Raw genomic sequence first — 131,453 nt, 5'->3', positions numbered from 1 at the left:
CATGCTCGAGACTGTACTGGGAGACAGAAAACCTTCTGGCTACAGCTTTTATGGATGTGCCATCCTGGCGGAGCTGGATTACCTGTGCAACCTGAATGGGCTGCAGGTACCGCCACATGCTACCAGTATTGACAAGGACACTAACAAAACGCAAAACTAGAGAAGAATTAGTCAGGAAGGATGAGGAGAGAGCAATTCTGTGACCACCACCTGCAAAACCATTCCCTTTTTCAGTGTTGTCTTGCTGTTGCCTCTCTAGTGCATCTGTTGTTGCTTTCATTTGCACCAAAACAGGTGACATTGATTCACAATCAAGTATGCTTCCTAACTGGACAGCTTGATATCCCTGAAATATAATTGACTTTGTGTTATGCTATGATGATTATGTTTTCCCTTAAGTCTTTTGAGCAGTGTATATTTGACATGTACCAGTAGAGAATATTATACGTCTTTCGTATTTCCGCATTGCTTTGTTGCAGAGTGTCTTCTGTGTGGTACAGACCGTACATTCCTTGCATGAAAGATACTTTACAGTGGTAAACCCCTGGGTGAGCACTGCATGCCTAATATACCTAATAATGTCCACGTTATAATTCTTTTTGCCAGATTATTTTGTTTGTTTTCTTCATATTGGTCGCACATCTGCTTCGAAAGGCTGTTGAACCGGTTGCAACATTGAGGACATTAGCTGTCCCTTGGTTCCCTGCTCTATTTGTCCAGGGTGAGCTAATCATTACCAGACATCTGTGTTCATATAGGATTCAATATCTGGTCAGTTGAATGTCAAATAATGTATTGAAGAGTGAAAGTAATGCTCTTGCTATTTTGAGATTACGCCTATTGTTATTTGTTTTGTAGTTGGCTGGCTATTTCGCCTGATCTAAACCAGTTTTCTAGGTATCTGCTAGGGCCGGACTGTAGATATGTCCTCTAGGCATCTCTATGTTTTGTTTTGTTCATCCCCAATTAGAGACAGCTGCCAAGTGTTGTCTCTAACTGGGGTTTTTATTTCAGTTACCCTTTTCCCCACCAATGTGTGGGTCAAGTTTTGTGCTTGTTGCCGCGCAGTCGCTGGTGCGACCTTGCTGTTGTTTTGAGTTCAGTGATTAAAGGAATGTCCATGTACTACAGCTCTGCGCCTCATGCCCTTCCATACAGAATCTATGAGAAACAGAATCTATGAGAAATGTAGGTACTCATTACTGCAAGTGGCCCTGAATATGATCGTCTGCTATATAACTTCAATATTATTGTTAATTGGACATATTTTGAACTGTCAGTTAACTTGATTTAGGTCATCTTCTGTTCAGGTCATCAGGATCCAGTTGTTCAAAAAGTTTAATCTGGTTCAGTATGATCCAGTTTTGGAAGTCCCTTGCTATCTATGATTATGTAGTCTATCTTACTTTTGTGACAGTTTTCAAAGCAACATTGGATTGGATCATCCTGATCCAGATACCCATTTCAAATCCAAATGACCAGTGTTTAATGGGACTCCATATCTCAATGTAAGCTACTTGCTATGTAAAGAACAACAGGTAGAATAGCCAGTATGGGTCACTAAGTGTTTATATTTGAAGAGACAGAAAACAGCACAATAAAACTACACAAATATCCCCTTCCATTTTCAATTTTAAAAAGTCAGACAACCCACCAAAACATTATTGTGGATATTTTCAACACGCTTTAAATCATAAAAAAGCTAAATGTCCAATAGTTTAGAAAATTATACATTTTCTGAGTTCTTCATTTGTGGAGAGACCCGCTTTTTGAAGCCTTGCTTTTAGGAGGGGAATATCAAGAATGGCTGGTTTGCTGTAGTTGGGGAAGAGTGATTTGTTCCTCTGTTCTCTTTTGATTACTCGTTTAAGAAGTGAGGTATAGGCATAATCATCAACTTTGTTTGGCAAAAAACGCTACCAGCCTATTTTATGAGCTCCTGTGTCAATAACAACTGGCTCCGTCAGTGACTGGTTCATCTCTGAGGATTGTATAATTGTAATTAATATACAGTGATAAATGTCAGTTCAAAATAAATGACTGTTCAAATACCATCTCTGTTTGATATTGACGGCTGTATGGGAGATTATTTTATGGGGACAAAATGATCAAATTTTTTCACTTTACTGAAAGGCTTGAAGACGCACTAGGTATGATTTTTTTCAGTTCAAAAACAAACAAAAAACTGTTTTGTCCCCTATAAATGTGTGGTGTAAACTAATGAGGCCTTCTAAGAGTTGTCTAGCACCACAGACTGATCAGTGCCAGTGGAATGTCCATTTATAATTTGGAGCGTGTTACTTTTCAGCCAATTCTGTTCCAGCAATCCTGTTACAGCCAATTGCCTTCTGCGAGGCAGGCCTTCTAGCCAGTCGCCTTCTGCGAGGCGGGCCTTCTATAAAAGCGCATTTTACCTTTATGTTATGTACAGGTCCGGAATAAATTAAGATACCACTGCACCTTTTTCTTTCCTTTCCAAAAAAGTCAAAAAGGAAGGTTTTGAATGAGGAACAGAAGGGTTAAAATTAAGAGACCACTGCAAATTGAACGCTTCTGTTCCTCACTCAAAAGTTGCCCCTTTTTTTTGTAATTCTATTTTTCATATTACTATTCGGAACTTCATTCTCAATCGGGCATTGGTGCAGAATCGCTTTCTGAAAGGTAAATAATTGCAAAATGTTGTAATTGTTTTTTTTTTTTATTAAAAAGTCCTACATAGTACAGCTTTAATATGTAACCTAATGTCTACTTTATCTACTTGATCATACCTTTGATCAAAGGAATCCCAATCCTACTAAAAAGTTTTGAACAACTGATATTGTAGGTTAGATCCAGATCAAATCCAAGACAGGACTACATGATCTAGTCCGATTTCAAAATCATTTTTATCTTTTGAATAACCAATTTACAAGATTTGATCCAATCCGTAAACAGAAATCCGATCAAATGTCTTCTGATCAACTGGCCCCTGGGGTGGTTTACTTTCATTGTAGTGTACCATCCGGCTCGACAGAATCTGCTGTCTGTGATGGAAAGATAAGATAAAAGGTTAAAAACATGAATGTGTCAGTAATTCAAATGTATTATAACTATGTCTATTAAAACATTGTGTTTGCACTTTAAATGAAACAAATGTTACTTTTAATGAAACAACTGTAACTTTTAAAGAAATAACTGTTATATTTTTCATTTATTATTTGCCAGAATTTCCCTCGACCCTCAAAATGCTCACTCGAATCGTGTGGGTGTAAAAATATTTTGGAAAATATTTGTTCTGTATGCACAGCCCTGGTTGGTTGATATAATGGTCTAGAGCAGGGGTTCTTAACCTTACTGACAGTCCGACCCCTTTCTGAGGCTGAACATTTTTCGTGACCTCCAACACACACATACACACATAAACAAACACTGGTCTTAAAATTGACTGTACGAACAGCTTTATCCATTACTTGTTAGAGCTGGTGTGATATTTTCTTAGCTGCGAGGGCTTGTCTATGAATTATACAATGCATCCACAATGCGAAAAGAGCAACGGCCTGTACTTTTGTGACTAGCCCATTGTATTTGCCTGTCATAGCTTGTGCGCTGTCTGAGCAGATTCCTGCACACTTGTTCCAGTCAAACCAATTCTCACATGCAGTGGGGAGAACAAGTATTTGATTTTGCAGGTTTTCCCACTTACAAAGCATGTAGAAGTCTTTAATGTTTAACATAGGTACTCTTCAACTGTGAGTTGAAGAGTATCTAAAATCACATTGTCCAGAAAATCACATTGTATGATTTTTAAGTAATTAATTTGTATTTTTTCTTAGCCAGGACTTCGCCACAAACTTTTCATCGTATTTTCTCATTTACTTTGTTTTTCTTTTCTGTTCAGAGTTTTCTGCTGTATGTTTTTCCACATTATCTTTAGCTCACCCACTTCCAGTGCCACCTATTAGAAAATGCCCCATTTCTAAGTTAATCACTAGCCTACCTTGCAACAAGAAAAAAGGTTTAACTGTAACAATTCATTGTGGCCCACCCAATAGAAATCTTCCATTTTATTATGTGACTGGTAGGGTTTGCGATAGACAGAGCTTGTATGCGCTCTTAAATTTTTTTATCCTTTAGTTATTTTAACCTTTTTTTAATGCTATTTTTGCATCTTTATAGTAGCATTCTCACAACCCCCATGGGACCATGTCGCGAACCCCAGGTTAAGTGTTTCTTAACCCTGCTCCTGGGCGCCCCCCTGCCCTGCATGTTTTAGATCTCTCTCTGCTCTATACACCTGATTCAAATGTTCGGCTCATTATCAAGTCCTTCACGAGCTACATCAGGTATGTTAGGTTAGAGAGAGATCTAAAACATGTAGGGCAGGGGGGTGTCCAGGAACACGGTTGAGAAACACTGGTAAAATGAAAGACTTTCTGTGAGTTCCAGATATTAAATGGCAAACAATGCACTGGTCCAGGAACCTGGATTTGAGAACGGTTCGTCTGGAGCACACCTTCCTTACCTAGATGGGACTGTTGTGTTATAACTAAATCGCATTTGTAATGTCACAAATTAGGCCAAGGGAACTTTCCCACATGATTTTAAGAGCAACATTAGTTTTAAAAGATTGTGCATATTGGCATTATTGACATTTTCTAAAAATCTAAGTGCAGATTTTCTGTCATGGTGAGGAAATACTATTTAATAAAGAACAGCAAAATCACTTTGACTGCACTGGGACTTCACAGAGCACTTTAATGCATTCAGCTGATTCCTAAAGGCTCACCTGTCCATTTGCTGCTGAGGTTTCCATAATGTATTTGAAGGCCTTCCTCCTATTTTGAAAATGAATTAGTTCATTAATTAATCTGTCACATTTGTGAAGGATCCCTTTCATTCCTCTTGAACCTAGATGGTTTCTTTTGACCTAAGATACTGAACTGAGCTTTAGTTGAAGATCCTCTGCCCAGGACATGACCTCTAAGAACCCACAAACATACCAATCATTCAAACAAAATCCAGGGGCCATATTCACAAAACATTTCATCTTACCACTAGGTAAGATGAAATAATACTTAAAATAGGTCTCACCACAGAAAGCCAGAGAGAAAGAACACGAGAATCAGAGCAACCGATCTGATTCCTAAAACGTTCATCGAAGTAGCTTGCTCCCTTGTTGATAACCAAGGAGAGACGATTTCCTTGTACCCAGCTTTTACAGAACAAGAGTAGTTGGCTGCATCTTTGCTGCTGATTGAGTCTAGATACGGGTAGGTATTTAGGATCTTTGGGTCAGTGAGTCGTTGTCCGTTCTTGAACCAGATGAAGGTGGGGTTGTCAGTCAGAGAACAGGTGGTGCTGCAGGTCAGTGTCAGCTTCCCTTCCTCTGAGGCTGGAGTCACCTCCACCTGCAGACCTGATCAACGTGTGAGATAGAAACATACAAGAGGATTAACTGACATGAACCAAGACAGTTCCTTTATTTAATAAACAGTGTTATTACCTGTGACAGTCAGAGTTATCCCAGGGAAGCTGTACCCCCATTCTCCATACTGCGTTTTAAATCTGAATTTATACTCAGCTGAGTCACTCTTTCTCAGGTCTGTGATTCTCAGGGTGCAGTCTTTATCTTTAGTCCTATCAAACACAGCCCGATCAGTGTACCTCGACACCATGCTCAGGTTTGTAGGTGCACCATTTGGTTCTTCTTGGATATGCCAGTTTGCTTCTAGGAGCTTATGTGTACGTGGATATTGATAATTGCAGGGCAGGTCCACTGTTGACCCTTCCATCACACAGATACTCTGATGGTTGTATGTCACACGGAAACATTTCCGACCCAGAACACCTAAAATACAAAAGTAAGTCATCAATGATTTTGATCAAATTGTTTCTGATAGTTATAATCTGACTTGAATTAAAACCTTCACTTAAAAAACAAAAAACAGTGTCCGCACTCACACACTGCGGGAGAACGGAGATCCTCATGGCCCTTTACAGCACAGGAGTAACTATTTGTATAATAAATAGTGACAGAGATTTCCTGGGAAGTGGTCTTAACTTGTTGTCCGTTCTTGAACCAGATGAATGTGGGGTTGTCAGTCAGAGAACAGGTGCTGCTGCAGGTCAGTGTCAGCTTCTGTCCCTGCACTGGTGGTTTACTGGGAGTTACAATCACCTGGCATCTTTTACCACACTTTGATGCTGCAGTTGCTGAGTATAGCGGGAATGGAAAACATAAAATATGATCACTTATATAGAGTGAAGTGGAGCTGCCTAACACATAATATAACTGAACACACTATAATCCTCAGAATCACATGAAGAAACATTTGTATATTGGCATTTTGGAATTGTATGTGAATTAAAAAATGCCCTGAGGTTAACAAAGGAATAAGACCATACCTGCCACGGAGCAAATCAGGACAACCAAAACTCTTTCTGTGGTTTTCAATCCCATTGCTGCATCTCACACCCTGTACTCTTAGAAAGAAATGATGATGAGACAAATAAAGCTGGTGAATAACTACACGTTTAACATCTGGTTGACCAGATCTGTCTGTGTAGCACTGCAGCCACATGGTTAATAAGGAACTACTTCAAAGGTTTTAGGACCCTGAGTATAGCACTGAGACCTGAGGTCTTCTGATCATCAGGAAATGTATATAGGTCATGATCAAAACATCCAGTGAAAATATAATATCTGCAAATGTACTTACTGAGTTAAGTTAACAGCATGGTTTGAAAACAAGATGTGTTTGATTGTCTGAGGTTGACACATGTATACAGGGCACAAGCAGCTGATACAGATCAGTACTTCCCTTTTAAGAAATTCATATTTTTTATATATATATTTTTGAAACACCCAAAGATGTTTGATGCAGCATAACTACCTATGTCACATTGGTCTCCAGCTCTGCACCCCAATTAAAGAATATAAATATGTGGGCCTCCTGAATGATGCAGCAGTCAAAAGCACTTTAATTTAAACACTATATAAAGTATGTACACCAAAAACATTATCTATAAAAGCAATCTATATCCATATCACAATGCAGTTTTGAGCGTACAGTACTCTGTGTTTCTCAAACTCCGGTCAGCGGACCAGCACTGGTACAGTATCCATCCTGAAAAAGTTCCATTTGTTGCATTGATGCTTCTTTCATAGAACTGTGTTTTTGTAGACGACACGTACACATTGCCTTCCATTTTGTTCCAACTAATTTGATACCTTGTACAGGGATTGAGCTATCCGCTATTACATTTCAGGTTTGACTTCCTATATGGTGCTCACAAGCCATAGCACACCTTAACACTGATTGGTTTATATTTTACTAACTACGGAGTTCAGGTTTACCTACTTAGAAAAATGCCCAATACACTTCATTATATCATTGTTTTAAATAGCCCCAGTATGTCCTAATAGAAACTGTTAAAACAATTCACTGTGCTAGGGTAGTAGATATCATGGAGGAATAAAAAAGGTCAGCATACAATATTATGCTATGGGTCCCAAGAGGAATACGGCCATGCTTTGCAGGTCCCTGGCACAAACATGTTTGAGAGACTCTGCAAATCTAAAAGGTCCCTGTTGGATCCTTTAGGAAGGGGTTCTTCACATTCAAACTGCTGAGGAAACCCAAATCTTTATCCTTTAACCCTGTTGACTAATTGGCAGTTGGATTAGAACCACCTCTTCACCACTAGACAACCATGCCACTCTAAACCTGTCTTGTGTTCAGATCATCATGTGATCATGTCTTTTGGTTCAAGTCATCTTGTGTACTGGACTTCTGGTATTTTATTATTCTATTGTTCATACTGTGTTGTTGGTCAAGGTCTGCAGGACATATGTTGACAAGTGAGATTATGTGAGAATGATACAAAGTGTGTTGAAATAGCAGTAGCTATTTCACACTCAGCCCTTCACAAATCTTGGCATCCTTGCAAAAAACAGGCTATGAAAAAAAATCTTAATTGTAAATCTTAATTTTTTATATTTTAGGATTGATCTTTCATTTAAAATATTAACAAAGATTGAACCTTTGATTAAAGTACAAAAATTGAAAAAAATCTTGAAAATGGAAACAAAAAATCAAATATATGTGTGCTACAATTATTGGAACCCATTCATTTAATACTTTGTGCAACCTCCCTTTGCCAAGATAACAGCTCTGACTGTTCTCCAATGAGGGTGGAGAACACACGCCAAGGGCTCTGATACCATTCCTCCATACAAAATTCTTCTGATTTCTTGGTCCGCTTGTGGACTCTCCTCTTCTACCCATCCCACAGGTTTTCTATGGGGTTTAGGTCAGAGGACAGGGATGGCCATGGCAAAACCTTCATAATGTGGTCAGTGAACCATTTTTGTGTTCATTTTAAGTGTGCTTTGTATCATTGTCCTGCTGGAAGATCCAACCACACCCCAGTTTATGCTTCCTGGCAGAGGCAGTAAAATATTCATTTAACTGACTTCACATTTATTTTTTCAATACTTTTAAAGTTCTTTATTTTTTTTCAATGTTTGGAATGAAAGACCAAGAGGATGAAGATCAAATAATTCTTTTTCACACCCCGTTTTGCTAATATTTACAAGGGTGCCAATATTAGTGGGGGAAACTGTATGTGTTCAAAGGCAGTTGCTATGACTTGTTGACAACCCTAGGCCACAAGAAGATGCAACTTAACCGCTAAATAACAAACTTATTTGACTATTTCAAAATTACATAAAACACACATTTTATGTTGCAGCATTTCAACCAAGCAAAACGTCCCATATGTCCTCCACACAGAGTCAAGAACCATCTTATATTAAGGTTGTATCTGATGTATTCGGGCAGTTGAATTTCAAAGCAGCATAATGGACTTCATCCTGTATTTGCCGTTGAGTCAACACTTTTGTTTTTGCCCCCATTTATCATGAGCTGAACTCAAAGATCTAAGAATTTCTCTATGTACACAAAAGGCCTACTTCTCTCAAATATTGTTCACAAATCTGTCTAAATCTGTGTTGGTGTCTTCTCCTTTGCCAAGATAATCCATCCAGCTCACAGGTGTGGCAATAATATTTAAGATAAATAGGCCTTTTGTGTACATATAGAAAGTCACCAACGCAGTGTGAGAAAACAAGCTTAGAATGTGAGTGTCTGTGGTTGACACAGTGTACTCAGCTGTTGTTCCTTCCTAAGACACTAATTTGCATGACAGTCTATTTATGTATATTAAATAACGAATGTGAAATACATAGCTTTTTTCAAAGACATGAAAACAAGGATGCAGGTCAGCTAACTGTGTCCCATACATTAGGGCTAGGTTACATCCTGTATTAAGACAACAACCAAAAATGCAGTTTCTGTGTAGATTTTAGACAGTGCTCTGACAAATGTCGCGGCCAAGTGCCGCGGGACAGATCTCTCAGGCTCAAAGAAGGCCAGACAGAGATGGTTTACAACTTACTTTATTATAATTTCATACGAGCACATAAAAGATACCACCAAGGAACTAGACATTCACCAACCAAACAGATAAATAGCCGCAGTAAGTTTCACCCCACCCAAATGGTACAACCCTTCAGGGAACAAATCCACCCAGCAAACCACAAACCATGTTCACCAGCATAAATGCATAAATATTCACAGCAACCTCGCAATAAACATCACAATAAACATCACAGCAAACATTCTCGTTTCACCACAATTCGAACACTGGCAAAGGAAGCTACATGCTACACTTCATTAGTATATTCACTGCAGTTTACCCCTCACTCCATGCATTCATTGTGTACAGTGTACCACCCTTAGCCCTGACCACCAGCTGATTATATCCCTCCCTGGTGAAATCGACATAACCTTGAGATGTAAAATGTTCTGTACTGGTCACGGATCCCCACGGCCAGTACATTGCCACATCAGTATAGTCGCAATAACCACTCTGGAGAATGTCCGCCTTCCACCACAGGCTAGCGCCCGTACACTTTCAGGCTTTTCCTTGGACGCCTCCTGACTTCTTACCCTTCCGCGTGTCCCTTCTCCTGTCACGGTCCATGCTGTGTTGGCAACTACTCAGTAAGGAAAGTAGCTATTGGCTGTCCTAAAAGTCACTAAATGTCGCCAAATGACGTCATCACCTAATTTGCTTAATTGGCCATGTGCATGTGATTGTGATGGATGCTGTTGGAGAGAGGAATAATGTCTTGGGAGTGACAAAAATTGTGTAAAAAAACACCCTAAATATGTTTCGAACTACAAATGGACTTTCTTCTGTTGATTATTATTATTTTTTTTATGTCACAATTCCAACCCTCCTCCTTTATTCGGCCTTGGGACCGACAAATGCATTGATTTATTTTTGTGCAGTGAAACATTTTATATTTATATGGCTTACATTCAAGTTGGGATCAACCAGCAGCGGCTTCCCGCTTGCACGATTTATTTGCAGTCTTTGCACGCGGAGGGGTAAACATCTCCTGCTCTGACTGCAGCTGGGAGGGACTGCTGTGGGAGGACTGGGCCACCTGTGAGTGCTTTCAGATGGGGGAGGGGCCCATGTCAGCACCCGCTGCTCGTTGAGAAGAGTAAGAACAAAATGTGTTTTCATGTCAGAGTCTCCAAAAGTCTCCAATAGCACGAGGAAAAGTTGTTATATTTGTCGCTAGTCGCTTTTTTGAAAAATCACTAGATGGGTCTGAATACTTGCTAAATATAGCGACAAAGTCACTCAGTTGGCAACACTGGGTCCATGCAGAAGGCTATGTCCGTCCTTGGACAACGTATCCACCAATCCTCCTCCACCCCCATTAATGAGTGTGCCCACGGATACCTGGCGCTACTCAGTCTGAAGCGGGCAGTGTTCCAACACAGGAACCAGTGTCAGTTGGCACAGCCCACCCCACAACATAACGTACAACATATATAACATACATTGAATAATTAGGAGTTTTAATCAACCATATATGACACAAACTTTGAGCCAGGAGTAAAATAGCTCATAAACATCTGTAAAAGCAATTTGTGAAATGGGCTTTATAAAATAGCTTTGAATATTATAAATTTATCTCAGTTGATTTTCACTGATTCTGCCATGTTTGGTCTCTGGGCCATCTATCCATTATAGGAAGACAGTTCTGAGTCAATAATCATGACCTTGTGGCTTAATGGTAGAACCAACTTCCCCCTTGAACTCTGTTTTCAAAGAGCATTGTAAATACCTCAATAGCACCCCCTATTCCTAGTAACAAGCCCTGTTCAACTTTTGACCATCATATCTACAATGCGGGACCATGTGACAAAGGTACAATTAATGAATAGATCAGCTTTTTCACAGAAATTCTCTGTGTATAATTTTATGGTGTTATGGTGGTGACAAAACTCCATCAAAAACGTCTTCTGAAATGTCCACGTTTTTTAAAAACAAATATATCCAACAGCCATACAGTGGTGATATTAACCGCAGAGCACAAGACGTACAGTGAAGGGAGATTGAAGTTTGCCGATTAAGCCAGTGGCTCACCCACCAATTTCTGACAATTTACATATTGGCTACAAAGGCCATGTTTGACGCAACGTTCCACCAGATCTCCTGCAAATGTGGGCGGAAGTCTCTGGGAATGAGATTAAAACGTTGCATATCATTTTAATATTAAATGGTTGATGTGCCTGATAGTTGCAGTAGGATTATGTGATGTGCGAGGGCAGAGAGTGTGTAAAGGTGAGGCAGAAAATAGAACCCCAAAACACATGAACAGCAAGAAACAAAATGTGTAATTTTTATTACTCATTCTTATGTCAATAACATATTAATGGACATGTCCAATGATAGAGCAACTTTGAAATTCCCCTGCATATCTCATGTGAAATCACTGTCAAATACTCCAGACGTCTCATTACTCTTGCTGGTGACTCCTAACCCATTTGGACACCTCATAAGGTGTCAACTATTTGTAGACCTTAGATGAATCTTACAACTGAAGTAGATTCATTAATATGAACTTACATTTTTATTCCTTTATTCAACTGGGTGTGGTCATTTGAGAACCAATTAGCATATATAATGAGGACGTGGCCAAAGACATAACGATTGCCAGACTCAGTTATAGACTCAGTTACACAAATACAATAAAAAAACACAATATACATTGGAACAGGTGTAAGAATTACACCAACAAATTACATCATAAGATGCAATGCATATGAACAGTAACCTGTGTGGGCTCATCACAAGGAAACGTATGTACAGATGGGTAAAATGCTTTGTAGGTACAGTGAACAAGGTAGCAGCTCAGACAATTTGTTTTTGTAGGAGTAATGGGTGATTAAAGGGTGGGTGATTAAAGTTTGACTGTCTTTGCCAATTTGCTACATTCAGTGGCAGCAACAAACTGAACAGTAAACTTTTTCACGCGTAAGTTTCAAATATCACTTAACGGCCCCCCAACGTGAGTCCTCGTGTTCCCCAGACCTGAATCAAATTGGGATGTTATGTATTGGTGCCCAGGAGCTGATGCCCTGATCCAGGTCTGACTCGAGATCCTCCAGGACACCATCCCCCATCTCATCAGGAGCATGCCCAGACGTTGTTGGGAGTGCATACAGGCACATGGGGGTCATACACACTACTGAGTCACATTATGAGTTACTATGATGAAATTCACACATCCTGGAGCAGCCTGTGATTTCAATTGTCTATTCTGATTTTCGGTGTGAGTTTGAACCCAATTCTGTAGCAGTGTACTTGAGTAAAGTTTTAATCATAGAGTGCCAATAATTGTAGCACACATTTTGGAGAAAGTATTTTGCTTTCATTTTTTAAAATCTATTTACTTTCATTAAAGGTTAGCTTTTTTGAATATTTGGAATGAAAAACCAAACAGCAAAATATACCAAGGGTGGCAATATTAGTGGAGGGCAGTATGTGTTCCGACGGCAGTTGCTGACTTCTGGACAACACCAGAACACAAGGAGATGAAACGTAATTACAACATTACACATTTAAATTGTATCTGATTTATTTTCATCTCTCATTTCAACATTGCAAAAGGACATGCTTAATGCCATATTTAATGACACAAATTTAACGTTTCAGCATTTCAACCAAGCAGCACATCCTCACAACATCTGGTTTCATAAAGTGGAAGTATCCGGGCAGTTGAATTTCACAGCATCATAATGGACTTCTTCTTCCTGAATTTGCAGTTGAGTCAGTTGGGCAGTCGAGTACAGAGGCACATCCTGGTTTCTGGAGCTAGAGAACTGGATGCTGGCATAGTGAACATCAACCTGATGGCCTGAGTCCACTGTCTGTGGTGTGGGAGGTGTCAAGGCCTGGCTTGAGACATTGTCAAACACAGGACTAGGCTCATCCTGATGGGGAGAAAACATACAACATAGGGGTCAAATCATTTCACAATATAGCATTGATTTAAAAAAGCCCATTTGAACTCTTTCGAACTCATATCAGCTGTCGATGACCTTCCTTTGAATTACTGCAATGGCTGCAAACTGCCTTCTTTCTTAAACATGAATATTTGTTTAAATACCACAAAATATTCTTCATTAAAAACCTGTTACTGGCAAATGGGTGCCGCTCTTGCAAGGGAACAGGAGGAAGCCGAGGTAGAGAAGAAGGAAAAGTGAGAGGTGGAGGAAGATGTGTATTGTTTTTGAATGAAAGTCTCTACAATGTGACAAAACCGAAAGATTATTTTCCAAGCTATATGAAAGTGGTGACAAATGAAAGGAGATTATGTGCTCTTTAAAATGAAGTACACGTTATTCTGATTTCAACAAACTCACCTGTCCGATCACTGCTTTGTCTCTTGTGTCAAATGTGGATTTGGAGGACTTCTTCCTATTTTGTAAATGAATGAATGAATAACTGTATCACAGGTTTGAAACATGTCCTTTTTTACCGTTTATACTGTACTTCTGCCCAATGTGGACTTAACTGAAAGCTCTTCTTTTTTGCTTTAGTAGTTTCCTTTCGATGAGGAGCAGGTGAGAGGGAACATACGCTTGTCAAAATTGACAGATTTGTTTGAAACTGGGCAAAACCTTCAAGCCTCGGACAAAATTATGATTTAATATTTACTCCATCTGGACTGAAAGCTGTATTGGTTTTATTTGTTGTTTGTTTTCATTTGTTTTGTGTTATACTATCTCGTGTGTACTAGGCTGAAGCTAATGCTAAAATGGTCTATTGAAACTGAACATGGCAGAAAACCTCATGTTGTCTTCGAATTAAATTGATCTGTGTAGCTAATAGTACGACTACTATTTAATTAACCTGTGTAGCCAGTAGTACAACTGTTATTCAATAAACTTGTGTAGCCAATAGTAGAACTATTATGTAATAAACCTGTGTAGCCAATACTACAGCTGTTATTTAATAAACCTGTGTAACCGATATTAAAACTGTTGTCAATAGTATAATAGTAATTGAGAGCTCTCTGTGCTCTTGGTTTAGTGTTAGTAGTGTATAAAGATCTTAGACTCCTACTGAGCTAAGGTACAGCCCTTATCACCCATGGTGTGACAGCAGCGTGAATTAATACATAAAAAAATCAAGATTAATCATGAAAATTAATTAATCATGAAACAATGTAAAATAAGATTAAAAATTGTTGTTTAACTCACCTGAACCATAGAAAGCCAGGAAGAAAAACCCCAAGAATCAGAACCACTATGATTCCTACAACTCCCATAATCCCAGATGTCAGTTCCCACACAGACAATACAGGACAGCAGAGTTCCTCATTTCCGTCTTTTACATAACTGTAATGTTCGCCTGCATCTTCACCGCTGTTTGACACTAGATACAGGGAGTTATTTTGGATCTTTCGGTCAATGATGAGACGTCCATTCTTGAACCAGATAAAGACACGGTCAGTCAGAGTACAGGTGGTGTTGCAGGTCAGTGTCTTATCATGTCCAGACGTTGCATTGGTCATCTTGTGTTGTTGTTCACACTTTGTTGCAGTTGTTGCTGAGTTGAGAGTGAATTGAATATATGAAGAATACTCAATTCTCTTGTGATGAAAAGTAGTATTAAACATTCACCTTTTGCACTATTACCACTAAACATCAACAAGCAACTTCTATTGCTGGCATTTTGGAATTGTTTTTAGAATATTCTAGTAGATTATGTCTAAAAGAGAATTTAATGAAAGGGCAAACAATAAATGAAATTGTACCTGCCAAAGACCAGATAAAGACCATCATCAAACATCCTTCTGTTGCCATTGTTTAATCTCCCACTCTGCCATCATAGAAACAATGATTAATAAACAAGTACTGTATATCTGATTAATTACTAGACCTTAAACATTTATCTGAACACATCGTAGAACCCTGACTAAAACATTGTGATAAACTGCATTATCAGAATATATAGCTGATTACAAAAAACATAATACAAAATCTTTAAATCTACTTACAGAGTTAAGTGAATGCTTGTCTTGTACGGTAAATCTCCAACGCAGTGTGAGAAAACAAGCTTAGAATGTGAGTGCCTGTGGTTGACACAGTGTACTCAGCTGTTGTTCCTTCCTAAGACACTAATTTGCATGACAGTCTATTTATGTACATTAAATAACAAATGTGAAATACATAGCTTTTTTCAAAGACATGAAAACAAGGATGCAGGTCAGCTAACTATGTCCCATATATTAGGGCTAGGTTACATCCTGTATTAAGACAACAACCAAAAATGCAGTTTCTGTGTAGATTTTAGGATGATGTCAAGACACTGCTCTAACAAACTCTGAGCCAGGTGTAAAATAGCTCCTGAACATCTGTAAAAGCAATTTGTGAAATGGGCTTTATAAAATAAAGCTAAAATAAATGAATTTTATGCATTTATCTTAGTTGATTTTTACTGATTCTGCCATGTTTGGTCTCTGGGCCATCTATCCATTATAGGAAGACAGTTCTGAGTCAATAATCATGACCTTGTGGCTTAATGGTAGAACCAACTTCCCCCTTGAACTCGGTTTTCAAAGAGCATTGTAAATACCTCAATAGCACCCCCTATTCCTAGTAACAAGCCCTGTTCAACTTTTGACCATCATATCTACAATGCGGGACCATGTGACAAAGGTACAATTAATGAATAGATCAGCTTTTTCACAGAAATTCTCTGTGTATAATTTTATGGTGTTACTGCGTGCAGTATGTGACAAAACTCCATCAAAAACGTCTTCTGAAATGTCCACGGTTTTTAAAAACAAATATATCCAACAGCCATACAGTGGTGATATTAACCGCAGAGCACAAGACGTACAGTGAAGGGAGATTGAAGTTTGCCGATTTAGCCAGTGGCTCACCCACCAATTTCTGACAATTTACATATTGGCTACAAAGGTCATGTTTGACAAAATTTGTATTACTCATTCTTATGTCAATAACATATTAATGGACATGTCCAATGATAGAGCAACTTTGAAATTCCCCTGCATATCTCATGTGAAATCACTGTCAAATACTCCAGACGTCTCATTACTCTTGCTGGTGACTCCTAACCCATTTGGACCCATTTGGATTTTCAACTGGGTGTGGTCATTTGAGAACCAATTAGCATTTATAATGAGGACGTGGCCAAAGACATAACGATTGCCAGACTCAGTTATAGACTCAGTTACACAAATACAATAAAAAAACACAATATACATTGGAACAGGTGTAAGAATTACACCAACAAATTACATCATAAGATGCGATGCATATGTACAGTAACCTGTGTGGGCTCATCACAAGGAAACGTAGGTACAGATGGGTAAAATGCTTTGTAGGTACAGTGAACAAGGTAGCAGCTCAGACAATTTGTTTTTGTAGGAGTAGTGGGTAATTAAAGTGTGGGTGATTAAAGTTTGACTGTCTTTGGGAATTTGTTACATTCAGTGGCAGGAGCAAACTGAACAGTAAACTTTTTCACGCGTAAGTTTCAAATATCACTTAACGGCCCCCCAACGTGAGTTTTTTTGCGTGTGATTTCAGGACTCAGAGTTCTAGAATGTGATTATGATGTCACAATACATTTCATCCACAGCTTCCCAAAAACACCATGCTGCTCATGCATTTCATTTTTGATTTCAATTATATTAGCAAACCACTACCAGCATCAATACTGTTAAAAAGTATAATGAATAATCATTGACCAACCGTAAAAAATGCTGTCCTCTTTCTAAAGATTGCGATGCAAAAGATACTGACACGCTTCACTTGTTGTACCAATAAAACATACGCTAACTATCAGGCAATAGGTGGTGCGTAAATCATTTATTTATGTAATTATTCAGAAACTTTGAAAAGTTTGACAAAATTAAGAATTTCGATTCTTGCATGTTTAGTTGTGGACAAATAGATTTTTGAAGATTAAGTTAAGCTTTTTTCTGAAGAGCAATTTGTGTGGGGGACACCAAAGGTAGTACACAGTATACAGTTTTGCAGAGCTCCTTCGGTAGCTCTGCAAATTCAGCTATTGTGAGTGTGAACCCTACTATTATAACACAAACTGACTAGATTAACCTCACATTAGCTGTGTGCATTGAGTGCTTTTCAGATGGTTGACACAAAGACAGTCACCTTGCCAGCTAAGGAAAATTACATACATTGTATTGCAAGCTACTCTCATTGACTCAAATTCAAACAGCTGCAAACACTGGTTGATGTTACTGTAGCTAGCTAGCAAACACCAGTTGACCAACTTGTACCATTGACCAACTTGGGAGAGTGTGAGGTGAGTGATCAATAAAAGGATTTTTTCATTACATACATTTTCTTGATTGTTTGTAAATGTTCTATTCTTTTTTACTACATCTCATTTGGGGCTCTTCCATATAATGTCATGTACTTTGTAAGGAGAAAATATCTGGACGGATGATCTAACAACATTGACATAATTATATCTTGAAGTGGGTTGATAGAATAAATGTATATATAATACCTCACATGCTCACTGTAAAACTAAAGTCTGTTTAGAGCCCTGCTGTATTGTGTTGTGCACCTTTAAGAGGGCATGGGACTGTTGGAGCGGATCAACACCAAGTTTGAGGGATGTGTCAATTAAGATTTGTTGACTGGATAGAAATTAACTTAACTGTACCTATTCTAGCTGTAGGTATGGATATACATATTTTTAAGTGCACATTTTTAAGTGTGCATTGTTAATGCGGGACAAAAGGATCTAATGTCGAGATGCTATAGCGACATTCGGCAAACGTATAGCCCTGTGGCGTAGGGGTTAAAGACAGCCTCTCACGTTGGAGAATCCAGTGAGAGCAACAACGTTCATCACTTCTGATTGCGGGCCGGCTGAACTAGGCTTGCTCTGTTCCTTTTCTGGTTGTGACAATAGGCTATAGTGCATGCAAATAATGGAGTGAAAATATTATACAAACAAGTACAGGTTTACATTAAGTACTATCTGAACATTATTCCTGTTTATCATTAACTTGCTTGCATGTTACATTTGCTTCCATCTGCTGGAAAGTGCAACCTTCTAATTCATGCTGTATGAAAGACCCAAACATGTCTATGTCGGTCACTGACAGAACCATGAGATCCAGTATTTCCTGATGGACACCGCACACTGCAGTGTAGTTTAGGCACATGTTTAACATTATGGATCTGTGCCAGGTTCTTAATCTCCTTAACATGCTGAAGCTTCTTTCAGATTCTGCTGAGGACATGGAAAAACAACCTAACAAGAACTTCCACCAGATCAAACAAGCCTCTGACCTCAACAGGCATTTCTCTTAGGATATCTGCATCTTCTGTGGTACTTTGACTGGAACTTAGGCAGTTGCACTTTCAAACTCTCCCTGTTTAGTTCTGGGTACTGATTTATAACCTCATCCATATTTCCTGTGAGAAGCTCCGCAGTTTAAGAAGTCCGTCTGATTAAACCACTCTTGGAACTGCAAAATTCAACCCTAGTGATTTTGGAGCATGCTGACTTGCCTCACCAATATACCGGTTTGGTGGCTGTCTTTGATTAGGAATTTGAATGGGTTCAATTCCAAGAGAGTCAACCATTGACACTGCTTTGTTAAAGACATCCTGTAGGCTCTCCTCGTTTATTTTGGCTTGAATAGGGGATTTTACGCACTCTGTTGCAGCTTGAGATCTTGCAATGGTTTCTATGTGTTTCAGCAGAGACTTATTTAAACACTCAAGTTCCCCTAGGCTAAAAGGAGTCCAATGACTTTTTTCCCTTTAGCCCCTTTGGTCTCTAGGAGACCATTAGCCTTCACCAATACAGGCCATCTCTTCAAAACTTGACAACACACTGTCCTACTGAGTGAGAACTGAGATAACATTCTTGCTCAGAATCTCCAGCCCATGAACCCATTGCAGGGAATCATATATTAGGGGAGAAGATGTGCAAGCAGATTGATTGACAAGCAGTGCACACCACAGTCAACACAGAGAGGCAATGGGTGCTGTCTCTTCAGCACAGCCTGTGCTCCTGTGTACTTGCGTCCCATACTGGCATATGGGAAGATTCAGTCTCAAAAGGACATTAGCAGCTAGCCTAGCTAGCTCCTCTTAATTGGTCCATTATACTTCATACAGACCAATGAATATTTCATTTGGCACCAGGTCATGATTCACATATCTTAACACACTGACTCTTGCTCTTTACCTTCTACGTCTTGAGTGCCATCAATTATCACAATCAAATTGCCCACAAAGTTCAAAAAAGGAATTATGGCCCAAAAACAAATTTTGGGCCATAATCATGACAACGGAATTATCAAGTAGACAGAGTGGGATCATCCTTTGATATACATTTTAAAAGCTGATATACAGCTCTGGAGAAAATTAAGAGACCACTGCACCATTTTCTTTCCTTTCCAAAAAATTTGAAAAGGAAGGTTTTGAGTAAGGAACAGAATGGTTAAAATTAAGAGACCACTGCAAATTGAACGCAGTGATCTCTTAATTTCAACCCTTCTGTTCCTCACTCAAAACTTTCCTTTTCAATACAATGCCTTGCCTCTGGCTGACTTATTGCCCAGGCACTTGACCACTGTGCATCTATGGGCCTTGCCTCTTGGGCATTAACTGTGACAGCATGACGGTGGGATTTATTTTGCTGATGACGATCAAAGCTAACGAAAGCATGCTTCCAGTAATTAAATCCCTCGGAGGAAAAATCAGGTTCTGCTTTTTTTCCAAAGTGCTCTTTTTGATGTTGAATGCTTTGACACACTGGGAACAGAACTGCTTTCAAGGAGGGGCTATAATGAATCCATGGATGTTGCTTGTACCAACTGTCTTGAAACCGAAGAACTCTATTTGACAGTCTCTGTACCTCCACATACCTCAGGCTGGTTTGGCTTCTCTTCAATGTCTACAACACTGACGTCTGTGCTGCTACACTCATCTTCCATTGAACTGTCACTGATTCTCCCAACTATCTAAAACGAATCTCCTTTAAAACCTTTGAAACATTACATATTAACTATCCAGTTCAAATAATGAATATACTCAGAACAGACTGTTTTTCAATCTGAGTATTAGTTGCTAAATGCTTCCAATAACAATATTATTACTGCTACAAGCTAGCACCAGTAATGTGATTAACTATCTAGCTAGTTAACCATGTAAAGCCAGACATAATTCTACAACTGTACAGTGCAGTGGCTACTCTTTTTGAAGAAGGTCCTCATGTCAATACATATATTTTTGGCTGCAATTCTGTTGTTAATCTAAAACACAAAGTTGGTTGAGACAAAGTATTACCAAAGCTTTCTCCAGTCACCACATTTGTATACTCCACGCTCAACTACAGAATTGTCTCCATCCAACACAAGTGAATGTATGACAGGTAGCATGCTAGCAGTAGCATATGGCAATAATATACATTTTGAACAAAACACAAATAATCTGATTTGATTTTGATTCGCTGTTTTACCTTTATAAAATCGTCTCTTAACTTTGGTGGGTACATGTCCCCACCGTCCCACCCAAAATATATGCCCTGGCTTCTGCCCAATGTGCACTTAATTAAAAGCTTCTGTTTTTGCTTAAATTGTTTAATTTTATGTGGAACAGGTGTAAGCTATGTTTGTCCAAATTGACAATTTGGATTAAAACTGGGCTGAGCCTCGAAGCCTTGGACAAAATTATGATTTACTATTCTTTCCATCTGCACTAATAACTGTTTTATTTGTTGTTTGGGTTGATTGGTTTCGTTATACTATCTCTCATTTATGCTAGGCTAAAGCAAATGTTAAAATAGTCTATTGAAACTTAACATGGCAGAGAACCTCATGTTCTCTTTAATGATTATATGAACCTGCATAATTATATGAATCCGTGTAGCCAATAGTACAACTGTTATATAATAAACCTGTGTGGCCAATATTAAAACTTAATAGATGAACCTGTTTAGCCAACAGTTAAATGGTTAAGAAACGCACCTGTGTAACCAATAGTATGAGAGTAATTGTGAGCTCTCTATGCTCTTGGTTTAAACTTGGGTAGTGTATAAAGATCTGAGACTCCTACTGAGTTTATTTACAGCCCTTTCTCCGGTGACAGAAGAGTGAACAAATAAAAAATAACATTAAAATAAAATTACAAGTAGTGGAATTACTCACCTGAACTATAAAAAGCCTGAAAGAAAAACCCCAAGAATCAGATCAACCACCTTGATTCCTACAACTCCCATAATTATAGATATCAGTTCCTAGCCTTCGCTTCCCAAGTGCATCAATGAACCTTGGCCGCCCATGACCCTGTCTCCAGTTCATCACTTTACCTTCCTTGGAACACTTTTGATAGGTCCTGACCACTGCAGACCGAGAATCCCCTTAAAGGGCTGCAGTTTTGGAGATGCTCTGACCCAGTCCTCTAGCCATTACAATTTGGCATTTGTCAAAGTTGCTCAGATTCTTGTGCTTGCCCATTTTTCCTGCTTCTAACACATGAACTTTGAGGACAGAATGGTCTCATGCTGACAGGTGCCATGATAACAAGATTATCAGTGTTATTCACTTCAACAGTCTGTGGTCATAATGTTATGGCTGATCAATTTACAATCCATATTTGCTTGCCTCTTTATTGATACGTAACAAAATGCAATTTAAGGTGCCATGAATTATCTTGTGATAATTCATATACAATATAGTTCATATACATTTTAGGTTACATTACTGACTTTCTAAGATGTGTTCACACATTAAATAAAGCTAGCAATTACAGAACTTGATGTACAAAATTGCAAAAATAAGCTTGCTAACATTGAGCCAAATTGTATGCAAAATGTAATTACAAATTTGAAGGTCAAAGTTGCCCCCACGCTCTTCAGAATATAGCCCTGAACCTCACATACAAGTGAACAGACATACAAATGAACAGATACATTGGGGAGAACAAGTATTTGATACACTGCCGATTTTGCAGGTCTTCCTACTTACAAAGCATGTAGAGGTCTGTCGTTTTTATCATAGGTACACTTCAACTGTGAGAGACGGAATCTAAGACAAAAATCCAGAAAATCACATTGTATGCTTTTTTTTATAATTAATTAGCATTTTATTGCATGACATAAGTATTTGATCACCTACCAACCATTAAGAATTCAAGCTCTCACAGACCTGTTAGTTTTTCTTTAAGAAGCCCTCCTATTCTCCACTCATAACCTGTATTAACTGCACCTGTTTGAACTCGTTACCTGTATAAAAGACACCTGTCCACACACTCAATCAAACAGACTCCAACCTCTCCACAATGGCCAAGACCAGAGAGCTGTGTAAGGACATCAGGGACAAAATTGTAGACGTGCACAAGGCTGGGATGGGCTACAGGACAATATGCAAGCAGTTTGGTGAAAAGGCAACAACTGTTGGCGCAATTATTAGAAAATGGAAGAGGTTCAAGATGATGGTCAATCTCCCTCGGTCTGGGGCTCCATGCAAGATCTCACCTCGTGGGGCATCAATGATCATGTGGAAGGTGAGGGATCAGCCCAGAACTACACTGCAGGACCTGGTCAATGACCCGAAGAGAGCTGGGACCACAGTCCCAGCTGTAATCGGAAAACATTAAAAATGTAAGCTCAAATATTGTTGAAGTCATATTGTTTGCATAACCTTGGTGAGGGTAATTTTAAAGAAAATAAATGTATTTCTCATGGGATTCATATTCAACTGAAGGTTATAACAGAATGGCACAATCAATAAAAAAAACATGGCAACCAAATAAAATAATTACTGACTCCTGTTCAAAAATCTGCATACCCTTAGTTCTTAATACTGTGTATTGCCCCTTTTAACATCAATGACAGCGTGCAGTCTTTTGTAATAGTCGTCTATGAGGCCCCAAATTCTTGCAGGTGGTATAGCTGCCCATTCGTCTTGGCAAAATGCCTCCAGGTCACGCAAAGACTCATCTTGCATGAACAACACGTTTGAGATCTCCCCAGAGTGGCTTGATGATATTAAGGTCAGGAGACTGTAACCACTTTTCTGCTGTAACCACTGGAGGGTCAACTTTGACTTGTGCTTAGGGTCATTGTTGTGTTGGAAAGTCCAGGAGCGTCCCATGTGCAAGAATGCAAATTGTCTGACAGTATTTTCTGATAACATGCTGCATTCGTCTTGCTTTCAATTTTCAGTGGCTTTAGAGTCCCCCCCACCCCAAAAAAACCCACCAGTGAGCCACCACCATGCTTCACAGTGGGGATGGTATTCTGTTCACTATAGGCCTTGTTGACCCCTCTCCAAACATAGCGCATATGGTTGTGACCATAAAGCTCTATTTTGGTCTTGTCACTCGAAAATTACAGTGTGCCAGGAGTTGTGAGGCATGTCAAGGTGTTGTCGGGCATATTGTAATCAGGATTTTTTGTGGCGCAGTAAAGGCTTCTTTCTGGCAACTCGATCATGCAGCTCATTTTTGTTCAAGTATCATCGTATTGTACTCCTTGAAACAACCACACTGTCTTATTCCAGTGCAGCCTGTGTTTCTCCTGAGGTTACCTGTGGGTTTCTCTTTGTATCCCGAAAAATTCTTCCGGCAGTTTTGGCTGAAATCTTTCTTGGCCTACCTGACCTTGGCTTGGTATCAAGATATCCCAGAATTTTCCACTTCTTTTTAAGTGAACATTACTGACTGGCATTTGCAAGGCTTTTGATATCTTTTATAACCTTTTCCATCTTTATGAACCATGTAACGCTGGTCTTTTGACAGTGCCATGGGAGGAGGAGCGCCGTGACTAGAAGGCCGGCGATGACGCATGCTGAATACCACGTCGGGGGGATGGCGCATGCTGAATACCACGTCGCGGGGATGACGCATGCTGAATACCACGTCGTGGGGATGGCGCATGCTGAATACCACGTCAGGGGGATGACGCATGCTGAATACCACGTCGGGGGGATGACGCATGCTGAATACCACGTCGCGAGGATGACGCATGCTGAATACCACGTCGGGGGGGTGGCGCATGCTGAATACCACATCGGGGGGATGACGCATGCTGAATACCACGTCGGGGGGATGACGTATGTCTTCCACGTGCGTCCTCGTTACAGTAACTGACTGTATACCTGTCCAGCAGACATTGTTTTTCTACCATTACCAGCTTTTAATAATGTCAGCTTGCCAGCAATAAACTCATACTGTTGTTAGTAATTGGATATAACTAATTACCAGGCAAAAGCGATTGGCCAATTTGGTTAATTAGCTAACTTTCTGTGGAGAAAATTGGCGAGCTGCCGTCTGTTCATGCTGTTTGCTTTGTTTACTAGCCCAGCTAGTAGTACTGTAATCGGGAGAACATTACCAGGGCAGGTTTAGGCTAGTAGCTGGCTATTCTCAAGTTTCCATGTGTATACTACATCAGATCCATTTTGGCAGCTCAACGTTCGTACATGCTATTTGTTTTGTTTACTAGCCCAAGTGGTAGTACTGTAATCGGAAAACATTACCAGGGCGAGTTCAGACTAGTAACTGGCTATTCTCATGTTTCCGTATGTATGCTATATCAGATACATTTTGTTTAATACATTTTAGTATATAATTAAAATAATCGTATGTCAACCTGGTCACCTGCTCAGATGAAGAACATTTGTTAGATGAGCTGAAATACTTCCTGTTTTGAAAGTTACGTCATTCAGCTTTAAGTTCATTCATTATTAATACAAAAAATACAGGCCCGCTGGGGTAAATTGCCAGATGACCCCTGAGCGTACAGTTCCTCTCTGTTATAGTCCAGGTGTGTTACGGTCTCCAGAAGAATTACTTGTCATGGAACAATTTCATTATTCTCTTACCAGTGTGCCATTCATTTTCACAACGAAAATACCCAGACCACAATATTTGAAACAGTAAATGCTTTATTCTTTATGGTTCTTGCTTGTCACATAATATTGTGAATTTCCCACTCAACAATGAACTGTGCCTCAGTCCTTCAAATGGATAAAATGTCCAAGTCACTGTAATAAAGCATTGTTCTTCAATGCTCTACATGTCAGGTAACAATGTGATACCCCTCTTAGGAGTTCACTGTGCTGTTTAAGAGTCTGACAATTAAATATCTAACTAAACATGTTAAGCATTTTATTCCCAGTTTAAAGGCTGTGGTTTTAACTAATTTCCAAGCACCATTTGATTTGAGATAGTATATAACTACAGTTGTAAGGGCCCCAAATCAACCTCTGTATTGTAAAACACAATGTTTTAATATGTATTAACATTTTGCTGGACCCCATGAAGGAGGCTATTTGGCTCATCAGTTCAGAATTAATGTTTCTATTGAGGGAACAGGTTAGGAGTTAGGTTAAGGTTCACGGTTGAAATTAGCTAAAGGGTTAATACTTGCACACATGCATCTGGTGCTGAATACCTCTGAAGCCAAAGGGTGTTAACCTCACCTGACACTGTAGTATGTATGTGGGTTTAAAATGAATACTGTTAATACCATAAAGACCAGAGGGGTCAGACACCTATTCACAAAGGTTACACTGTTACAAGCAAATGTTCTTCACACACATGCACAATATGTGCCCACATTTAACCATACTGTGTCTACAGGCAAACATATAATTGTGTGAAAGCACACACCCTGACACCCCCGGCACACCCAGTGAGCAAGCAGAAGACAGTAGGAATGTAACTGAGAGCAAGGGACAAAGGGGAGAGGGAGGGAGACAAAGGGAGGGAGAGAGGGAGAAAGGGAAGAGGGAGAGAGAGAAAGGGAGGGAGAGAGGGAGAAAGGGGAGAGGGAGGGAGAAAAAGGGAGGGAGTGAGGGAGAAAGGGGAGAGGGAGAGAGAGAAAGGGAGGGAGGGAGGGAGGGAAAGGGAGGGAGAGAGGGAGAAAGGGAGAAAGGGGAGAGGGAGGGAGAAAAGGGAGGGAGAGAGGGAGAAAGGGAGAAAGGGGAGAGGGAGGGAGAAAAAGGGAGGGAGAAAAAGGGAGGGAGAAAGGGGAGAGGGAGAGAGAAAGAGAGATTGTAACTTAAAGAAAGGAGAAAAGAGAGATCATGAGAGTGATAGAGAGAAAGAATGAAAGAGAGCAATAGATAGAAAGAGAAATAGAGGGTAGAGAGGGAAAGACAGAGAGGGGTAGAGATAAAGAGGAGAGAGAAAGTAAGAGAGAGGGAGGGACATGGACAGGATATAGTCAGGTTGAAAGCAGAGTGATTGATTGACAGGTTGAAACAGACAGTAATAACTGATACAGTGGATCTGTCATGATTCATGATTGAGTCAACAAACAGCATTATTTCCACAAAAGTGTTTATTTTCTTCAAATAAAGGTTTGGATCTTGTCCATAACTTGCAAAGAGAGATTGGAGCTCCTCATTCTGGTTCCCATCTATTCTCTTAACACATACAGGAATTAATGTATAAATAATTATAAGATAATGTGTGAAACAATACCTGGATCTTGCATCTAAGTATAATGGGCAGACAGCTGTTTTCCATTGAACAAGATCAAAACAAAGGCGACTCATTTAGAACTATGTTGTTACAGTAAAAAGCGCTAATGTATGTTTGCTATATGCAATTAACATTCTGTAAAGTCTCCCTGTCTCAGCATCACTTCCCCTATGTGTTGATGTTCTCCATACTCTCCTGTGAAAAATCTCAGCTTCACAGCTCAACTGGGTGTGGGTATGTTTCACCACATGAAACTCAACTCTCGCCCACACACTCATCATTACATTATGCTTTGTTGTCCAAATTCTATTAATTGTTACCAACACCCAACAAAAGTTATACTCCTTGTGAGGCCTGTGACTAGTTCAAGGCCTCAGAGCGAGTGAAGTATCGAATTGAAATGCTACGAGTTCTTGTCTATACAGTGGGGTGAACAAGTATTTGATACACTGCCAATTTTGCAGGTTTTCCTACTTACAAAGCATGTAGAGGTCTGTGATGTTTATCATAGGTACACTTCTGTGTGAGACGGTATCTAAAACAAAAATCCAGAAAATCACATTGTATGATTTTTTTATAATTAATTTGCATTTTTTTGCATGACAAGTATTTGATCACCTACCAACAAGTAAGAAATCCGGCTCTCACAGACATTTTAGTTTTTCTTTAAGAAGCCTTCCTGTTCTCCACTCATTAACTGCACTTGTTTGAACTTGTTACCTGTATAAAAGACACCTGTCCACACACTCAATCAAACAGACTCCAACCTCTCCACAATGGCCAAGTCCAGAGACCTGTGTAAGGACATCAGAGATAAAATTGTAGACCTGCCAAGGCTGGGATGGGCTACAGGACAATAGGCAAGCAGCTTGGTGAGAAGGCAACAACTGCTGGAACAATTATTAGAAAATGGAAGAAGTTCAAAATGACAGTCAATCTCCCTCGGTCTGGGGCTCCATGCAAGATCTCACCTCGTGCGGCATCAATGATCATGAGGAAGGTAAGGGATCAGCCCAGAACTACACGGCAGGACCTGGTCAATTACCTGAAGAGAGCTGGGACCACAGTCTCAAAGAAAGCCATTAGTAACACACTACGCCGTCATGGATGCTCAGTAAGAGCATTGAAGATGGGTCGTGGCTGGGTCTTCCAACGACCCGAAACACACAGCCAGGGCAACTAAGGAGTGACTCCGTAAGAAGCATCTCAAGGTCCTGGAGTGGCCTAGCCAGTCTCCAGACCTGAACCCAATAGAAAATCTTTGGAGGGAGCTGAAAGTCTGCATTGCCCAGCGACAGCCCCGAAACCTGAAAGATCTGGAGAAGGTCTGTATGGAGGAGTGGGTCAAAATCCCGGCTGCAGTGTGTGCAAACCTGGTCAAGAACTAAAGGAAACATATGATCTCTGTAATTGCAATCAAAGGTTGTACCAAATATTGAGTTCTGCTTTTCTGATGTATCAAATACTTATTTAATGCAATAAAAGGCAAATAAATTACTTAAAAAAAATACAATGTTATTTTCTGGATTTTTGTTTTAAATTCCGTCACTCACAGTTGAAGAGTACCTATGATAAAAATTATCTGCTGAAACAAAATACAGACTTCTACATGCTTTGTAAGTAGGAACGGAGCTCACTCTCTACATCACCCAGAACGGAGCTCACTCCCTACATCACCTGAATGGAGCTCACTCCCTACATCACCCGAACACAGCACACTCCCTACATCACCCGACCGGAGAACACTCCCTACATCACCCGAACACAGCACACTCCCTACATCACCTGAACACAGCACACTCCCTACATCACCCGAACACAGCACACTCCCTACATCACCTGAACACAGCACACTCCCTACATCACCCGAACACAGCACACTCCCTACATCACCCGAACACAGCACACTCCCTACATCACCCGAACACAGCACACTCCCTACATCACCCGAACACAGCACACTCCCTACATCACCCGAACACAGCACACTCCCTACATCACCCGAACACAGCACACTCCCTACATCACCCGAACACAGCACACTCCCTACATCACCTGAACACAGCACACTCCCTACATCACCCGAACACAGCACACTCCCTACATCACCCGAACACAGCACACTCCCTACATCACCTGAACACAGTACACTCCCTACATCACCTGAACACAGCACACTCCCTACATCACCCGAACACAGCACACTCCTTAGATCACAATCATCCGAATTCTAAACACCTGTGCTCGCTCTCCTGTCCCTATGCACCAGCCTTTATCTTTCAGTTCATTCCCCTGTTTGTGCAGTATTGATAGTGTTATCTGTCTTCTGCAGGTCTGGGTGTTTAAGTGTTTTCAGTCTTAGATTATCCGGTTACGACTTGTATTCTTCTGTCTTTGACACTGTTTTCTCTTGCCTGCTTCCTTTTGGTACTGTTCTCCGCTGCATGACCAAATTGTCCGATCTACGGCAGCACCACCTTGCAACTCATGGGATTTGAAGGATCTCCTTCTAATGTCTTGGTTCCAGATACCACAGAACACTATCAGGGGTCCATGCCTCTGAACTTTTTTGGCCGGACGAGGAGGACAAACAGCATATTTTGTGATTTTCTGGATTTTTGTTTTAGATTCCGTCACTCACAGCTGAAGAGTACCTATGATAAAATGTACAGACTTCTACATGCTTTGTAAGTGGGAAACACTGCCGATTTTGCAGGTTATCAAATACTTGTTCTCCCAACTGTATACCACAGCCATCAGCCAATCAGCATTCAGGATTCAAACAAGTAAGAAAAAAAGCTGTGAGATAAACAGTGATGTAAGATAAACAGTGATTTGAATCCTGTATGCTGATTGGCTGATAGCCATGGTATATGAGGCTGAATTCCATGGGTATGACATCACTTCTTACTGTTTTGTGTTTGTAATGTGTTCATAAGCAATAAGGCATCTTTGGGGTTTGTGATATTTTATATTGCCAGTATGCCACGTCCTGTGCCTTATGGCTTACGTATACAAAGGTATGATGTCAGATCACATGTTCAGTACATGATCGAGGGGTAAGGTGCCATTTGGGACACGTTCAGTAAGGCGCTATTTGGGACACGTTCAGTGAACCAGGGGTAAGGTGCCATTTGGGACACGTTCAGTGAACCAGGGGTAAGGTGCCATTTGGGACACGTTCAGTGAACCAGGGGTAAGGTGCCATTTGGGACACGTTCAGTGAACCAGGGGTAAGGTGCCATTTGGGACACGTTCAGTGAACCAGGGGTAAGGTGCCATTTGGGACACGTTCAGTGAACCAGGTGTAAAGTGCCATTTGGGACACGTTCAGTGAACCAGGGGTAAGTTGCCATTTGGGACACGTTCAGTGAACCAGGGGTAAGGTGCCATTTGGGACACGTTCAGTGAACCAGGGGTAAGGTGTCATTTAGGACACGTTCAGTGAACCAGGGGTAAGGTGCCATTTGGGACATGCTCATCAGCCATTTACATGCACTCCCCTCAACTCACCAGCTACCTTCAGGTGAAGTCCAGCTCTTAGTCCTGCATTTTCAAGGCTCAGCCTCGCTGATAACCATCATTTTGGAGACACTCGATCCCTGTTGACACAACCCCTCTAGTCCAGATAAGAACGGTAATATGCCTCACTTTGACTGCATCCCAAATGGCACCCTGTTCCCTTCGTAGTGCCCTTCTTTTTCAGGGCACAGCCGCCAGCCGATGTTGCACTGGAACTAGGGAACATGTTGCGGTTTGGGACGCACTATCTGTCTGCTTCAGAAGTCTGGTCAGCGTTTTCATTAGGTGGGTTAGGGCTGGCGCTGAAGGGATCATTACGGTCTTAACCAACCTTTCAAAGACACAACAACATTTGTCTGCGTGTCGCCACACTTCTCTGGCTTAGGGCCTAAAAGGGTGAAGATAGCTCTGATAGCGCAGTCATTTTTCTTGACCCTCTCCCCACCCAGATCAGACTATATTTAACTATAAACGGTGAGCATAACCCAATGCGCTGCTATGAGACACCGCTAATGGAGCCCTGTGGTGGATGTGGCTAACAGTGTGAAGAGACACATCCTGTGTGACAGAAACACAAGCAGGGTAGAGCCGTTGGAGACAACGCCTTTCCCATTCAGACACGGCGACTTGTTGTAGGGAGGAGAAAACAAACAGAGAGGTGGTCTTTAATGGCCGCCGGGTGCCCAGTCTCAGGGCCATAATGAAGGTGTTGCCGTGTCCTAATGACAGACCCAAAGGGCTTGGCCCCCACCGCACTGACACTCTGTAGTCACTAATCCTACACCAAACGTTAACTCTTACCCTCAGTTGTTAAAGAACATGACTGTCTCTCAGCCGACCGTATAAAATGCATTGACTGACCCAGGATGTGTCCCACATGATGCAGGATTCCTACAGTGGGCTACTTTTGAACACTGTCCTTTGGGCTCTGGTTAAAAGCAGTTCACTGTTCAGGAAATAGGGCATGTTTTAGGACAGAGCCCTAGGCAATATGCCACCCTGAAGTATGATTCTTGGAACAATTTCCCCCAGGTTTTCACCAAAGGTCCGGTACTTTTTGTAACCCTGATCTGAAGTGATGGTTACACGATGCCTGAAGATGGAGCTCATGCTGTCACCTGTTGACCATTAGTCTTTCTAACACCAAACCTGAGGTCAGGAACTAGGGTCAAGGCCTGTCAATTGGCCATACAACGCAGGGCCTTCCTCCCCAGGACCATGATTCCCTGCCCTGCTTGGTGCCGCCATAAGGCTGTTTCTCTCTTCACAAATCCTCTGTTTAGTAATGGCTAAATCGAATCTAAACATAGAAATTCCTCTGCTATTTCAACAACTCTCTCCCTTGTCTTTTGTCTCCGAACAGACTTTTCTCTTGATCCTATTCAATAAACAAAACAGAAGAAGTGGGTGAGTGCTGCCCAACTTTAAAAAAAACTATTCTGAGAGCTACAATTACCATCTGAAGGTTTTTGGTAAATTACCTGTTGTTATATGTTAAAGCTGGTCAGTGTCAAAGTCTGCCACCATACATCAGTGTCTTTAGGGTTCAAAGGTCAAGGCCCTGGGGGAAACGTTTCGTTTTGCTCTCCCTGCAGGTCTGTTATGAGCCAGCAACTCCCCAGCTGGCCTCCAGGGTGACCAATAGGGGAATAGGAGAAACACCAATCACTGTCACTGTTCAGGGACATAAAACAGAGGGAACCAATGCACAGGACAATGTCATCAGACTGGTTTTGCGGATAAAAACACAGGACATTAACAGCCTTTGTGACATGCGACTGGTGGGTCTGCAGGGAACCAGGGAGTCTCATAAACAACACAAACCTATTTTACTTTGAGAGACAATAGACAGAGCCCTTCAAATCATGTTCAAGGATTCCACTATGAAGCAATATACAGTTCAGTTACACTGGGTTCAGCTTGCAATGTCAGCATTGTGGGTTCAATTCCCCGGACCACCCACACATAAAACGTATGCCTAAGTTAAAGTCGCTTTGGTTAAAGACTTCTGTTGAAAGGGAGGGATATGTGTAATATAATTACACCGCTTTGAGAATGCTAACCATCTAAATACGGATCTTGAACTGGTGTGGCCTTCCTGCTTCTCTGTGAGAGGGCATACCTTTCATTGTGGAGAGATTAAGAGACAGAAAAGACTGCGGATGTGCGGGTTCATCCGGGATGATTTAGGAGTGTCCAGAGACTGTCCCCTGCTTCAGCCGGTCCTAGAGGAGGGGGGCGGGGAGACAGGGAGACTGTTCAGGGATCCCTTAGACGTTCAGAGGCTCGCCAAACGCGATTGGATCTGGGCCTGTACATAGGTGCTTTCAAAAAATTACCCTCACTAAAAGGGGGAAGAGGTCTTTGGGGGGACGTCCTGGAGCAGGTCGTCTAGTAGGGGGGTAGGACTAATGAAAACAAATGAGGTCAAGGGTCGGGAGAGTTGAGATGAAGGCTAGAGGTTCCCCTTCCTCTCCCCCAAGCACTCTCTCTCTCACACACACACATCCACCACACCCACCCCTCCTTCTCTGTTACCAGCCATGTGAGATTGATGAGTCCTCAGTGATACAGACCCATAGAGAAGCCGTTTCTCAGTATCAGTTACCGACTGAGTCTCAGTTACCCACTGAGTCTCTAAACCCCGAGGGAAGCTGCCCAAGCTGCTCCGCCAGAGACGGACAGGGGTTGAAGTCATATTCACAGTCTTCAGCCTGTCAGCGTCGGGCAGGGGGATTCGAAACAGTTTGGAATGTTCTGCTGGTTCCATTTCAAGTGGCTCGGTGAGGCCACGCGCGCATGGTTCAAAAGTGATTTCGAATAGCATCTGAACCCAGGTCTGAGCGTGTGGTGCGTTGCCCTGGATCTGCCCTTGTCCACCTGTTGGGCCATTAAGTCTTAATGGATGTGGTCATGTTGAGCTTGGGGGCCTGGGGATTCTCTGACCTGACCAAAGGCCCTGGGTACAGAGGGTCCACATCAAAGGCAACTACCATCCATGACTACTAGAGCCTTCGCTACTTTGACCCCCCCCAAGAGTACTTCAATGCCCAGTGTTAAAGGGGAGGAGGAAATAATACATTCAAAGGCTTGAGGCTGGACAAGGAAAGTCAACACTAAATGTATGTAAAGTTGCAGACAACAACAGTTGTGATGCATGATGCATGGTAACAGAGCCACAGGTTCATAATGGTAATTAATAGCCACTAGATTCCTGGTTGAGTTGCAAGCATCTAGGGTGGATGTGGTCTGAACAGGATCTTGTCTCATGCTGGGCTGTGTAACAAGACGCTGTGAGATCTTTATTATGAAGTGGTGGTCTCACGTTGTGTAGCTATATATGAAACAAGGATGTCCCCTAGTGGAGAGATTAAATAGAACGACCTATGGTTTGTAACGTTCTACTTGTCAGGCAACAACATCATTCCCATCTTAGCTGTTAACCATAGAGGTTGCATCTAATTGTTGTTTTGGAGAATTGGTGACCACAACATTTATCTGACTAATGCAATTATCCAACTGTGATCCTTGAATGTTTTTTGCCGCACCAAATATCCTTCTCAATGTGTGTCCTCCCTCCAGGCAGGTTCATCACAGCTAAATACACGTGTCCTTCCTCCAGGCAGGTTCATCACAGCTAAATACACGTGTCCTTCCTCCAGGCAGGTTCATCACAGCTAAATACACGTGTCCTTCCTCCAGGCAGGTTCATCACAGCTAAATACACGTGTCCTTCCTCCAGGCAGGTTCATCACAGCTAAATACACGTGTCCTTCCTCCAGGCAGGTTCATCACAGCTAAATACACGTGTCCTTCCTCCAGGCAGGTTCATCACAGCTAAATACACGTGTCCTTCCTCCAGGCAGGTTCATCACAGCTAAATACACGTGTCCTTCCTCCAGGCAGGTTCATCACAGCTAAATACACGTGTCCTTCCTCCAGGCAGGTTCATCACAGCTAAATACACGTGTCCTTCCTCCAGGCAGGTTCATCACAGCTAAATACACGTGTCCTTCCTCCAGGCAGGTTCATCACAGCTAAATACACGTGTCCTTCCTCCAGGCAGGTTCATCACAGCTCTAGTTGTTTTACATCTCTTAATTATTGCAATAATGGTGGAGATAGGTATTTTCAGGCGTGTAGCTTTTGTTTTGTAGCCATCGCCTGAGTTGCGTACTTCAACAAACTTTCATCTGATTTGTGTTTTCTGGCCTTTCCCAGGTTGTTGGATGACTAAAGGGAGTTTAACCAGTCTGCCACTCCATGTTTATACCCCAATGAAACAGAATGTCATGGATGATCACTTAATAGTTCCCAAAGACTCAGATGATTAACATTTCTTTATACATTTTCACTCAATTACAGATTAGATTCATATGATTTTTGAGTGTAAGGTCAAGTTGATAAACAACAATTGTGTTTTTGTTAATATTAACCTAGGGGGGCAATAACCCTGGAAGGCACATATTTTATGTGCTAGATTTAAAAGGCCTGACCTGTGATTATAAATGTACTTGTTACATTAAATAATTGAAACCATGATCACATGTCTTGGAATAAAGCCAGGTCCTGTTGATTCTATTACATTTTTTTCCTTGTAGCTGATGGTCAACTCTACAAACCCTCTAAACGGCACATTACAATTACAATAATTTCAATACACTGAGACACAATCACAGAATAACTTTTACTTGTGGGAGTACTTACATTTTTGTTAAACTCTAGGTGATTTTTCTGTTAAACTGAAAGGCCATGAATGTCATAGCCAAACCCAGGTTTTAAAGCAGGCGTCCTCTCCTCATGGATCAGCAGCAATTCCATGTTTTTGAACTATTCCTGAAAAAGAACTTATTTTCACCCCATGATTAGGTGAAACAGATGAAAACAATGCACACCCATACAGTATTCTGTAAAACACACATACATTTTCTATGCCAGACAATAATATTCCCTATTTCCTCCCACTTAACCTAACCATTAATGTAACCTTAACCTCAGTAACCTAATGTTTATGCCTAAACTTAACCTAGCTAGCCTCAACTTAAAAGACACCAAAAAAAAAAAAGCTTTAATAGAGAGAGATAAACAGAGACATAAACAGAAAGAGAGACAAAGAAAGAAAGACCAGAAATAGAAAGAATCACACAGACCAGATGGGGTTATAAAAATGTAGAGTTTAATATATATATTTATTTCTTGACATTCTGATAAGGATTGCGGTAGGCTTCAAGGTACACACTGACTGTGTTCCACTCTATATGCTAAGCAGAGGAGGAGGATGGGGCGACGCTTAGCAGTGTGGAAAGGGGAGTGGTTTTGTTGGAGGGGCGTGGCTGTGGTCTTGCTGAGCAGGAGGGACAGCAGATTTGTTTCTACACTGGTTGAAAAAGCAGTAGAGAGGAAGCGATACATCCATTAGGCAACAGCTTCTTCTTGGGGGAAAACGTCTACTGATACAGAATACAGGTCCATGATCAGCTTTCCCAACTCCCCAATTATAACCCACCTAGTAGTGAGGGAAACACAAACACTGATCCTAGAGTGGTGTCTAGGGGCAACTTGACACGACTGGGTCTCCAATGACAGCCACTGACCCCAAGACCCTGCTATTCATTATGACCTCATCATATTCATGATTCAAACACATCCATTTCCACATTTCATTTATAATAAAGCATTGCATTTTTCGGGTGCCCCATCAAATTGCTCGTAACTATTTCCCAAAAAAGACAGTGATTGACACAAATCATGGATTATCAAAAGACTACCTAAGTTCATGCATGACATTGTCACAGAATTCTCCTCTTTCGTTTCTAAGACTAAAACGAACAGGGTGAAAAATACATGAGTTTGGAGTGGGTGGTTGAAACATTTAAGTTTATTCCAGAAATGTGCACTTGTATCTAGAGTCAAGAACATCTCTCTTTTCATGATCTTTATGCTAATGTTAACATGATCTTAATGTAAATGTTCATGTTGAGGGGAAAGGTGAGGTGTTACTGTTAATGTTTATCAGTTTGAGCGCAACAGAATTTAATAAACGTATAATTAAATTACTCAGTTCCATTTAAGTTTTGACTCAGTTATAGTTCAGTTAGGACTGTTATGATTCAGCTATGATTAAATTATGATTCAACTATGAGTCAGACATATATAAACACTGTTGTGTAAATACCCCAACAGCCTGTTCATTTTCAACACAAGCATTCATTCACAATGCCAGCAGATGACTGTCTTAATAGTGTGTCTACTCACAGAGAAGCCTAGCCTGTTGACAGATCTGTTTCTTTTACAGGTATCGCAAAAAACAGAGCAGTACTCAGGCTATACGAACACAGAAAGTAATCCTTTTCGAGGCACACACAATTATCCAGCTATAACTTCAATACATGAGCAACCAATGGGATGGCACTTGCAAACTGTCAGACTGCATAATCACCACAACTAATATAAGATTACCAACATCTTTATAAACAAGGCAGTCCATCGACACACACACTGAGGCGTACCATAAGATATATATATTTTTTGAAAATAATTAATCTAGAATTCATGTTCCTGCAGTAAACTGGTAATAAAAAAATAAACAAAAAAGAAAAAAAGGGGTGATTGCTGTAGCATATAAATAATGGCTCTTATAGGTTTAATGCAAGGGGGCAGGTGACAGTTGTTCAAGACTGTTCCATGACAGAATCACGTACTTAAAAAGTTCATACCAGTTCTGCATTATGATTCGTTGGCATGACACTACAACATTCTACTGCGACTATTTTAGCTCCCCATAAACATTACACTGGGAATGTTTTAACAATGCCATAATATGTAACATTTCAATAGTAGGTATTGCTTCTTAAATATTGACTCTGATCCCATATCTGTTTGGCTGCTGAGGTGGCAGGACAGCGCAAACACATCTGAGTCTCCAGGATAAAGTGGCTCTGGTCTATGTGTAAGGATATAAAGAAAACAGCATAATTGCACTTTGATTGACAAAATGGATGTCCTTTGATGTCTACTGAATGAGATAAGAAGCATGGCATTACAGCAGCAGATCTCTGCACCATTTGAAAGAGCCAATCAAATAGTCTGCCTGCGAGTAGAGTACCAGCCATTCGAGCTTGGCCAGTTCTTTGACAGTTCTCTCGGATGGCCGTATGAAATCCCGCTAGAGGAATCTAAGATAGCAGGTTGAATGTTGCATTTCCAACATAAGGCGTGTGGCATGTCAAATATAACTGTAAATCGTCATCTTTAATGCGGTTTGTCATTTCCATTCATCTACTAAATCAAGAAACGAAAATGTCCAGCGTACTAATTTTTAAGAGAAAGTAAAAAATGTCTGAGCATAACAATAATTTACTGTCAATTACTAATTAAATTATGTTTATGATGGGGTCTGGTTCAAGTAACTAAGCTATGATGTTTTTGAGCAAGTAGGGCCTGTTTGAATTCAAATCTTAGCCTCACTGGAAAGAATAACATCACCGAAACTGTGTTTTATGTCCCACTGATACAACCTATCGTCCTGGCCTTCTGCGGTGTTGTGTGTGAATCTGGTTAGAATCGTGTTGCAGAGGACAAAAATAAACGTCACGTTATTTATCATATCATTTTCCTACACATGATAAATATATTGGCACAAATAGCTATATGTATAATTCCGATTTGCCTTTACATTGAGTTTTACCTCTTCGATTTATACACATATTTATGTACAGTTATTTGTATGTACACTACATGGTCAAATATCACAGAGCCGGAAACACTTGGGATAAAATAACGAGAGACAAGCGGTTTAGAGCCTGAAGCTAGCAGTGCATTTCATGGAGATAAAACCCATAACCATTCAGGTGACTCCTAAAATCTCAAGGGAATATGCAGAAAAACCAGAATCCACTAACCGGGATTTCTGGAAAACCATGGAACTTCTCTAAAGTTCACTGAATTTTCCATTGTCTAAAATGTCCCTATTGTACAGTCTTTGTGTAAAATTATTTTGACCCGACTGGTGGTTGTAAAAGCAACTTTGTTAGAGGAACATGATTGGTCCTTAGAGAACATAACAGAGCCTTTCTGCTATGATGCCCCAAACTGTATTGCACTGGCTCAGATATTCCCTTCCACATCCGGTCCAGAACGTTTCTAGTCACTGGGGTCGGTGTGTAACCCAGCCGGTGCAGTACAGCTTGGTTCTGTTCAGAACTCCCAAAAAGAAATATCAGTCATTAGTTTCTGTAACTGGATTAAAAATCTTCCTTTTAGGAACTTGAATTAATTGAGTAGCTGTATTTTTAACGTGAATCGTTATTCTCTAAGGATACAGTTTCATAGTAAACATTATTATTTTTTAATAAAAACTGTTGATAAAAATAACGTTCTAATACGGTGCTGGTGAAAATATGTGCATGAAATAATTTTCAACCCTGTACAAATAAATTAGAAAGTGACAAAGTTACTTCTCAATCGATTCTACGTATGTATCTTATCTGCGTACTTATGCAGATATGTGTTAAGACTTACAGGATTTCTGTGGGGGAGAGGTGAGAATAGGGACTCGGGTTAGGGGATGGGAGTGACACAGAATCCAGGTTGGGATCAATTCCATTTCCATACAGTAAATACAGGAAGTAAACAGACACATTTGACATTTTCTTCCTAATTTGACCGGAATTGACATGGAATCAACTTAACCCCAACCCTGCTCAGAATGATGCCAATGCAATGACTAAGTGTTAGTTCTATATCATATACCGCATGCTTCCATAATCTCTCTTCCTTATCGTCTACAAAGTATGCAGAAAACTAAGACTACGTATCATATTACCCTGTAAGGAATACAGTACAAACTGGTTCACCGTGTGACCCTGAGGACCGACTTCACCCAAACATCTACGGAACCAGTCAGGTTACGGATATGGGTTTAACTCCTTTGTGTTCAGGCAAAGCTGTCTGGGAGTATGTACTAAGCAAATATTGCAAATTTCATTGCAAGCTTTTTATATAAGGCAAAAACAAGAACTCAAAAGTCACATAAAAAAGCACTGTTTAAAATTGAGAACAAATCGATAAACCACTGTAGCAGCCAAAAAGCAACCAAAATAAACTAGAATACTGCAGGTGGCATTAAGGCTCCTCTGCGTCCATCCATATTCCATAAGTCTTCCCTCCAAAGGCAGCAGTTCCTCCTTTATATGGCATTTGGTGCGGTATTGTTTACTAGTCACATGAAGTTTGCAATACTATTTGTGTATTTCTAAGTGATGAGTTTGCTTGCAGCCAGTAGGTAGCGGAATGCGAGGCAGGTTCGGGATTCAGAACTGACGTTCCGTGTCAAACGTTGGATGAAAAAAAAAAAAGCCTTGTGTTTTGGGGGAGGTCGTACATTGGACGGCGGTGTGAGCGATTTTTCCTTGCCCTGGGCGAGCTCTAATGACGTCACAGGGCTGTGTCAAAGGGGACGATGTCATAAGGTGGTGTCCGGGGGTTCGTCCGCCTCAGGCACAGCGTAGGGGTGGTGGTCGGGGCGATCGTCCCCTTCTACTGGAGGAGAACGCGTCTTGGCTCTGTAGCGCCTGCAGGGGGCAGCACCGCTGAACTCATCGATGAGGCTGTCCAGGTTCACATTGATGGAGGGGATTTCGTAATTGAAGTAATCTAATGATGGCATGGCATGGTCGGCAAGTTGGCGGGCATGGTCGGCATGGCGACAGGGGTGGAAGTGCGATCATTATGGTGTGGCGGAGGTGGTGGGTGGACATTAAGGAAAATATGAGCAGAAGGGGGAGGAGGACGATGAGGAAGAGGGAGGAGGAGGAGTATGCATGAAGGGGAGCCGTATGATAATACATGATAATGGTGGCGGTGATGAAGTGATAAAAAGGAAGAAAGCAGAAAGCAAATTAATATTTTTTTTTGCGAGTGTGAAAAAAAAAAAGCAACAGTTGTTTCTTTGTTTGAAGGAAGCAGCCGTTAAGTATGTTATGTAGGCGTCTGACACATTCTACACAGGGACGGGGGGGCCAACCGCTGCTGGCACGGTAACAACCTCTGTTGGGGCGAATCAGAAGGAGGCTGGCCTATAGAATGTCACAGGAACTTGTTGCTGTTGCCCAAGAACAAAATAGTGAATACAACTTTTCGGTGAGATAACTTAACAAGTACTCAGAATGAATACACTGACACAAAACGTTTAACACACTGACGACAAATGACTGGAATACTGAACAGGGGCGACAAGATGTGCGGGAATTAATACTGTGGAGAACACTCACACAAGTGATCTTGCATTAACAATAACGGGAATCCTAAACGTCACCATATTCCTTATGTTGTGCACTACTTTTGACAGGAGCCACTTAATATTATAGGGAATAAGGTCCCATTTGAGGCACAATCTATATCATGACATAGGCTAGCAGGGAGTTTGTCTGCTTTATTTGCTGTGGTATTGCTAAGCGGCGACAATAGCCAGAGAAGGATGACTGTCGTCCACTGTGTGAGAATGGGATGGAGCGATAGGCCATGTTGTCTGACGAAGCGCAGTACAAGATTTAGCTAAGCCATGGGTTCTGTTCTGAAGCGATGGATCTGTGATGGGTGTTACCTGTTGCCAGCGCTCCACCCCCAACACACACCTGCAGCAGGGGTGTTAGAAGATGGGTGGATGTTCGTTGGCACGGGTCTGGTGAAAAGAGGCTAGGCGGGGTGGGCAGGTGGGTAGATGTTAAGGATGGACCTTTGAAAGGAATCGACGGCGTCTGTGATGGTGAGCGCTGAGGTGCACGTGGTGCGCTCTGGGAAGTCCGTAAGCCGTGCATAAAAAGGGTCTGAACAATAGAATGCGGTTACTACGGTCCAGTAACAACGGCAAAAGATTGGCAGAACTGGCTAGCGTTAGCGTTAGCATTGCTAATACCGAAGCAACGACACAGTGGGGCAGCTAGCTAGCGTTAGCATGACTAGCTGCCTAGCTACTTGGGAAGCAAACTGTCCAGGGTATACAGACAACAGGAGAACCCAGAGGCAGCCACAGCACCAGGCAGGGAGGAGCGGTGACAAATGGAGCGTGGTACGGTAACGTTACTGGCGGGCGGGGTCGGCTCTCGGTCCGGCTTACCCTAAAAGTCCCCCTCACACTTAGCCCACACCACACTGACTCCCCTGGCCTCACACGGCTGCAAGGTACACAACACGGTAGCAGATAGAGCAGGGGAACAAAAGAGTCATGAATAGAACACAGGGACACAGAGAGAATGACTGCTGCTCACACTGACTGACAGAGAAGAACCGAGGACCTCATAGAGAATTAGACCTCTATGGAACACCTCAGGTTTCTATCACGATGAGACGCTGTATCCCAGTGACCTCTTCTTCAATAAGCCTAGGCTGGTAGCAGCCAGTCAGTTTCTGCTTTTTTGGCCAACTCCTCGAGGAATTGTTTGACAATGAGTCATCGAGTTGGCATATGCTGAAACCGGTCTGTGACCAAGCTAGAATAAGCTGTTCGTCCTGAGAGATTGGACTGGTTGTCGTAAAAGCTTCGAATTAGAATGACTAGAACGGACAATCCCTTTCCAATCCAACGCTGATATTCCACGACAGGGGGGAAAGATTGACGGACATTTTGATTGTCTACTGGACACATTGCAGTGTTCTGAAGGGGTCATATCTATTCTAGTCATTTCATTTCTATGCTTTGGACCTACTTACTGGCTTTGCTGTATGAAGGTCAGACGTGAGTTACACTGATAAACAGCACAGGGTGAATCTAATGAAACTTCAGTACAAGCAGGAGATTGCTATGCTTCCCTGATGTTTCCTCGCAATACCCAGAAACATCAGCACATAACACAAGTAATGGATACATTCTGTAGTGCTCCCTCTTCAATGTGCAATGAAATCTTAACACAATCTGTCTAATCTTCTCAGACAACTGTGTCTGCCTGATGGTTTGTCTAAATAAAGGTAACTTCTATTCAATACAATTTTTTATAGCAACAGCGACAGAATCCTCTTGGTAATTCTATGTGTTAGACCTGTCCACCATCTCCATTGGACAGAGCCACCGCCAGTCTGAGGGCGGGACGCTGCTGCATCGTTCCCGACCCCACCTGTGGCGGATGGGGCGGCGGAGAGAGGGAAGTAGGTGTCGTTGCCATGGTTACGTAATCAGCGTGCTCATGATTACCTGTGGACATGCTCTCCCCGGGCGACAGTCCGTCCAGTATGCCCTGCTCCAGGGGCCCGGGGCCGACAGGGGTGGCCCCCGGCGCAGGGACGATGGGTGGCTGAGGAGGGGGCAGACTGGGCCTCTGGCGAGGCTTGGGCGTGGGCCGGGACTTGCCCAGCGTCCCGGTCAGAGAGGGCGGGGAGGAGAGGGAGCCGAGAGACCCCAGGGAGCCACCGAGAGGCGTCTGGCCCTGACCCTGCAGAGGACAGGCCAGTCCATATGGGGACGGAGTGCTGGGAGGGGTGGGGGACAAGCTGACCGGAGACGGCTGACCCGTGGACTGGTCCGACATCCCACAAGAACCACCCGACTGGCCGTAACCGGCCGGAACCTTCGGAGGGATTGGGGCTAACTTCTTCGAGCCTGAAAAGAGAATAGGAGTTACAGCTTGAAGTTACGGTAAATGGTTAACAGTCTTAGACACAAAAAAAAATGAGAAGCCCCGTAAAACGGGTTCAGGGCTAAATCGGTAAACACTGTCTGGAACATAACAACTGACCTTTGCGGAGGGTGTGCGGGCTGTGTTCTGTTGAGTGGGGCGACTGGCTGCTGCTCAGCTGGCCAACACCAGGAGGTACAACTGGAGCAGCCACCTGCACTGCCTTGTGGCCAATCACAGGAGAACTCTCTTTGCTCTTCAGTGTGCTGGCAGGAGAAAGGATGTTACAGTACTCTGACGTATCCGATTTACTGACCACTTATTGATTCATGCCAAACCACACTGCAATACAATTGGCACATCAGTCTGTCATTTGTTATTCTTTTACCTTTATTTAAACACGCACTTGCACAGGAGCCGTTCCTGAATCATCATCAACATCATCATCTTCATTGTCAGTATTCTGCTATCAACTAAAAGAGTAAGTGTATATTTGTTTCAACTCTATCTGTTCCTGGCTAATACAGAGGACTGATGTTTCTGGCTGGTGGTAATAATAGCTCCTATCAAATCAAACGGAAAACCCACACAGTGGATTCAATTGAAGTAGGACTTATGTTCTAACTATATCGCTGATACAAAACAGACAGTGAATCTATCAGTGTAAAATATCCAATTCACAGTCTACACATCAAAACCAACTTCATGAGAGCTACAAAAACATATACAGCTCTGGACAAAATTAAGAGACCACTTCCTTAAATCAGCATCTCTACATGTATGGCAGCCATTCCCTTCCAGTGTCTGTTAAATTCCAACACAAGCATTTTACTAAATCAGGTACTGATCAGGTGATTACTTGAACCAAATCTAATTTAACGAGGAAAAGTATAAAAACCACTGCTGTGGTCAACACTATCCTCTTGCAATAGGACCAGCTGGATGGCAAAAACAGTACAAGTAGTACCTCAAAGTTAACTTGAATAAAAAAAATAACTATTCAGCATGAAAAAAGAGTTGAAAAGAAAAGCTTTGAGTGAGGAGAAGATGGGTTCAATTCTGGCTTTACTGGCAGAGGGATACAGTGAGAGTCAGGTTGCTCCCTTCCTGAATTTTTCAAAGACGATGGTTCATAAGAACAAGGTCAAGCAACACACATTGGGGACAACAAAGCTACAGACTGGCAGAGGGTAAAAACGGCTGTCCACTGACCGAGACGACCGTCAACTCCTTCAAATGTCACTCAACAACTGTAGGATGACATCAAGTGACCTACAGAAAGAATGGGGTGAAGAATGTCAGCTGGGGTGAAGTGCACGGTGAGGATGGTTCGAAACAGGGGCAGGGCTGAAGTCATGTAAAGCTAGAAAAAAGCCCTTCATCAATGAGACACAAAGAAGAGCCAGGCTGGAGTTTGCAAAATACCATAAGGATTGGACCGTAGAGGAATGGAGTAAGGCAATCTTCTCTGACGAGTCAAATTTTCAGCTTTGCCCAACATCTGGTCATCTAATGGTTAGACAGAGACCTGGAGAGGCCTACAAGCCACAGTGTCTCGAACCCACTGTGAAATTTGGTGGAGGATCGGTGAAGATCTGGGGATTCTTCAGCAAGGCTAGAATCGAGCAGATTTGTCTTTGAAGGCTGCATGAATGAAGCAAAGTACAAGGTTATCCTGGAAGAACACCTGCTTCCTTCTGCTCTGACAATGTTCCCCAACTCTGAGATTTATTTTTCTCCAACAGGACATGCCAAACAGCCAGGTCAATCAAGATGTGGTTGAAGGACCACCAGATCAAGACCCTGTCAGGGCAGCCCAATCTCCAGACTTGAACCCCGTTGAAAACCTCTGGAATTTGATCAAGAGGAAGATGGATGCTCACAAGCCATCAAACAAAGCCGAGCTACTTGAATGTTTGTGCCAGGAGTGGAATAAAGTCACCCAACAGCAATGTGACAGACTGGTGGAGAGCATGCCATGATGCATGAAAGCTGTTATTAAAAAATCTGGGTTATTCCACCAAATATTGATTTCTGAACTCTTCCAAAGTTAAAACATTAGTATTTTGTTGTTGAAAAATGAATATTAATTTGTTTTGTTTGCATTATTTGAGGTCTGAAAACAATACATGTTTATTTGGTTATTTTGACCAGTTTTAATTTTCTACAAATAAATACTCTTAAAAATATTTTTATTTGGAATTTGGGAGTAATGTTGTCAGTAGTTTATAGAATAAATCAAAACTGTTCATACATACTCACATATCTATGAATAGTAAAACCAGAGGAACTGATCATTTTGCAGTGGTCTAAATTTTTTCCAGAGCTGTATATTTTAACCAATATTCCATTTTGTTTGGAATTGTTGGCAGAAAAGATGGATACAGTCAATGCGTGACTCATATAATGTACAGATACAAAGCTTGGTTAATTCTCCAATTGAATGCACAAAATTGTTTGCCCTGAAGCAATTTGGTTAACGCAGCGCTTACGTTTCTTTCACTTTATATATCGACATAGGCCTGTGTCCCAAATAACTCCATGGCTCTACTTTTGGCAGGAACCTTGGGAATACTTTGCTTCATAGGGGGATAGAGAGCCATTTGGGATACTGACAGAGATATGTTCGGTATAATGGCTCATGCTGCCTCTCCTGCCTGTTGGTGTTCCATCTGAACACTGGCGTCACCAGAGAAACTGCCGAAAACCAAACAACATTTCACTTCAACAGCCACAGTTTTAGCAGAGAGCCTAGAAATAGTATCAGTTGCCAAATAAGCCTTTATAGAAGAGTCATTTTATGTTACTTTGTGGTGAGGGATTGGTTGGCATGGAGAGAAACTGCCAGAAACATTGGAAGGAAGAAGTATTACTCATTTCGACAAAGTCAGTTCTAGCTGAAAGCCCTGAAATTGTATCTACAGTATAAATATTTTCCTGCTGTAGTTAGTTGGAAGGCACATGATCTCCTACTCTAACTGTGTGGTCATTTTGTTTAGTGTAAAGATTCAAGTGTGTCTTCTGCCACAGGAGGACACTGAACTCCCCAATCCCAGAACATTGGCTGGTGACTGAGGATCACAAGGGACAAAACAAGATTCTGGGATTTTCCTTCTGTTCCCCAGAAACACTTCAAACAGACTTGATATAGTAAATAATTATTTCCCAGTGTCCTGGCTAAATTCCCATCCTTGCCCTATTCACATCACAGCCACCTAATAATCCTCCTGGTTCCTAACTGAGATACACCTAGGTGTGGACATATTTGGACACTCACACAATTTTCATAACTGTGGCTCTGTACACCACCACAATGGATTTGAAATTAAACAACCAAGATTCAGACTTTCAGCTTTAATTCAAGGGGTTGAACAAAAATATTGTATGAAACCTTTAGGAATTGCAACCATTTCATACAGAGTCCCCTTATTTCAGGGGCTCAAATGTAACTGGACAAATTAACACATTCACAAATAATTTTTTTATTATTAATACTTGGTCGAGAATCCTTTGCATGGAATGACTGCTTTAAGTCTGGAACGCATGGACATCACCAAACGCTGGGTTTCCTCCTTTGTGATGGTTTGCCAGGCCTTCAGATGTTTTAAGTTGTAGTTTGTTCGTGGGTCTTTCGGCATTAAGTTTTGTCTTCAGCAAGTGAAATGCATGCTGGATTGGGTTGCAATCAGGTGATTGACTCCACTGCAGAATATTCCACTTCTTTGTCTCTCTGCACTTCTTGGTCTTAGAAAACTCCTGGGTTGCTTTTTGCAGTATGTTTTGGGTCATTGTCAATCTGTAAAGTGAAGCGTCGTCCAAACATGAATTTGACTGAATCTGATCAGACAATATATCCCTATACACTTCAGAATTGGCAGTTCATGGAGAATTACTCCTCCATGAACTGCCACCTTAACGTGGTGGAGGGGTTTGAGTACCCGAGTGACCCTTGGAGCTATGTTGTCTGGGGCTATATGCCACTGGTAGGGTCTCCCAAAGCAAACAGGTCCTGGGCGGTATGGCGCAGCCGGGGCCCCCACCCTGAAGCCAGGCCCGGGGTTGTGGGTCGTATGCGAGCGCCTGGTGGCTGGGCCTTTCCCCACGGGGTCCGGCCGGGCTCAGCCCGAAGAAGCGACGTGGGGCCGCCTTCCCGTGGGCTCCCACCTGCAGGAGGGACTATAAGGGGTTGGTGCGTAGAGGATCGGGCGGCAGTCGAAGGCGGGGGCCTAGACAACCCGATCCCTGGACACAGAAACTAGTCCTAGGGACGTGGAACGTCACCTCGCTGGCGGGGAAGGAGCCTGAGATCGTGCGTGAGGTTGAGAGGTTCCGACTAGAGGTAGTTGGGATCACCTCTACGCACGGCTTGGGCTCTGGATCCACACTCCTTGAGAGAGGATGGACTCTTCACCACCCAGGAGTTGCCCATGGTGAGAGGCGGAGGGCTGGTGTGGGTTTGCTTATAGCCCCCCAGCTCTGCCGCCATGTGTTGGAGTTTACCCGGGTGAACGAGAGGGTCGTTTCCCTGCGCCTACGGGTCAGGGATAGGTCTCTCACTGTTGTTTGTGCCAACGGGCCGAACTGCAGTGCAGAGTACCCGACCTTCTTGGAGTCTCTGGCAGGGGTGCTGGAAAGTGCTCCGACTGGGGACTCCATCGTTCTACTGGGGGACTTCAACGCAACGACAGTGACACATGGAGGGCCGTGATTGGGAGGAACGGCCCCCCTGATCTGAACCTGAGTGGTGTTCAGTTATTGGACTTCTGTGCTAGTCACAGTTTGTCCATAACGAACACTATATTCAAGCATAAGGGTGTCCATTAGTGCACGTGGCCCCAGGACACCCTAGGCCGTAAGTTGATGATCGACTTTGTTGTTGTTTCATCTGACCTGCGGCCGTATGTATTGGACACTCGGGTAAAGAGAGGGGCGGAGCTGTCAACTGATCACCACCTGGTGGTGAGTTGGATCCGATAGCGGGGGAGGAAGCTGGACAGACTCGGCAGACCCAAGTGTACTGTAAGGATCTGCTGGGAATGTCTGGCCGAGTCTCCTGTCAGAGAGATCTTTAACTCCCACCTCCGGCAGAGCTTCGACTGGATCCCGAGGGAGGCTGGAGATATTGAGTCCGTGTGGACCATGTTCTCCACCTCCATTGTCGAAGCGGCCGCTCTGAGCTGTGGCCGTAAGGTCTCCGGTGCCTGTTGAGGCGGCAATCCCCGAGCCCGGTGGTGGACATCGGAAGTAAGGGATGCCGTCAAGCTGAAGAAGGAGTCCTATCAGGCCGGGTGGTTGTGGAGGCAAAAACTCGGGCCTGGGAGGAGTTTGGTGAGGCCATGGAGAAGGAATATCCGCTGGCCTCGAAGAGATTCTGGCAAACCGTCCGGCGCCTCAGGAGAGGGAAACAGTGCCCTACCAATGCTGTTTACAGTGGTGGAAGGAGTACTTCAAGGATCTCCTCAATCCCGCCGTCACGTCTTCCATTGAGGAAGCAGAGGCTGAGGGCTCAGACGTGGACTCGTCCATCACCCGGGCTGAAGTCACTGAGGTAGTCAAGAAACTCCTCGGTGGCAAGGCACCGGGGGTGGATGAGATCTGCCCTGAGTACCTCAAGTCTCTGGATGTTGTGGGGCTGTCTTGGTTGACACGCCTCTGCAGCATCGCGTGGCGGTCGGGGACAGTGCCTCTGGGATGGCAGACCAGGGTGGTGGTCCCTCTTTTTAAGAAGGGGGACTGGAGGGTGTGTTCCAACTACAGGGGATCACACTTCTCAGCCTCCTCGGTAAAGTCTATGCCAGGGTACTGGAGAGGAGAATACGTCCGATAGTAGAACCTCGGATTCAGGAGGAACAGTGTTGTTTTCATCCGAGCCGTGGAACAATGGACCAGCTCTATACCCTCTACAGTGTGATGGAGGGTTCATGGGAGTTTGCCCAACCAATCCAACTGTGTTTTGTGGATTTGGAGAAGGCATTCGACTGTGTCCCTTGCGGCATCCTGTGGAGGGTGCTTCGGGAGTATGGGGTCCTGGGTCCTTTGCTAAGGGCTGTCAGGTCCCTGTATGACCGAAGCAGGAGCTTGGTTTGCATTGCTGGCAGTAAGTCAGACTTGTTCCTGGTGCATGTTGGACTCCGGCAGTGCTGCCCTTTGTCGCTGGTTCTATTCGTAATTTTTATGGACAGAATTTCTAGGTGCAGCCAGGGGCCGGAGGGTGTCAGGTTTGGGAACCATACGATTTCGTCTCAGCTCTTTGAGGGTTATGTTGTCGTGTTGGCCCCTTCAAACCAGGACCTTCAGCATGCACTGGGACGGTTTGCAGCCGAGTGTGAAGCGGTCGGGATGAAAATCAGTACCTCCAAATCCGAGGCCATGGTCCTCATTCGGAAAAGGGTGGCTTGCCCACTTAAGGTTGGTGGAGAGTTCTTGCCTCAAGTGGAGGAGTGGATGAGCTTTCTCCACAGGGTGGCTGGGCAATCCCTTAGAGATAGGGTGAGAAGCTCGGTCACCCGGGAGGAGCTCAGAGTAGAGCCGCTGCTCCTCCACATCGAGAGGGGTCAGCTGAGGTGGCTTGGGCATCTGTTCCGGGTGCCTCCTGAATGCCTTCCCCATCCCACCGGGAGGAGACCCCGGGGAAGACCTAGGACACGCTGGAGGGACTATTTCTCCCAGCTGGCCTGGGAACGCCTCGGTGTCCCCCCGGAAGAGCTAGAGGATGTGTCTAGGGAGAGGGAAGTCTGGGCATCTCTGCTTAGACTGCTGCCCCTGCGACCCGGCCCCGAATAAGCGGAAGAAGATGAATGAACTTCAGAATTAATCTGGCTGCTTCTGTCTTCTGCCACATCATCAATAAACACTAGTGACTCAGTGCCACTGGAAGCCATGCATGGCCATGCCATCACACTACCTTCAGTGTTTTACAGATTATATGGTGTGCTTCGGATCATGAGTAGTTCCAAGCCTTCATACTTTTTTCTTCCCATCATTCTGGTACAGGTTGATCATAGTTTCAACAGTCCAAACAATGCTGTTCCAGAACTGGGCTGGCTTTTGTAGATATTTTTTGGCAAAGTCTAATCTGGCCTTTCTATTCTTGAGGCTTATGAATGGTTTGACCTTTGTGCTGAATCCTCTGTATTTGCGCTCGTAAAGTCTTCTCTTTATGGTAAGCTTGGATAATGATATGCCCACCTCCTGGAGAGTGTTCTTCACTTGATTTTGAAGGGGTTTTTCTTTACCATGGAAAATATCCACCACTGTTGTCTTCCATGGACATCCAGGCCTTTTTGTGTTACAGAGCTCACCAGTGTTTCTCAGAATGTACCAAACTATTGATTTGGCCACTCCTAATGTTCCTGCTATCTCTTTGATGGTTTTCTTCTTTTTTTTGCAGCCTAAGGATGGACGGATTCACTTGCATTGAGAGCTACTTTGATTGCATGTTGTGGGTTCAGAGCAACAGCTTCCAAATGCGAATGCCACACCTGGAATCAACTCCAGACCTTTCACCTGTTCAATTGATTCAATTGAAATTAAGAAGGAATAGCCCTCACCTGTCCATGTAACAGCTTTTGAGTCAATTGTCCAATTACTTTTGCTCCCTTGAAAAAGAGGGGGCTGAATATTCCTAAACCCTTCCTCCAATTTGGAGGTGAGTACCCTCAAATTAAAGGCCATATGCATTATTTATCTGTAACTTGAAGATATTTTGGTGAACAGCCCAAATAACAAAACATGTGTCAGTGTCCAATATTTTCAGGACCTAACTGTAATGTCACTCCTCAGCTATGCTCCTCATGGCTGGTGTCAGGGTTCTGGTTTAAATGGGCTGCAACACATCACTTCCCCCTTCTTATGTAAAGCCCTGTGGGTGTCCAGAAAAGTACCATATACAACTGACTTAATAAACTATAATACAGTTCTGCAATACAGTTCTGCAAAAAAAAGGATTTGCCCCCTTTCAACATCACTACATTTGACACTGTCTTTGATAGATTTTGCATCATGAGTCATGCTGCCCTTGAAAAATTCTGTGCTGAAATAAGCCCAAGAATATGAAAATCTGAAAATGTTTCAAAGCACTGTAAATATATATATATGTGGTTTTTGATACCCATGTTCTGTGCTAGTCTTATAACTATTGATTTTTCCATTCTACGCCAGGCTGTGTTGCACTCTCGGAAAAAGCTAGTAACATCCACAGTTGCTAGGCAACCCCCGGAAGAGGCATCCCACGGCAACGGGAATGTTACAGAATCTGAGAAACGGATTGGAGAACAGCGGGTGGGGGGGGGGCAAAAAAAAAAAAAATAAAAAAAAAAATGAATATGAGCCATAAAGATAAAGGACGTGGACAGGACCAATTGTCAACTGGGAGAAGAACTGCTACGCCCACTCTCTCTCTCTCTCCTCTCTCTCTCTTTCTGCTGCCCATCTTGGATGTGCTCACTCTGTCAGTCTGTGTGTCTCCCTGTCTCTCAGCGGTGCAGCCGGGCGAGTCAGGTCAGCAGGCAGTAAAGTAGGCAGGTGGGAAGGCGCGGGGAAGGCGGGCAGCCACGGCGTACTGTATTTACCTTGTCAGCCTGGGGAGTCCTCTCTCTCTGGCACAGCCACAGGCAGCCCACGGCGGGGGGGCGGAGGTGAGCAGGCTAGGGGGGTTGCCCATGGACAGGTCATGGCGGGCCAGAGCCAGTGGGGTTTTCGCGTAGAGGGGCGAGGCGTTGCCCACGTCGAGGGGCGGGGGGGCGTGCGGCGGCTGAGACATGTCGCCTGACAGCGGGTGGCCGTGCGGGAGGGCGTGGGGGGTTTGCTTTGGGGGGAAATGAAGGCAGCTGGGTTTGGGGTTCGAGTTGATGTCAAGCGAAGAGGAGGAGGACGAGGAGGAGGAGGTGGGAGGCGGGAGCGGAGGGGTGAAGCCAGACCAGCGCAGCGGGGGAGGGGGGGAGCCGGGGGGCTGGGACTCCGGGCCCGGGGCGACGGGCCGGGCACAGGGCGGGACTTTGGGGTGCGGGTAAAAATGGTGGGGTACGGAGTGGCACGAGGAGGTGGGGTAGGGAGGGGGAGGACGTTCCTCCCCTGGCCCGGGGGGCGGGTGGACGTGAGAGGAGTCCGGACGATTGGGCGACACGTCGTCTGAGCTGTAGATATATAAAGAATAGAACAGCACAAAGAAGAAACAGCGCTAGTGGTTTAACAGAGGGAGAAGGTTGAGCGGAGCCGTGGTTGAGGTGGGGGTGGAGTGTTATCTTGGAGTGATTACTGAGGTGTTAGTTCGCTTGCTAGTTTGGGTGTAATCCCGGGTGAAAAAAATGTAATAAATAAAAAAATAAATCTAAATTTATTTTGTGGTGCGGATAAAAGCAGGTGAGCGGTGGTTAGTGAACCGAACACATGGGCTGCAATAAGCGCTGGTAGAAGAATAAACAACAAGCAGAAGGAAAAGAAGCCAAGCAGAAGAACACAAGGTTCAGATTCCCATAGGAAAGGGAGAGAACTAATAGAGTGCTGCTGGGTAGCATGTAAATCTCCATCCGTTACCAGCGTGTCTTCACACTGCAAGAGGTTGGTCAAGGTGAAGTAGTTCAGCTTTGGGGTCATAAAACTCTGTCTTGATTGTCTTTAATCTTTTCCATATAGGTTGGACTAACATTTGCCTTTATGTCTGACAGTTGCACATTTTCAGAAAGCGTCTCGGAGCACTGATTATAATATTCTTATGAGCTTAAAGAATTAAATGATTTCGATCCCCACTCCTATTCAGAGAGGTTTTAGGAACACTGGTCCACCTTGACCTTTGCGGAAATCCTTCATTGATGTCAATGGAAGAGTTGCGCAGAGAAAATTTGATTAGAATTTGAGCCAGTAAACAGGAATATTACCCTGCTGTAACAAAAAATTTGAATGAAGTTCATTTTGTAGGGGTTTATACTTCTTTTGTAAAGGTGAATGAAGTCAGGGTGATCAAATATAAATCCTACATATGAATGTATAGTTCCCTAAGCCAGCCCAGGGCAGTGTGAGACAGAATATTGGCTCAAAGAGCTGCATAAATAAGCCAATCACAAGCCAGATCCAAGCATATCAGATTAACAGCCTTTCTGCCCCACAGGAGCAACATGTCATGATAAAGCTACCGTTATTAAAAGTGCACTCTGGGATTTATACTACTTAAAAAAGTATGTTTCAATCCCAGATTGGTCCTTTAATGTGAAGTTAACTGGGATGAATTGTATTCATAACTCGTGCACTTCATGAAAAGACTAGAAATCAAAACGGTCAATGCCAGAGGAAAAGATGTGTGTCAGCAGAAAACCATGACAACAGAGGTCAGCTCAAGCCATATCATGACAATGGCATCAGGTTGAACAACAACATGCCGTCACACTCGACTGAAATCATATGATGCCATTTAAATCAAACAAACATGTAGTATTTGTACAATTTAAAACACAGAATACACTTTTAAAACTAACATTACAGTGAAGGCGAGTAGAAAAACAGGACGGAACCAAAAATTATATCCAAGATGGGAGGGGAGGAAATTGAGACACATAACAGGACAACTTACCCCCCCCCAAAAAAATAGATCAAACACTTGAAGACCAGTCCATGGAGAGCAGGTGGAGATGATGATGGTGATGATGAAGAGGTGAGGAGTGAGGAAAGGAAGTGGCGGAGGTGGTGGACTTACCCCACCCGGTCCCTTTCCCCTGGTGGAGGAGTGGGTGAAGGAGAGGTTGCCAGCTCCCCAGGCTGCTCCAAGATGAGGGAGTGGTCAGCAGGAGAGCCAGGGCCCTGGACGCTGGGAGGGGTGGACGAGGCCTTACGGGCCAGAGTGGACGAGCCCTTACGGGACACCCAGGTCGTGTCCATCACCCGGACACCCATACTGAGGGAGGGAAGCCGAGACAGTCAAATTACAAATGGATGAAGGAACAGTCAGGAGAGATGGAGAGGAGGAGATGAGGAGATTAGGAAAGGATAACATCTGATGAGATGAAATGTATACAGTACCTTTGAATTTTCCTTATGCTGCTTTGACGGGGCAGAAGACGAAACACAAGTCAGAGACACATTCTGTTCGCTTCTTGTTAACAGAGGCTAGGGGGCTTCAGTAATCTAGCGGTGGGCGAGGAGCTTATTTTCTTTGAGTGATTTCTTTTTTCTCAAGCCTTTTATGGTTTTCAATGTTTGGTGCGCATGCATATTTTGATTTATTTTCTTTTGATATTGCAGGAAGCTACAGAGTGAGCTAGACCAGTGGCAAGTTTGGAAGGCTAGGGAGCTATAGAGAACTAAGCTAAAGGCTAATGTAGCACTTTTCGGAAGCATAGCGGGGACTAGGGCAGTGGCTAGTAGAGAAGGATAGGGAGACAGCCATGTCAGTGGCTGGTTCAGATGGCTAGGGAGCTAAAGAGAGCTAGGCCAGTGGCTAGTATAGAAGACTAAGGAACTACAAAGAGCTAAGCCAATGACAAGTATAGGAGGCTTGTTTAATAGGCTTGGGAGCTACAGAGAGCTAGGTCAATAGATAGTGTAGAAGGCCAGGGAACTACAGAGTGAGCTAGACCAGTGGCTAGTTTGGAAGGCTGGGGAGCTACAAGCTGGACTAGGGGCTTGTGTAGCACGATGGGGAGGTATAACGAGCTAATCCAGTGGCTAGTAGAGAAGGCTAGGCCACTTGTAGCTAGGCAAGGGGCAAGTAAAGAAAACTAAGGTGTGCTACAGAAAGAGCTAGGCCAGTGGCTAGTGTTAAAGGCAAAGGAGCTACAGAGAGTTAAGCCAGTCACTAGTGTAGAACACTAGGGAGACCTCGAGGTCAGTGGAAAGTGCAAAACTAGGGAGCTACTGGTCAAGCGGGACCAGAGCTAGTATAGAAAACTATGGAGAATCATTGAGGGTTAGGTCAGTAGATAGTAAAAAAGGGTAAGGGGCTACAGACAGGGCTAAGCCAGTGGCTAATGTAAAAGACTAGGGAGCTACGGAGAGCTATGCCAGTGGCTAATGTAAAAGGCTAGGGAGCTACAGAGAGCTAAGCCAGTGGCTAGTGTAAAACGCTAAGGAGATACATTGAGCTGAGCCAGTGGCTAGTGTGGAAAGTTAGGGAGCTACAAATTAGGCTAGGCCAAGTTTCAGTTTTCATGATTTTAATGGTTGTATGAACATGACACATAAGGCAAACCACACAACAAAGGTACTTACAAGTTCCTGCTAGAAAATGCTAGAAATTAATAGATTCAGATGAATCCGACTGAAGAAAAAAATAAAAAGCATGGAGTACCATTGAAAATAATATCATTGAGAATTTCCCTAAATATTCAGACTTGTGCTGATGTCTGTCAGTATGGTTCAATGTGTGAGTAACGTCATGGGTTCCCAATTGAGCAGAGTCAGTATAGGTTAACAGACCAAGATGATGTCTTGCAGACAGAAACTGTCTCCTGATATATCAGCGCCAGGGCAACGCCAAAGGGAGAACCCCAGGGCTTCAAAATAGAGGCCCTTAAACGCCGCCTAGCTGCTGCCCTTGAACGGCCGCCCCTTGACAAGGCAAACCTGCCCTCAAATATGTCTTCTCAGTGAGAGAGTAAAAGGCTGCAACTCTTAGCAGTTGAAAAAAAGGGAAGTGTGTGATGCTGTACCCTGTCCAGAGGTTTGTGGTATTTGTTTGGGGTATATTTTCCTCTGGTATTGTGTCTCTTCCTGTTACACTGGTGGAGGAAGCAGGCAACAGCCCAGGGCCGGATATGCAGGGGACAGCCATGTTTTCGGTTCCATCCCACTGCTCTGGGCTCACCCACCTTAGGGCCTCCACCCAGCTCATGCTGGAAACAGCAGCCCGGCAAATTGGGGTCAATGCCAGCTGGGACGCATCTGTGAAGCGTTGGTAGTGAATTTGGAGGACCTCCAGAGCCCCGGCAGTGCCTGGCGAGCCGTTCAGAGCCCCGGCCCAGTGAGTCATGATGCAGCTCTTGATAATGGAGAGATGGTGTCTTGAGAAGGTCCAGGGTAGCATGCCGGACGTCTTTAGATGACTTAGGGAGTAGACTCTGAACCCTCTTGACAACACTGGTCATTGATGGTTCGTTACAAGTCCTCCGTTATGTGTGAACCCCATTGATGTGGATTGGGGGGAGTTCCTTCCTCTGCTTCCTAAGGTCAACTATCATCTCCTTTGTACTTTATATTGCTGCTGTTGGGGGAGGGATTGTTGTCCTGGCACCAGAATGCCAGTTTCACCCTTTAGAGAGGGTGTGCTGGAGTCTGGTATACTGGTCTACACTCTGGACCAGACAACGCCCCCAGATGACAACGGGGGGCGGTGGGGTCTGAGCCCCAGTTCGGCCGACCGCCAATGCTTTTCCTCTCGGTCTCCCTCTACATACCTATCTCCTCAGCCTATCCTTTTTGCTGTCCCGTCATTCAAAATAATAAAATACCCCCATATTTAAGAGTCAGGTGTTGTCCTCACTGCCTGAGGTCTGCCCAACAGAAGATATCTTATTGCAATGGGCGGTGTCCAAAGCCAGTGCTCTGAGCCTGGGGACAGGTTTAGAAGCAACAATAGTGCTTAATGCTAACAGCATTAAATGAACAGCATTCTCAGTGGCTACAGTGGTTAGAGAGCAGTAGAGAGCAAGATCAGTGGATAGCGTATAAGACGGAGCTAGGATCGTGGAGTCTAGCGGGTTATAGGGGACAGCAGATGTAAATTGCAACATTTACACCAGTATGCTACTTATGAAGCTATGAATGTGACGTACATAGAGGAAAGCAGAGGTAAACGGCAACATTTACACCAGCATACTATGTATGAAACTATGAATGTGACGTACATTCTAGTTGGTATGTGGATGCTAGAATGCTGGAATGTGGTGATCATACAAAGTACAAAGGAACTGCATAGGGGGTGAGTGGTATGTCTATTGCAGGGTGAGCTTTAGGTCAGGGGTAAAGGGTTAGGCAAGAAAGCTAGATGTCTTTATAGGGGGCTAGTATAGGAGGCTATGGGGCTTAACCTTTCCACGTGTGAGTTTCAAATATTCCTTACCGACCCCCAGCATGAGTTTTTTTGCACGTGACTTCAGTACTCACTCCAGCATTTGAACTCACTCCAGCATTTGAACTCACTCCAGCATTTGAACAGTCACTACATACATTGCATTGCAAGCTTCTCTCGTTGACTCGAATTCTAAGATCTGCAAAAGCTAATGTAACTGTAGCTAGCTAGCAAACGTCAGATAACCGCTAACTAACAAATCGTGACCTGTAATTCAGTGCAGTGAAAATGAATAAACTACATAAAAAGCATAGCGGCGCCCACAACGGGTAACGTAACTTCTAGAAGGTTTTTACAATGGTTTTGATCGGTTGTCAGCTCTTCCAGGAAATGTTAAGATCGTCGCTAATATAATTCGTTTTTGTGTATTAGGGTTGGCTGTCGGTACGTAAGTAACACTTCTTCCCGATTTGAATGCTTTCTACCTGGTCAATATCATAGTGTGGTCTTGAAACAATTACAATCAGGAAATAAAGTTATAAAAACTGTTTGAGCTAAGTGTGTTTTGACCAGCCATTGTTACGTTACTTGTAGCTAGGCATGCTAATTGTGCATTCTAAACAAGACGTTCTAATCACACCAGTGTGATCGTACGCTTCAGGGACCACTCTAGACTGATCACACTGGTGTGATCGTACATGTCAAACGGTTAAGAAGGGACTAATGTGGAAGGCTAGTGGGCTTCATAGGGGACTAGCGTGGATGGCTAGGGGGCATCAGAAGGGACTAGCGTGGATGGCTAGGGGGCATCAGAAGGGACTAGCGTGGATGGCTAGGGAGCATCAGAAGGGACTAGCGTGGATGGCTAGGGAGCATCAGAAGGGACTAGCGTGGATGGCTAGGGGGCATCAGAAGGGACTAGCGCGATGGCTAGGGGGCGCCAGAAGGGACTAGCGTGGATGGCTAGGGGGCATCAGAAGGGACTAGCGTGGATGGCTAGGGGGCGCCAGAAGGGACTAGTGCGAATGGCTAGGGGGCATCAGAAAGGACTAGCGTGGATGGCTAGGGGGCGCCAGAAGGGACTAGTGCGAATGGCTAGGGGGCATCAGAAAGGACTAGCGTGGATGGCTAGGGGGCATCAGAAAGGACTAGCGCGGATGGCTAGGGGGCATCAGAAAGGACTAGCGCGGATGGCTAGGAGGCGCCAGAAGGAACTAGCGTGGAATGCAGTAGCTTTAGAGGGTTACATTGCAGTGGGTTTTGGGGAATTGGATTCAAAACAAGGAGAGAGGGTATGTTCCAGTCAAAGGGGTCAGTCAAAGGGCCTTGCCATGCAAAATGAGTAGACAGTACTGTCCTACCAAGAGGCAAATAGTTGCTTGTTAGTTAAAACTATAATTAAGCCAAGCTAAGTTCTCTGGAGTGGACAGACTCAAAGACAAAGACAGCCTCACAACGTTCTGCACAGCTAACGGATAATGGCCAGCCCTTTGAAAAGCAGCAGTAACAAAACTGATCATTATCCTAAATGGATAACAGCTATGTATTATACCAGTATTTCCAAAAGAGAGGAGCCCTTTTCAGTTTAAGTGCATGCAAAAAATGTTTTACATACATTGAAAAAGGTATCTCTAGTATTTTCCTGTTTAACGTCCCTGTGATGGAGGACTTTGGGCTGCTAGTGATTTTCCACCTGGTGAGTCAGAGATGGCAGGCAACGTCCCAGACTGACAGAGACAGGCTGGTGTACGTGTTGTTGTGTGCACGCAGGTGTGTGTGCGTCCGTGTGTGACTAGATCTCAGAAGAATAAGAAGCAACTAGAAGCAGCCCTCTATCACCGCAGCTGTGTTACCATAGAGATGGTGACGGAGCAAATTACCGGGCTGGGACTATTTAAATAAACTGTGGATGTATGTGAATGTGGGTGTGTGTAAAATGTTTTAGAATTATTGTGCCTTGAAATTGATTGATTGTTAAAACTGAGACCCAAGCATTACAATTACAGTACAGTTCCTTCAGTCAGGTAAGATTAGCGAACAAGCCAAGTGTTTCTTAAGAAACTGCCTCGACAAAAACCAAAAGAAAGGAGTGGCTCTCGTGGGTTTAATGCATCATGAAGAGAGAGAGAGAGAGAGAGAGAGAGAGAGAGAGGAAGAAAAGAGTGAGGGACAAGAGAAATAGGGAGGAGAAAGGGAGACAGAATGAGGGAGCATGGTGCGGTGGAGGAGGCCAGTAGCCGCCTACCCATCCTTCTTGTAGAATTCCAGCATCATGTTATCGGTGGCCACGCTGAGTGGGCGTCGGCCCTGGTCATGGGACTGCTTGCGTTCTGATTGGTCCATGTCTGGCGAGGGCATGGAACTGTAGTTGGAGTTGTGGTTGGAGTGGATGGGACTGCCGTAGCAGCCGGTCAGGTTGAACTCCATCTCTGGAGGGAAGAGAAATTGATCACCTCGTGGCTTGTGAGGAGAGGGCGCCTCACGCCGCCCCCCTGTGCACACACTTGACGGAGGGTTCAATGTGTGTGTGTGTGTGTGTGTTGTGTTGTGTTGTGTGTGTGTGTGTGTGTTGTGTTGTGTTGTGTTCTGTGTGTGTTGTGTTGTGTGTGTGTGTGTGTGTTGTGTTGTGTTGTGTGTGTGTTGTGTTGTGTTGTGTGTGTTGTGTGTTGTGTTGTGTTGTGTGTGTTGTGTGTTGTTGTGTTGTGTGTGTGTTGTGTTGTGTTGTGTGTGTGTTGTGTGTGTGTGTTGTGTTGTGTTGTGTTGTGTGTTGTGTTGTGTGTGTGTGTTGTGTTGTGTGTGTGTTGTGTTGTGTTGTGTTGTGTGTGTTGTGTTGTGTGTGTTGTGTGTTGTTGTGTTGTGTGTGTGTTGTGTTGTGTTGTGTTGTGTGTGTGTTGTGTGTGTGTGTTGTGTTGTGTTGTGTTGTGTGTGTGTTGTGTGTGTGTGTTGTGTTGTGTTGTGTTGTGTGTGTGTTGTGTTGTGTGTGTGTGTTGTGTTGTGTTGTGTTGTGTGTGTGTTGTGTTGTGTTGTGTTGTGTTGTGTTGTGTGTGTGTGTGTGTGTTGTGTGTTGTGTTGTGTTGTGTTGTGTGTGTGTTGTGTTGTGTTGTGTTGTGTGTGTGTGTGTGTGTTGTGTTGGCTTTGTGTTTGCGTTAATCACCTCCTGGGAAGAACCAGTCGGCGTGCTGTATGATGGGTTCGATGATGCCGACGATCTGAAGAGACACCGTGGTCATCATTTCTGTCATGTTCCTGGAAACAAACACACCCAACAAGACCGTAAATCAATCAACAGGCTATTAACGGGCACTTGATTTAGCTGCAAAATTAACAGACCACTGCATCTTTTTCTTTCCTTTCCAAAAAAGTTGAAAAGGAAAGTTTTGAGTGAGGAAAATAAGGGGTCTCTTAATTTTAACCCTTCTGTTCCTCATTCAAAACCTTCCTTTTAGGCTTTTTTGGAAAGGTGCAGTGGTCTCTTAATTCTTTCCCGGAACGGTATTTAAAGGGATCCTGCACATACATTTCTGCTGTGATGGGAACACCACTGAAAAGTAAAAACTATCAAGGCAAGTAAGTCGATCTGGATGAGTGTCTGGATGAGTGTCTGCTGTATTTCTAAAATGTAAAGGTATGAGACAGAGAGAAAAATACAGTGCATTAGAGACGTACCCAGTCTCGTTGGAGTGCGTCCACAGCAGGTTAGGGCCCAGAACTATGGCCATGTTACCGGGAGTCATCTTGTTTGATTCCTGGTACTCACCCAGTTTGGCTAAGAACTTGATTAAGTATCTGATAGGAGACGGGGAAATGGAGGAACGGTGAATCACTCAAATGTATTGTAAAGTGTTTTGCACCGCAACATTTGTCCCCAAAGTGCATGACAGTAACCAGGCCTAAATCCCCAGAGATCAAGTCGCACCAAATAGAAAGCTCACAAGACGGAAAAAACCCTAAGATGGTTGAACCAAAACAAAAGACACCCGCACATATACCAGCACACACACCCAACCCCCCTGCTGGCCCTGTTGGTTATCAATATTTTAGTGAACACAGCCATAGGGACTTTAACCCAGATAATCCAAGACACACTGTCTGCCTTCCAAATGGCACCCTACTGCTTAAATACTGCATTCGTTTTGACCGGGGCCAATGGGGTCCACTTTGTAGGTCAAATGTAGTTTCACTAAGTACAGGATGCCATTTATGACGCAACCCAGAACTACAGCACCCAGCTAGAGCACAGGCTACAAAAAAAACCTCTGATAAGTCAGTAAACTAAAAAGGAAGGAGTGAATGATGGAAGGTGTGAGGGTCTCTGACCTGAAATTGTTTAAGTTGTCCGTTGGTAGTTTCCCACACGCTACCAGCAAGGCTTGTAGCCTCTTGTCCATATCCTGAATACTGGGGAGGGGAACAAAGCAGAGCTCTACGATATTAATTTTCAGGGTTGCTATACGTGTAGGGTTGCTATAGGGTTCAAAGAGGTTTCTGACATTCATTCATTGGAATACACGCAATCACTGCTACAGAATTATTCCCCTGTTGGAGCAAGGTGGCGGTCATGGTAATTATGAATCACTATGGTGACAATCCGAACAGAATAGCCATACTCTATTTTATTCCTGTGACTCTCCCCAGCTGGTTACCGGGAGTCCAGTATGTGTCGGATGGGCTCTGGCTATTTTTACTCGGTCAGGATTTAGTCTACTCACTTTGACGCCTGGATCCACTCGTCATAAAGTTCACTGGTCATCAGCGGCTCTGGGAGCTCACGGAGGTATGATTTCAGAGCCCCTGAGGACGACAAGGGAAAAGAGGAGACGGAGAGAAGATACAGATGGAGCGATGTGGGCAGGAGGGAGGGGGAGAGTGAGAAAGAAAATGTAAAAGGGGAAAAAAAAGAGAGAAAGCGAGAGAATCTCATTAGGCCTGGGGGAGGTGTGGTTCTCTGAAAATACTGAAGAAAAAGTGCATGGGCGCAACGCAGCCATCCACCCATTTAACCGAGGATGTTGCGTGCAATGTTACGGGGGGGGGGGGAGACGTACTGTAAAACCCCCACAGCTAAACTGAACAGTAGGTCGGCCCAAACGGCGATCAAATCTTTCCATAGTACACTACTTTTAGCCGGAGTCACGTGAGCTTTGGTGCACTATATAAGAGACAGGAAGCTACTTGGGCCACAGTGCAGATCTCTGCATGAAGTAGAAGGCTGGCGAGGTGGACACAGTCACAACTGTTAAAGACAAAGGTTCCCAAACCCAGAGAGCCTCTACTTGATTGTGTATTTTTGTGGAGGCATGGTTCTATGTAAAACATAGGAGGAGGATAGGGAAAGGGCCGTTGCTATAGAGACCACCGCCTGCGCTCTGCCAGAGAGAGGCGCGAGGCGTGTGTGCGGAGGTGTTAGTTCATCTGTGAGAGAGAGTGTGTGAGTGTGTGTGGTATATAATAATACATAATAATTAGGTGGGTGCTTGCGCTTTTCCTTATTCTCACATGTGGGCAGTAGATTTTTTTGTGGGAAATGGAAATGTGCCTTTTCGCATATCCCCCTCTCACTGAAACACCTTGTCGGCTGAGGGATTCGAACCATGAACCTTTCAGTTACGGGCCCGCCGCCGGGTTACCTGCTGCCTCTGCGTGTGTCTGGGTTTGTAAGGTCACCTGCGATGGCGTGTGGATCAGCTGAATACTCCTGTACATCCATCACGCCACAGTCCAGGGAGGCTTTTAACTTCTTCAACTTGGAGGCCGAGGGAGCCACTCGGAACAGACCCTAAATCCAGCCAGAAGGATGTCAGCAGGTAAGAGCAGGGTCGTAAAAAACTACAGAAACTGAACTGAAGACACAGCGCCATAAAATATATTTTTTGCAATGAATGTTATCAGATCATTAACCAGACCTCATATTAGATGAGAAGGACCCTTGTTTAACACGGTTATGATACTTCACTTAGACTATGTTGGCGTGTTTCGGAGTCTTGCTGAACGACCCAGCTGGGCTTCTGTTTCAGCTCACGGGTGGATGTCCTGACATCTTCCATGCAGAATACTCTGCTACAAAGCAGAATTCATGGTTCCTTCAATGAAGGCAAGCTGTCCTGTGGCAGCAAAGAATCCCCACACCATGACACCACCACTGTGCTTGGCTTTCGGTATGCTATTCTTACTGAGGAATGCAGCGTTTGGTTTTCCGCAGACATTTCCAATTCTTGAGGATCATCCAAGTGCTTTCTGGCAAACAAGAATCCATGTTCTTCTCAGTGAGCAATGCTTTCCACCTTGTTACTCTGCCAGGCATCCCATTTTACGGTCACAGTGACCTTAGCAGAAGAGAGAAAGGCCTGCAGATCACTGGATGTTGTTACAGGATTCTTGGTGACTTCCTGGATGATTTTTGCAGGACGCCCAATCCTGGGAAGATTCACTGCTCTCCCAAACATTCTCCATTTGGACAATATAACTGGCAGTGGTTGCGGGGACCCACAGAGCCTTAGAAATCGCTTTAGCAAGATTGCTAGGCAGGGCTGGCCCAATTTAGGCCTGATAGTTTACCAATGTATCAAAACACTGGAATAATAATCCCTTATATTGGTTTGAATTAAATAGGGGGCGCAATAACTTTTCACTCATAAAGATTGCATGTTTGATTAGATTGCACACCAATCAAATGAAAAAAACACCTAACCTTCATTCTTCTCTCAGACAACCTCTATATATTATTACAATTCAGAAAAAGAGCTGACCAAATTAAAAGTAAAAATCTGCAACAAAGACAGGGGGCCAATCATTTTTTCTTGCAATTTAGATCTATACTGTATACTTCACACACATAGGATCTAATTTTGAGCCTGGATAAAAACGGACCAGTCCATATGGGATTTGCCCGAAAAGTCAGATGGCCGGTCAGTCCCTGCAGGGGTTATTACAGAGTAATACCTCCTCCTGCATGCCACACTCCAGCAACATGGTGACGCAGGCCTCGATGGGGAAGGCGATCTCTCTGCCGCTGATGTTCAGGTGTTCCTCCAGGGCCTTGCCGTAAGACGGCTTCTCCACCCACGCCTCTGTGGTAGGTACCCGCACATAATGCAACAGTTAGACACAAGCACACAGACAAACACACAAACACACATTATACAACAGACACACATACATGACCCCCCCACCCCCCCCCCCCACACACACTCACACACATACACACACACCCACTACAACATGTTATACAACAGTTAAACTCACAAATACACACACACGCTAGTATTACTTACCCTGGTGAGCTTTAATGGTGGGCAGGACACTTTGGAGGATCTCCAGAGACTTCCTGTGATACTCTGCCTGGATCTCTATGAGCTAGACCCAGACACACAGGGAGAAATAGTGAGAAACAGAAAGAGAGAGAGAAAGACAAAGACAGAGAGAGGGAAAGACAAAGACAGAGAGAGGGAAAGACAAAGACAGACAGAGGGAAAGACAAAGACAGGGAGGGAAAGACAAAGACAGAGAGGGAAAGACAAATACAGACAGAGGGAAAGACAAAGACAGAGAGAGGGAAAGACAAAGACAGACAGAGGGAAAGACAAAGACAGAGAGAGGGAAAGACAAAGACAGAGAGGGAAAGACAAATACAGACAGAGGGAAAGACAAAGACAGAGAGAGGGAAAGACAAAGACAGACAGAGGGAAAGACAAAGACAGAGAGAGGGAAAGACAAAGACAGAGAGAGGGAAAGACAAAGACAGAGAGAGGGAAAGACAAAGACAGACAGAGGGAAAGACAAAGACAGAGAGAGGGAAAGACAAAGACAGTGAGAGGGAAAGACAAAGACAGAGAGAGGGAAAGACAAAGACAGAAAGAGGGAAAGACAAAGACAGAGAGAGGGAAAGACAAAGACAGAGAGGGAAAGACAAAGACAGAGAGAGGGAAAGACAAAGACAGAGAGAGGGAAAGACAAAGCTGGGTGAAAAGGTGAACATTAAACACTGCCTCAGCAAAAGGCCTGTATCCTGTGTGGACATCGATGTAAATGCAAAGACACAAAACATACTTACCGTCTGAAAATAGTTTGCATAGTCTATTTCTTTGGCCACAAAATTGTACATATCTGCGGACAACTGATCCTGGAATCAAGAAAAAAAGAGATGGTCATGAGTGTCATGTCACTTCACTGTCTAAACTAAGATTGCCAAATGAAATTCATTATGGCCTAAACTATCTTCTTCTATCTGGTTACTCCCATTTCATTAATAGGGTTGAGGAGATGAGGCTGATCAAAGGAGGGTTACAGTGAATCGTCCCTCACTTCCCTGGTTTCAGAGGAGTCACAGAAAGAAAAAGTTAGTTGGAGCCCTAGCACAGACCCATCCTACTCACCCTGCAGATCTCCATCCGATTGGCTGCCTCCTCCATTTCTTCTCTCAGGGCCTCACCCTTTGCCCCACCCGCCTGCAGATTGCTAGGGTGACTTGAGGACTTGGACGACTGGTGAAACCTACAAGCACAAAGGGAGAGAGAAAATGACGGAACACCAACAAAGAGGGTGCATCCTCCTTTACTAGGCTTTGTAGGGAAACAGCCTAAGAGAGGAGGACATGCTTGTCTAAACGTTAGCATCTCATAACAGAGGGCCACTGAACAGGGTGAAGGAGAGGCAGTCCGTCTCTTACCGTGTGCGGGCTGAGTCCATGTCCAGGACCAGCTTGGCTAAGTGCTTCCTCTGTTTCTGAATGTTGGGGATGTCCACCTGGGAAGAAACCAATCAAACTCGGCTCCGCACATGAGTACATCCAATTACCTCCTCATTATCTGGAAGGGGAGGAATATCTGCCAGCCCAGGAGTTGATAACAGGCAGTAATCGCAATGCAAAAATTGTTTCTAACGATCAACATCATAATGAGATGAACAGATAATGATCAGACAATCATGATGAACAGAGCATGGGCTCACCTAGTTTCTCGACATGACAGAGACTTATAATTGGGTTTCCGTATTTTGGTATTTCTCGTGGACTGTTTTTATTGAATGACTTTTGTCCCTGAGCAAGGCGGTTCAGCCTAATTGCTTAGTCACTGTGGATAAATGCATTTACTAAATGACTTGTTTTTAAAAGTGAATGAGACGTATTTGTGTTGATTGGATTTGCATGTCTAAATAATATAATCAACTTTGCATGTATAAATAATATAAACAAGTTAATATTTACATAAGAAAAACATTTATTTTGCATGTTACACAGAGTAACTGTATACATGCACCATGACTTGTTTTTGTACACAAGGGTAGCATTAAAATCTAGCGTTACTGCTAATTCAGCCAAACTGGCGACCGATGGTGTACCTCAAGTGTGCCTGGAAAGGGGCTCACCTCAGCCAGTTCGTAGAGAGGCTCAACCACATCTTTCTCTATCTGGAATTCAAATTGGATGAGTTCCTGGGCCAGTTTCTCCTCCGTCTCCCCACACAGGTTCAGCATCTTTCTGTAAATGCGAGACCCAATCACAATGTCAATTGGACCAGGCATAGCCAATTTCAATTAAAAGAAAAAGAGCCAGTCAAAACATCAGTAACCATCCAGCCACATCCAATGAGAATACATCTAATAGAAGACAAGTTCATTGAGGACATTGGCAGAATCAATATGTGTGTATGTGTGTAGGTGAGCGTGTGTGTGTGTGTGTATACAGTATGTGTGTGTGTAGGTGAGCGTGTGTGTGTGTGTGTGTACAGTATGTGTGTGTGTAGGTGAGCATGTGTGTGTGTGTGTGTAGGTGAGCGTGTGTGTGTGTGTGTGTGTACGGTATGTGTGTGTGTAGGTGAGCGTGTGTGTGTGTGTGTACAGTATGTGTGTGTGTAGGTGAGTGTGTGTGTGTGTACAGTATGTGTGTGTGTGTGTGTAGGTGAGTGTGTGTGTGGGTGTGTGTGTGTTTACAGTATGTGTGTGTGTGTGTGTTGGCATGTGTGTGGACAGGAACTCACCCTAACAGGGAGTCGTCTCCCAGTACTGCAGCTCCTTCCACCATACATTGTGCTAGGATTGTAAGGGGGAGCTTTTTCTGATGAAAGACACAATGTATTCCTGTAAGTTTTTCAGTCACAAAATTCCACTAATTAAAAAAGTACAGTTTGTCCAAAGAATCTCGGTTGGGATTACATTGGAATTAGATACAATCATGGATTTCAACAACATGGATATCTAAAAACCAATACATATTGGGAGGGATACTTCCCAAGATGTTTAACTCACATCTTTTTCTATGTTTACTGCGAATCACAGGAAAACCCAGTAACAGAATGTCCTGTCAAAACTCTTTCATCTGTTCTAATAGCAGTTATATTATCTAATTAATGTGGTATTTAGTTTCCTGACACAAGAACAAGCCAACTAAGTCAGAAGTAACAGAAATTGGCGATCGCTGATCATTTTCTAAACTTTGTAGGGCAGTAGAAAGCCTAACAACTGGAGCAATGCTTGCTGGTTCAAAATCATTGTGCCAACAAGCACAAGTTGAATTAGAGTTGCCCTTGAGGAAGGCATCTTATTATTTCAGAAGAAAGGAAACCCCTTATTTTTTGCAGTTTAAGTTTCCATAATATTCCGGTCGCTTACCGAGGGAGACTTGACGGATCTCTTCTCCCGGTCGTCTGCCCCCTGCTGGCCCTGTAGGCAGGCAGTTAGCTTCTTGTGAGTGCTGTGGGTCACCTGCTTGACGAGGTCCAACCGTTTCTCCACCTGAACACACAGAGATGCAAATACACACAAATGTGCAGTTGGCCCAGGCCATACACATCTTGGTTCTATTATGCTTCCGTGGACCCAAACCATTTCCAATCACCATTCCCAATCCTTGTCCTCGTAACTCCAAATCCCTGATGTTAACCATGACCACACCCTTATCCCAACCCTGATTTTAGCCATAGCCCCTTCTTTCACTTTGAACCTTTACCTAACCATTAAGCCTAGAATATATATTTTCTTCATGGGACCCAGAATCACTTATTTCCCCAGAATAATTTCCTTCTTTTACAATGCTTCTGAAAGATTTTGTTCCCAATTCAGACAGTTATACTTGTACAAACACCACATCTACACACCTTTTCTGCTGAATAGCACACAGCTGATCACCACCTCTAACATGAATCACACAATCCTTAATACCTCTCATGAAGCTGGCACACACAACACAACCACATGCAAATACACACGCACACACAAACAACAAACAAACACTTCTACCCTCGTGTACCTGCAGTAGGTCGTCACTCAACACCTCAGTTTTCTCCGCCCTAGAAGGAGAAATCACATGAGGTTAGTGTGAGGGGGGGGCTTAACTGACTTAACAAGAATTGAGTCCACCAGCCATTGGGGAATAGCCTTATGTATATTCAGCTGTTTAGTTTTGTCAACACTTGGAAGGAACATTAAATCTATATAATGAAGTTATACTGGATGATACAAAGGTGCCAATTAACTTTGAATTGTATCTGAACTGAATATGCCATTAAGAAAAGCAAAACATTCTTAATTAGCTGGCAGCGATTCAACACAAATCTCCATCTTTAATGGCTTTGCAGCTGAACACTGAGGGGGAAAAAAGCTGTTTCCGAACACTCATATGCAGGCAAGGTAAAATGACACCGTTCTTGAAGTCAGGCAGTCCTCTTAAAACGGCAACTGTTATGAACTTGTTTTCACCACAAATGTAGTGCACTAAGTTGGGAATAGGGTGTGATTTGGGACTTGGTCAGGATGCGAACTACGATGAGTACTACGACGTCGCTGGTCCACAAGGAACAATAACTATGACATCAGTTTTGCATAAGGCACAATCACCATGACCTCACCGTTCCATAAGAAACAATACCAAAAACCTGATGGATGAGGAACAAGAAGTGTTCTCGGGGCGGCATATGAAGCCGTTGCCTCCGATTGTGGCATGAGGTCTCCGTCGTCGGCAGGAGCAAGTGTTGCGTGGGAGTGAATACCATCTGGTGTAAGAAAATGATTCGGAGATGCAGTCGAAAGGAATGAATTGCATTGTAACACGCGAACACAATGATACATCCGGGAAGGCGGCCATTAATAACACAATATCTAGCCGATTGTCTTGTTCCTCGTTGTTCATGTTGACGTAGCTGAACATGATTAGCACTGAACGGGACTATACTCCATGGTAGCTACAGTATGTAGGAAGGTCTCTGTGGGGCTTTTGTGTGTGTGTGTGTGTGTGTGTGTGTGGCTTTCACCGCCAAGCACAACTCTGCCGAACAGACCGGCTGAGCAGTGAGAATAGGAACCAACCCAGATGGCCATCATTCTAAGTAACAGCTTCAACCACAGCGAGTAAACCGGGTTCAGTTTCAAAACTCTTTGAATTGAGGTTCATGTGGGGGGGGCTGTACTCGAATTCCTATAGATGTGAGGACGGGTTTGAGTTTTACACCAGTGAGGATGTGTGTCCGTATCTTGGTGTGTGTGTTCTAGGGTACTGTGATCGTACACACATCCCCAGGCTGTTACTCTGCCTCACTATTTATAGTAAGTCAATGAATAAACAAAATAATGAATTAATTTGCCAAAGCTGCCAAGAGCAGATGCGCCAAGCTGGATGCTCTCTGATCCGTCAAACGCTCAAATGGCAGCCGATAAGCAAACAGGACCTGAGAACATTGAAGTAACCAAAGGCAAGGGATGTGACCACTGCTGGTGTAATCCTGAAGGTCAAGGTGGGGGTCAATTCAAAGCAATGAGCTGCATCTCAGTGGTCTAATATTTCTTCCTCTCCCCATCCCCTTTCCTTATGTCAATACACCACAGTGACATTCTCTCTCAGGCTTCTCTCATCCGTAGAGTGAAGAGGATGAAGATGAGGAAGAGGATCAGGAAGAGGATGGTTCAGTGCAGAGATTTGACAAAAAGTATCGAGACAGACTACCGGTTTCTTATCAAAGACATATGGCTGTTATGGCACTCATCACCGTAAGAAAACAATACTGGAGAAATCTATGTCAAATGGGTTTGCTTACATGGTTGATTGATGGAACAATGTTCATGCTACAACAACCGTATTAGTTAATTCATAATTAATAACAAATGTTTTAACCATTCAGGCAGTTTATGGCAATATGGATTTTTTTCCATGTCCCCTGGCTCTATTTAAAGTCCTATTACATTTCAGACGTAAATATGCTGAATGACTGGGCTAAAACGCCCCTTCACGCTTTCACCTCTTGCACATTTCGAGGGAAAGAATACAGGGAAAGAGGTTGCTTTAGAGGATTGAGATTCTACCCGTATTTGAAGTGTAATGCAAAAGCCTTCCAGACTGGAGACGATAAACCCAGCGAGACGGACACGATAAACCCAGCGAGACGGAGACGATAAACCCAGCGAGCCGGGATGCCAAACAGGCCGTCGGCTTAAAACGGCACACGGCGCCCAGGCCCCATAACCGGGACCGTGGAGAACTATTGATACCTGGGAATTTTCCAGTTGTACTTCTAGTGTGTCCCAGGTGAGACAGCAGTCTAAAGCTCTCTTGGAGCGGCGAACGTTCTGCCACAATAAAGGGTTCTAGTCCCGGCCGCGCCGTCGTCGGACATGCAGCTGTGTTCCACGGGGCGATGCGTATTGTACGTACAATGACATCATGACATTAGTGAGGTAAGAAAAAAGGGAAAATCTGGGGGGAAAAACGTACGTCCGTAAAAACGTACATTCTTTTTAGTGACAAAAACCTTTTTCTGGGTAGTTCGTACCGAGTACACGTGTCATCAAGAAACAGCTTGTTCCGTCTGTTCTTAGTTACAAAACAAAGCGCAGCAGGCCGAAACTGTTCCTTTATGAATCTCATGATAAACAGAGTCATCTGTTATGAAAGTACAGAGGGCACAATATGCGCTGGAACAGATGACTACGGCTGAATCCCAAATGGCAAATACATTCCCTATATAGCATGCTACTCGTGACTACAGCCCTTTGGGCTCAAAAGTAGTTCCCTATTTGACCATGGGATCCATTTAGGATGCACCCAGTTCATTCCTAAAAAAGCTCCTGGAGCAGGACGTGTTGAAAATGTTCTCTTCATTTTGTATTACTATCAAGTCTCACACACACCGTAATCTGCACCACACATAACGGCTGGACCAAAACGTCCAATCAAAGCTACGTGATAGGAGGGCACTTCCTGTGTGACTGGGGATTGGCTATGCCGGTTGACACATCAGAAACAACAATGGCATCTGGCCCTTATGACTGGTGGTCATGGCCCTTAAACAAAGACTGAAATACAGTGGGGAGAACAAGTACTTTTGCAGGTTATCCCACTTACAAAGTCTGTAATTTTTATCATAGATACCCTTCAACTGTGAGTGATAGAATCTAAAACAAAAATCCAGAAAATCACATTGTATGATTTTTAAGTAATTCATTTGCATTTTATTGCATGACATAAGTATTTGATACATCAGAAAAGCAGAACTTAATATTTGGTACAGAAACCTTTGTTTGCAATTCCTGTAGTTCTTGACATACAGACCTTCTCCAGATCCTTCAGGTTTCGGGGCTATCGCTGGGCAATACGGACTTTCAGCTCCCTCCAAGGATTTTCTATTGGGTTCAGGTCTGGAGACTGGCTAGGCCACTCCAGGACCTTGAGATGCATCTTACGGAGCCACTCCTTAGTTGCCCTGGCTGTGTGTTTCGGGTCGTTGTCATGCTGGCCTGGACATGCGCTGGCTTGAGCAGGGGGACCTTGCGTGCGCTGCAGGATTTTAATCCATGACGGCGTAGTGTGTTACTAATAGTTTTCTTTGAGACTGTGTATCAAATACTTGTTCTCCCCACTGTATTAGCGCTTGTATGAAAAGGCATTAGTATTGACTTAGTGTGGAAGGGGTCTGAATTGTCAGTAGATCGTTGAATTAGACTGTATAAATTTCCCAGTGTATCATGGAATTAGAATGTCAAAAATGCCATGTAGAACACAGAATTAGATTGACAATCCCATGTAAAATTATGTTACCTAATCAAATCACATTGTTTTTGTCACATGCTTCACTAAGATTAAGTGTCCACTCACAGTGATATAGTTAAAGGCACTTTTCCAAACATGCTAATTGAAGTTCATGTTATTTATGTCTGTGTGTGTGTGTGTGTGTGCATTCAGTCATAAAGGGAAAGCAAGAGAGTGTTGGCAGTCATGTTTTAGGGCCTTATGGCCTAGGGGTAGATGCAGGATCGTGTCCATTGACTTGAGGCAGAGGTACTATACGTCTAATACGTCCAATGCGCTTGAGGAAAATAGGACATCTTTGGGTTTCCCTCTGACCACCGCCTGGTTAAAAGGTCTTGGATGTCAGGGAGCCTGGCCCCGGAGATGAACTCGGTCATCTGCGCCACCGAATGAGATCGACGACAGAGCAGATATCCTACTAATCAGTGATGCAGCCATACCAAATGATTTTCCAGGATCTTAGAAACTAAGAGTTTCTTTGAACACTTTCTTCACAAATATCTAACGCGTTTGAACCACGGTTAGAATATTAGCGATGCGAATATCAGGAAATGCAAAGCTTTCTACCTGCTCAACCTCAAACCTGTCCCCATGGCGATGGAGGGACCATGAGAATAAGAGACAGACGTGTTCTGAGCGTTTCCATTTCAAGTAGCTTCGGACCAAAGGTCCGTTTCTAGTTATTCGATTAGTTTTCTTTCCATGCACCATAGTGTAGACCCCAGCTGTTAGCTGGCCAGCTCACCTCTCAGACAGCCTCTCTCCCTCCTTACCACTTCCCTAACCTCTCCAAGGCAAAGCTCTCTCTCTCCCACTCGCTCTCTATTCTCTCTCTGGCTCTCTCCATCTCTTTTTCACTTTTTTCCGCCTCCCTCCGCCTCTCTCTACCACAGCCCCTCCCTGTCCCTGTCTCTGTCTGTCTGCACTGCCCCTTCCTGCCATTGTCCCCTTGTGCCCGCCACCACGACCGCTATGCTACGTTCGGCATCCTAACCATTATGTTACGGTAATTTAAGAAACAAAACTTTAGACTTTATCTCCCCTCGGTAGAACAAGAGAATTGGTTTCGAATGGGATCACAATGCTGCGACTGTTCTAGTGTTCCACAATGAGCCAGAAATATCGTGGCAACAGAGGGCTGAATGTGTTATCACCAGAAGCCCTGGTTATTGCATGGTGTCCCATGCATCGGTTTGTTAAGGAAATGGTGGTGTTTCATTTCCTTGTTATTGTACTGTATTCCTTTTCAAAAACGAGAATAGCGCACCTACATGTGCTTGAACTCAACCCTTCTGTAACCTCAAGCCTACTGGAACCACAGACATTTGTATAAAGCTGCAGCACTGTAGTTCACTATGGAGACATTGCAGATTTGTATCTGGGCAGTCACCGGGCAGTTCCTGCACCTAACAAGTTGCGTTTCCTCTGAGAATGACGTCTTTTTTCTAACACAACCTCCAAAATACCGTTAAATAAATCTCAGAGAATGAGTCAACATGTTTGATGAAGTAAGGTGATTCTGACGCTCTGAAGACAGTCTACCTTCTGAACGTTGCCAGACGACCAATCCTTTATAAACACCCATTTTCACAATATGTTGTTTGTGCATGTTGCATATCGCCCACGGGGGTGCACTGCAAAAAATGTTGCCAATGGAACAAGACAATTTAAATATTTTTGAGGAGATATTTGCTTGATATAAGTCTTGATACAAGTCTTGATATAAGTCTTGTTCCATCTGCCAAAGGAACAAGACAAATGAAACGATATTCAAGGCATATTTTCTAAAAACAAGGGGTATTTTCTAGCTTGTTAAGAAAAATCTTATTTTAAGATGGTTAGATTCTTTAACCTGAATACAAGTTAAATATACTTGATAAGAGAGACATGTTTGCAGTGTGGACATGCAGACAAATGACCCAAAGTTCCAGGGCCAATAAACTCAGTTAACCTGGAACTGAAGTCTAGTCATCAGTCGTATGTTCTGGGTCCCTGTTAAGAAAGATTCATAAATATCACCATTAAGAGCTACCACCCCAAATGTTTAATGTCCCGTCTCGTTATGAAATTCGGAAGATGCTAACAGCTGTGAAATGGTGATTTGTCCAAAGCACTGGAACTAATGCAGCTCATTATCTCAAACATACGGGTGTATCGTGACAGATCTACGATAGCGTTTATGTAGGCAGTGCAAAAGAGGTTACCGGGCTCAGACAGGAACACTGATTAAAACTGTGGTGCTGGGGCCAATGGGAACACGTGCACAGAAGACTGAGAGAAGAACAGAGAAGCATGGGAACTGGGTCATTCTAGAATGTACCAAAGCCTAATCAGAACCAGCCTCGTGGAAAACAGCTAGCTGAAACTGTGCTGAGCAAGAGAAGGGGATGAACAGAGAGGATGACAGAGAGAGGACTGAAAAAGAGAGGGATGGGGAGGGAGTGGAGGCAGATGGAGAGGGAGAGAGAAAGTGAGAGAGAGACAGAGAGAGAGAGGGAAAAAGGGAGGGTGAGAAAAGATTGCTTCTGGTGTACAACGCCAGACGTGTGATTGCAGAATGACTTGGTTTGCAGATAACTTCCTAAATCACATAAATAGACTCACATTTACATTTTAGTCATTTAGCAGATGCTTTTATCCACAGCAACTAACAGCGCATTCATCTAAAGACACCCACACAACCCAGTAAGATAAAGTAGACCTTACTCAATTAAGTAGTTATTAGCAAAGTCAACGCAAGACAGTAAATAAAATAAATAGGGCACCATTCATTCACAGAATGTAAACGGGACCCTGCAGAGTTCTTGTTACATTTTCATTTGTTTTATTCTGTTTTTTTGCCATTATTTTGTCCTGGTAAAACCAAAAACTGGTTAGGGTTAACCCTAAGTTGGGGTTAACCCTAACCCTAACTTATTCACAACAGTAAGAGTCATTAGGGTAAAGTGCCTCGCTCAGGGACAACCTTGCTAGCTACCCCCCATTTGTAGCCTTGAATGTGAAATATAATGATCACCATTTTTTACATACTACATTTACAAAGTACATTTAGTAAATGAAAATTCAGAATTACGAAGCATATTTACTGAATGAAAGGTCATTGACTGAAGGAGACTGAAGTAATGCTCACTCTCCACGTCACCTCTGAACCCATGGGAGGAGAATGTCAAAGTGGAGGGACCTCTGACCTTTTCAGGGCTTCGAGAGAGGGACGACGTGCGGTGGTAAAGAAGACATGCTGAAAACAGGGACGCTGTCCCTCGGTCTGTTCCTCGTTTCACCAGGGCAGAGGTTAGCCTGGTAACCATGGCAATGTTGACAGACAGTCCTGACACCACAGTTACTGGGATGGTCTCAAATGGGTCAAGCCTTCAACATAAGAAAACCACAAGTAGTGGGAGGGGCATGCGTGAGTGTGTGTGTTAGTGAGTGAGAGTGTGTGTGTGTTAGTGAGTGAGAGTGTGTGTGTGTTAGTGAGTGTGTGTGTTAGTGAGTGTGTGTGTGTGTGTGTTAGTGAGTGTGTGTGTGTGTGTGAGTGAGTAAGTGTGTGTGTTAGTGAGTGTGTGTGTGTGTGTGTGTGAGTGAGTAAGTGTGTGTGTTTGTGAGAGTGGTTGTGTGGGTGTGTGTGTGTTTGTGTGTGTGTGAGTGAGTGTGTGTGTTTGTGTGTGTGTGTGTAATTGTGTGGGTGTTTGTGTGTGAGTGTGTGAGTGCGTGTGTGTGTGTTTGTGTGTGTGTGAGGGTGATTGTGGGGGTGTGTGTGAGTTTGTGTGTGAGTGAGAATGTGGGTGTGTGTGTTTGAGTGAGTGTGTGGGTGTGTGTGTGTGTGTGTGTGAGTGAGTGAATATGTGGGTGTGTGTGTTTGAGTGAGTGTGTGGGTGTGTGTGTGTGAGTGAGTGAATATGTGGGTGTGTGTGTTTGAGTGAGTGTGTGGGTGTGTGTGTGCGTGTGTGAGTGAGTGAATATGTGGGTGTGTGTGTTTGAGTGAGTGTGTGGGTGTGTGTGTGTGTGTGTGAGTGAGTGAATATGTGGGTGTGTGTGTTTGAGTGAGGGTGTGGGTGTGTGATGAAGCAGACTCCGTAGCTTTCACAAACATACTTTTAATGCCCACAATTGTGGTGGCACTGAGTAAAACGTTTTGCCCACTCTACTAATAAATGTGTGTTATGATGGAAGGTAAAGAGTCAGGAAATTGTTCCCATTTCGTTTTGCGGGGATGTGTTAAGGGGACTATTCTGGTGCATTCCTTATGGACACAGGCACGTTTATCACCATGATTGTGCACTGACTCATGCCGTCCGCAAACTCTTCCATGATTAAATGCTTGATGTTGCTTCTAAGCAGAGGTGTAAAAAATACAAAGTAAAAGTGTGTTTACTCAGATGTGTTCACTACTTTAGGGAATTTTATAATTCAGATCTATGTAGCCAGGTAAAAGGAGTTCAAAACAGACCAGTGATCAATTAAAAAGGGGGAAATTATCATTTAAGGTCACTGGTTACCTCGGTTAACCTTGTCGATTAGCTATTCCTTAAGAACTACCCAAAACTGGTGAACACAGCCGAGTACTTTTACTTTGTACTTTTAACCCCTCTGCTTCTAAGTGCAAATGTATATGTTTGTAATCAATATTCCATTGTGTTCTATCATGACTACCTTTTTCTCATTTTATTTTCTTACCATTTTATTTTCTTGAACTAGCAGTTAGTCCGGTTAGTTTCAATGAACTGGTGAAACCCTATTGTATTAATACCAAGTGTTGGTTATTATTATTTGTCTGCCTTCAAAATCCCTTTTTTGCAAATTCCCTTGAGATAATATGGAACAAAAATGCCCAAACTTGAATGACAGGCAACAACTTCTCATGCATAATCCAGGCTTGTATAATCATATTATTATACAACATGATACATATAGGGACCCTATCTCCTCTATAGTACACTGTAGGGGCCCTATCTCCTATATAGTACACTTCTGTAGGGACCCTATCTCCTATATAGTACACTTCTGTAGGGACCCTATCTCCTCTATCATACACTACTGTAGGGACCCTATCTCCTCTATCATACACTACTGTATGGACCCTATCTCCTCTATCACACACTACTATAAGGAGCCTACATACTCTATTGTACACTACTGTAGGGACCCTATCTCCTCTATTGTACATTACTTTAAGGACCCTACGTACTCTATTGTACAGTACTGTAGGGACCCTATCTCCTCTATTGTACATTACTTTAAGGACCCTACATACTCTATTATACACTACTGTAGGGATCCTATCTCCTCTATTGTACATTACTTTAAGGACCCTACATACTCTATTGTACACTACTGTAGGGACCCTATCTCTTCTATTGTACATTACTTTAAGGACCCTACATACTCTATTGTACACTACTGTATGGACCCTATCTCCTCTATTGTACATTACTTTAAGGACCCTACATACTCTATTGTACACTACTGTAGGGACCCTATCTCCTCTATTGTACATTACTTTAAGGACCCTATCTCCTAGTCTTGTAATGTTGATCTTGGCTACCCTAAGGGGGCAGAGTGATGCTGTGTTGAGGGAGAGAAAAAACATGATGCTGTGTGTGTGTGTGTGTGTGTGTGTGCAGGTCTAATCTCTACTGTACCATCTGTTCATATCTCTACCTGGGAACAACCGATGATAACACATCCTTTTACTATTAAAACATATGACATGCATCAATGCTAACACCTCTATGGAAATACATCCATCTATAAAAATGAATATCTATGAAAATATATGCGTGAAAATACATACAGGTATCCGTGGAAACTGTCCCACATGCCGAAGATATTACGTTTCAATGGAAGTGCTGCTGGAAAAAAAAATGTCACCGTTTACCAACATAAATGGCAAAGTAAAACCAATCGGTTGCAGGACGTGAACTCTGTCTTCAGCATCAGGGACAGGATTTGCCTGACTATCTGACCAGAATTCCCCAGAAGAGATACAGCAGCTAGTGTTTAACTCACTTCTATGCCAACAAATCATGATTAAATGGCCGAAATGAATAAATGCATATTTAAACAAAGACACATCCAAGGTCTTCACCAGCAGCTCACCCACAACATCAGCATCCCCACCGGTTGACATTAAAAGTGATTCACGATCACAGTGGATTAATGGGGAACACTTGAAGGACATGGTGTTGGTAAATGAACAGTTGAGAAAGAGAAAGAGGTCAATACTGGAAATCGGTGTAGTCAGACGCAAAGACACTTTCAAAAGCATTCTCAATGGTAACTGCAATTATTTCGCCGCGTTCCTTTGGGGTGTAAGCTCAGAATCAGATCCGCTAATCATTACCCGAATCATTATTAGACAACACGATGCCCCAGACAAATCTGCTAATTCCATAGAGGCAGTCCAACTCCCGGGATAGTAAAGCGAGCAGACTGAGCATATTCCTTATGTTAAGTGTTATGTAACAGGTTTTGATTTAACATCCAGATATTTTAATCGTGAACAGCCTGTTTGTCAGCCCTTCGGGCAGTGGTGCATACGTTGATATGAAGGCTTAAATAATGTATGTGGACATAATCAAATAATAATTTGCCTGCGTGCACAGAGCGGGGAAAGTACTGTTTCAGTTGGGGCACAATCAAATGTCTGGTCAGACGTCTGGACGCACACACTCACACGCCAGGATATTCAAATGACTGAACCAGCGGAGGTACCTCACAGACAAATGCCTGAACCAGCGGAGGTACCTCACAGACAAATGACTGAACCTGCGGAGGTATCTCACAGACAAATGACTGAACCAGTGGAGGTACCTCACAGACAAATGACTGAACCAGCGGAGGTACCTCACAGACAAATGACTGAACCAGCGGAGGTACCTCACAGACAAATGACTGAACCAGCGGAGGTACCTCACAGACAAATGACTGAACCAGCGGAGGTACCTCACAGACAAATGACTGAACCAGCGGAGGTACCTCACAGACAAATGACTGAACCAGCGGAGGTACCTCACAGACAAATAACTGAACCAGCGGAGGTACCTCACAGACAAATGACTGAACCAGCGGAGGTATCTCACAGACAAATGACTGAACCAGCAGAGGTATCTCACAGACAAATGACTGAACCAGCGGAGGTACCTCATAGACAAATGACTGAACCAGCGGAGGTATCTCACAGACAAATGACTGAACCAGCGGAGGTACCTCACAGACAAATGACAAGTAAACTTTGCTTTGTGCCTATTTACAAATTGTGATTGAAAGAAACTCTGTACAAGTCAAACCTGAGACACACTCTACCACACACACACACAAACACAGACATAGACACACACACAGACATAGACACACACACACACAGACATAAACACACACACGGACATAGACACACACACAGACATAGACACACACACACACAGACATACACACACACACAGACATAGGCACACACACGGACATAGACACACACACACAGACATAAACACACACACGGACATAGACACACACAGACATAGACACACACACACACAGACATACACACACACACAGACATAGACTCACACACGGACATAGACACACACACAGACATAGACACACACACACAGACATAGACACACACACACACAGACATAGACACACACACAGACATAGACACACACACACAGAGACATAGACACACACACAGACATAGACACACACACAGACATAGACACACACACACACACAGACATAGACACACACACTGACATAGACACAGACATAGACACACACACACACACAGACATAGACACACACACAGACATAGACACACACACAGACATAGACACACACACACACAGACATAGACACACACACACACAGACATAGACACACACACAGACATAGACACACACACACACACACACACACACACACACAGACACACACACAGACATAGACACACACACGGACATAGATACACACCCACAGCAATTTTCATACTAGATTTGATTCCTCAGTATTCTTCAGATTACCCCAGGACTGTGCCATGAACAGCCATCAGGGGATCAGAATGGGGTCTCCAGAAAGACAAACACACTGAGGGTCTTGGCGTAGTGATACCAGGTTGCTATAACAGAAAAACCCACTTACCGTAGTTGTCCATCTAACTAGGTCACTGCTTGGTTAAGTATGCAAGAATAACTGAGAACAGCCAACACACACACACACACACTGGCATACAAAGACAAGCATATGTACACACACCATAAACACACTCTCCCTGACAGACACACACACACACACACACACAGACACACACACACTTGTGACAGAAAGGAGAGTATGAGACGGCCTGCAGCATGGCTAAACCAGTAACGTTTCATCGGAGAGACAAGCCGGCAGTTATCTTAGATAACTTCATTCATGCTTGATAATCTACACGTGAAACACTGCCTCTGACCTGGATGTCACCATGTGTCACCATGTGTCACCATGTTCCCTATCTAGTGGACTACATTTAAACAGGGAACATGAGAAGCAGGCTGATGGAAGTGTATTACGTAGGGAATAGGGTTGCCTTTAAGAGGGAAGACAGCGTATATACTGATTGGTGTATCCAGGACGTATTCTCACTGACGAATGGTGGGAGTGAAACACTACCAACAAGACACAGTACCGGGTGAAGCTTATAAGAGAACATGACCTTTTGTGTCAACTGTGATGTTATTGCATGTTCAGATGACCAACAGGTCAATTAGTACAGATGGGCTGCGTGCAGAGTTTCAATGCTGAATCCAGATCAGCTTCACAGCCAGGTGAAGAAGGACAGGGACAGTAGAAATCATCAGGCAGGAACTTGATCAGCAATACAATCAGGAGGACTTTGGACAGGGACAGCTGTGATTCATCTGGTCAGGTGGTCCTGAGACATGATCCAAGGATGATCGAAGCGTTTATGACCCAAGGATGATCCAAGGGTTCATGAGCCAAGGATGATCCAAGGGTTCATGACCCAAGGATGATCCAAGGGTTCATGAGCCAAGGATGATCCAAGGGTTCATGAGCCAAGGATGATCCAAGGGTTCATGAGCCAAGGATGATCCAAGGGTTCATGAGCCAAGGATGATCCAAGGGTTCATGAGCCAAGGATGATCCAAGGGTTCATGAGCCAAGGATGATCCAAGGGTTCATGAGCCAAGGATGATCCAAGGGTTAATGAGCCAAGGTTCAACATGACGTTTGGAAAATCTGAGACAGCATTTCTTGGATCCAATAGGATACTCAGCATATAATACAGACTGATCCTTGTCCCATCACATAAACATTATGACCCCATCCAAAGGTCACCTCGGACAGGAAGTAACACCCACATTGCCAAACTCCAGAGGGACACCAACCACCCCGAGGGGGGGGCAAAGTATAGCCCATAGAGTCACTCCTATCCCATGATGGTTATGGACGCCATGGGGGATACCAGTAAGACAGTGACATTGAAGAGAGGATATCCCATTGGAGCCCGCCAGGCAAACACAGCAAGGATGATTTTTAAATCCTGTATGTATAAAAGTATGGAGGAAAGCAGAATGAGTGAGTCAGTGTTTGGTTTTTATTCACACTTTCTCCACTGGGGTTGGTGAGGGCACGTGGGAAGAGAGATGGCAATAAGCACAAGTATGAATTAAAAAGAAAAAGTATGCCAGAGTTACTAGGCAACCAACAGATCAAAGATCTCTTCCTACATCATAATCCATAATGACAGATAAGAATGTCAGTTTTCATGTGACAACATTGAAGAAATGACACTTTGCTTAAATGTAAAGTAGTGAGTGCACAGCTTGTATAACAGTGTAAATTTGCTGTCCCCTCTAAATAACTCAAATGTCCAAATTGGACCCAAAGTGTCAATATTTTGTGTGGCCACCGTTATTTTCCAGCACTGCCTTAACCCTCTTGAGCATGGAGTTCACCAGAGCTTCACAGGTTGCCACTGGAGTCCTCTTCCACTCCTTAATGACGACATCACGGAGCAGGTGGATGTTAGAGACCTTGCGCTCCTCCACTTTCTGTTTGAGGATGCCCCACAGATGCTCAATAGGGTTTAGGTCTGGAGAAACGCTTGGCAAGTCCATCACCTTTAACCTTAGCTTCTTTAGCAAGGCAGTGGTCATCGTGGAATTGTGGTCGTTATCATGTTGGAATACTGCCCTGTGGCCCAGTCTCCGAAGGGAGGGCTCTGCTTCAGTACGTCACAGTACAGGTTGGCATTCATAGTTCCCTCAATGAACTGTAGCTCCCCAGTGCCGGCAGCACTCATGCAGCCCAAGACCATGACACTCCCACCACCATGCTTGACTGTAGGCAAGACACACTTGTCTTTGTACTCCTCACCTGGTTGCCGCCACACACGCTTGACACCATCTGAACCAAATACATTTATCTTGGTCTCATCAGACCACAGGACATGGTTCCAGTAATCCATGTCCTTAGTCTTCCTGTCTTCAGCAAACTGTTTGCGGGCTTTCTTGTGCATCATTTTTAGAAGAGGCTTCTTTCTAGGATGACAGCCATGCAAACCAATTTTATGCAGTGTGCGGCGTATGGCCTGAGCACTGACAGGCTGATCCCCCACCCCTTCAACCTCTGCAGCAATGCTTACAGCACTCATTCGTCTACTTCCCAAAGACAAACTCTAGATATAACGCTGAGCACGTGCACTCAACTTCATTGGTTGACAATGGCGAGGCCTGTTCTGACAGGAACCTGTCCTGTTAAACCGCAATATGGTCTTAGCCACCATGCTGCAGCTCAGTGTCAGGGTCTTGCCAATCTACTTATAGCCTAGGCTTATGTAGAGCAACAATTTTTTTTTTCTCAGAGAGTTCTTTGCCATGAGGTGCCATGTTGAACTTCCACTGAGCAGTATGAGTGAATGTGAGAGCGATGACACCAAATTTAACACACCTGCTCCCCATTCACACCTGAGACCTTGTAACACTAACGAGTCACATGACACCGGGGAGGGAAAATGGCTAATTGGGCCCAATTTGGACATTTTAACTTAGGGGTGTACTCACTTTTGTTGCCAGCGGTTTAGACACTAATGTCTGTGTGTTGAGTTATTTTGAGCAAATCTACACTGTTATACAAGCTGTACACTCACTACTTTACATTGTAGCACAGTGTCATTTCTTCAGTGTTGTCACATGAAAATATATAATCAAAAAATGTGAGGGGTGTACTCACTTTTGTGAGATACAGGTGCTGGTCATAAAATTTGAATATCATCAAAAAGTTGATTTATTTCAGTAATTCCATTCAAAAAGTGAAACTTGTATAATGTATACATTCATTTCACACAGACTGATATATTTCAATTGTTTATTTCTTTTAATGTTGATGATTATAACTGACAACTAATGAAAATCCCAAATTTACTATCTCAGAAAATTAAAATATTGTGAATAGGTTCAATATTGAAGAAACCTGGTGCCACACTCTAATCAGCTAATTAACTCAAAACACCTGCAAAGGCCTTTAAATGGTCTCTCAGTCTGGTTCTGTAGGCTACACAATCATGGGGAAGACTGCTGACTTGACAACTGTCCAAAAGACGACCATTGACACCTTGCACAAGGAGAGCAAGACACAAAAGGTCATTGCTAAAGGGGCTGGCTGTTCACAGAGCTCTGTGTCCAAGCACATTAATAGAGAGGTGAAGGGAAGGAAAAGATGTGGTAGAAAGAAGTGTACAAGCAATAGGGATAACCGCACCCTGGAGAGGATTGTGAAACAAAACCCATTGAAAAATGTTGGGGAGATTCACAAAGAGTGGACTGCAGCTGGAGTCAGTGCTTCAAGAACCACCACTTGAAGTCCAGTTGCTTGAAGTCCAGTGCAAAGTTTCCACAGTCAGTGATGGTTTGGGGTGCCATGTCATCTGCTGGTGTTAGTCCCCTGTGTTTTTCCGTCTACCAGGAAGTTTTAGAGCACTTCATGCTTCCTGCTGCTGACCAACTTTATGGAGATGCAGATTTCATTTTCCAACAGGACTTGGCACCTGCACAGAGTGCCAAAGCTACCAGTACCAGGTTTAAGGACCATGTTATCCCTGTTCTTAATTGGCCAGCAAACCCGCCTGACCTTAACCCTATAGAAAATCTATGGGGTATTGTGAAGAGGAAGATGCGATACGCCAGACCCAACAATGCAGAAGAGCTGAAGGCCACTATTAGAGCAACCTGGGCTCTCATAACACCTGACCAGTGCCACAGACTGATCGACTCCATGCCACACAGCATTGCTGCAGTAATTCAGGCAAAAGGAGCCCCAACGAAGTATTGAGTGCAGTACATGCTCATACTTTTCATGTTCATACTTTTCAGTTGGCCAACATTTCTAAAAATATTTTTTTAAGTAATATTCTAATTTTTCTGAGATACTGAATTTGGGATTTTCATTAATTGTCAGTTATAATCATCACAATTAAAATAAATAAACATTTGAAATACATCAGTCTGTGTGCTCTGGAGACCACTGCACCTTTTTCTTTCCTTTCCAAATATATATTTAGATATGGAAATGGGGTCATCGGCCAAAAATTTTTGGAACCCCTGGGTTAGAGTAATAATCCAGAAAAGAAAAGCAGGCTGTGTTCTGAACCCTAACCTGAACCCCAGTGCTGTGATACCTGACCTTAACACTAACCGTAACCCCAGTGCTGTGATACCTGACCTTAACCCTAACCTTAACCCCAGTGCTGTGATACCTGACCTTAACCTAACTGTAACGTCAAAATGCATTTATTGCATATTGTAGCAACCTTGGTAAGTCCATTGATCACCCCCTGATGTCCATACACCCGGTGTGGTGCTGTGGGTAGGGTGCCTGCCTTCAGACCTGAGTATTGCCGGTTTGAAACACTAATTCGTTTTGTGCAAATTCGTAATAAATTAAACGTTTCTGTACCATTCATAAAATATGATACGTTTGTCTGGCGTTCATGTCATATGATACGTTTTAATAGCGTATAATATGACATGATATAAAATAGCATATAATATAAAATATTATATGTTGTAACAGCGTTCGTAAGATATGTTACATGTTAGCCAATTAGTAGTGTATTTAACGTTTTGGTAGCGCATTGTAATGTAACGTAACATATCATATGAAATCGGGTGCCATGGATTTACGTAAAATAGTCTACGTAGTCCCCTGAGACAACGTTGCATATAAATAGGTAGAAAGAAAGAGAGGAGGAAACAGACAGAGTCAGACTGACATATGTGAGGATGCTAGTGCTCTCTCCTTCAGAGTGAAACAGCAACAACATGCCCTTACTTTGCTTTAGATTTACAAGAGCACAGCAGTGAGGGTGACATGGAGAACCAGACGTAAACATACCAGGACAATGCGACGGAGGGGGGAGAGTACAGTAACAGTAATTCCGGTTTTGGGGGTTGTCTTTCAATTGTCAATGTAAGGAAGTGAAATGGGTGTGTGTCGAGACCGATGGAGTCAGGGAATCAGAGAGGGAGGGAGGGAGACATTCAGAGAGGGAGGGAGGGAACCAGAGAGAGAGACAGTCAGGGTGGGAGGGAGGGAACCAGGGAGAGAGACAGTCAGGGTGGGAGGGAGGGAACCAGGGAGAGAGACAGTCAGGGAGGGAACCAGGGAGAGAGACAGTCAGGGAGGGAGGGAGGGAACCAAGGAGAGAGACAGTCAGGGTGGGAGGGAGGGAACCAGGGAGAGAGACAGTCAGGGAGGGAACCAGGGAGAGAGACAGTCAGGGAGGGAGGGAGGGAACCAAGGAGAGAGAGTCAGGGTGGGAGGGAGGGACAGAACCAGGTTGAGAGAGTCAGGGAGGGAGGGAGCCAGGGAGAGAGAGACAGGGAGGGAGGGAACCAGGCAGAGAGACACAGGGAGGGAGGGAACCAGGGAGAGAGAGACAGGGAGGGAGGGAACCAGGGAGAGAGACAGTCAGGGAGGGAGGGATGGAACCAAGGAGTGAGAGTCAGGGTGGGAGGGAGGGACAGAACCAGGTTGAGAGAGTCAGGGAGGGAGGGAGCCAGGGAGAGAGAGACAGGGAGGGAGGGAACCAGGCAGAGAGACACAGGGAGGGAGGGAACCAGGGAGAGAGAGACAGGGAGGGAGGGAACCAGGGAGAGAGACAGTCAGGGAGGGAGGGAGGGAACCAAGGAGAGAGAGTCAGGGTGGGAGGGAGGGACAGAACCAGGGAGAGAGAGTCAGGGAGGGTGGGAGCCAGGGAGAGAGAGACAGGGAGGGAGGGAACCAGGGAGAGAGACAGTCAGGGAGGGAACCAAGGAGAGAGAGTCAGGGTGGGAGGGAGGGACAGAACCAGGGAGAGAGAGTCAGGGAGGGAGGGAGCCAGGGAGAGAGAGACAGGGAGGGAGGGAACCAGGCAGAGAGAGACAGGGAGGGAGGGAACCAGGCAGAGAGAGACAGGGAGGGAGGGAACCAGGGAGAGAGAGACAGGGAGGGAGGGAACCAGGGAGAGAGACAGTCAGGGAGGGAGGGAGGGAACCAAGGAGAGAGAGTCAGGGTGGGAGGGAGGGACAGAACCAGGGAGAGAAAGTCAGGGAGGGAGGGAACCAGGGAGAGAGAGTCAGGGAGGGACAGAACCAGGGAGAGAGAGTCAGGGTGGGAGGGAACCAGGGAGTCCCGCCAATCTAGCAGGTGTGTAACTGCACCTTCACACAGAATACAGGTTGGCCATACACACCATGCCCTCTTCCATCCACATCCTCTTCTTGCTAAGCTAGCCGCAGAAGGGGCACGTCGCTACCCTGAGGTCACTTCCTGTGGAGACGGGATCATGCGCAGCAATTGATACGGTATGCCCGGGAGCTTAAGAAGCAGATTGTACAGCAATGATTCATCCGACGAGGCGCCGTCAGGCCTCGAGGTCACTTCCTGTGGAGATGGGATCATGTGCAGGAGGCAGGGGGACCTTAGCAACAGTCATGACACAACGCATGTTAATTGTCCAGCTAAAAGGCCAATAAGAAGTAGCGAAAGAAAATAAAAGGGCAGAAGAAAGCCCCCGTGGGGGAACGTGGAAGAAAACCGTGCAGCTGTTCATAATCATCCAATCACGTTCCCTGTTTTACATGCACAGTTATTTTATCAATGTAAATAGCACAGAGTTCATAGTTGCTCTAACAGCCGGGGATCGTTCTGTTGAAGGGAACCAAGACGGCGTTGTGGATACTCAGCCCTTTCTCTGGTTCACTTCTTCTGGTCCGAGCTGTCTGGATCCTGGACAGTAGTAGTGAACTAAACATGAAACATGCTAATGTTTGACGGGAAGCCACGGTGACAAAGAGCGGGATCGACCGCAGGGAGTGGCACCGCCCCTCTTTAGATCGGACCAAAAACAGAGAGAGCTTGTTCATAAAGCATTGTGTGAATGTGCGGCAAACGCCGGCGCATGAATCATTCTCCTCGGTCTAAATTCGTGACACTCAACGTTATCCAAGACTAACGTTGCTTTAGTCGGTTCAGAAACATCTGTGGCCGTTTAAACCTGTCAAACAGAGAATTATGCCTGTTCTGAACATATTGTTTTTAAAACAACATGGAACACATCATCTGGGAAAAATGTAGGAGATCATGAATATTTGAGTCATTACTGCCTAACCAACAAGAAAGACTTATAGCTCTCTAAACAGCATCTGATTGGCCAAAATAATTCTGAAGGACCTTGTCATTGATTGATTTGTGGCTGGCGGTAGGAAACGACCCCCCCCTCCGCCCCCATTGTAATGGTCTCCATCAGAGGCGTGGCTAGGATCACATGAGGAACATTTCTATTTACATGCTAGCGGCCTGCACATCTACACCGTCATAATGCACGATCGGAATTATAGATGCATAGATCAGGGGCCATTTTTTTATAGATTTTCTGGGGGTCAATTTGAGATCCAGGGCTGTTCATAAAAGACCCGGGGCTACAGCCCCCGACTTCCAGGGCTAAAAAGCCACTGCACTAAGGTCTCTCCAACCAAGACCCCCATCAATGTCAGCTTGCTTAATGGTCTCTGGCTTCATCAAATTTCTTCATGACATTTGGTTGTAGTCTATTCACAAAATATCAAATAGATTTTTTGACAACCCAGTAAGTTCTTGTTACTTTTTATTGTGATATGTTCATTTGTATTTATTGTAATCTTTTACAGTGTATTTACGAGCAAATAAATCCTTACTGCACAGATACATAGCTATATACAGTATCTCACAAAAGTGAGTACACCCCTCACATTTTTGTAAATATTTGATTATATCTTTTCATGACAACACTGAAGAAATGGCACTTTGCTACAATGTAAAGTAGTGAGTGTACAGCTTTTATAACAGTGTAAATGAGGCCATGGTCGACCAAAGGCGTTCTGAGTGGAACCTCAGGAGAAATACAGGCTGCTCTGGAAAAAGATGGTGTGGTTGTTTCAAGGAGCACAATACGATGATACTCAAACAAAAATTAGCTGTATGGTCGTGTTGCTAGAAAGAAGCCTTTACTGCGCCAATGCCACAAAAAAGCCTGGTTACAATATGCCCAACAACACCTTGACACGCCTCACAGCTTCTGGCACACTGTAGTTTGGAGGGATGAGACCAATATAGAGCTTTATGGCCACAACCATAAGTGCTATGTTTGGAGAGGGGTCAACAAGGCCTATAGTGAACAGAAAACCATCCCAACTGTGAAGCATGGTGGTGGGGTCTCAATTATGTTTTGGGGGTGTGTGAGCTCTAAAGGCACATAGGATCTTGTGAAAATTGATTGCAAGATGTTGTTAGAAAATACTGGCAGACTATTTGCATTCTTCTGCATGAAAGCTGCACATGGGACGCTCCTGGACTTTCCAACACAACAATGACCCTAAGCACAAGTCAAAGTTGTCCTTCCAGTGGTTACAGCAGAAACGGTAAAGGTTCTGGAGTGGCCATCACAGTCTCCTGACCTTAATATCATCAAGCCACTCTGGGGAGATCTGAAACGTGAGGTTCATGCAAGATGACCAAAGACTTTGCATGACCTGGAGGCATTTTGCCAAGACGAATGGGCAGCTATACCACCTGCAAGAATTTGGGGCCTCATAGACAACTATTACATAAGACTGCATGCTGTCATTGATGCTAAAGGGGGCAATACACAGTATTAAGAACTAAGGGTATGCAGACTTTTGAACAGGGGTCAGTTCATTTTTGTCTTTGTTGCCATGTTTTGTTTTATGATTGCGCCATTCTGTCATGACCTACAGTTGAATATGAATCACATAAGAAATAAATGAAACGTGTTTTGCCTTCTCACTCATGTTCTCTTTAATAATGGTACATATATTACCAACTCCAAGGGTATGCAAACTTTTGAGCACAGCTGTATACACACAGATACCAACACACTCACCACTTCTGTCCCTCCGTGAATTCTCTCACTAGTCGCTAGTTACACAATCTCTAAGTCATTACTATGGCCCTGTTCTATTTCTACATTTCCGCCTGTAAAAAAACGGTCAAAACTGAAACTTCACCCACACTGGTCAGCTTTACACAGTGCCATTACATGCCTAACGTTACAATGGTTTCTTGCGATGCAGCGAATGTGTGGCTGTGTTTGGGATAGCTCTTCGCCTCGCCGATCCGAGTCGGCCTCTGCTGGAACTCTCCCTGCCCGTGGATTCCTGCCTGCGGTCTCTGAGACGTCCGTGAGCAACCGTTGTGGACATGAGAAAGTGAGGGAGGGGGAGGAGAGAGGGGCTGCAGATTGAGAGAGGGAGGGACAGAGGAGGAGAGAGATGGAGGAGATGCAGAGGGGAGACGGAGAGCGGGGAGATAGGAAAAGACGAGAATGACAGAGGAGGAGAGAGGAGAGAGCGACCCGTTGCTCATCCGTCGCTCGTCCGTCAGCCTGCAAATGGCTGCTTCTCTCTCTATTCACTCCTAATTGCGTTCGCAGAGATGAGCTGAGAGGCTGTGAGCCCTTCAGGGGCTGGGAAGGAAAACCATTACCGCACAATCACCACTACTATCTGGGAGTAGAGTGTCAGTGATTGGTGCACCTTTGAAGTAAGTGTGTGTGTGTGTGTGTGTGACAGAGAAAGGGACAGAGAGAGGAGGGATTATGCCTTCGATGGACACGCTGAGAGATTCCAATGTTAACAGTACTGCCGTCGATGCAGGTTTCGTCCTATACATTACGGGGACGTGAGCTTTTCAATAATGCAAAGCAGAGGGTCATGAAACAGTAACGCCGTGAAATAGCAGGGTCGGGTTCAAGTTAGTAAGGGATTCTAATTTAAACTTCAGGAATGTAAAACAGCTCAAGTTTGGTTTTTGAGCTGTCCTTGAAAACACCCTTGATGGTCTTTTTGGAATGACTGAGTATCAGGTGGAATTTCCAGTAACTTCCTGACCTGACGTCCTTCAATTCAAATTGACCCCGACCCTGCTACAAAACTAAAATTCATCATAAAAAAAAAGTCCTGGAGGAGCAAAAACATTTAGCCTTTTTTTGGGGGGGTAGATAGTTAATTGCACTCGCCTGGTGTCCGAATTCTGAATCCGTCCCTACTAACATGGAGAGGATGAAAACAAGAAGTGAACCAGGCCTGGAGTTGAACAGCCTTGCTTATATCACAGTATATTCTCAAAGACGTTCATAAACCCAGATAAGGGAGGAAGCAGAGACAGCCGACTGAGAAATGGGTCCAGACGGCAGGATGGGGAGTGACACGGAAGAAATAGATCTTTTCCCCTTGAAAATCACAGCCTGCAGTGTATCTGTCAAGAATTGTGAATGTACGAAACCTAACATTTAGAAAGCACTGTATGTAAAGCAAACAGAACAAATAAAACCATCGGGTTAAATCGAACAAACTCACAAGATACTCAAGCCAAGCAGAATTATGACTATGCTTACAGCATTTTGGAATGCTTGCAAAGAAATCCTAGAGCACGGATTGACTGAGCCAAGTTGAGCATTTCTCGCCCTTCCTCAGTAATGGTACAGTAGCTCTCCCTAACTACCGTACGCATGGCTGAACATATCCTCCTATGGAGACCTACTGCGGCCAGCCAGTGATTGGTCTGGTCACATGTCAAAATACCCACCAACCAGACAGCCGGCCAACCAAGTCAACCGGTCAGTCAGTACAAGCCCGCCCAAGTGATCTAAAGGCAGACTGCAGAAAGAGGCCTGGACACGTGCTAAGGAAGCAGCCGGCCAAGGACAGGTCTAACTGTGATGTAAAGAGATGCTGACACAGCGCCTCCGGAGAACCCCCCCCCCCACACACACACACACACACACACACACACACACACACACACTACCGAGGGAAGACCTTCCTTCGCCCTCCTTACTCCTCTCCCCCCTCAGTCCGTGGAAAGGCCATCTGCAGCATTTACTACGAGAAAACCAACAACTAACAGTAAACACAAGAGGTGAAAATGAAATGATGGTACCTGACAAAGACACTGTGTGTCATTAACTGACAAAGACACTGTGTGTCATTAACTGACAAAGACCCTGTGTGTCATTAACTGACAAAGACCCTGTGTGTCATTAACTGACAAAGACCCTGTGTGTCATTAACTGACAAAGACCCTTCAAAACTAATCTGTAAAGGTGTATTAACAGGGAGTGCACGTTTCCATTTTATTATTTATTAATTTTTTCATGTCTCAATTCTGACTGCAACACATACAGACAAAACCCCTCCTTTTGTTTCTTTTAGAGATCCTTTTAGGTGACTTTTATAAGCTCAGTTCCTAATTCAATAATTCTGTTGGACTGTTGTTTCACTGAATCACTCAAGTCAAACAATCCTGTAATAGGGGTGATATCCAGTGTTGGTTCCATTCTGAAAACTCAATTTTGTTGAGATAAACTAGATCTAAATGGTTATGGACAGGTCAACTCTGATGACTCTGGGTGGGGTGGCAGTGTGTATCAGTCAGATGTCTTTAGAGAGAACAAGAATGAAAAGAGCCAGAACAACTCCAGAAACCCATTTTGTCTGTAAAGACTGTGGTCAGCCTACAGATAGGTCAGGTGTAGCTCCATTGATAGAGCATGGCGTTCACATAGCATGGCGAATAGGCAACTGTACAGCCAATGTCACGCTTCTGAACCAAGTTCCCTATGTTCTGATCCCATCCTTGACACCACCAAAAGAATGACATCTTAGATTGCATTTTTTTGGTGCGGAAAAAGTGGAAGATGGAAGTGATTCAACCCTGACGAAGCCAATAGCAGATTATACATGTTAGGCAACCAGGCATTGTAAACACTGCAGTCTAATCATGCAGAAACATATCTCCTGAACGCAGCGTCCAGCCATGTAACTGTTCATCCAATGTCCCTTCTGGGTGTTAAACAACCATTTAACCACTGTTACGCTCTTCTCTCACACGACACGCAGCAGAGTTTCCATTGTTGCAAACGGCTTCGTTAAGCAAGCCCATTAATCAGCACAAACAAAGACACTGTAAGGTGTAGCCTTCTCCGCTGAAATCGGCAGCAGCCACATTGTAAAAACCCACAAGAGACACATTGTTTCAGTCCTTACATATTTTCAGTTTTTTTTATTGACAGTAGGAATGATACAGAGACAGGTGAAGTGGAGACAGTGAATTGGAACACTCAAAAGCCTTTCGAGCCATTTGTCTGTTTATATGGGTGGTAAACTTTGTTCTAGTAGTTTATTCCTGGGACTTTTTGTTTGGTAAGGCTTGGTCTCTAGTGGTCTAGACCTTGTTACTGTTAAAGACTTTTTGAGAAACAACTTTCTGTAAAAAGCACTACATGATCACCACTAGATAGTATACAGCATGCCAGTGTTTCACCTACTTTAAATTAATTTAACAACGGCTAAATATAATTTGATCTAACAAAAAAAATATGTTTTAGGCATTCCATACTTGGAAATGGCTGAGACAACTTCTTCAGCCTAAACAAAAAGTTCAGCAGTGTTTCATTTAATCCAAGTCAACAATCAATAGGCCACTGTGAGGGAAGCGAGTGAGCAAGCGTGAGTGAAGTGCCTTTGACAGCTGTGTGACCTCCTCCATCTCCCACTCAATAGGACGCCACCTACCAGGGACCTCCGTTCGATAGGACACTAACGAAGAAGACCATTCTCCCAAACCCCTGAAAGGACGCCACCTACCAGGGACCTCCGTTCAATAGGACACTAACGAAGAAGACCATTCTCCCAAACCCCTAAAAGGACGCCACCTACCAGGGACCTCCGTTCGATAGGACACTAACGAAGAAGACCATTCTCCCAAACCCCTAAAAGGACGCCACCTACCAGGGACCTCCGTTCGATAGGACACTAACGAAGAAGACCATTCTCCCAAACCCCTGAAAGGACGCCACCTACCAGGGACCTCCGTTCGATAGGACACTAACGAAGAAGACCATTCTCCCAAACCCCTGAAAGGACGCCACCTACCAGGGACCTCCGTTCAATAGGACACTAACGAAGAAGACCATTCTCCCAAACCCCTAAAAGGACGCCACCTACCAGGGACCTCCGTTCGATAGGACACTAACGAAGAAGACCATTCTCCCAAACCCCTGAAAGGACGCCACCTACCAGGGACCTCCGTTCGATAGGACACTAACGAAGAAGACCATTCTCCCAAACCCCTGAAAGGACGCCACCTACCAGGGACCTCCGTTCAATAGGACACTAACGAAGAAGACCATTCTCCCAAACCCCTAAAAGGACGCCACCTACCAGGGACCTCCGTTCGATAGGACACTAACGAAGAAGACCATTCTCCCAAACCCCTGAAAGGACGCCACCATTGCTGGCCCTCCGACCCCAATCAACCAATTAGGCTTAATAAACACACCGAGATAACGCCAGCTTTAATAGCAGGTGCACCAATGTCGGTTCTACACAGGACATGTCAATGCAGTGAACTGTCATTTCTATTGAAGTTTGAGAGACGCTGCCCCCTGGAAACACCCAGAGTTGGTGCTTCTCGGTTCTACCTCCTAATGAATTGCACTCACCCGCTGCTCTAGGACGGGATCGATGAAAGAAATCATCGGAACCGGCTTCAAGGTTGAGCCGAGTTGGTCGGGTCTGGACTAGTGACTGTCATGTGGAGCATGGATGGTTCATGAGATCCGTATGAACAAGGGCCTGTGACCTTTAAACCCCCCAGACTACCACCTCAGTCCTGCAGTCTATGGGGTTCCTGTGGTAGTGGTGCCCCTGGACTCTTCAATGAAGGCGGGCTGAACAGAGAGACACAGCAGGATGCTGCCACCTTCCCGATACGGCCTCCCACTGAGCAACAGCTTAACGTGGAGGGGAAGACCATGGTGGCACACAGACGCACCCACATACACACACACACAGACAGACACACACACACCCACGGTGACCCACACTCCTCTACCCACACGCCTACTCACAGGCTAATTAGATGCCGATATTACACACGCAAAAACTGTACACACAGTAACACTGACTGATGCCAAGTCAAGAGACAAGGACAGCGAGGAGCCGACGGTGGGTGGGTGGGTGGCGACGGTGGGTGTGTGGCGACGGTGGGTGTGTGCCGACGGTGGGTGTGTGGCGACGGTGGGTGTGTGCCGACGGTGGGTGTGTGCCGACGGTGGGTGGGTGGGTGGCGACGGTGGGTGGGTGGGTGGCGACGGTGGGTGGGTGGCGACGGTGGGTGTGTGCCGACGGTGGGTGGGTGGCGACGGTGGGTGGCGACGGTGGGTGTGTGCCGACGGTGGGTGGGTGGCGACGGTGGGTGGGTGGCGACGGTGGGTGTGTGCCGACGGTGGGTGGGTGGCGACGGTGGGTGGGTGGCGACGGTGGGTGTGTGCCGACGGTGGGTGGGTGGCGACGGTGGGTGGGTGGCGACGGTGGGTGGGTGGCGACGGTGGGTGGGTGGCGACGGTGGGTGGATGGCGACGGTGGGTGGGTGGCGACGGTGGGTGGGTGGCGACGGTGGGTGGGTGACTGGCACCTTTTTCCCGATCCTGCTCTGACATCGGCCACTGAGCGGGCAGTGAAAATGACACGATCTCACTCGGAGACCCCCTTCATTGCACAGTTTTGTCGCTCGGCTCAAGGCACCAGGACTTGATTTTAGCCAAAGAGACGCTGTCACAATATTATTATTATTATTATTATCATCACAATCTCCCGGTAAGGAGCTCAGCACCAGAAGGAGCAGCGAGGAGGAGAGGAGCAGCACGGAGCCCCTTCTGGCCCGGCTGACGGGATGCCTTCTGCATGACAAGCTGTTCCGTTCTCCCCAGGAGAAGGAGGAAAACAGGACACAGGGAATACGCAGGGGGTGATAGTGGAGGGAAGAAAGGGAGAAGAAAGGAGGAGAAAGAGATGGACCGAGGGACAAAGAGGGCAGTGGGCGGAGTAATAAGCACATAACCATGCTAAAGGTCAAATGTAACAGTCCTGGAACACAGACCTGGAACACAGGGGCTCCAGCTGTCAGAGTGAGGGAAGGGACACACACACACACACACACTAATGCAGCATGATGATCTGGAACGTGAGAAGCACTATTATGTTGTCTCTAATTCCAGGTGTGTGGAATTATGTATAATATGCAGTGAACATTACAGGTATCCCTGCCTGGGTCTTGATAAGGGCATCTCTTAATTGGCCATATCGATACGAATAATTAATTTAATTCATTAAAACGCTTTCCATACGTAATAGTCAACTAATTCTTATGCCACAGTGATGGGATCCTGAAACCCTTTACTTCTGCTGTTGTTGCTAGGTAAACTGGGGACTGAGGAGGAATACGGCACAAATGCATCCTGTACCCAATGCAGTAATAAACTATATGTCCCGATGCATAGGGGGATTCTCTGGACGCTGCACCTGCAAGCCTGATGGTTCTCGTTCCTGTTTAAAACCCAGCTCAGATAACTGCGTATTGAAAACATTGCGCCTTTTTCGCCTTTCCCCCTCACGTCGCTGAACCATCCATCTGCATCAACGGTATGTGCAGCTACAGAACGTGGTTATAGGCATCGTTTTACCGCGAGGATTCATCTCGGCAGGGTTTAGCCCATAATAACTGCCCAGCTTTATGTGCCCGTGCCCTCCGACACCAGATAACTAGCTATATTGTAAAACTAAAGTATACATAGTGTCTATCCAGCGGGCTGGAATAAGGGCAATGCGCCTATGCTCTGCGGTATTCCATTTGGTCATTACGCAAAGGGAGATGTCAGGCAATGCTGAAATAAATGCAATGTATGCTTTCTATATGAATTCGTTGCGGTGTTCACGTCGGCCAGTAATAGGAATGTTTTTGAATTTTATGTCTGCTTGAATCATGTTTTCCTATTCCCTTCCCATTGGAATGGGACCAAGCGCTGATCAAGCGGATTTGCAGGCTACGTTTCTTCCTGCAAACTCTCACTCACTTGCAAAACACGGATTGAAAAAATAGGCAACTGTAAACCGGTTTCGCTTACCTGCCCACCGTCTGGTTGGCGAGCTGTCGCATCCGATTGAATTGCTTCTTCATCTTGTATTTTCTGCGTTAACACCTCTGGGGGAAAAGACTCCGCATTTCGCTCAAAATAACGGCTCGTACTCCGCAGCGGCACAAGAGAAATTCCAGCCCCTTACATTTTTCTTTCCTCATCGCAATTCTTAACACCTGGATAAATGCTCAGAGTTGCTTATTCTTACTGCATTTTACCATATCCATTCGCCCTACACCCTGTGCAGAGATGCTGGACCAATTCGCTGCTATGGGCAGAGCTGAATGACAGCATCATGACAAGTAGCCGCTGTGCAGCAAAGCAGGGTGGGAACTGTAGTAAATAGTGTACAGCTCCAATACGTCATTCAGAGTAAATTATTATGGATGACCGAAGGTATAAGTCGTTTCCAATTGAATTAACTATATATTATATATTTTCTGAAATTATATTTTAATTACGATATATGAATGTCTAATTCCATAGGAGCAGTAAAAAGTAATGATTTAAATAGTTGTCCTACGATTATTTGAGATTGTTTTATGTAGTCTAGAATTCGGACTACTGAAATGTCCCGCTTGTGTGGCCGGTGATGATGAACTGATTCAATATGATATCCATCTTATTACGCCGCCCTGTGGTGGCCGTGTGTAAATACAACTCCCTTACAACCGTTCCTTGGGCACCTCCCTAACTCGTCTCCTATCCAGAGCAACGGGTCTGATATAGGATCAGGTTCCCGTCCATGTACTTTTATCTAGAGCAGCACGTGTGATATAGTATCAGGTTCACGTCCATGTACTTTTGTTGATTATGATCGAAAAGAAAAAAACAGATCCAAATCAGAACTTCTACAATTAAATGCTATATACCCAGATCTTATAGAGAGCATAACATTGTAAATACATAATGATCTAATGCTTTGTTCTATCAATAATAGAATGTAACAACACAGGCTCTTCTGTGGGGGTCACTGTTCACGTTCTGGCAACTTATGAGTCTGGTCTTTATAGAGAAGGGTCAATATTATTTGTCACAGTGGGAAAAATCTGTCTTGAAAATCACCCACTAGAAGCAGGGCTGAGAGCAAATACATTTAAATAGTAGAAGGGTGTGCGGTAAGTTTTTTGTTTAATGTTTTTTTATGCCTTTCCCAAACCTTGACCTAACCTTAACCCAACAAACGTAAAACTTAGCCCTTACCATTATACCCCACCTTACAACAGCATGTGCAGGGCGATGCTAATCTCCCCTGTATGGTTAATTCATTCCTGGGTAGCGACCTTGAAACCAAGATGGAGCCTACAGGTAACCCCATCCGCGTGAAAAAGAGCAGAAGAGAATCAGCTACCCATCATACATTGCTACCTGGTGTAAGATGAAGGACATTGTCTGACAAACTGCACATTCTCTATGCAAATTTAATTTTTACTGTCTATTGTAAGTTATTTACTTTTCAGAATTTTTCTTACGCATTGTCCCGCCGGCAATGTGAATTATTATTGTTATGTTCATGATGTTATTATTGTGAGTTAAACACTTAATTTCCAAAGAACACTTTGGCAATATGCACCTAAGTTGTTACATACCAATAAAGCAATTACAATTTAATTTAATTGAGAGATAGACAGTAACAGAGAGAAAGAGAGAGAGAGAGAGAGAGAGAGAAGGCTGGTAAATGGAAATACTGTGTCAGTTAACCTCAAGGGTTAGTGCCTGAGTGAATACTGTGTCAGTTAACCTCAAGGGTTAGTGCCTGAGTGAATACTGTGTCAGTTAACCTCAAGGGTTAGTGCCTGAGTGAATACTGTGTCAGTTAACCTCAAGGGTTAGTGCCTGGGTAAATACTGTGTCAGTTAACCTCAAGGGTTAGTGCCTGAGTAAATACTGTGTCAGTTAACCTCAAGGGTTAGTGTCTGAGTAAATACTGTGTCAGTTAACCTCAAGGGTTAGTGCCTGAGTAAATACTGTGTCAGTTAACCTCAAGGGTTAGTGCCTGAGTGAATACTGTCAGTTAACCTCAAGGGTTAGTGCCTGAGTGAATACTGTGTCAGTTAACCTCAAGGGTTAGTGCCTGAGTAAATACTGTGTCAGTTAACCTCAAGGGTTAGTGCCTGAGTAAATACTGTGTCAGTTAACCTCAAGGGTTAGTGCCTGAGTAAATACTGTGTCAGTTAACCTCAAGGGTTAGTGTCTGAGTAAATACTGTGTCAGTTAACCTCAAGGGTTAGTGCCTGAGTAAATACTGTGTCAGTTAACCTCAAGGGTTAGTGTCTGAGTAAATACTGTGTCAGTTAACCTCAAGGGTTAGTGCCTGAGTAAATACTGTGTCAGTTAACCTCAAGGGTTAGTGTCTGAGTAAATACTGTGTCAGTTAACCTCAAGAGTTAGTGCCTGAGTAAATACTGTGTCAGTTAACCTCAAGAGTTAGTGCCTGAGTAAATACTGTGTCAGTTAACCTCAAGAGTTAGTGCCTGAGTAAATACTGTGAGAGATTTTCCATACAGTAATCAGTGGGATCAGTGTCACTTTGTTCCTAAAGCATATAAGGCACTTGAACGTTTGACTCCAATTTAAAGTCTCAGCCAGAGGCATTGTTTATTAATGAAAGCAAGAGTGGTCTTAGATAATGAATAGACGCTCTAAGAAAATGGGCTGATCTCTCCTATTTGATCTTTTAGTAATGGGAACAATGTTAATCCCGCATGAAAACTCTGTTAATATGAATGTTAAGTTTCTCTCATAGAACGCTTATAGAATGCTTTCTCTGTAAGACCATGGTTTTACTTAAAGGGTGAATTAACTGAAAATAATTAACTATTCATACATCTCTATATCGCTGGCAAAAAAACAAAGGAGGCCAAAACGGTTAGTGTGTGTTGGTTAGGAGGAGCTACCATTCAACCAGTAAGACAGGAACAACTAGATGAGTGATTGAAATCATGAGTGCACATTTGGGGGAAAGAGTCATTGCTAAAGTACATTCCAATAACACTCCCTGTGTAAATAACTAACACTGTGGCACCCAATCCTGTAAGAAAGCAATGTTTCATGTATCATGTAGCAGCACTGAACTCACAAATCATGTCAAACAATTCATGACACATCTCCCTGGACCCACATGTGTCTGTTAGTTGAATGAATGAACAAGCTTGTTAAGCCAAAATTACAGTTATTATTTCTTAAAAATAACCATTTAGAAATCCTTCACTGGATCTACACTTTGGTCTTACAGGGCCTGGTAACAATTTACAGTACGTTTCTCTGTAACTCCTTTACTTCATGTAATACTGTTCCTGGGTGAAAGAAGTACAGAGGAGCTACTCAAACTCCACTAACAATACATAAAATATAAAAGTGTATACAAGTTACATGGCCAAACGAAAGCTCTTATAGACTCTCTCTCTACACATTCATAAAGGCCTATATCAGAGGCCCTAATACATTCCTTTACACTGTTCCCCTCACAGCATTGAGTGCAGTGCTCACTTTCCCTTGTCCTTTGTACACCAGGGCCTACAAGGAGGGACAGTGGTAACCCAACACCGGTGTCTCTATGCCCGTAGTCTCCACTTTCAGCAAACTAATGACAACACCTGCTCATCTTTACCTGCAAGTCTGACTACTTGAATCTCTCTGAGATATACATCAATTATTTGCCATGCAGACCGAACCCCTTAGAGAGCCCCTGTGTCTCTCTTTCACTGTCAATCTCTACATCTCTTTCTCTGCCTGTCTCTCTTTCACCATCGCTCTTTCTCCCTCATGGTGAAGTGACTGTGGCCTGTGCAAATACATGTGCATGCAAATCTCATAAAACAAAGGGTCTCATAAATCAGAAAGTTCTCATATAACCAGTCCAACATCTTTTATTGACACCAGAAACCCAGAACAATTAGGTTCTGCATGAGAGGTTCTTGGAATGCAATTCTTGCCTGCTCAGGGAAGGTGTTTATGCCCTGTTAACATGTAATTAAACCTGTTCGTCTAAGATTCAATTACATTTCGTTACAAATGAAAGTAAGTCAATTATTTATTAATTGGATTCACCAAAATGAAGGAGCCATGTCTGTATCATTCAATGACTTTATTTTATAATTTCCGCGGTCACCATTCCAGTCAAAACATAGCTATATGGATGGCAACAGAAATAAAAGTAAAATAATATATATGATTTATTACAGACTGAAAAAAGTGGCATGTATCAGGTATTTTTTTAAGTGCTATGAATTGTATGTAATATATTTAAGAAAGAAGAGAAAGTTGAATGAGATTATTACATTTTAAAAGAATAATCAGTCATTCAAGTAAGTAATGCGTAATTACGCACCTATTTGCTTCCGGGCTATGCTAATAAAACCCATGGAAGTGTAACGGCTACCAATGCCATCAAGGTGAATATCGCAAGCAGAACGCACAAGAAACGTCCGGTGGTGCAAATTCTGATATGTCGTCTGCGGTTGGGTTCCGGCGTAACCGTCACAGTGTCCACGTTAACCACATCATCATCAACCATGGGTCGGCCCTGGGCACTGATGATGAATATCTGAGAGTTACAATGGTCGGGATTGATTAGTGATATTATCTTACGACGACTTCTCCATCTCTCTGAAATACACCTAAAACGTTCCATGATCCGACAGAATCCATTCGAGCCAGACGGTGAACTAATATGCGGTGACGCAAATCTTGTACCATTGTGCTCTGGGTTAACAGGTGTTGTTGGAGGGACAGGTATCTTCAAAGTCTGCCTTCCTCTTTCTTTTGCGTCTTTCCCCGAAGCGAAAGGAACAACGACGATATCCTGTAGTTTTTCAATGAAAGTCAGGTGTCTGCAGACGGGGCAGATGATGGTGTCTCTGACGATGCCGTCCCTGTTGATACAAACTAAAGTTTTGACCAGACAGTCGTGGCAGAAAACGTGTCCGCAGCTCAGGATCCTCTCCGTGTCTGAGAAGTATTCGTAACATACCGGGCACTCAGACTCCTGTCTCTGGGCTGCCCTGTTCTCCGCATTATGTTCGTCAAATGCGGCCATCCTTTACGCGCAGCCTGACAGCTCCTCGCCAGTTGTGAAGTGCCTCCTAACCTAGGGCAGTGACTAGCCTCTCGGGGAGGAGTTGAAAACATTGTCTTGTAAAACCGGGCTGTCAGCTATAGGCTATACTAATTCGAGTCTCAGCCCGGGCTATTCACAGGTTTTCTCCAAACAGCCAAACCGGATTGGGAATGTAAACCGTACTGCAAATATAACCAGATGGCTATCGCTTCCTGCTGTTTGGCTCATTCCAGTGGTAGGCATGTCCCGTCACTCTAAAAATGATGGAAAGGCTCATAATATATGGATTATTCAGGGACCCTGCAATTAAATAATTGTGCGCGTTTAAAAAACATATTTTGCTGATTAAATAAAATACGAGGGGAATATTCGAAATGATATCGGAATTACAATGAAACTAGTCATTACATTGGATCCCCGGCCGTCTGCTGATGAAGATTTGATGGGACGCTACTAGGCCCCTCATGAACTACCTTACCACAAATAAGTCAGCATTAAGGCGCCACCTTGTGATCATTGGTAGGCAAATTACATCAACAACATCAAAATATCTCCCACACCCAACACTGGCGCGTCACATTTGACGTACACATGATGTCATCGCGTGCCACCACCTCGGTAAGTGCGTTACTTCCGAGAGTCGCGTTGGCGTTTTCTAAATACAAGACAGACATTTCGATGAAGGCAGTTAAAGAAAAAAGCTGTTGTGAATTTAACAGAATCTGCATGTCACTGTAGAGAGAGACATAGACTCACGGATTGGACATGCCCAGGTAATAATATTTAATGTTTACGCTTGTTTTCTAGCTAGATGCTTAACCCAAAAGCTAATAATACGCAATTCATAGCGGATACTGAACTGTGAAGCGGTACTGGTGTGTACAGACTGAAGAAGCTCAGACGTCAGAATACATATATTTTTTTTAAATGTATTTAAACATACGGATTTCAGCAACAAAATAATATTTTTGGTTTAGAAACTTCACACAACATAACGTAAAAACCCACTTTTTTGATGTCGGAGATGCACGTTTACAGTTGGTATTAGCAGATACATCGCTAAGTTCTAAGTAGAGTTGAGTACTGGTCGACTACTGTTAACGTCTTCTCCGGAGCAAAGCAACATATCGGTGGTTTTGACAGTTACGTTGACGTTACGGTGTTATTTTCGAGTTTGAACAACAGCCAGCGGCTCACCAAACGGTGACCGCTGAAAATAGGTCGTTGAACTTACCATGGCTATAACCGCTTGCTACCTCTCCTAGCTTGTTCATCCTGTTGTATTTTTATCAGGGAGTGCTATATTTGATATCGCTAGTTTCAGTTGGTCGTGTTTACCCTCCGCTATTATGTATTATGCACACTTTATTGTGTGGAAACGATTCGGTGAGTAATATATTTTTCGTGTCGTATGACAGTTATGGAGAAGCCGGTTGGATGCTAGCTCCAGCTGGCCGGAGGGCCATACATCATTCGAGGTTATTAGGACTGATGTATTATCATCGTTGCCTGAGGACAACCCGCCCAAGTTACTATATTTATTCTGGTTCACTGTAGTTATGACTTCCCAGTTGGTCATAATCTAATTTTATTGAAAAGGGCTGGGCTCACAGTTTTTCTTTCATACCTTCTTGAAGGCACATCTTTGGACTGTTGGTTATCTGATCTGTATACAGTCAAAATCAAACAATGGACTTCTCCTTCTCGTTGTGGCAAGACGTATATACTACGGATGGTACTCTTTGCTCTTAGCCGATTAGGAATGCCTTTAAGACTGGCCGAACCGTTTTTCCTAACCTCATTCTCCTCACGTGCTACGTTTATTCCCTTAGCCTGATGTTATGTACATTTTTTGACCTTGTCTGGTCTGGTGGTGGGGAAGGGTTGTTGAAAACAAGGGACAAGTCTACAGTACACACTGCTTATCTTGTCCACAGCCTTGAACCCTTGGACTGGCCTAGCACCGGTCCAGCACTGTCCCTGCTCTCTGGTGGAAGTGGGGGTGGGAATGAGGTTCTCGGACATTCCATAACTTGCTGTGAGGGAGCACAGTGAGTCACTCACTCTCAATCTGTGAGTAAGCAGCTGGACATGTCGATGTTTTCCGTGTCTGAGACAAAGAGGAAGCCTAGATGAGATTTGTGGCCCAAGAAAACCCACACACAGCTTCCTCTGATAGCTAAATAGCCTGCCCCGCTGTAAGCATACCGCGAATAGAACCAGATGGCTGTCGCTTCCTGCTGTTGGCTCGCTAGTGGTGTGATGACACCTCCCAAACAGCACACTGTCCCCTAATTGGTGTCCTTTTTTATCATGATCTGTCAAGGAATTTAGTGCACTGGGTGTAGGGTGTGGTTGAGTACACAAGCCCATGTGTTTGCCACACTGGCCAATGCCACCCAAATCGCCTGCGCATGAATGGTTCTGAAAACAGACAAACCTGTCCATCTTTTTCCTGGAGCTAAGAACCCTGTGTGTGAAAAAGGTCACTGTCAAGGAGCGAAACTTGTTATTTGTAGTTAATGTTTCTGCTAGATGTCCAGTTCAGATTTCTGCGTAGGGCAAAAACGAGGCCTGTTTATCATTTCTGGCATCACTATGGAAACAGTCTACTTGTCGGGAAGGTAGTGGGCATTGCATACCGTCCCCTCTGACAGCTAGATTTCTGTCACCAACAGCTCTGAGCTACTTTTACTTCATGTATGCTACTTCATGACATCTTTAAGAGATGGGTAAGAGCTTGAATGTTAAGGTTAGCAGTTAGCGTAAGCAAGTGCAGTAGCACTTTGTCTGCCATACATATTGTATCGCAGGGTATGCCAATACTGTTGTAACTGTTTTTTGGGGGAAAGAAATATTTATACATTTTAATATTTGTAGTGCTTTATTTAATACCGTTAGCTTAATACATCAGAAGGTTGCATTATTAATAACAATGTCCTTCACATCTGCTGCCACTTTATTTTCTGTTATGGGTCCATTAGGAAGTCCCCCGGAACTTTACAGTCATGTTTGTGTGGAAGTTGGAACTGGTGAGTAATTTGGTTTCCCTCGCTACGTTGTTAATTGTCAGAGAATGGATGAGACGACGGTTTCATGTTCTCTTTCTCCTGTGTTGGAGAAGTCAAAGGCTTTTGGGGAAGTTATTCAAGGCTGCGGAACGACTGAACCGCGGTCTTCCCTGCGGAACGACTGAACCACGGTCTTCCCTGCGGAACGACTGAACCACGGTCTTCCCTGCGGAACGACTGAACCGCGGTCTTCCCTGCGGAACGACTGAACCGCGGTCTTCCCTGCGGAACGACTGAACCGCGGTCTTCCCTGCGGAACGACTGAACCGCGGTCTTCCCTGCGGAACGACTGAACCGCGGTCTTCCCTGCGCTTCTGTCTCTTGCTCCTCTGACTGCTCCCCTCCACCCTCCTCAAGTGGCCCCAGCACAGTGGCCTCTCGCTCGTTTTTGCTCGGCGACGTCCGACCTCGCAGGAAAAACGGGCTCCCTTTCGGTTTTCGCGTGCGTCCGTTTGCCAATAGGTTTTCATCGTGTTGCTTTAATCTCCCATAGGGTGTTGACACTCCTCGTCTGTTGGTAACGGAGTCCCGGTTGTAGTGTTTCAGGGACGCGTCAGAGGGGCGGCTCGGAGCAGCACAGTGTGCACACTGAGGAATGTCAGGGAAGGAAACAGCTGTCACGCCTGTGACCCCACGGCCCCTGGGAAGCCCCTTCACAGACAAGTCTCGCTTGTTAGGCCAAAGTTAAATGCCTTTGGTCATTGAGTCTGTCATTTCTTATTGCAGCGCCTCGTCAAACAGCTTCAATACTTTCTGATGAGCGGGGGCCTGTATATGGGTCCTGTCTAAACCGTTTGGAGTGGCTGCTAGGCTGTGTCTCGACAAGCACTGATGCCGTGTTTCCACTGGTGCTTTACCCCGGCACCAGGGTCACACCGGGGATCTATGCTAATGTTGGCTCCAGACTTTCCTGTCTCCACTCTACATTTGGTACCAAGGACTTAAGGATGTGCCCATGTGGGGAGGGAGGAGTAAACTATCAACACTATTTCGTTTTCTGGTAGCAAAAAATAAAGGGCGATATTTTTCTGGTAGTAAAATAACAATAACGCCATGCTCCGTTTGTTTACAATAGCGCGTCTGAACTTGAGGAATAAAACTAATTTCTTCCTCAAACTCCAACGACCGGCTCCTTCTGCAACTACACTCATAACACTGTAACTGTAAGACAGTGTATTCATTATTTAGTTTGATAAGTATTTGGTCAAAACTATCTCCCTTTAATAGAATTCTGTGGTCATTTTGTGTTGTTATAGGTTCTGCAGTCTACGTCTTGGTCTCAGCGCTCTGTTTTTCTATTGAGTCAGGGTTATCGAACCACATTCGGTCGTTCCGACTCTTTCCGTTCTAACTTTTTGCTTCCCTGTACTGTTGCTTCATTTTCTAAATTTTTTCAGGTATCTGTTTGTTAGATCGAATGAAAACCATTACAGGATGCCTAAAGCAAACGATAAACATTGACATTCGAAAAGAACAACATGCTGGGTTTTCACACCACGTAACGCATCATTCCGCAAACCCCGTCCTAAGTCCTAAAGTCCAGGGCTTGGCACCCAGTGAGACTTCAGGACTGGACTTCAGGGTAAAACTCCAGTAGAAACACGGCATGAGAGTCTGTCCTTGAAAAATGACCTTTGCCCTGAAACTGCTCTGCTCATGACACCCCTTCTCAGAGTTTCCACACTAGTCATACCCAGCTACAGGTATGGGACTGCTTTTTGTTCATTGGCCAGGTCCTATGCTTAAATTTGTCCCTGTCCTTCTGTAAACCACTGTGCCAGTGCCGGACGCGAACCGACGTCTTGGAGTGTTCAGATTACCCGATAAAAGCACTGTAAGATCTGAAAGGCGTCAAACGGATCACAGATCAGCCCTCCTACTTTAGACACTTAAAACGACTGGCTTGGTTGATGTGACTTAAGCGACGCATGCGTTTGAATTCCCTCTAAGCGTGGTGATTATCAATAGTAGCTTTGCCTGTTCCTTGAGCCACTGGACTGGGAATGGAAGAGATGCAGGAATCGGCTTGTCACGCAAACACACACACACACACACACTGGTCCTAAACAGATGTGTTTATGTGTGGGTTTAATCAAAGGTTTAGATGTAGGCCCCTCGGCTTAACCTCCACCCTCTGAAGTGGCTTTTCCCCTGACTGCAGCCTGGCTTGTAACTCCTGCAGATTTCAACGCTGCTTCCGTTCCCTGTGATTGGCGTTCCACAAACATGCAGAACGACCAGGAACGGACGCTGAAATGCTTTATCAAACACCAGTGCCGTGCGCAATCATGTAAAAACAAAATGCTGATAACGTCAGCCTGCCAAATGGCCAGTCGTTTCCCACAAACCCCTCCTGTGCCCGTGTGTCGAGTGTGTTCTTGAAGAATGGTAGATCGTCACCCAGTGAGGGAGAGAGGCAGGACTAACTGACGATGACTGGCCAATGACAGAAGGGCCCCCACTTGGCTTAAAGGGGCCCCCATCGGTTGCCACACCCATTTTAGGACTTATAAATGAATGATACCTACCCATTTAGATGTTTTAAGAATTACATTTCTCAGTGCCTCGTGAGCTTATTCCAACTGTGTTACACCTTCTGAAATTTAAACATAAGGTTGCTTTGCTCTACTAAGCAGCTGTAAACAAACACTATAGTCTACAGCCTCAAGACCTGTTTTCAACTGTAACTTTGACAGCATGGGATTGTCTGTCCTTACATCCATAACTTTGTGAATTCGTGTCTATGTGTTCTGGGGTATTTGCATTTATCCTGCTCCAGCTCTTGGCATTTTACTAAAAGGCTGGTGGGAAGGTGATTTGCCTCTGGTCAGTGCTGAGGCCGTTTGCCCTGTCTGGTAGTTTGTGGGATGGAGCTATTGGAGTCTCATTGCCTTGTTGGATGAGGGAGATTCACATTGACTGAGAAAGTTAAGCAGAGGCTGTTCCTCTCATCTCTGGTTAGATCTGACTTTGGGTTCCCTGGCGGCAGTGTGACTCTTTGATCTATTCACATGTCAGTAGGTAAACTACAGCAGTGTGTCTTTGATCTATTCACATGTCAGTAGGTAAACTACAACAGTGTGTCTTAGATCTATTCACATGTCAGTAGGTAAACTACAGCAGTGTCTCTTTGATCTATTCACATGTCAGTAGGTAAACTACAACAGTGTGTCTTAGATCTATTCCCATGTCAGTAGGTAAACTACAACAGTGTGTCTTAGATCTATTCACATGTCAGTAGGTAAACTACAGCAGTGTCTCTTTGATCTATTCACATGTCAGTAGGTAAACTACAGCAGTGTCTCTTTGATCTATTCACATGTCAGTAGGTAAACTACAACAGTGTGTCTTAGATCTATTCACATGTCAGTAGGTAAACTACAACAGTGTGTCTTTGATCTATTCACATGTCAGTAGGTAAACTACAGCAGTGTGTCTTTGATCTATTCACATGTGAGTAGGTAAACTACAGCAGTGTGTCTTTGATCTATTCACATGTCAGTAGGTAAACTACAGCAGTGTCTCTTTGATCTATTCACATGTCAGTAGGTAAACTACAGCAGTGTGTCTTAGATCTATTCACATGTCAGTAGGTAAACTGCCCAGAAGACTTCGGTCACAGACAGCTCAGAGTGACATCATTAATGATGTGAAGCTCAGTGACCTGACCTGAGACTGCCTGGACATGAGGGGAACACGACAGTCAGTACCTAATTCAGTTCCCCTCTGTTGGGTTAGATGATGGCCGCTACTTTCACAACTACTCACTACAAGTTCTAAAGTCCACTACTTATAACCAGAGCCTCCATGGGCCCTGGTTAAAAGAAGTGCACTATAAAGGGAACCATTTGTGACTCTGACTGACACTGACAGCCTCTGTCAGTCCACACATCTGACCTGACAACTAGAATTGTTTGACTGAAGTCTCTCCCTCTCCTGGAGTTGTAGGTCAGTTACACTGTATCTGCAAAAGTCAGACAGGGACATCTGTCTTCTGCCTCCGCAGGTCCTTCTATCATGGACACAGAGATGATACCAAAATTCACTTCAAAAGACGATGAGATCGACTATTGGAAGACCTTGTCGCTCAAGTATAAGAACAGGTATGTGAATGTCCACTCACAACAACTAACCCAAAGGTCCCTTTCTAAGCTGGCCTAATCATATCATAGCTTGTTAATAAAGAATGTATGAACTCTTTGTCATTTAATCTGTTGTGCTACTCTTCTCTAAGAACATTTCTCCGATAGTACCCCAATGTTTTTTGCTACTCTTATTCAGAAACAGACTTCTCAGTAATGTCAGTGTGTGCTAAGAAGACCACATGGCTCGCTCTGGGCTCTATTACATAAAGTAGGGCTGTTGGCGTTTGCTTAGATCTCTGCAAAATTATCAACAAGGTTATGTGGTAAGTCATGTGTTTTTCTAACCCTAACCCTGTTGCTCCATAGGCCCTTGTTGACGTTGCATCATTACCAGGGCCTCATTCATTGGTCTGGATACGGGTCATTTTCACACTTTGGAAGCATTCATTAGTTCATTGCGAAGAGAACCGCTTTGCAACCGGGAATGTTTTCTGTGTGAAATTAGGTGTTATGTTTGCAAAGTTCAGGCTCTGTCTTGTTTTCAGTCAATTTTCTTCCTATTGGGTTCATTTCAATATCCAGTGTAGACCAGGGTGCTCAAGGAAAATGATTTCTTTCATCACACAGTCAACCTCCTCCATTTCTTCCTCTTCATCTGTCTTTCTTGCCCATGGGGATCAAACAGACTAGTGTAAGACATTGTGTCACGGATCAGGAGGCTAAAAGACAACAGTAGACTGGACAACCACATCGGGTTTAAAAATAGCCTTGCGTTCACCAATTTGAGGTCCTTGGTTACATAACCGCTCCAGACCCTGCCAAGTAGCTCGTACTCTACAAGTCCCCACATCTACACAGAGAAGCCCAGCACATAGTGACATTTACAGTACGTCAGTAGGCCTAGATGACTTGATGTAACCGTTTCACTGAGAACAGGCATTCAGGTTTAGGCTGAGAAGCGACTGCCACGGCTCGGCCTGTTTATTGGGATTATCTTTGCATACGAAGACAGTCGACCATATGAGGGATCAGTCCCCCCTCAGCAGCTGTGGATGGTTCTGAGCAGAGGACGGGACTGTGTCCGTTGTGATCTAGTAGAGACCACAGGCGCTGACGGTATGTCATTTGGCGAGACACTGACTGTCTGCTGGCCCTGTTGGTATCTTTCAGCCAATCAGCATTCAGGATGTGAACCACCCAAGTTATATAACTGTCTAAGTAGATACAATTTTACAGGCAATTTTTATTCAAATCGACTTGCGTTCATGCATGCGTAGGTCTAACACCCGGGTGATCCTGGGAATCAAACCCACTATCCTGATTCCTGGTATGCCAGGCGACCTACTCTGCTAACTAAGCTAATGAGGATCATGGTGTGCTGAGGGGCAGGTTTAGTTAGGACCAAATAGTCTCTTAATGACTCTTATCTGAAAGGGTTAAATAGGTACTCTGGATTTTTGACTTGGGGGCCCTTTGCCCTGGAATATAAACTGGAATATAATCTGGAGGCCCAAACTCTGGCCCTGGTCAGAAATATTGTGTTTCACTTCAGGGACCCTATGTACGTTTCTGGCTTTGTTCTTTATTGCTCTAACATTGCCAAGGTTTGCACAACGTGACTTTTTCTGGCAAATACTATCACTCGCCACTGGTACTGAGAGGGTTATAAACCAGGCTTTATAAAAACAGTCTGCTTTGTAGTGGTGGAAACAACCCCCCCCCCCCCCACCCGCCAGACTGAACTGTTCTTGGAAAACAAAATTCCCTAGATATTTAGTTCTCACAGGCTCTGTAAGGCCAGACAGTGTTTACAGAACACATTCTTGAATACAGCCTGCAGGCTTGATCTAGTGTTTAAGGTGCCTGGGCTACCGTTAGCTTGCTAGCAGTCTTCAGTGTTTGGTGTTGGCTTGTAGATTGCATTACTGAAATTCAACACTACTGTTGTTTGCTCCTTGGGGTTTAAGGCCGGGTGTCTCTGTAAAGCACTTTGTGACAACTGCTGTTGTAAAAAGGGCTTTATAAATACATTTGATTGATTGATTGGTAGATTTGTGTTTCTTCATGTGGGCCATGAGATTTCCACCCACTGTACACTTTTTCCATAACTCTCCGAAATGGTGCAATCTTGTAATGAATGATGGTAAGACTAAATACAGTGTTGTTGTGTCAGTCAAATCAGAGCCTAGTATGAAACATAAAATAACTTCTTAGATTTTCAACTGGGCTGTATGCTACTACTTTTTTTATCTTCATATAAGCCGCCTGGCAGTTTGTCTGCCGCTGGGACGCAATGTTTGGAATGAAGGTTAAAGCCAGTCAGCACAAGGCCAAGGACAGAGCAGTGGCTGATACACTAGCACAGCTACAGGCTAACCCTGTTGTCGTTTAACTCTGACCTTTCCTGTTCATGGCTCATTTCTGATCTGTGGAACTACGTCGCCTGGTCCCGGATCTGTTTTTATGCCGTCACGTCAACACCATAACACGCCAAACATGACCGCTCTTATAGACCACTGTGATTAGGTTAACATAGCTGGTTGCCAGGCTTTTGTTTAGGAAATGAACCCTTCGAATTTGATTCCGCGTTGCTACTGTACACTGCTGAATGACCCAGAAAACACTCTAGAATGACACTGGCTTTTGTCATGACCGATGAGTCAGGGCCCAGGCAGAACTATTCTAGTTGCTGTTTTACGTCTGTGGCCAAATGAATGACAGGCAAAGGGAAACAGAAAGTGCAACACAGAAGTCCAGAGCTTTTCAGCTAATACCGGGGTCCGGAATATTCCACTGGGACAGATATTACTAGAACATGTTTTTAGGCTGTCGCCCTTTTGGCTATCAGTGTTGCCCGTCTCGAAATAGCAGCACCAAATGTGTTGGTCAGCAGGGTGTCCTGCCTAACAAGCATGTCTGAATATAGAATGAACTCAGGCTGGACCTCGGTCTGGATATAGCGTTAAGAGTTATGCCCTCGGCAGTTCTTTGTCCTCAGCAAAGGATACAGGTGGCTCCATGTTGTCTGAGGGGTCAGAGGTTAGTGGGTGGTCAGCAGGAGACCAGGGAGCTCGGAGACAGGATGTGTCGAAACATCCCTCTGACCTCAGCTGACCTCTACACAGTGTGGGTCAGAGGGATGGTTCCTTTTCCACAGGGAGCAACAGTGTTTATGGGTTTTAGGGGCCTGGGGAAAGACGCTATTTATCTTAAGGTTTATTAATAAAAATAGTACACAATCACAAAGCTTTTGCTTGTGTGTCACTGTGTCTATCTCCACCAGCCTAAAGCGTCAGCTAAATATATCTATCCATCTCCATGTTACTGTCAAGTTCCAGGAAGGAGTGTTGTGTCTGTGTAACTGTCTCCCCATCTGTCTCCCAGCTACCATGAAGCCCAAGAAGAGCTAGTGGAGTTTCAGGAGGGTAGCAGGGAGCTGGAGGCAGAGTTGGAGGCCCAGTTAGGACAGGCTGAACACCGTCTCAGAGACCTGCACACAGAGAACCAAAGACTGAAGAGCGAGATGGACAACCTCAAGGTAACAGCCTCTCTTTCACTGTGAATCTCTGTCTTCCGACGGACCCTCTCTCTGTCTTCCGACGGACCCTCTGTCTGTCTTCCGACGGACCCTCTGTCTGACTTCCGACGGACCCTCTGTCTGACTTCCGACGGACCCTCTGTCTGACTTCCGACGGACCCTCTGTCTGACTTCCGACGGACCCTCTGTCTGACTTCCGACGGACCCTCTGTCTGACTTCCGACGGACCCTCTGTCTGACTTCCGACGGACCCTCTTTCCGACCAACTCCATCTCTTTGTCTGATTTGAAACCTTTTTCTTTGACCCGGGTTGGCAAAAGGGCCTCGCTCCATCCATATGTTGTGTCAGAGTTAAGAGCATCTCTCGCTTCCTGTTACCCATACTTCCAGCCAAGCCAGAGAGCTGTGTGTTGACGGGACGGTAGCTACATACTCTTGGCTCTAGCTAATCCACGGCCAGCGCATTGTAATTATAGGATAGTAGCAGGATCAAGGGGAGAAAATAGACTGCTGGGTTGTTTTTAAACTAATGGTGCCAAATATATAACTGGATGTTGAACAGTTAATAGTGCTAAACGCACAGCGAGGTGTTTAATGGTCCTCCTAAACAGACTACTACGGTAGAGGATGTCTAACCCAGAACACTAGTCAATGTTTTAGGTCACTGTGTTATAAGACAACCAGCCATTCAACAGTTAAACAGCTTGAGATAATAGGAGTAGATTCATGTGGCCAAACCATCACCACAGCCGGAAGTTTCTGTGTTCCCAGGTTTACATCCCGGCCAGATGAAAGGACACATGCTCTTCTTGACGATGCCTAAGGAGCCGCTCTCTGCGGTCGTTCTCAAGTCCAGGCATTTCACTTCCTACCACTTGATAACCGCGCTAGTCTGGAAGATAGACAGCCTTTGTGCTGGGCTGCAGATGGCAGCAGCTAGACCGAGGAAGTTATCGTGCGAGGCACCCGTGTTACGTTAATGGAGGGACTTTGATTCATGTGTAGGGGCTGTCTGGCTCTGAGGCAAAGTAGCTATGCTGTCGACATTGAGTCTGAGAAACGACGAGTCGTGACTCGCTCCCCTCCACCAAACAGCTGAAGGCCCTTTAAGAGTATACGGAGGTTATAAAACTGGGTATATTTTTTTTTTAAAGTGTATCATCAGAACTTTTATAACCCGAAGCGAGGAAAGATGGCTGAGTCTTTGTTTCTTTGCTGAGTGGGCCATTGGGACCTCCAGACACACCCAGGCCGCTTATACAATAGAATGGTAACAAGTAGCAGACAGCATGTCCCCGGTTTGACCGGCCACAGTCCTCAATGCGAACATACTGAACACCGCCCCGCCCCCCCTGCCCCCCCCCCCCCCGTAGGAGAAGTTGGAGCAGCAGTACGCTCAGAGCTATAAGCAGATCTCCATGCTGGAGGACGAGCTGGCACAGACCCGGGGAATCAAGGAGCAGCTTCATAAATACGTCAGAGAGCTGGAGCAGGCCAACGACGACCTGGAGAGGGCCAAGAGGTAGGAGACGAGACAGGACGGGGCGGGGGCACTTACTGTGGGGACTGTATTAACTGTGGGCTAAAGGTGACCATTGTTATTTTTATTACGACCTTTTATCTGCTGCTGACAAAGTCAAAGAATGCTGCTATACTGAGTTGTACTCCTGCATGCCACTCACCTTTCTTCCCTTTCCGTCTGCTTCCTTCTCCCTCCCCAGGGCGACCATCGTGTCCCTGGAGGACTTTGAGGGCCGTCTGAACCAGGCCATAGAGAGGAATGCTTTCCTGGAGAGTGAGCTGGATGAGAAAGAGTCCCTACTGGTGTCGGTGCAGAGGTTGAAGGACGAAGCCAGAGGTAACCTTTTAACGGCCCGCGCCGGTCAGTCAGTCCCCCTGTGTTGAACGTCTCGTAACGCTGTGGCAAAGGAAAGGGATGAAAAGGGAGCCTTCGCCGGTCTCAGTCAATGCTGGGAATTCCCGGCAACGTAACAATGACTTCAAGGCTAAGGTGACGATACGTTATGTATTGCGAATCTCGCCCATTTTATGACTCTTCATGGTTTGAGATTCAATTGCTTTGGTTTTATTTTAACTTACATGAGAGACAAACATATTGATTACCGTTTCTGCTGCTCCTGAGACCAGAGAGCTATGAGAAAATGTTTGAGTCAGTCATGGGTTTTAAATAGCTGAAAATAATTCTGATCCTCTGTCAAAACCAGAAAAGGAACCAGGCAAGCCTAGTTCAGCCGGCCTGCAATTAAGTGATAAAGGTTGTCAAGTGTAAAGACGAGAGAATCATGGAAACCCCTACTCTTTTATTGCCCAAGGCGTTGTGATCTTGCCTATATTACCCCAAAAAAGCATGCCCGGATGTGTACATTGAATATCCACCAGAAATAGTCGAAATACTGTATAACCGTACACAGTTTTATTTTAGGCTTGCTATAACGTAGCTCCTGAATGTTGTAGCCAGTGTCGTTTTTGTCTATCTGAAACAAATCCTAATGCTTAATTTGTTTTGACTGTGATGAGAATCGAACGTGGGACCTGTTTTGTTTGCAAGTTCGCGTCTCTAACCACTACGCTCTTTATTAAGGTATAGTCAGTCAGTCAGTTACTCAGTAAGAGACATTTGCTCTTCTTGGCCGGCTTACGCGGTCCGACAAAAAACAGCCAGTTTTGATGAGATATTATTGGAGTTTCGGTGCAGCCAAAGAGCCTCTGAGATTGCAATGTATTGTAAAAGTAATAGTATTTTAGCCAATCAGTATTCTCAAACACTTGCTGAAGAAACCAGAGGTACAGACCTTTAGATGGCACGTCTCAATCCCTTAAAATAAGCAGTTTCCACCGTACAGACCCAGACACGGCATGCGCTGTCGCTGTGTTCATGGTCATTCCTGTTTCCCCCTGCAGACCTGCGACAGGAGCTGGCGGTGAGAGAGAGGACGACAGACAGGATATCCGCCCCCAGCTCGCCCACCCTGGACATGGACAAGATGGATTCGGCCGTCCCGGCCTCCATGTCCCTGCCGGCCACCCCCACCGGGAAGGTCATCGAACACCCCTTCCTCAACCCCAAACCCTCAGGTAGGCCACAGACATTTCTAATGACAGACCTGGTGGATATACTATTTTAATGTAATAGAGAATGTCTGGCGCTGTAACGCAGAGGGAGTGGGATCAAATGAAGCAAACCGGGGATGTTCTTCTCACACTCCGGATTGATGATTCACTCAAAGACAAGCGGTGCTGTTTTGGCCCACATATATTTTCTGTCATCTTCGGTTCGTTGCAGATAGCCTACCTCTACCTGGAACGTTCTGTTTCATGTAGACGTCTAATGGCGTACCTTTCTGCCTCATTATTGGAGGAAGTGTGTGCTCCTCTACAGCTGGATGATGATGATGATGATGATGTTGATTCAGTCGGCGTAAATTCCTCACCTCTCTCCACAGTGTTAACTAATGGTTGTGGGCCTGGAGGCTCACCTCTGACCCCATCGGCAAGAATATCTGCTCTCAATATCGTTGGGGACCTTCTCAGAAAAGTTGGGGTAAATATCCAATATGCATTACCTCCAGCAGCATTTTACGTTGCTTAACACTAAAGAGGACCGTTCCCCCCTGCTGCTAAAAGAACTGACCTCCCCCCATTCTCCAGCCCTCACTGTCGATTCGGCCCATATTGGGCCCGTCTGTCCTGAAATCCAGATCTGTGATTAGAAAGGTTGCAACCCCAATATCTGAGGGTGTCGTTTGATCGATGTTTTTGAGTTTGACACACGCTTGTTAATGTTCAAACTGTACGTGGCTCTAGATGAGATAGTCTGCTAAATGACTGACATGTCCACTTTGGAAATGGGACAAATAGGTCCCGCAATTTTTTTTAATAATATAGGATCTGTCTCTCTCTCTCCATGTTAGGCGCTGGAGTCCAAGCTAGCGGCGTGCAGGAACTTCGCCAAGGAACAGGCGGCGAGGAAAACCTACGCGGCGACGTCCGGGAACATGATCACCGGGAACGGGAACCTGGTGAACAGCCACGCCGCCAAGTTCCCTCACCCGCTACACCCCACCTACTACGACAAAACGTCAGTGGTCCCCCCTGCCCCAGCCCGTGTCTGCGTGTGACACGTTGGGTCCAGGCCAACGCCGCAGACATGACAAATGGTTTCTAACCTTACACTGGCACCCTTGACTTAGCCCGAAAGTGTGATTGTGGGAGCTGGTCTAATCCCCCCATGTGCTGTGTGTCTGTGTACAGAGCTGTGAATGGACTGGATTCCAGCACCATGACGGCCTTGGCGTCCTCCAGGACAGTCTCCCCTCCTGGCATGCTGCCTCTGGCCGTTTAGAGAGATCCCACCTCTCGACGGACCCGAGCACCTCAGCCCCATGACCTCTGTACAAGCCCCCCTCCCGCAGAACAATGGTACCCTGCACAACGACCTCGCCCTTTCTTTCCCTGACCACAGCCGCACCTCCTCGGCCCTTCTGGACATCCCTGCAAACTAATGGGAAGAGGAAACGCTTGTAGAGCCCATACTGACTGTCTGTTATTTCGTTTACGTCTGTCCGTTAGCTCAAAAGTGTCTGTCGGCCGTCTGCGTGTCTGTCGGCCGTCTGCGTGTCTGTCGGCCGTCTGCGTGTCTGTCGGCCGTCTGCGTGTCTGTCGGCCGTCTGCGTGTCTGTCGGCCGTCTGCGTGTCTGTCGGCCGTCTGCGTGTCTGTCGGCCGTCTGCGTGTCTGTCGGCCGTCTGCGTGTCTGTCGGCCGTCTGCGTGTCTGTCGGCCGTCTGCGTGTCTGTCGGCCGTCTGCGTGTCTGTCGGCCGTCTGCGTGTCTGTCGGCCGTCTGCGTGTCTGTCGGCCGTCTGCGTGTCTGTCGGCCGTCTGCGTGTCTGTCGGCCGTCTGCGTGTCTGTCGGCCGTCTGCGTGTCGGGCGGCCGCCTGCGTGTCGGGCGGCCGCCTGCGTGTCGGTCGGCCGCCTGCGTGTCGGTCGGCCGCCTGCGTGTCGGTCGGCCGCCTGCGTGTCGGTCGGCCGCCTGCGTGTCGGTCGGCCGCCTGCGTGTCTGTCCATGTATGTCTGTGTTCCACTTGACTGAATGACTGAAAATGCCTCACTCCTTCACCCATGAGTAGGGAGGGAATCTGTGTGTGTATCCTAACACGCTCAGGTTTATGCATCTGATTAAGTTGGTGTGTATTCAACAGGAAGCAAACGAGCAGCGGCTCCACTGAATTTGTCCAGTAGGTATTCTGGTTTAGTTGCAGAACCACTTCTGTTGGAAATGAAGGGCTTCCGTTGGACGTGCTTTGCAACTGTTTGTTACCACCAGGATAATACACAAACTTCTTGCTCCGGCACATGATGTGTTGCTATTGTGACCTTTGACCTCTATGCTCTAACATGGTTCCATTCCGGCTCCATCGGTTTTGCCGTTTGACTCTGTAACAGTTATAAAACAGAAACTGTACCTGACAAAGGCCCTCAACGGACCGCAGCTTCCTTCCTCTTAAACGTTTCTGAATAATTTGCACAATGTCACCGTCAGTTCTCCTTTTAAACATGTTGTATTTAAACTGAAATGGGTTCCTCATCACTGTGTTCTTCAATGTCCAGCATTTCCTGTCTGCTTGTTTGTTGGCTAGCTCGGGTGTGTGTCTTGTACGGGGGTTTTTAAAAGCCCCCCCCCCCCCCCCCACCACCACCACCACATCTATAAGAATGACTGACGTGAATGTTTACTGTGCCCAGGCTGTGAGCTTTAGTGTCTTATCCGGCTGCCTCTCAATACTCCCAGGTAGCTCTGTTTCCGTCAAACTAGTTAGAAAAAAAGAATATGGTAAAGCTGTCGTCGGGGCCGCAGATCGCCTGGGGTTTAGAGCGAGAGGCTGCCTGTAATTTCGTCACCAAGCAAGGTGGTCAACTCCAAGTGCTCCCGGGGTGTACCATGTGGCAGCCCCTCTCCCCGACCCATCTACTAATTGGAGGGGTTGGTTGTTTTAAGCAGCTGGGTCTGTAGCCGGAGTTGACAGAAGGACACCAGTAGGGGTCCGTGGCTTAAGGACACACGTTAAAACGCCCGGAAACACCATCTGTTTTCCCTCCCGCCGTCCTCAGAGTTTCCCGCACGGACCACAAGGTCCTAATTCCACCCAGTTCCCTTGGTGGTGCGCTTCTTCGGGCTTCTTCAGTGACATTGGCTAACTCATTCCGCTACAGTGGACCCATCAGACGTCTTCACCATGAAGTCAAATGGATCGCCGTTGGTGTTCAAGGAAAGGCTGTCGCTCATTTCAAATGTGGTTTCTGTGTTATGTGAAATGCATCACCTTCCCCCCCGTTCTGATAATGAACTGGTATTAGACACAAAAGTCGAAGTCTGTGGTCTGCAGAACTTCAGAGAAGGTTTACCTGTTCACATTGGTGTGCTGTACTGAGGATCTGTTAGGGGCTGAATGTAGTTGTATCCTACAGCCGCCCGCAGACATTCGCTGAAATTTGCTGTTTTTTCCAGAACTCCCGGAAATATGCATGAAAACCAGCTGTTGTATTTCTGGGGGGGAAAACACTGGATTTTGGGAAATCTGACCAAATTTTGCAGCCCTAATTGAACTCTGCATGGTGATACTTTTTTTGTGGCCATGTCATAATGACGGTTGTGTTCACCTTAGGGGCAACGTTCAGTCTAGTTTTGACAAGACTGTAAAAAGCTTGGGTACCCGTCGGTGAATATTTAGATGTGGCATATTGTTGGAGTTAGCAGACGCTCCCATGCAGAGTGACTTCCAGATGGAGTTCAGTATATGTTTCCTGTTCAAAGGTACATTGGACTTTCACTCTGTCCTATCTTTATCCAGTCTTTCACCTTTCAGTTGTGCCCAGGTCATTGTTATTTTTAGTCATGCTTTCCTGGTAAAATAACAGTAAAAATGACTGTCCCTGCTGTGTAACTAGTAGGCCTTATGTTCCGAATATTTGACCGTACATACAAGAAGGAACGCTATTGGAAACTGACTGGTACCCAGGCCAACCGATGCTCATCTTTGACTGTAAATTGTTATGGGTGATCATTTTGTCCCTTTGGTGCTTGACCTTGTCATTGTTTGTAATTGCTTGTGAACCTCATCTCGGATTGATGTGCCTCACGGTGCTCATTTGGATTTGATATTCAGTGTTTGTTTTGTTCATTTTTAATCTCCATACTGTATTCTCCTTTGTCTGTTTTCATCTGGGTGAAACAACACTCTTATCACCGATAGAAGTTTCAACTGGGGTTGGAAGTTCCATTTTATTTTCAACTTATAGGTAGTAAACGTAAATTCCAATGCCTTTCTGGTAGTAAAAACCTGAATTGGAATTTCATTACTTCCTGTATGATTTGAAGTGAATTGACTCCTTTCCTAGTTAAGCCCTACAGTTCTGTTTCTTGGCCCTTGATTAAGCTTATCAACTCCTGGACTGAAAAATAACTTTCTCCATCGATTGTGTTTTTAGTCCAGTTGTAGGTTTTATCCTGTGTCTGAGAAACTGGCCCGATATCCGCAGTTCTTCAACAGTCTGGAACTTTCCTTTGAAGCACTTAATCCCCCCATGTCATTTTACCCTCTTTACTTGACAGTATATCAGCCGGTTGCTATGTCCCCGTGTATATAGGTTTGTAATCAAGCATTGTAACTTTGCCTAACAACACATTTGTGTATACTGTTTCGTTTGGCATTATTAAAGCTCTATTTATTTCAGATTTCTTCACGGCACGTGTTTACAATGAAGAGCCTGAGTTTTACTGTTGTACATCAGATCGCAGCGTGACGATGTCGAATTGGTTGTCCAAACTGTTTGAATTAATACAGCGAAATAAAGAGATTGGAAAATGAGGATTGTAATGTCGTTGTTGCTGCACATCTTCATGAACATAAGCAAGCAAGTTCATTTATACAGCACAATTCACACGTAGATGCAATTCAATGTCCTTTAAAAAGTAAAGGGAAAATTATAAAAATACAAGAGCATAAAAACAATGAAGTATGTTAGGGCGAGCCGTTCTGATATTATCTCCATCTTATGGAAAACCTAAAGCTGTTAATGGATGCAAACGCTCTTGGTGCTCACTTCTGGCAAACCAAGAGACGCAGGGCTGTCTGATCAGATGTTCACAAGGAATGCTGTGTTACCATCTGTGGAAGGAATTTCACGACGGCCCTGGCCGCCGTAGCCCTTCGGTCTGGCCGTGAAGCCCATTGCATGCGGCCACCATGGCTTTGGTGCCCCTGAGTAGACTCCAAGGATTAAGACATGATAATTGAAAGTTTAGTGCATAGACCATAAGTAGTAATTCATAAGTACGTTACTAATAATTCACAGGTATGTTCGTTTATTTGTAAGCTCCAAATCTTCCTATTTCACTCCATGGCCCTTGTGCCCTGTCTTGTGGCCTTCGTGTTCAAAACATGTTTGTGATACCGAAGACCAAATGGCCCTAAAATGACCAAGTTCCAAGCCTGGTTACCATAAACAAATTACTCTTAGTACAATGTCCAAACACACACATACACTAATAAAGTGTAAGTCAGTTATTTTACTTTCATGTCCTTGACATTTCTGTACGAGTCTCCTGATGATGATGGCAGGACAAGGAGCTCCGCTACTATACCCTCAGACACTAAAAACATTGATCATTACACTTCCATGACTTTGTTGTTCCGGAAGTGTCTGCTAAATTACTATGCTATGTACATTAGCTATTTATGCTGTCTCTACTGGTTTAAACTAAGGCAATCCAATTTAAGTTAATGTAGAACACATTAAAGTATAAATAAAACATCACCGTCTTAAACACTAAATAAGTCAAGAGATATTTTGAAGATGTTTTTTACCCATAAGAATTATGTGGCCCCCTAGTGGACATTACTATATACTGTACCTTTCATTCTGGAAGGCCCAGCAGGGGTCATCAACTCTGACCCTCAAATCCAGTTCCACTCCATTTTCCCATTGAAACCCTCTAATCAGGGACCTATTGAGACTTGGGACCCCAGGTGGGTCCAATTAACGATGAGGTAGAAAACCAGCAGGCTCCAGTCCTTGTTGGGTAAGAGTTGATGATCCCTGGCCCATACTGTGGCTTGGATTGTTATTGGACTACTGCCTGTTTTGTGGATTCCCTGTCTGCCTGATGTGTTTGTCCTACTGCCAGTTTACAGTTTGGATCTCTGTGTTTGGACTATTTGCTTTTGGAATTTACGTGTTGACCTGCCTGCTCCCTTCTGGCTGAGTTGCTAAATAAAGTACAGCTGTGCTTTGCGCATGAAACCAGTATTCTGAATGTTTTTGCTTGCATCTTGCACTGTTTGATTTTTTTTATTCTGGATGTCCTACACCGTAGGTCGGTTTGAGGGTACAATATCAACCTTTAATTCTGGATGTCCCACAGCGCAGGTTGGTCTGAGGGTATAATATCATCCTTTAATTCTGGATGTCCCACAGCGCAGGTTGGTCTGAGGGTATAATATCATCCTTTAATTCTGGATGTCCTACACCGTAGGTCGGTTTGAGGGTACAATATCAACCTTTAATTCTGGATGTCCCACAGTGCAGGTTGGTCTGAGGGGATAATATCTACCTTTCATTCTGCATGGCCTATACTGCAGGTTGGTCTGAGGGTATAATATCTAACTTTCATTCTGCATGGCCTATACTGCAGGTTGGTCTGAGGGTATAATATCATCCTTTAATTAATTCTGGATGTCTTACACCGCAGGTTGGTCTGAGGGGATAATATCTAACTTTCATTCTGCATGGCCTATACTGCAGGTTGGTCTGAGGGTATAATATCATCCTTTAATTAATTCTGGATGTCTTACACCGCAGGTTGGTCTGAGGGGATAATATCTACCTTTCATTCTGCATGGCCTATACTGCAGGTTGGTCTGAGGAGATAATATCTAACTTTCATTCTGCATGGCCTATACTGCAGGTTGGTCTGAGGGTGTAATATCTACCTTTCATTCTGCATGGCCTATACTGCAGGTTGGTCTGAGGGTTTAATATCTACATTTTATTCTGGATCACCTCCATCTTGTTCTCAGGGTGTAGTCTAAAAATGTTTTGTTAATGATGTTGTGGTGGATAAGAAGATAACAGCTTCAGGACTTTGTTCGATTCCCGAAAAACAAACAGACTGTGAAAGGCTAATACGAATTCTATTGTGCCAGAAACTGTGGTGGTATTTGTTCATATGTTATGGTTAGTATATATAGTGTATCCAGTCTGTGATCTGTGTCTATGTAGACGGTTGATATGTTTGCTGTGCAGTATTACTGATCAAGGGGCGCTCCGCTACACCTGATCATGTCCTTCCATTCTCTTTGCGTGTATCAGTGTTGGGTTACAATCCAAAAGCACATTTCTATTCTCCACTCAGAAAAAACAACAATGCTGTTGTGCAACAATGTACAGAAAGAAGTCATGACTCATAGCCAGAATGTTTTGTCTGAAAGATGCTGGTTTTGCACATAAGCTTATCTCAGTACAGTGATAACAACATAAGCATTATCACACTTCTGGAAGATTACAAGCTTCACGTATCAGATTGCAAAAAATTCCTCATTAACAATCACACCATCTTAAAGTTTTTTTTCTTTTTTTTACTGGACTGATTGTAAAAGATGCATTCATCATTCTTTCTTGTTGCTGACTCTTCAGGGTTTCAGGAACATTTTCTTACTTTTATTAATAATATCTGATGTCTGTAGAAAATATATTAGTCAGTGAGTATTTTGTTACAGGTGAAGTTTCGCCACAACAAATTATGTTCATTTTCCTATTTTTCACTCCAGGGCCTCTGTGTTTCCTTTATTATCATGTATTTTTCTCTCTGTCTCCTCACTCTCTGCATTCTCTTTCTTGTTCACGCTCCTCTTCCACCCTGCTGCTCCTCTATCTGTGTCTGGGCTACAGTCCTCCCAGTCTTCAGGTTCACAGTGATCAAAGCACAGACCATCAGGGAAGCATACACTCTGTAAAACATGGAGTCAATGCCAAAGGGGTCCCACTCCAGCAAGAGGGTCTTAGCTTTAAAGACACATGTTTCATGAAGACCTGACACCAGTACTCCCCACTGTCCTCCCTGGAGAGGTTTGAAAGGATCAAAAAGGAGTGAGGATGAGATGCATTCATACGGCCAACCAGGTCTTGGGGCAGTTTTATTATTTTGGATAGTGTATTCAGTCCGTCTGAACCACACCACATGATGATCAGAATCAGTGAGATCAGAGTTACCGCTGAGATCCACCTCCTCTCCCTCTGAGAAGAACTCTGTGAGCGGCTCAGACTCGGGTCACACAAAGACAAAATATAAAGGATTGTTTTCCTTACTCTGGCAAAAATAAATCCCTGTTTGGCTGAGTGTCAGTGATGGAAAAACCCGGGCGCTTCCTGGCGTTCTCCCGTCTGACACGTGTACTTGCTCCCCTCGGCTGCTAAGACCAGTGGGGTCCCATTTGATAAAGCCTATTTTAGTGCTAATCCATTTTGTCTCTGTTCCATTTATGTCCTGGTTAAAGGACTTCTCCATATTGTCTCTGTTCCATTTATGTCCTGGTTAAAGGACTTCTCCATATTGTCTCTGTTCCATTTATGTCCTGGTTAAAGGACTTCTCCATATTGTCTCTGTTCCATTTATGTCCTGGTTAAAGGACTTCTCCATATTGTCTCTGTTCCATTTATGTCCTGGTTAAAGGACTTCTCCATATTGTCTCAGTTCCATTTATGTCCTGGTTAAAGGACTTCTCCATATTGTCTCTGTTCCATTTATGTCCTGGTTAAAGGACTTCTCCATATTGTCTCTGTTCCATTTATGTCCTGGTTAAAGGACTTCTCCATATTGTCTCTGTTCCATTTATGTCCTGGTTAAAGGACTTCTCCATATTGTCTCTGTTCCATTTATGTCCTGGTTAAAGGACTTCTCCATATTGTCTCTGTTCCATTTATGTCCTGGTTAAAGCAGGGCAGTTGTCTTCCTTCCCAATGAAGCAGAAACAAACTGTATCTCATTGTACACAACAAAGAGCTGACTGGAAACAGAGCTGTCCTTCCAATACCAAGCAGGTGTAAGAGATGATTGTAGTATATTAAAAGGGAAGCTGGTGGTGTGGATTGAGAAGCTGTTTTGCTGAACTGCACAAGACCATCCTCACCTCCATCGTGGAACCATCTGGCTGACATGTTATCACCATCTCTATTAAATTCACTAACCAGCTCTTCTGTCTTTACAAAATCAACCAGCCGGTACAAATCTGTGTCTGTGACCATGGCAACAGTGACGTCGACGTAACCTGGGAATGACAGTTTATCATTCTGTTTATATGTACACATTTACATTTCTCTCCATAGGTTACATTGGGAAAGCAGTGCGTTGAAAGGATAAAATCAAGAATTCAATGCCCAGGTAAAACCTGCCTCCATGCCAATAGAGAATAAAAACTTGGTCTTGAGAAAATGAAGACATTTTAAGATCGGACGCAAAAATCCATTTAATGATTTTAGCATACACTTTCACCATGTTTGGAATCTTTTTTTTCATAGGATTGAAGTTAGGTTTTCATACTATGAAATATTTCAGTAATGTTTTTATTTTCTTACAGTCAAGACATTTGAGCTCAATTTGGCTCCATACCGGTTTCCCCATTATTCATGATGCTCTGGCTTCATGCAGAAATATAATTCAAAAAAATTGATGCATGGAGGTTTTCAGAGATCGTTTGGATGACAGGTGAGTGATACATGCATTGGCGTCGTTAGGCCTGGGCGTCTGGTGCTAAAGTCAATGTTAAAATAGAAATTGATGAATGCATGTAGTGTTGAAGTCTAACACTTCCCCGAGTTGGTTTGTTGGAAAGGAGAATAAAACACCAGGAGTCAGGTCAGTTACCATACTGTATATTCCGTTTATTACAAAAGCTTTTGGAGACAAAAGTGTCGCCCCACAATGTCTAAAAATGAACAGTCACATCAGCATTATTTATACTTCAAATATGCCTAAAAAGTGGAGGCGTTAAGTTAGCCAAACAAGTGTGCCATTGGTCCAATTTATGTTCTATACCTTACATGTGTAAATGCAGCACAAGCGTCATCTTGCCCTTTGTGGTTTCTGTCTTGTGTCTATTCTTAATTCAGACCTGTCCAGACTATGTGTGTGTGTTGTTAATCTGTTTCTTGTTAGTCAATGACAGTCATGCTAAATCTTTCTCTGCCCAGCAACAGCCTAAATAAGATTTCCTGTTCTTCTACTTGCAAGTTTCAGTTTCAGCTCATGCTACAGACACTTCATATTTTGCTTCATTGCTCACAACAGTTCAACAGCTTATTCATTCAGTGTATCCACAGTAGCCAGAGAAGCATCATAAATAATGGGGAAACCAGACACCGCAATTATAAGTTTCTCTCTCGTCAATTTATTTTAGCAAGAGAAAAGAGAAGCGACTCCGAGATGCAGAGAACTCCATCTGCCCTGCCATTGGTAGTCGTCAAACTCCGTCACTGCCTGTAAATTAGCATAAAGTTGAACATATCTCAACTCTCAAATGTCGTTGTCAGATTTTGGCCCAATCCCAATGTCCCCCCTAAACCATAAACTCTGAAGCCTCACATACTTAAAATCACCTAGTAAGTGATGTAACCTGGTAAGTGATTGAGTAAATGCTATAAATAGTAATGGGACAGCACTTTACGACTTTATTATGTTAGCTTGACAACGCTGAAACATTATTTCATTATTAAATACATTATAAACTGTGTTGTTTATTCTCTGAATTCATATTTTTTTTTAAATATTTTACAGCAGACTGTGGATATGACAACAAAAATTATTTTTACTGTTTTTATTATATTGGTCATTTGATTTTATTAGCAATTAAAAAAAGTGTTATTGTCCAGTGTATGACCAATGTACTACAGCAAATTGTTGCATTGTTCATAAGACCAACCCATAGTCATGCTTTTTTGGCCAGATATGCCTCCTCTGGCGTGATTGTTTAAAATAAAATACTAACTAAATAATTATACTGGACAGTAATATGTTTTTATATTGTTGATTATCTTCTAATATAATTATTATTATGTAGCCGTAAGCCAGGAAACTTAAAATGACATAGTACTCCATTTTGGGGGATTTTTACAATCAGGTAAATTTTATGAAGCCCTTTTTACATCAGTAGTATCACAGACTGGATACACAATATATACTAACCATAACATATGAACAAATACCACCACCGTTTCTGGTATAATAGAATTTGTATTAGCCTTTCATGGTCTGCTAGTTTTTAGGGAATCGAACTAAGTCCTGAAGCTCTTCCACCACAACATCATTAACAAATAATTTTTAGACTACACCCTGAGAACAAGCTTGAGGTGATCCAGAATAAAAAGTAGATATTTTACCCTCAGACCGACCTACAATATAGGCCATCCAGAATTAAAGGTAGGTATTATACAGTGAGGGAAAAAATTACTTGACCCCTACTGATTCTGTATGTTTGCCAACTGACAAAGAAATGATCAGTCTATAATTATAATGGTAGGTATATTTGAACAGTGAGAAACAGAATAACAAAAAAATCCAGAAAAACGCATGCCAAAAATGTTATAAATTGATTATATATGAGTGAAATAAGTATTTCATCCCCTCTCGATCAGAAAGATTTCTAGCTCCCAGGTGTCTTTTCTTCAGGTAACAAGCTGACATTAGGAGCGCCTGTATAAAAACACCTGTATAAAAGACCTGTCCACAGAAGCAATCAATCTATCATATTCCAAACTCTCCACCATGGCCAAGACCAAAGAACTGTCCAAGGATATCAGGGACAAGACTGGAAGGCTGGAATGGGCTACAAGACCATCGCCAAGCAGCTTGGTGAAAAGGTTACAAAAGTTGGTGCGATTATTCGCAAATGGAAGAAACACAAAATAACTGTAAATCTCCCTTGGTCTGGGGCTCCATGCAAGATCTGACCTTGTGGAGTTGCAATGCTCATGAAAATGGTGAGGAATCAGCCCAGAACTACACGGGAGGATCTTGACAATGATCTCAAGGTAGCCGGGACCATAGTTACCAAGAAAACAATTGGTAACACACTACGCCGTGAAGGAATGAAATCCTGCAGCGCCCACAAGGTCCCCCTGCTCAAGAAAGCACATGTACAGACCCGTCTGAAGTTTGCCAATGAACATCTGAATGATTCAGAGGAGAACTGGGTGAAAATGATGTGGTCAGATAAGACCAAAATCGAGCTCTTTGGCATCAACTCAACTCGCCGTGTTTGGAGGAGGAGGAATGCTGACTATAACCCCAAGAACACCATCCCCACCGTCAAACATGGAGGTGGAAACATTATGCTTTGGGGGTGTTTTTCTGCTAAGGGGACAGGACAACATCACCGCATCAAAGCGACAATAGACGGGGACATGTACCGTCAAATCTTGGGTGAGAACCTCCTTCCCTCAGCCAAGGCATGGAAAATGGGTCGTGGATGGGTATTGCAGCATGACAATGACCCAAAACACAGGGCCAAGGCAACAAAGGAGTGGCTCAAGAAAAATCCCACTAAGGTCCTAAAGTGGCCTAGCCAGTCTCCAGACCTTAATCCCATAGAATATCTGTGGAGGGAGCTGAAGGTTCGAGTTGCCAAACTTCAGCCTGAAAACCTTAATGACTTGGAGAAGATCTGCAAAGAGGAGTGGGACAAAATCCCTCCTGAGATGTGTGCAAACCTGGTGGCCAATTACAAGAAATGTCTGACTTCTGTGATTCCCAACAAGGGTTTTGCCACCAAGTACTAAATCATGTTTTGAAGAGGGGTTGAATACTTATTTCACTCATTAAAAGGCAAATCAATAAAAAAAAAAAAAATTATTCTGTCTCTCACTGTTCAAATAAACCTACCATTAAAATTAGAGACTGATCATTTCTCTGTCAGTGGAAAAATTTACAAAATCAGAAGGGGATCAAATATTTTTTCCCTCACTGTACCCTCAGACCAACCTACAATATAGGCAATCCAGAATGAAAGGTTGATATGATACCCTCAGACCGACCTACAGTGTAGGCCAGTGGTTCCCAACCAGGGGTACTAGGACCCCTGGGGGTACTTGGCCTCTCCACAGGGGGTACTTGAAAACACTCTATGACACCATAGACTTACTAGTGAAATTAACATGAGGGGGTACTTCAGGGGTACTGAAAGCAGTGCAAAAACATTTTGGGGGTACAGTAACTGGAAAAGGTTGGGAGACACTGGTGTAGGCCATCCAGAAGTAAAGGTTGATATTATACCCTCAGATCAACCTACAGTGTAGGCCATCCAGAATTAAAGGATGATATTATACCCTCAGCCCAACCTGCGGTGTAGGCCATCCAGAAAATTTTTTAAAAATCCAACAGTGCAAGATGCCTGCAAAAACGTGTGCAATATTCAGAATACTGGTTTCATGCGCAAAGCACAGCCGTACTTTATTTAGCAACTCAGCCAGAAGGGAGCAGGCAGGTCAGCACGTAAATTCCAAAAGCAAATAGTCCAAACACAGAGATCCAAACTGTAAACTGGCAGTAGGACAAACATATCAGGCAGACGGGGAATACACAAAACAGGCAGTAGTCCAATAACAATCCAAGCTACAGTAAAAGGGCAGGCAGGGTATAGTCGAGGTCTAAGGTAAAGGCTATAGAGGCCGGTACAGAAGAAAACACTAGGAATAATTTGTCAAAATTAGAAAGCTTAGTAATGTCAAGAAAACAATACCTCACAAAGGAAACCACAAACTGAACTATATAGGGCAGTATTACTCAACCGTGCTCCTGGACGCCCCCCTGCCCTGCATGTTTTAGATCTCTCTCTACCCTAACATACCTGATGTAGCTCATGAAGGACTTGAAAATGACCTGATCATTTGAATCAGGTGTGACAGAGCAGGGAGAGATCTAAAACCTGCAGGGCAGGGGGCCACCCAGGAGCACGGTTGAGAAACACTGATGTAGAGGGTGCTAAAGGGCATATACAGGTGCTGGTCATAAAATTAGAATATCATCAAAAAGTTTATTTATTTCAGTAATTCCATTCAAAAAGTGAAACTTGTATAATGTATACATTAGTTCCACACAGACTGATATATTTCAAGTGTTTATTTTGTTAATTCTGATGATTATAACTGACAACTAAAACCCCAAATTCAGTATCTCAGAAAATTAGAATATTGTGAAAAGGTTCAATATTGAAGACACCTGGTGCCACACTCTAATAAGTTAATTAACCCAAAACACCTGCAAAGGCCTTTAAATGGTCTTTCAGTCTAGTTCATTAGGCAACACAATCTATTAGGAAGACTACTGACTTGACAGTTGACACCTTGCACAAGGAGGGCAAGACACAAAAGGTCATTGCTAAAGAGGCTGGCTGTTCACAGAGCTCTGTGTTCAAGCACATTAATAGAGAGGCGAAGGGAAGGAAAAGATGTGGTAGAAAAAAGTGTACAAGCAATAGGGATAACCGCACCCTGGAGAGGATTGTGAAACAAAACCCATTGAAAAATGTGGGGGAGATTCACAAAGAGTGGACTGCAGCTGGAGTCAGTGCTTCAAGAACCACCACGCACAGACGAATGCAAGACATGGGTTTCAGCTGTCGCATTCCTTGTGTCAAGCCACTCTTGAACAAGACACAGCGTCAGAAGCGTCTCGCCTGGGCTAAAGACAAAAATGACTGCTGCTGAGTTATGTTCTCTGATGAAAGTAAATTTTGCATTTCCTTTGGAAATCAAGGTCCCAGAGTCTAAAAGAAGAGAGGAGAGGAACAGAATCCACGTTGCTTGTCCAGTGTAAAGTTTCCACAGTCAGTGATGGTTTGGGATGCCATGTCATCTGCTGGTGTTGGTCCACTTTGTTTTCTGAGGTCCAAGGTCAACGCAGCCGTCTACCAGGAAGTTTTAGAGCACTTCATGCTTCCTGCTGCTGACCAACTTTATGGAGATGCAGATTTCATTTTCCAACAGGACTTGGCACCTGCACAGAGTGCCAAAGCTACCAGTACCTGGTTTAAGGACCATGGTATCCCTGTTCTTAATAGGCCAGCAAACCCGCCTGACCTTAACCCTATAGAAAATCTATGGGGTATTGTGAAGTGGAAGATGCGATACGCCAGACCCAACAATGCAGAAGAGCTGAAGGCCACTATCAGAGCAACCTGGGCTCTCATAACACCTGACCAGTGCCACAGACTGATCGACTCCATGCCACACAGCATTGCTGCAGTAATTCAGGCAAAAGGAGCCCCAACTAAGTATTGAGTGCTGTACATGCTCATACTTTTCATATTCATACTTTTCAGTTGGCTAACATTTCTAAAAATTTTTTTTTTGTATTGGTCTTAAGTAATATTCAAATTTTCAGAGATACTGAATTTGGGATTTTCATTAGTTGTCAGTTATAATCATCACAATTAAAAGAAATAAACATTTGAAATATATCAGTCTGTGTTTAATGAATGAATATAAAACATAAGTTTCACTTTTTGAATGGAATTACTGAAATAAATAAACTTTTTGATTACATTTTATGACCAGCACTTGTAGGTCAGGGATGTCCAAACAGTTCCACGGAGGGCTGTGTGTTTGTAGGTTTTTGCTCTCACCTTGTACTTGATTGATTCATTAGGTTACTAATTGGTTAGTTTCTACCATCCCCTGGTTGTTTAGGTGTGAACTGGGAACCAATTTATAGGAAAAACCAAAAACCCACAGACACTCGGCCCTCCGTGGAACTGTTTGGACACCCCTGCTGTAGGTGAAAACAATCAAGACTTATGAAATCAAACCAAGCATAGAAATATAACATCCTTGAATGGAATCTCAAAAACCACAACAGAAACTTACAATCACCTGTTAAATTAAATTGGGTACTTTTTTTCAAAAGATTTTCAGGTGACATATACCCAGCAATCAACACGCCAGCGGCCCACTAGCGTTTTGCCGCTGCGACCACCGAGCGTTTCTGCAAAGCATTCGGCCGCTTTCATGACAATGCCTTCTAACAATACCCTGATCAGCGGCTCACCAGCGTCCCGACGGCGGCTAGCCGCTTTTATGCACTAAACCCAGCGGGATGCCTCACACCACAATATTAGGTT

The 131,453-nt window shown here is 44.0% G+C and overlaps 4 protein-coding genes across 11 annotated transcripts; 1 reads left to right on the top strand and 3 right to left on the bottom strand.

Annotated features, from left to right (window-relative positions):
• Positions 1-12,963: 12,963 nt before the first annotated feature.
• On the bottom strand, positions 12,964-15,517 carry LOC105029920. The gene is made up of 5 exons (XM_013131260.4): positions 15,413-15,517; positions 15,170-15,234; positions 14,613-14,961; positions 13,773-13,827; positions 12,964-13,340 (listed from the first exon to the last, which is right to left on the bottom strand). Exons 2-5 carry the CDS (start codon positions 15,216-15,218, stop codon positions 13,101-13,103), a joined length of 693 nt encoding a protein of 230 aa, XP_012986714.2. The 5' UTR covers positions 15,219-15,234; positions 15,413-15,517; the 3' UTR covers positions 12,964-13,100.
• A 20,029-nt stretch (positions 15,518-35,546) lies between these two features.
• Positions 35,547-96,809, bottom strand: si:ch211-114m9.1 (rho GTPase-activating protein 44). Of its 6 annotated transcripts, XR_003782591.2 has the most exons (23): positions 96,503-96,809; positions 68,236-68,275; positions 67,599-67,721; positions 66,968-67,044; positions 66,357-66,468; positions 65,659-65,735; positions 65,366-65,483; positions 65,044-65,112; positions 64,265-64,346; positions 63,933-64,060; positions 62,658-62,769; positions 61,703-61,784; positions 61,311-61,391; positions 60,660-60,779; positions 60,148-60,239; positions 59,239-59,422; positions 54,008-54,028; positions 53,685-53,882; positions 51,568-52,131; positions 43,118-43,263; positions 42,577-42,981; positions 41,506-41,563; positions 39,962-40,043 (listed from the first exon to the last, which is right to left on the bottom strand). XR_003782591.2 is itself a non-coding variant. In XM_029123611.2 (22 exons), exons 1-22 carry the CDS (start codon positions 96,553-96,555, stop codon positions 39,853-39,855), a joined length of 3,075 nt encoding a protein of 1,024 aa, XP_028979444.1. In that variant the 5' UTR covers positions 96,556-96,809; the 3' UTR covers positions 35,547-39,852. The 6 variants fall into 6 exon arrangements, 5 of the variants coding, with proteins under 5 accessions (XP_028979444.1, XP_028979445.1, XP_012986722.1 ...); XM_029123611.2 differs by lacking the exon at positions 41,506-41,563 and having other exon boundaries at positions 35,547-40,043; XM_029123612.2 differs by lacking the exon at positions 41,506-41,563 and having other exon boundaries at positions 35,547-40,043; positions 54,008-54,025.
• A 3,634-nt stretch (positions 96,810-100,443) lies between these two features.
• LOC105029914 (RING finger protein 222) lies at positions 100,444-101,608 on the bottom strand. Its single transcript, XM_010903486.3, has one exon. The coding sequence runs from the start codon at positions 101,550-101,552 to the stop codon at positions 100,860-100,862; it is 693 nt and encodes a 230-aa protein (XP_010901788.1). The 5' UTR covers positions 101,553-101,608; the 3' UTR covers positions 100,444-100,859.
• Positions 101,609-102,202: 594 nt separating this feature from the next.
• Positions 102,203-120,152, top strand: ndel1b (nudE neurodevelopment protein 1-like 1b). 3 transcript variants are annotated; one of them, XM_013131254.3, is made up of 9 exons: positions 102,203-102,346; positions 108,651-108,747; positions 112,114-112,267; positions 113,641-113,789; positions 113,989-114,125; positions 115,190-115,363; positions 115,732-115,829; positions 116,200-116,445; positions 116,540-116,656. In XM_013131254.3, the coding sequence occupies exons 2-8, from the start codon at positions 108,662-108,664 to the stop codon at positions 116,404-116,406; spliced, it is 1,005 nt and encodes a 334-aa protein (XP_012986708.1). In that variant the 5' UTR covers positions 102,203-102,346; positions 108,651-108,661; the 3' UTR covers positions 116,407-116,445; positions 116,540-116,656. The 3 variants fall into 3 exon arrangements, with proteins under 3 accessions (XP_012986708.1, XP_012986707.1, XP_019906849.1); XM_013131253.4 differs by having other exon boundaries at positions 102,205-102,346; positions 116,200-116,366; positions 116,540-120,152; XM_020051290.3 differs by lacking the exon at positions 102,203-102,346 and adding an exon at positions 103,557-103,646 and having other exon boundaries at positions 116,200-116,366; positions 116,540-120,152.
• The last annotated feature ends 11,301 nt before the right edge of the window (positions 120,153-131,453 follow it).

The sequence above is a fragment of the Esox lucius genome, chromosome 11 (assembly GCF_011004845.1).
Source record: "Esox lucius isolate fEsoLuc1 chromosome 11, fEsoLuc1.pri, whole genome shotgun sequence".
In the NCBI taxonomy this organism is placed as follows: domain Eukaryota; kingdom Metazoa; phylum Chordata; class Actinopteri; order Esociformes; family Esocidae; genus Esox; species Esox lucius.
This window is presented reverse-complemented; position numbering and strand designations above follow the sequence as displayed.

What these genes read in the sequence shown, in the direction of transcription:
- LOC105029920 (XM_013131260.4), bottom strand. Translation starts at nt 15,218, where the DNA reads ATGGCAACAGAAGGATGTTTGATGATGGTCTTTATCTGGTCTTTGGCA. An exon ending in CTTTATCTGGTCTTTGGCAG is followed by an intron (nt 14,962 to 15,169) that starts GTACAATTTCAT and finishes CTCTCAACTCAG; the next exon opens with CAACAACTGCAACAAAGTGT. An exon ending in CCTGGCTTTCTATGGTTCAG is followed by an intron (nt 13,828 to 14,612) that starts GTGAGTTAAACA and finishes TTTACAAAATAG; the next exon opens with GAAGAAGTCCTCCAAATCCA.
- si:ch211-114m9.1 (XM_029123611.2), bottom strand. Translation starts at nt 96,555, where the DNA reads ATGAAGAAGCAATTCAATCGGATGCGACAGCTCGCCAACCAGACGGTG. An exon ending in AGTGTGGCATGCAGGAGGAG is followed by an intron (nt 62,770 to 63,932) that starts GTATTACTCTGT and finishes GGCTGGATTTAG; the next exon opens with GGTCTGTTCCGAGTGGCTCC. An exon ending in GGACTCCCCAGGCTGACAAG is followed by an intron (nt 43,264 to 51,567) that starts GTAAATACAGTA and finishes TTCTCCTGCCAG; the next exon opens with CACACTGAAGAGCAAAGAGA.
- LOC105029914 (XM_010903486.3), bottom strand. Translation starts at nt 101,552, where the DNA reads ATGGCCGCATTTGACGAACATAATGCGGAGAACAGGGCAGCCCAGAGA.
- ndel1b (XM_013131253.4), top strand. Translation starts at nt 108,662, where the DNA reads ATGGACACAGAGATGATACCAAAATTCACTTCAAAAGACGATGAGATC. An exon ending in ACCTTCTCAGAAAAGTTGGG is followed by an intron (nt 115,830 to 116,199) that starts GTAAATATCCAA and finishes TCTCCATGTTAG; the next exon opens with GCGCTGGAGTCCAAGCTAGC. An exon ending in CCCACCTACTACGACAAAAC is followed by an intron (nt 116,367 to 116,539) that starts GTCAGTGGTCCC and finishes GTCTGTGTACAG; the next exon opens with AGCTGTGAATGGACTGGATT.